Source organism: Rhyacophila brunnea, unplaced genomic scaffold (assembly GCF_057557595.1).
Source record: "Rhyacophila brunnea isolate RB1 unplaced genomic scaffold, BYU_Rbru_1.0 scaffold_4, whole genome shotgun sequence".
NCBI lineage: Eukaryota > Metazoa > Arthropoda > Insecta > Trichoptera > Rhyacophilidae > Rhyacophila > Rhyacophila brunnea.
The window spans coordinates 15,387,870-15,532,048 of NW_028233068.1; the positions used below are offsets into that span (position 1 = coordinate 15,387,870).

Below are 144,179 nucleotides of genomic sequence, written 5' to 3' on the forward strand. Positions count from 1 at the left end.
ATATTGAAATATTTATTCTATTTTCTATACAAGTACTTAATTAATACTACCTACCCAATGGTAATAAATCTGTACAATATAATATAATATTATTTCTTTCATGATGTTAACTGTCAATTCATGGTGGAAATGCATTGTATTATTAATTGAACGCAATTTTATAATACTGATTCTACTTTTGATATTAAACTGTAAACCTAAACGGTTTCGTCTGCCTCAAAGGGACATTGTCAACACTGTTGGTGGAATTAGTACAGCGGCAACTGAGACAGTTGATTGACATAATGTATGAAAATCTTAAAACTTTCACAAAGTATAATAATCAATTAAATCACAAAACTAACAATCACAGTATTAAAAAGACTGGTCAAGATATAGGTTAGGTATGTCGTTTAATTTCTTAAAATGTATATTTGTGGATTGTATTAGATATCTTGAGCTATAGTAAAAATTCTAATAAGTTTATTAACTCAACTAATTTAAATGTCATGATTGTCTACAAGTTTTTAATTTTACAGATAATAATTAAAATTTTAATTTCACAAAAAATCTTATTGTTGATAGTATCAAAGTCACCTTATTCCAGTGTCGTTTGCTCCTTCAAAATACAATATGGCATTTTTCATTATAACACAGGACTGGGGGCAATATAAAGTATATTTTGCACTACAAACATGAATTGCGTAGAAATGTGGACATGTTTCGCTAAGCCCCGCTGAGTGCGGAGGCCAGGACCACTCGATTGCTCGCCCGAGCGGACACCAGCCCACCGGCTTGCCGATTTTTATATTACATGTTGAATATGTATTTTAATACTATGTTATTGCAATATACCTACTTCTTTTCTAGTGCCATCTGTTGCAATAATTTGTGGCCTTATTTATTTACGATCATATATACAATATTATATGACATCAGTGAGACATCACTAATAGTAACATCCGTCAAATTGACCCTCTTTGAGGATTAGGCGGAAACTGGCTTCTGACGATCGTATACCAAAGAGTTGGCTGCCTCGCAGATATCGAAACAATAATATTGTGGTTTATTTAGAGCCTGTTGTAAATAAGCTATAATGAGTGTAACAAACATTTTACCTGGTCAAATATTCTGAGAAATTAATAGCACCTCTACACGTGTATGGACTTACTGGCAGCAATAGTGCGTATTTTATATGGTGAGAATAATTATTGTTTACACGTAAAAGTGCCGACTGTCTGTCCAATCTCATTTATAAAGAGTGAGCGAGACGCGATGTTGTCATTTTATAGTACTATTTGACAGGTAATGAAAAATGGTTAACCCAAAATTGAGTATAGTTCGTGTTTTTGCCGGCAGGTTCGCCACTATCGTTTTACTGCGCAGGTGCAGATCGAAAAAACCCTACTGTCGCATGAAAATTCAGAAGCTTCCAAACTTTATTGATTCATGCATGCAAGCTTGCTACTGCAGGATAATACATGTTTACCCATACATTTTCTTGTTATGGCCGCGATAATACTTACTGTCAACAGTAAATCCATGCACGTATAAACGGGGTGTATGGCTCAGTAAATCCGTGCTCAGGACATTCGGACCTCGTCCTTTAACGGGGCGTGTCGCTTGATTTTAATTCTCAAAAACTAGGAAATATTGATAAACTAGAGACAACATCTTTAAAACTGTACGCTGTCTGTCTTGGTCTGTAAAATATAAACCATCCTCCATTAAAGTTGTTGATTAATGGATTCACCACTCAGTGTTAATACTAGAAAGGTACCTATAAGAAAAAAGGTTGGACTGGAAAAGTGTTTTCAATGACGACATATATCTGATGACAATATTATATAATAATAAAGATACGTAATGTATGTCCAGTTTATAACAGAATTACGCTTGCTTTTTGTATTTTCATAAATTTGGATGTATTTATAATCCAGATAACATAGATTGGAGACAACGTGTGGCACCTCGAGTGATTTCAAGTTCTACTTTGTATCATTCAATGAAAAATCTTCGGTAAATGCGACCCTGGTAAAAGAAGAACGTCTCAAGAATCTCAGAAACACATTAACTTCAGAAATTACAGACTGGGAAAGAATAGTAAAAAACATCACCGACGTCGTACAACAACGGATATATGCCACAGAAAAATTAACCATAGATAATGGTATAAATCAATTTTACAACAGTAGGTATACTAACTACGACTAAGCATGCTTGATTCCATAAATCATAAAAAATGTCCTGCAATTAAAATATACGTTATTGCGATTTAATTGGCGGCAGTGGCCAGTTTCTCGTGTAGCCATTTTTTCAATATTTTTTGATTGCGACGTCTGAAAATTCAGTTTGACGGCGCGGCGTCGAGATGCAACCGCGGGGCGTCAAGTGTTAAAAGTGTCGTTGACTTGTGGATTAATACTGAGGGCGTGTTGTTATTAAAATATTATATGAAACGAAATGTGCAACCGGAATATTGTAAAGCTAATACCATAATAACGGCATGGTAATGTTTAAACGCTCGCCCGCTGTGATTCATATTATTGCCTTTTCAAGTAGCGTTTTAAGTTTAACGATTCCCAATATTTTCTCAAAACGATTTTATTTCATACATAGTCAAGTAAAAACCATTAGGTACATGTTTAATTATAAAGGTAATTTGTAAGATATTATGGACCTTCACAGAGTCAAGATTGTATTAGGATAATGGCCCCCACAAGGGGGGGGGGGCTGACAGGGCTCTAGCCTGGGGGGCCGGGCTTAGGGGGGCGGCGTTCAGGTCAAGCAGTTAAGTGAGATAAACACACAACACAAATTTGCTTTAATAGTAAAAAAAGATCATATCTACGGGCGGACGTGCTCAGCGTAGGTCAAAATGTAGCTTTTATTGTATTTTCAAAGCATGATCCTGGACATTACTTAAACGTTGTAGATAATCTATTTACATAATTTTGAAGCCTTATTATCTTTTATATTTATTTTAAACATTTGATGACTGCAAAAAGTATTTTTATTACGTAAAATAGTATTCTTTTAAACCTCTCGCTCTAATGTTTTAGAATATAGTCATATTTCAGTACATACATGTGCAGTGGTGTTAAGATTTTTTACATTTATTAATTTTTAAACGCATTTATAAAACCATTAGTAAAATTTATGTCGACATTATTATAGTGAAATATTTACGATAAAAAAATATATTGATAATCTCTGTGATCCCAAATTTGACAAGAATTAGGCATTTTATTATTCAAAAAATGGGCAAGATTAACACATTTGAAGATAATTCTAGAGATACTAATTATAAGCTATGTCTTTGACCATTCAAGTGTGATAAACCTCCTACGAATAATGATTGGCTTATAATAATTATTGACCTAAGAATAAGGTAGTTTTTTTTTTAAATACGCCATTTCTTTTGGCATTCCCCAGTGGTTAAGCCACAACATACGGCCGTAGCCATAAATTGACAAACGATAAATGAACTAGGGAGTAAGATCATGTTAACGCGCGTATTTGAACATGTAACCTTAAAAAAAAATCGGTTAGGTTAGACTGAAAAATATTTTTTTTTTTAATGTTTTCAGATACATATTTATTAATTACTTACTTAATTATTAATACCTACATTTAAGTTAAGCGCCCTCCACCGAAACCCGCCCCACACCACACTCGGTATTAATCGAGCGTATCGCGTTTAAATTGTAAATTATCAAAAAAATGTCTGAAATTGTAAGCTTCGTATTTTTCCGCTAGGTGCCTCTGGAAGGTAGAGGTATCGCCTTAAGAGTACCCATGGAAGAGAGAAGCATGTAGAGACAAAATTAAAAATTGTAATAAGTAACAAAAGCTAATACCTACACAACTGTCGAACATTATAAGTAAAGAGATCATCACGTCGGCAGTATCACACCGAAAATTTTCTAAATGCAATAAAATTGGCCTTTGTCGACGGTCCGATAGGTACAACAGCTAAATATTTGAACCGACTTGAGCGGCTTTTCCCTTTCCATACATATTTTAGAACGTTCCCAGAGGATTTGTAATTTGCATCCTGTACCTATTTCTCCGCCACATGGACATGTTAAACAGGTAACAAGACCAAGGTCTAGTACCTTCCAACGAAGCCACCATGTCCACTCAAGAATTGACTGGTGCAATTATCCGTTTAAAACAATTTAATATGTCACCATCAGTTCGTAGATTCCTTTTATTGTCAGTCTGAGTCATCGTATACAGACGCCTTTAAAATTCCATTAATAATTATTTATATTGTACGCATACAAAAAATAAAGTAGATGAAAATGAACTATTACGACTTGACCATGTTTGATCCCAAGAGAATCATATGAGCCTACACAGAGTGGAGGTTGTATTAACAGCTTTTGTTTTTACGAGAAATGGATGTTAGCCACTTGCTCAACCTATTAGATCGATACACTGACTGCAAACACAAATTTAAAAACAATATGTGTATTTGCCAGACTCAGGATTCGAGCCTGGGATCCACGACATTACAAGCCGATGCTTAAGCCGCTCGGCCATAGTGGGCACTTATTTATATTTACCAGTGGCGAGGGGTAGAGATAGGCTGTTAAGATTCGACATAAATAGCACACTAAAACTTTGTCAGTCATAATTATTATTTGTTTTCATTAAACTAAGAATACAATTATTTGCAGGTGGTTAGTTTTTAAAATTCAATTAACCTAACTAAACCAAACCATAATAATTAAGGTATGATATGGTCGATCCGACAAAATACTACACACTTTTTCAGCCACACTTATTTGTTTTGGTTGAATTAAGAATACCTACATAATATTGCAAAATGGTGTTGGTTAGTTTTTTTTTAATTCATTTTCTTTTCATTTACGCAAACCATAATCGATAAAACATATTCTTATATCTATAAAATATCTAAAATTATGTATGGTTTAATGGCATAATTAGTTTAGATATTTTATAAATAAATAAATATTTGTTATTATCTTGTTATTATTATTATCTACTATGGTTTGGATTAGGTAAAGTTTGATTGAATTTTAAAAACCAACAAACAATATCTATACATTGTAGTGTTAATACTGGTAAATTTTAGTATGCACTATTAGTGTCGGATCTTAACAGCCTACTTCCACCCTTCGCAACTGATATTAACACAGTATTATTAAGTTAACTAACAAATGTAAATCTTTCTCATCAATATGCCATCATTATTAAATCTAACACTCACAGCTTCCGTCAAAGCAAATAGAAATACCATGGAGCAAGCATCAATGGTCCCCAGCCATGTCAATAAAACGAATGCAATTTATTTGCAGCGGCTGCCTAATGAATCTGGGCCATAAAGGAACGCGCCGTGATATATTTGAGAAGCAGTGATCTGCTCGTAGTCAATGGGATATTATTGCTTTTTAGTTCCCCCTTGCCGCGAGCAATTTTGAAAAACACTTGCCAACAATACGCGCACAATGAGATTTTATAACGAGGCCAAAATTAACACTCGATTATATTTCGATTCCGATACGCAAGAATGGTTCACCAAAATAAATCGATCGATCACTTAGAGCAGAATGCAGAAACATTTGTCATAACTAAAATTTTCTTAGTACAAAACACTATGCAGAAACATCGTCCTTAGTTAAGATCATGTTGTCTATGGTTCACCTCGTCTTACAAGTGTCGTTCGTTTTTTCTTTTGAAAATAATACCATATTAAAAATTTCTCTTTCCTATATTATGTTAGGTAAATTATTTTGTAATTGTTAAACGATGATAAAAATATGACAACTACACTTTATAAATGCTATAACTATAAATATCTAATTAATATTTAATTATAATACTCCTTCTTATATTTCCGTTATCAGTCCATTATACGTGATTTCACAGGCACCGCAAGATATTTTTTTTTAACATGGTAACACTAGCGTCAAGTGTCATTCTATCTGGCATCTTGTATTTCTGCGGACTGGCGTATAAAAAGTAAAATAATATTCTGCATGTACATGCCAAACGAATTAACACTATCAATATCCACATTGAGATAAATTGTTAAATGAATTTGAGTGTATGGACTGTTTTATAGACACGCGAATTTATTTTGACAGCAGCTGTTAGTGGTAAATGGTAATACAGAAGGGGGCGTGTTTATAACAAAAGTAGTCCATGGTTAAGGATTCCTTAACTCTATAGTCAGTATAGTCTATAGTTAAGTCATCCTTTTCAGGAAAGACCTTAAGCTTAACAAACAGCTTAAGACCGAAATATTGGATTCTGCATTCCGCTCTTAATATCATAACTTTGCGTTAGGTTATAGTATGTAAGTTGTACACACACATCCTACATACTCTTATTTTACTGCTATTATTCGTACTCGAAAAATTAACTGTGCAGATAATCTGTGTTTGGATCCATAGCATGGACATAGGTTGAGCAAGTGGCCAACATCCATTTCTTGTAAAAGTGAAAATCTGTTAAGACCATAGACTATAGATACATCTAGACGCCACCCGTTGCATTGCTAAATGAAGCTACGTGCCGTGCGTTTGGTTTGTAGGCGAGCGAACGCATTCGCCTACAAATGTTCGAGACCATAGTACATTTCGCTAGTGCTCACCCAAAGTGCTCGCACTAGACGCTCAGAATTAAAATATAATTTTCTATTTTTTTACGTTATATAGTATTTTTAAGCGATCACAATGCAACCATTAGGTAAAAATATCCATAATTTAAGTTATTTTAAAGAAACACTAGGTCACTGATATTAAAATAAATAATAATATACAAATAAATTGTCACGAACATGTATCAACTTACCTATGAAACGTAATACCATCTTATTGCTTATCATTACGGCTACCATATTTTAATACAACACGCAGAACCACCTTTCCTACTTAATTAACTAAAAATATATACCACTGACTTTATGTTTAACACAAAAAATAGCAAATTTAGCAACACGAACTCGCAGATTATCGATGCTACATGAAGCGATTCACCACGATTTGCCAGCGATACTTTTGGAAACTGACTCAAAAATATGTAGACCTTTTATCTTACTCTAGCGCGTGTCGCAGAGATTATAAGGGTGCCGAATACTTTCTCACTCGCACTCATGCATCGTTTTTGTTCAGGCCTTGGTTAAGACGGTACTTCAGTGAAACGGCAAATAATTTTCAACTATAGGTGCGACGAAATTTCGGACTGGCTGGCAATCGGAGAGCAAAAATCGAGCTGTGAACACGTCAATTTGTTTTGTGATGGCGTCGGGGGAATTAATTCTTAAACCGTGTAAAGATGACAAAAAACGTTACCCATTTACTTGATAAAGAAAATATGTCAATGAATATATTATTATTATTAGTAATAGAACAATAAACATAACATTAAATGGACACATGTTAACTTTTGATGACAAATTATGTTTTGTTCTGCACGCGTCATTTGCACAATCTTCGCGTCGTTTTAGACCGTGCCCCAGCTGAAGTATAGCCTTAATATAACTCTGCGGATGCCAATATGATATTCTTAGGATTATTACGTTCTAATATCATCTTTAAAATATAAACCTATTTCTGCGTCAAGTTCTTGTTTATTTGTTTCACCACCATCCTACGGTTACATGTAAATTGTACGTAAAACATTTTACCGTAGTACAGTTCGCCGTGAGTTTTATTACCGGAAAGAAATGACCGTATGCTATACGGTCTCCAATTGTATTATATTCAATATGAACATTAATTCAATTGTCATAGCTGATTTTGGCAAAATTCATGAATTCAAGAATGAAAACCTAACCTAACCTAACAAATAATCCAGTATATCGGCTATTTTCAAATTTTGTTTACTGCTGGCTTCCTGTAAAGTTTAGTGTAAACCGACAAGAACCGTGTTTTATTTTGAATGAATTTTATGTCAGTACTATACGATCCAAAGAGGTTGGACGGTTTTTAATATACGGCCATATATTTCCGATACAACATTTCACGGTGAAATGTGATACGGTGAACTGCATACGTACAAGTTTCCGGACACGCCATCCTACAGCTTTAACAGTTGATATAAACCAAGGGAACAAGGATTGGGTGACTAACTAAAAACCACTCATAAGACTAATATGTTAATATACTCTGCACTCTGTTGATGTCCATATTATTTTAAAAACACCTTAATAATTAAACATATAACTGTTTTTACTTGACTACGTGTGAAATAAAATCGTTTTGAGAATCGATAAAATTTAACTTGATTTACAAAAAAAATATATCGAATCATATTATTGAAGTATAACCAGTAAATAACACGTAACCTAATCAGTTAACCACACCGGAAACTTCTGCCATGAAACTATTCAGCGAACACTATGAAATATTATGTTGTAAAACAAAACGTATTTCATCGATTGTAGGACGCATCTAAACACCCACGATGGATGGTTTAGATCCAGAGTATAGCGTGTCCGGAAACTTGTACGTATGCAGTTCGCCGTATCACACTTCACCGCGAAATGCTATATCGGAAATATATGGCAGTATATTAAAGACAGTCCAACCTCTTTGGGTTTTACAACCAATTTTATTTCATGTCTAAATAAAATACGGTTTACACTTTACAGGAAGCCCGCAGCAAACAAATTTTTAAAACAGCCGATATAGGTAATGGATTATTTGTTAGGTTAGATTAGGTTAAGTTAGGTTAGGTTTCCATTCTTGAATTCATGAATTTTGTCAAAATCAACTATGAAAATTTAATTAATGTTCATATTGAATCTATTAAAATTGGAAACCGTATAGTATATAGTCATCTCTTTCCGAGAGAAAGCTCACAGCGAACTGTGCAACGGTGAAATGTTTTACGTACAATTTACATGTAACCTAAGTAATGGGTTGAGAAAGTTGTTCACATTCATTTCTCGTAAAAACAAAAATTTCATAATACTACCTCCACTCTGTAGAGGCCCTTAGATTTATTATGATCTTCTTAGGATCGAACATGGTGAAAAAGGACGTAATTATATTTTTTAATGTCAATTATAAAATTAACATACTTAAAGCATCAAGAAATTATTAAAATAATAATATTATTATAATGTCAATAAAAGTTAGTAGGTAGGTATATTATTTATGTCACTTTACCTTTAGTTTGAAAAATCTTCAGATTCAGTTTTTTTATCACATCTCAACTCAGAGTTGTTAATAATATATCCATTTTCCCATAAAATATCATTTTTGACAGCGATTGTAAGCTGCCTTCGATTATAAGATGAACCTTGAATTCAGAAGCAAGAAAATCTGAAAAAATCCGTCTTATAATCGATGCGATACGGTGGGAATATTTATGATTGTACCTATATAATTCTACGGCTCGATAGTTTTATCACAAAACAAGACATCATAGTCTGAGGGACGCCTAATAAGAGAAAGTGATTCTGTACAGTAAGTACAGTATACAGTAGTAACCGTAACAATAATCATACTTATATTCTTGCCATGCCGTATTCTATCGAAGGTTTTTTAAATGCCTTTATTCAGGAGCGGCTCTACCTTAAGGGTTCGTAGGGACCATCCCTACATCGTCAACATGTCAAAAATACACGTCCGATATTTTTATCATTGCCGTAATATACCTACGATTAAATGAACTATTTAATTTATTTTATCCATCTAAACCCGTCGCAATTTTATAGAGATATTTATTATTAGATATTATACAAATAAAAAAGCGATGATTGTAAATTATATAATAACATAATAATGATTATGCGGTATTATAATAATTAATTAAATTAATTACGCCCTATTTCACGGTGACACCTATGTACAAATTAAGAAAGCAATGGCGTTTATTTTTCGATGACCGGGGTGGGGTCACTCGGTCCCATCCCGTCGCCGCGGTACAAAAATTTCGTTTGATGATGAACGATGTGAATGCATTAGTAAATTCATATTATTATAAGTAGCTTGGTACATAATGTATAATATGAGAAAGTATGTATATTTAATAAATTAATCGCTAAACCCCACCACCTAGAAAGTCGTCGAGCCGCCACTGGCCTTTATGAATACCCCACGTTTACTATATAGATTTATTTAAGAAAACTGCTCTACTTGATTCTAATTCAAAAAAAGAATGTGCCGTCTGAGAAAAATTCTTTATTGAAAATAATCCGTCTACCCAAATCGGCTATTTTACCACGTTTTTATTAGCTCGTATTCTTGTTTGTCCGGTACAGATTTTTTCTTGTGTGTCCAGTATAAATTTTTTCTTGTTTTTCCAAGATTTGTATTGGACGATTGAAGATTTTTAACTAACTTCCCGTCCAGCTAGACATTTGAAACTTTTATAATATATCAGAACGCGATGACAATGCATTTTTTTTTTAAATATTTTTAGCCATTTTTAAGCAGAATTGAATTTATTTTCAGTTAATTCTGTTTTTTATGTTTCGGAAAAAATCGTTAATATTTACTACTCACTATTAATTATTGGTTGTTTTGGGGTCCTAGCAACAAAATTATTAATATATATGTGCGTTACTATGGAAATCAATATGAAATGTCAATATGACATTTCAGTATTCTATAATATTTATTCAGTATTTCTATCAAGTACAAAAAAAAGTATTTATTAATACATATGTGCGTTACTATGGAAATCAATATGAAATGTCAAAATGACATTTCAGTATTCTATAATATTTATTCAATATTTCTATCAAGTACAAAAAAAGTATTTATTAATACATAGGATTGTCAAGTTTATATGATTCAACAGAAAATTTAAAAACGTAGTATATAAAAAGTTCTTTTTATCTTGTAATTATTTAATTTCAATCCGTCCAGGGCAGATTGTGATGCCTTACAAAACCCGTCAAAATTCATTGTAGCGCAAGACGGCGGTGATTCTGATGATTATTTTGACATATTCATTGGAAAATGAGGACTGTTTTATCCAAGCTACGATTTATAGCTGCTTTTTTTGTAGTTTTATCATGGAAGAAATTTCGCATAATATAAGCTACTTAATAATATGATAATATCCGGTGAATCTGAAAGACATAAATCATTTTTATGTATAGTCATATTTATATTCCTTCTATTAAAGTAATACAGAAGTTAAAAAGCTCATCTTTTCCTGCTTGTTTTTCTATGATTCCAAAAAGGTCTTGGGTGTCCACATCTGCAGTATGTAATATATGGTTCAGATTGTGCCGCTCCTTGCTGATAAACGTGCAATCGAGGAGTAGGTAGATGGAGGACGTCCTAGCTAGACGTTGGCACTTGCTGTTCGATCATGTCTTGAACCATTTTTAGGTAGACTTGCATGACTCCATGACCTGTAAGAATTTGAGTCATCGACTCTATCAAAGGTAGACGGCCAACCTGTGGTACACTTCTCTATCCTGGGTCGGTTGTATCAGATCCCCAACGCCATGGATATTGAGCCACTTACGGAGGTTACGTATCCAAGAGAATTTCCTTCTACCGAGGAACAAACAAGTAATGGGAAGTGCTTTATCATATGGGTGAGGTTATAAGAAGGTATAATTCTCGAGTGTGGAGAATATAGGATAAACTTGAACACGTGTTAAATAATATGTTATTACAACGTTTTTCTTAGGTCGTATTCTTATTTGTCCGGTGGTTGTTTGTCCGGTACAAATCTTGCAATCGATTTTTAACTAACTTCCCTACTCTAGCTAGACATTTGAAAATTTTAAAATATACCAGAACACGATGCCAATACATTTTTTAATACTTTTAGCCACCTTTAAGTAGAATTGAATCCATTTTTAATTAATTCTGTTTTGTATGAAGAGTTATTTTGATACCATTATTGGTTACTAGGGGGTCCTAGCAACTAAATTATTATAAATAATATAATATATACTTGCGTTATTATGGAAATCAATATGAAGTGACATTTCATTATACAGTATTTATATCAAGTACAATTTTTTTGATCGTTTAAGCTAGTCAAGTCAAGTTTATATGATTCAACAGAAAATTTAAAAACGTTGTATATAAAAAGTTCTTTTTATCATGTAATTATTTTTAATAGTTACGTCTATATTATAAGATATATATATATATATATATTATAGAGAATATGGCCCAACTCTACCTATGAAACTTTTCTGAGCTTGATGTTAGCCATCAACCCCCTCGTCTAACTGGCTCGTTTTACAACTTCTTTATTGGTATTGTGATCAGTCCAGGACATCTTCACTTCTCGAAAGCCTTCAGTCTTCTTATAGTCACCCTAGCCCTGCCTAATTGATTTGCACAATAAGATATTTTCGCATATTTATGGGTAAATAGTTCCACTATAGTAGTTTAGACTCTTTTGTTTATATACAGTTTACATATACTTACATATTATTATTTTTTGTTAATGTAAATAAATAACATCACGAATAATTCAATTGTAAGTAAGAAGAAGCGAAAACTAATCAACCCACGCTTTTCGAAACAGCCTATGCCACCATGTTTGTGTGTTATGCTGCTACTCCAAAGGGAGGCTTTCACTCTGGAGCGATGTTGGTTGGCTGCTGCTACTATATTTATATATTCATGGGCATGGCGATGGTGTGGGTAGAACTCGTTGCCATTGACGTTCTGAAGAGAGGGACCACTTATTAACTATAGTAACAACAAATTTTAATAGTTTTTGTGGTTTCGAGTTTTGAAACATTTAAAACCGTTGGTTTAATAATAGGTATCAGTGGCGAAAGGTGGAGGTAGGTTGTTAAGATCCGCCATAAATAGTGCACACTAATATTTGTCAGTCATACGTATTTGTTTTCATTAAAATAAGATTACAATTTACAGATGGTGTTGGTTATTTTTTTAAATTAATACTCGTCTATCTATAAAATATCTAAAACTATCCAATTTTATCATACATAACTTTGGATATTTTAGAGATAGAATAATATTTTTGTCTATTATAATTTTGTTTAGATAGGGCTTAATTAATTTAAAAAAATATGAACCAACAATATATGTAATATGTATTCTTAATCCAACGAAAACAAAATAAGTATGGATGAAAAAGTGTGCACAATTTTGTCGAATTGCCCAAAATATACCAAAACTATTACGGTTTGGTTTAGGCAGGGTTGTTTTTAGAAACTAACCAACACCATCTGTAAATTGCAGTCTTAGTTCAATAAAAACAAATACGTATGACTAACAAAATTTAATGTGCACTATTTATGGCGGATCTTAACAGCCTACCTCCGCCCTTCGCTACTGATAGGAATGTTGTTTTTGATCTGAGGAAAGTCTCTTGAGTTTAGTGAGTAATTAATAACAAAAAGCACCACTTTGAAAATCCCTTTACATACTTTACAAGACAATTTGTAATTAACTTTTTACATTTTTTTATTGATTTTACGGTTTTGGGTAATGTTTGTGGACGCAGATCATGTACCTATTTGACCAAGAAACTAACATTCATTTTACAACGTTTTTATTAGCTCGTATTATTGTTTGTCCGGTGGTTGTTTGTCCAGTACAAATCTTGCAATCGATTTTTAACTAACTTCCCGACTAAGTAAACATTTGAAACTTTTAGAATATATCAGAATACGATGCCAATACATTATTTTAATACTTTTAGCCATCTTTAAGCAGAATTGAATTCATTTTCAGTTAATTCTGTTTTGTATGGAAAGTTATTTCAGAAAAATCCGTAATTAGTACAAGACTATTATTGGTTGCTAAGGGGGTGGTCCTAGCAACTAAATTATTCATATATACGAGCGTTACTATGGAAATCAAAATGAAATGTCAAAATGACATTTCAGTATCCTATATTTGTTTGTTTGTTTGTTTTTTATTTACTTCATATTATCAAATACAAGTTTGAGCATAATAATTCAACAGAAAATTTAAAAACGTTGTATATAAAAAGTTATTTTTATCTTGTAATTATTTAATTTTAAAAATCTGTTAAATATTCTTTGTGATACAGCCATGATCAACATCGGATTGTAGAGTCAATAAAAAATATGTACCTAATCAGTTATATATTATATAGTAGGTGTACAACATGGCTACTCGATCCGAATTAAGATGACATGTACTGCCCGACAAGAAGATCTAGGCGATAACCGGAAGTCGCTGTAGTCGAAGTGCGATTAACTAAATAGGAGGGGTTTGTTAGTTCACAGTTTTGACACGTGGACAACTCGTCGATAACCGGAAGTCGTTGCAGTCGAAATGCGGTTAAAAGTAGGAGGTGCTTATTAGTTCACAGTTTTAATACGTTGACAAGAAGAACTTGTTCGACAGTCGATAGAATATACCGTCACTGTTCTGGCAGAAGACACTAATTCGAAAAAATGAAATATTGAGTTAGTACCAAAATGTTCCTTATTTCAAACTTTACCGTCTGGAAACCTTCTTAATAAATAAACATTTTTTTATTTTAAAGTCATCCTTTTTACGATTACTTAATAATCTCACATGATAGACCATTATTTCAAACATTTTAACAACTTCAAAGTCAAATTACTCAAAACCAGTAATCTCCAGTTAGTGTGTTCTGCCAGAACAGAGACGATACATGCTGTCCCGTTTTGTTATTTTTCTCGCGCTGTACCTAACCAATATAATTTAGTGCAGTACCGCGTGGTTGCATGGTATCTAATATCAACATTTGTCAATACGACGTAACATTTTACAAGCATCGGTGGTATTTTAATTTTAACAGATTATATTTTTGATTTCTAGTATTTTAAGCTGTATTCTGATAATGGCATCAATTAACAACATATCCGATTTAGCCCTCTGCCTTCTTACGTCGTATAAACTATATTTAACAACCAAAAATGATAATCTACAATATATACCCTTACTATGTATCACATATAAAACTAATTTTAATTTCTATTCTAGTTTAGATCCTATATAAGTACCAACCGAAACATAAAAATTGTATTGATAGATTTTCCAAGGATATCATTCAAGTACCTGAGAATTAAACAAAAAATACTTGAATTTATACTTGGTATAGTGTTTAAGTGGTGAGCCACTGGCGCATCGTCTCCGAGAGCTGGGCGAGTATCCGAGGAGGCCTGTTACTCCTATTCCTACCTCCGACTGTAAGCCGCTTATGGCAGGCGAGATGCTGCGCAGAAACTCAATCATTTCATGTTTGGTAATACTATAAAAAAAAAAAAAAATTTTCGACCATGTCCGATTCTAATAGGATCATATGGGCCTCCACAGAGTAGAGGTTTGTATTAACAGATTTTTTTACGAGAAATGGATGTCAGCCACTTGCTCAACCTATTAGGTCCATACCCTGACTCACACACATGTTACATTAAATTTAGCTTACGTAAAACATTTCCCCGTGGCACAGTTCGCCGTGAGCTTTCTTATTGGGAAGAGATGACCGTATACTATACGGTCTCCAATTTTATTAGATTCAATATGAACAATAATTCAATTTTCATAGCTGATTTAGGCAAAATTCATGAATTCAAGAATGAAAACCTAACCTAACCTAACAAATAATCCAGTACATTAGCTATTTTCAAAATTTGTTCGCTGCTGGCTTCCTGGTAAGTGTAAACCGACAAGAACCATGTTTTATTTAGACATGAATTTGTCAGTATCTACTATACGACCCAAAGAGGTTGGACGGTCTTTAAAATACAGCCATATATCTCTGATACAACATTTCACGATGAAGTGTGATACGGCGAACTTCATACGTACAAGTATCTGGACACGTATTGTCATACGAATTTTTACTGTCACAAAATATTACGAAGAAATGCTTATCAGGATGAAATGATATTTTTTGATAAAAATCATTATAGTGAACTGAATATAAATATTTATTTATTTATAAAAAAGGCATTACAGCGATACCTATACCTATACCATACCTAATACATAATTAATACGAAATATAAAAATGATTTAATACAAATTATACTATACTTAATGTCATTACAATTACATATAAGTATCAGTGGCGAAGGGTGACTCTTGGAAAGAGGTAAGCTGTAAAGATCAGAGAAAAAGAGCACACTTGTCAGGTAAAGGTTTTTTTTTAATCATCCATATTATTTATTATTTGCTTAAAAAGATAGTCATCGACAATAAACAAATCAACATAGAGTGTTAGCTTGTCCTGTAGCGCTTATAAATCTGGAACAAATATGGAGACAGGTATGAAGTTGGCGAAGGAATCACGGTAGAAATAACGGCGATGATTATGTTCGACATAATTCTAAAAATAGCCCTCATGTCTTGACCTTCCGTCATTTATTTTCTATTCGAAAATTGACTAAATTAAACGCTCTACTTCTAAATTCTGGCGATAGATGACACTCAATATTTTTATTATATTACCTAGTCCTAGACAATATAGATATTTATTTATTTAAATTAAATACTTGAAAATAGAAGGTAAGCTTTAAATAATCGCTTATTATGGAGCCTTCGCCACTAATAAATATAGTTTAAAACAATCAACCTTTATGGTGCCAGGTTCAGGTTAATCGCACGATACACAGATGACAGATGATGAAAACCTTCAAGAAACGCAGTTTTTTTTATTGTAGGCTTATTTTTGTTAAAAAATATTTTTCTGTTTAATGTTTTTAGATACTAAGGTGTAAATTATTCAAAATAAAAATTAGTAAAATGTGTTTGAATTGCCGTTTTCGCATTGCGTTACTACTTTACATTACGCTCGGACATACGATACACTGGCTCTGAGGTACATAGAAATACGCCATTGTCCCTTCTTCATTGAACTTTATTTTTACCGAACTTATTGATTGTAGCTCTGAAGAATTAGAATTAATATTTTAATTTAAAAAATGTATTCTTAAAGCTAAAAGTATCTTTCGCTGGTTCTTATAAACCTCACAAATCCAAAACATCTTTTTTTCAGGAGTATCTATAGGTAGGTACATAGTTCAAAATTTAAAAATAAAAATTCCTGGCAATTACGAGGATTTCATTTTTTTTTGTTTTGTGGCTACAAATTACGAAGTTTTTGTGGATTGATTTTTGAAATTGTTAGTTATTTGTTATTCTACTCGTAGCATATTTAATACATATTCTATTTTTTTACAAGATAGATCTACGCTTTGTTGTAGTTTCCTTCAATGCGTTGCTATGCCTCATCCAAGAGAGTTTTTCAGTTACAAACCCTCCTCCGTTACTCTCTACATCCATTTCCTACACCACCTTCCCCCCTCGGCCCCGGCTCCATCCAGCCCTTCGTCCCACAGCACACGCACATCTCCTCACTCTCAAAGGGGTGTCCATCCCTGTCATTGCATCGTTCTCCCTCCCTCCTGTGAAATTTCCCTTCTCTCCCTGCAAAATTTCCCATTTACTACCCGTTTTTCGCTTTCTTTGCCAACGTATATATATGTACGCACCCGTACTTATTTTATTACGTTTTATTATAACGCGGTATAATATATGTTCTGTTTCTCTTTCTAGAGTCATTTCCCTTTGTGAACCCCCCCCCCCCCCCCCGAAAACTTCTCATGCAAATTCGGGAATAAAATAAAAAAAAATGTCTTTCATCTATGTATAAAACAAAAATGTAATTTTCCTTTTGTATATCAAGCACACAGGTAAGATACTTTTATTATACCTACTCACCCACCTGTCACAATCTACCTAATACCTTGGTACTAAAATATGTCCACTTTTTTGTGTTTGAAATCAAGCTATCAACTATACTTATTATCAATCTTCTTGTTGGTCATTCCCTCATGGCTGAGGATCGTGACTACCTTTGAATTTTGTCGTTTTTTGAGCGACCAAGACTTTCCATGCCTCTCAATCCTCTGCTTCTCTCAGGGCAGAGTAAATATTGCCCCCAGTCAGTCCTTCACTTGGTCGCTCCGACGCTCTTCCTCTGCTTCCCCTTCCCTGGAGACCACCCAAAACTTATTAAGATATTTTAACAGCAGCAAGATAGGTGCTGTTAAAATATAGCACTTATTGCAACAATAAAAACCAGCTTCGTGTGATTGTTACAATAAGTGCTAATATTTTGATACAAACCTACCCTAAGTTTGATAATATTTATCACTTTATCACTTTAGCGGTCGATAAGTATAGAATAGACCCACTGATCCTGTTAGGATCGGACATGGTCGGAAAAAAAACTGTTTCAATGCTCCCTTTTAAATCTTCTCACGAATCAATTGCGTAATATGCGTCAAAAAAACTAATGGTGAAATAATAAATAATATGTACCTAATTCATACAATAATATTGGTTTCAATTATCATGAACCTAAGTAGGTACTGATAAAAATAAAAATCATTTTAGTACACATGGATAGATCGATTTAGAAAAAAATTATATCTATCGTAAAATATGTAAAAAGACACACATGAGTAAGAATGCACGAAAAAAACCTTTCAGTGTCTTATTTCAGATGGGGTGATATCAGAGACGCTCTAAATAATAAACACGACTCTAAATGCCCTTAAAATGGTTCAAATCCCAGAGGGAAACCGTACCTAACCACCCCAACGCAATTCTACTACCCTATCTCTGGAGAAGAGGTCGTCAATCAGAGAACGCAGATCTAATTTGGTTCGATAATATTATTATAAACATGTCCAAATTAATTAAACTCCTTACGGTACGAGCAAAGAAGATCGGCTTAGTATTAAAACTATAAAACTACAGTAGATATATCGACCTCATTATGAGAGGACAAAAGTACAGCATTCTCTAGATTTCCCGAGGACATATCAACGATATACCTACGTAACAGAGGAAATCGCCGTATTTCGTGGGTTAAGAACCATCGTGATTGGTACGAGTGCAGCTCCAATGAACTTTTCCAGGTATCAGACGACAGGTTGCAGACGATATGGGAAGGCACAACAAAAAGAATATTATAGTAGAGTACATGCTTTATAATTCTGCACTCCGGCTCTAGGATGAAAATGATGTACCTAATAGATATATTCTAAAAATATATATTTTTTATATGTTATACATTTATTTATAATACAAGTGAATATCATTAAAATTTGATCTAATTTAATACGAGGTAATCAGTCAAAGACGTGCATCAGTGTAGTAAAAAGTGCCTAGCAGGAAACACAACATTGTTGAGAACTGGCTTACCTCACCGGTTGTGGTAGCAATTTTGAAGCAGGGGTCGCTTTATTACCTTAGAGTTTATGCCACAAAGGTCACCGACTGTATTATTTTTGTTTTGTATTATATCTGTCTGTTAAAAGTTAAAATAATGAATATATTGAGGGAGCGTTCATTATGTAAACATGATTTTTTTATGTCTAACTCAAGACAGGAGACGCTCGCGCGGCCATTCCTGGAAGCTCAATGTTAATTCGGATATTTTCGCACGTTATGGGTAATCTTCGACACGTACCCAAAAAATAGGAATTGTTCCAATTTGGTCACGACTCGAGGGAACGACCCAAATGTGACTTTTCACGATCGCGGGCGATCCTGACAGACGGTTGGCCTGAGAATCTGCCAATGTAGTAATATGAGCTAGAGCAAGACTTTGGCCCGCAAGGAAGACATTCGGCGACGTGACGTGACGTGACGTTGTTACAGTCACAAAGTCTGTAAGCTCTTTGACGGGTATAAAATTATTCATATATTTCCGAAAACAAAAAATATGATTTTAAAATCAAATGGCTGAATTGTTTTTAAAAAAAGTTACTTAATTGTTTTGATCACCCCTGCCAATTTCTAAGTAGTTAGCAGGAGATGAATCCCTAATACAAATTCGATATCCATTGTATTGTATACTGTTGCATGACAGTACACATTATTATTAGATGGAGGGTTCTGATTTGAAGACCGAAAATTGAAAATACTCCTCCGGGACTTTAAGAAGTATTTTCTTTGACTGGTTTTTTTCACGGTGACGATGCGGGAAACCAGAATGAAAAAAATGTTATGCTCATGTACGTAACTTGTCTTGTGGTTTTTATTGATTATGGTTGCATGCACTAAGTGCAAGAAGTCTTCTGACTGATAAGTCAGAGTGCAAAAGTTAAAAAAACATCATTTGAGAGAACTTACTTAATGACACATAAATTTAAATTCTAATTATTTTTGCGAGTTTGGACTACAATAACTAAAATTATTCACATTGAATAGTATGAAACTCTCTCTCATTAACATTTTAATTAAAATATGTATTCGTGGCGATTTGAGAAAACCAAGATGTCATTTTCACTGTCACCTAAAACCAATGGTACATTTAGTGACGATGGGGCCAGACCAGTAGCGAAGGGTGGAGGCAGGCTGTGGAAATTCGACATAAATAGTGCAAACTAAACTTTGTCAGTCATACTTTTTTGTTTTCATTGAACTAAGAATAAAATTTGTAGATGGTACTGGTTTGTTTTTTTAAATGCAATTAAACCTTGCCTAAACCGAACGATAATACTTTAGTCATGCTATGGGCGATCCGACAAAAATGTATTTGTTTTCGTTGAATTAAGAATACATAATATTATAGATGGGGTTGGTTAGTTTTTTAATCATTAAGCCCTGACTATATCTATCAAATAATATCATAATCGATAAAAAATATTATTCTAAAATATTTAAAATTATGAATTGTTTAGTGGCAAAATTTTAAATATTTCATACATAAACGAATATTTTTTCGCTATTATCTACTATGGAGTGGATTAGGCAGGGTTCAATTGTATTTTAAAAATTAACAAACACTATCTACATATTGTGGTCTTAGTTCAACGAAAACAAATCCGTGTGACTGACAAAGTTTAGTGTGCATTGTTTATGTTGAATCTTAACAGCCTACCTCCACCCTTCGCTACTGGGCCAGACGCACCAGTTAATGTTTAACCCCCTCCCCCCACGATAAAAAATTCCAATTTCACATTCACAAAATCTACTACCTATACAATTTCTGACAACATTTTCTTGTCTCTTAGTAACGTAGCGTCACTAATTTTAACATTGTCGAATAATGGTTGAACGTTCGTTAAAAACATCAATAATGATTATGAGAAATGCGTATCTGTCTAGATTTTGGTATATTTTTATGAATGATTTGAGGCACCCTTATACATTTTCTGACGAATCGGTTACATCATTTGCGTCAAAGAAAATAGTCGCTGCTTGAATTCCACCATTTTCATACAATAATTTACATAAAATTTGGCATTGATGCCCATTTTAAGGTGATAGGTACATCAGTGAAACGGCAAATAATTTTCAACTATAGGCGCGAAGAAATTTTGGACTCGCCCACATTCTGAGAAAGAACGTCGAGCTGGAAACACGTCACTTTGTTTCGTGATGGCGACGGGCGTATTAATTCTTAAATCGCGTAAAGATGACTAAAAACGTTACCCATTTACTTTGAAAAGAAAACATGTCAATGAATATATTATTATTGTTACTAATAGAACCATAAACAGAACATAAAATAGACGTATGTTGGATTTATATAATTATATTTCGTTTGGCATGCGTCATTTGCACCCGCGACCCGCAATCCGCGCATCGCCTAGCCACGATCTTTTTAGACCGTGCCTCAACTGAGGTACAACCTTAACAAAACGAAAACGCACAGTACGTAAATTTCCAACGCCATCTTTGAGATTGAGTAGAAGCTTGAAATATATTTTATTACCACGTTTTTCTTAGCTCGTATTCTTGTTTGTCCGGTGGTTGTTTATCCAGTACAAATCTTGCAATCGATTTTTAACTAGCTTCTCGACTAGCTAGACATTATAAACTTTTATAATATATCAGAACACGATGCCAATGCATTCTTTTAGCCATCTTTAAGTAGAATTGAATTCATTTTCAGTTAATTATGTTTTGTATGAAAAGTTATTTCGGAAAAATACGTAATCCAATCCACTATTATTGGTTGCTAAGGTGGTGGTCCTAGTAACTAAATTATTAATATACATGTGCGTTACTATGGAAATCAAAATGACATTTCAGTATTCTATATTTGTTTGTTTGTTGCAAATTAGCAAAAAAATGATTTGTTGACAATTGTCTTATTTGTCCTAAATTATTAATACATAGAATTGTCAAGTTAATATGATTCAACAAAAAAATTAAAAACGTGGTAGGTATATGAAAAGTTCTTTTTATCTTGTAATTATTTTGAACTTAATTCTATTTTTGATGGTAGATATATAGAACATTTAGCACATAGTTTATATTTTGTTTCGTAGAAGTATTTATTCAATAATGTATATTAATTTAAAACTGTTGTGGCGTTATAAAGAAATAATAGGTATTCGAACCCCTCCCCCATGGCGTAATCGCCAAATAAACCACCGCGAAGTAACAACAAGCAACAAGCAACATGTCTCGCGTTCTGACAACACAAAAACACTCATTAGTCTGGCCCTCTCCCTGGAGACTGGAGTCCCGGTCTCGAGTCCCACTGCGGCAGGGCGAATAATGGGGCATTAGGAGATAAACTGAGTCGCTTGGACGATTCCGAAAATGATTAATTTTTGTTTCATCTATGCACGAGGCTTCGACAGGTGTGTTTATTAACCTACACTTTGCATGACGTAGTGTTTTCATTTAGATGGGTACATAATCATAAAAATTCCACATGTTATACCTAATACAATTTTAGGTCCTGAGGTTTTAAACTTTTAAAGGATCTAACACACAGAACAAATAATAAATATAATACCGATAGGCTATATTCAATACGCCGCATGTTGATGCAGGCTTTTGAATGTGTGAGTGTCCTACGAAAATGAAGCACGCATTATGCACGTAGAATAGTGTGTGTAATACACCAACATTAAATGAGCGTAAATGAATAAACCGAGAGCAGTTTTCAGTATTCGACGTAAAACGTATTCTTGACACGTGGGTAAATTTAACCCGGATTATTCCTTACTCGAGTTGGTTACCTGCTATCGCCTTACCCGTTGGGTTTTTCAGTTTCCATTATTTCTGAGTTCCCTGATCTAACACTATTGCAATGTTAGTGCACAGGTTGAGTAAATCTACTTAAAACATAACTATATAGGTATTATGGTTACATGTAGATTGTACGTAAAACATTTCACCGTAGCACAGTTCGCCGTGAGCTTTCTTATCGGAAAGAAATGACCGTATACTATACGGTAATCTTTGATTTTGGCAAAATTCATGAATTCAAAAATGAAAACCTAACCTAATCTAATTTACCACATAATCCAATATATCGGCTATTTTCAACATTTGTTTGCCGCTGACGTCCTGTAAGCCGACAAGAACCGTGTTTTATTTAGACATGAATTTTATCTCAGTACTATACGACCCAAAGGGGTTGTACGGTCTTTAATATACGACCATATATTTCCGATACAATATTTCACGGTGAAGTGTGATTCGGCGAACTGCATACGTACACATTTCCGGACACGAGGTATCATGTGATTGTTAATATTTGTATGTACATAACCCTCTTCAACAATGTACAATCAGGCGCCCACTCAAGGGGAAGGCTTGAGTCCAACCCGCCCCCCTTCCAGAAACAAACAAAAAAAATATCTACGGAAATCGAACATTTCTTCTTATTCGTCAGAACCTCATGACTGGATGATTTGACTGTTCAAACAACACCCTTTTCAACAAATTGGCCCTACTCCTCTCGGCATTATACGACACGCAAGGACAGTGATCACTGAAATATCCATGCCTCTCGTAAATTGGTGCAACTATCTGGGGAATCTAGTACATATGCTTTAATATTCCGATGCGGCATGTCTAAAAGATAAGACGGCGTGGACGACACAAATGGATACTAACCGCATTTCGTAATAACTCGTAGGACGTAGGTGAACGGTTACATGTAAATTATACGTAAAACATTTCAGCGTGGCACAGTTCGCCGTGAGCTTTATTATCGGAAAGAGATGACCGTATACTATACGGTCTCCAATTTTATTAGATTCAATATGAAAATTAATTCAATTTTCATAGCTGATTTTGGCAAAATTCAAGAATGAAAACCTAATCTAACCTAACCCAACCTAACAAATAATCCAGTATATTCCTGTAAAGTGTAAGTAAACCGACAAGAACCGTGTTTTATTTAGACATGGATTTTATGTCAGTTACTATACGACCCAAAGAGGTTGGACGGTCTTTAAAATACGGCACATATATTTCTGATACAACATTCACGGTGAAGTGTGATACGGCAAACTGCATACGTACAAGTTTCCAGATACGTAGGTGAACACCCTTAGTTATTTATACTTGCAAGCAAATGCAAAAAAGATTGGGAACCGGTCATCTACACTCTACCTACAGTATGGAATAATTAATACGCTCAGTCTAGAGATAAAACAATTATTTTTTCTATTACTTATAAAAAAAATATCATTTTCAAGACATAAAACTGTCTTTTTCTTTCAATTTTATAAGTGTACTAAATAGTTAGTTTAAACATAATAATTATACTTTTGGTGTTGTGTAGTTAGTTATCTAAGGAGGAATCCGCATAAATATTTTTCCCAGCGTCGACATTTAGTAGAGGGTTTCAGGTTACTCGCGCAAGCAAATACGTAGCAGACAGACAGCCACTAGTCAAATGCACTTAAATGGCTTCGCTAAACCAAACCCCTGCACCGGAAAATTACATCACTCATATTAAATTAACATTGTACAATTTTTACTATTTTAATGTGAAAATTTGTGAAAAGTAATTGCGTTTTAGGCACTTTCGGACACAGGTTTGAAGCACATTAAACAGTCGATTCGTCAGAACATTTTAAAGGGCCTCAAAACAGCTCTAACCGGTCGTATAATTAATTATTAAGACCATACTTCAGTGAAACGGCAAATAATTTTCAGCAATAGATGGGACGTAATTTCGGCCGCGTTGCCAGTCGGAGAGCGATAGTCGACCTGTTAGCACGTTAGTAATTTGTTTTGTGATGGCGTCGGAGGAATTAATTCTTAAATCGTGTAAAGATGACCAAAGAATGTTACATATTTACTCGAAAAACAAAACATGTCAATGAATATATCTGTACCTCAGAGGCAGACGGATGCAAGTGCCAAATACCCAATTGTTCAAGAGAGCCAAAAAACAATTTTTATTTTAAACAAATACTCCAATAATAGGAATAACTTCCAAGAAAATATACATAGAATGATCATTATTTTTTGTATTCTAATTCAATTAAAGTACTTTTGGAATATGTAAGAAAGGAATAAATATAATACAATTTTATATTTGTATCTTATTTACCTAGCCCAAATAAAACAATTTATAAGTTTAAAAAAATTATAGGTATAAATATAACAAAGCAAAGCATTTTTTTTATATAAATTAATATAAATATTGAATCTATTCACTGCTGGATGAAGGCCTCGCTAATCTCCAAGCTGATTCCACTTCTCTCGTTCCTGTGCGTTGCGTTGCCAAGTACTTCCGCAGAACTTTATCATTTCATTGTACAAATACGTAAGACTGACAAAGTTTAATGAGTAGATACTATTTATGGCGGATCTTAACAGCCTATCTCCACCCTTCGCTACTGCTTACTAGTTGGATCGGAATAAATTCTTGGGTTTCCACCGCGTGTACTTCTTCCTTCCTTCCTCGTCGTTCTATATATTACGATAAAAAAACAACCGTGAAAGTCTCAAACATTAACGGCCCACATGCTCAGTGTAAGTCAAAATGGAGCTTTTATGGTATTTTCAGAGCATAGCCCTGGACATTCCTTTTAGTCCTTAGTCCATACTTCGTATATTTTTAAGGATATTTCTGTGATAGGAGAAACCGTAATATGAGATTACTTGGAAACTCGGGGGGCGGTTAAAAATAGTAGGTAGGTAACATTATAATATCATAGCTGCAGAACCCTTAGCGGTGATTGATGGAACTAAAAATCATTTTCGCGTACCTACATATTTATAATCGTGGCGCCCCGTATCCGTTGTTTACACTACTTAATTATTAACTGAAGCAGTGAATTTTAAATTGATCATATTATCGTATGTGGCAAAATAAATCAAATTTTCGTTTCGTCATAGTGAATAAGATTCCGGTAGTGTTAAACCTCTTTTCCGGGGTACCTAGTACGTTGTTATGAATTATTTGTTTCAATAAAATATTAAGGATTCTCCATTAAACTAGTTTAAAAAAACTTGTAAATAAAAATCATTAGTGACACCGCTAATAATTATTGTACTACCATTTCAATAAAAAGATCACTGAGCTTTTAGCTAATAAAATATTCAACAAATTAGTAAAACTATGTGTGCGTAGGGAACTACATGTTTTTGAATAACCTTAGAAAACATACATATTAGAAAAAGTCCTAAAAAGAGTTGAACCTTCAATCGTTTCTATATCCGGATAAAAGCTCTACCCTGACCTACTGGCCCGACTATCTTCGTTATTTATTTTTAATCTTCCATACCCTGCGAGTCTACGAATACGTGCTCTTGGCGTATAATAAAAATTAAGTATATTCAATGCGTAAAATTTATAATTTTTTAATCTTATCTATGAAATATAGAATAAAAATGAAATAATGTGATGATAATATCACGTATGTGTACCTATCTAGTTGTATGTATGTTAATAATTGTATACTTTGACAGTTTTGGCGCTTCGTTTATTCAGTTTAGTGTATACTGTATAATGATTTGAAAAGATGCAAATCACTGCATTTATTAGTCTTAAGAGAAACATTTAATATATATATATTAGCAACCTTCATAGTTCAATGCACAAAGCGCTGGCTTCTAGACCCGAGGCGCCGGGTTCGATCACGATGAGGTCACAATACAATATAGATCATACTCATGGTCCCCACATCCTAAAAGCAGCCCTCCCATCCAGGATCTCTGGCGCCCCCCCTACCTACTGATATGTTTAATGGCATGTGTGACGGACAACAGAAGTTCAGTTTATTTTTAGCGATTTTTTTGTAGTTTTAATATATCTACTTGAATTAAAGAGTTCTCGAGTATCAACACAAAACAATGAAAAATTGCATTTTACAATTTCATTTTTTAAATGTTAATAACTCCCTCGTGAAAAATCACTGCAGGCGACTTTTTTACTATTTGTGATGTGTGTTTATCTCATATATCTGATCAACCCGTTACGTCGGGACCCCCTTAAGCTCGTGCCCCTAGGCTAGAGCCCTGTCACCCACCCCCTCCCCCCTTGTGGAATCATACTATACTAAAATGTAATTGGGTCTTATGGCTCATTGTTGTTTAATAATAAAAAAAAGATTTAGTTTCAACATTGCCTAATTCTCTGATATGAAAATAATAATGAGGTTCAGTATTTGTTCAGTATATTCAGGATATTCAGTACCTATTCACGTTTATTGCTTGGATTGAAATAAAAGCACAACATTTATTTAAGAATTTTATATATATTTATTTATTTGTATGTTAATAATAATTTTCACAATTTATTTCACATGGATTTCGTTCACAAAGAAATTTCTTACAACCTATAGTTTTGTCTTTTTTATTTACATTAATTAATATTAAGTAATTCATTTATAGAAAATTTTGTGTTGAACTTTGCACATTGGCGTAGAAACTATTTTGTTTAATTTAAGGGACTATTTAGACACTCATTCACACATTATACAAACATAAAAAAGCATTAAACATTGGGACGTGGTTAATAGGACGCAGGTACCTATCATCCACTGGGACATGATAACTGGGTATGTAAAGTTAAAAAATCTAAAATTTAAACAAAAAATAGATGACATACAGGTTTTTCTTTTTCAATTGGAATTGAAATTACCCAGGTGTTTATAATAATTTTATCAATGTATATATCAATAATAAAGATCTATAAGTAAGGAAAAATTATAAATGAGGTATTCAATTTTAATAGGCAGGTACCTAACTGATTTTTTTTTTATTGTAAATTATGAATAGTATTAAAAGTTTAAAGTAATATAAAATTATCATTGTAAATTAAATGTGGAGTTGTTTTTTCAAGATACAATATAATATTCTAAATTCGATGCGTTTATATTTTTTTCGATATATGAATATTTCTAAGTAATGAAAAAGTTCATTAAAAGAAGTAGGCATTTAGACGTTTGACATTATATCTCGCAATAGCATGACAGGGTGAATTTAATTAACAGAATTTTAACACATTTTTGCAACCATTTATAGTACCTATCGTCGGTAATTTTCTACAAACACGTATCTCAAAAAACACAACTTTTCAGGAGAGGCAAATAACAACTTTATTCTCTCAGTTTTTAATTTAGAAATAATTTTTTTTCTATGCAATATTCATTCAGTATAGTTACATATCATTTCATGAAAAACACTTTACTTTCGACCGATCAGTCATATTGTCGAAGATACGAGAATGCGTTACAACTTTACTGTGAATATTACTGCAGTAAACACGTATATTGACTTACGAGAAAGAGCTTCAGTGTAATCATCTGTCGGAGTTCAGTATTCTGTATACTTACAAACACGTAACTCAAGATACGAGTTTATAATATTTAGAAAAGTCTTCTATTGTGATACAGTTTTTGTAACTGCTTAAATCTATTATACGAGGGTGGGTCAATAATTCCTTAGAAAAAAGCATTAAAACAGTTTTTATTTTTGTATTTTTTTTTTATTTCTCAACATAATCTCCTTGGAGCTCAATACACTTGGTTAGACGTTTCTCAATTTTTTTTAAACCGTCAGAAAAATAAGTTTTCGGAAGGTCCTCAAAATAAGCATTTGTCCGATCGATGACTTCTTCATTTGAAAAAAAACGTTGTCCACTTAGCCATTTTTTTAAGTTTGGGAAAAGGAAAAAGTCACTGGGGGCTAAATCTGGCGAATACGGTGGGTGGTCGACCAATTCGAACTTCAATTCTTCAATTTTAGCCATTGATCGTAAACATGTGTGAACACGGGCATTCTTCTGATGAAAGAGGATTTTTTTCCTGTTTAAATGAGGCCGTTTTTCTTCAATTTTATTTTTTAGCTGGTCCAATAAAGATGCATAATAATCCCCTGTTATTGTTTTTCCTTTTTCCAAATAGTCAACGAAAATAATTCCACGTGCATCCCAAAATACAGTAGCCATAACCTTACCAGCTGATTTTACGGTTTTCGCCTTCTTTGGATATGGTTTGCCTTCGCAATCCACTGCTTTGACTGTTCTTTCGTCTCGGGAGTATAGTGGTGTATCCATGTTTCATCTACAGTTACAAAGCGACGAAAAAATTCATCCGGATTGCGTTGCATGAGCGACAACAGGGCTTTAGAGGCCACCACCCTATTGCGTTTATTGTCGACTGTGAGCAAACGCGGCACCCATCTTGCAGAAATATTTTTCATGCCCAATTTGTCATGTAAAATAGAAATGACGCTACCTTTTGAGATCCCTGTAACCTCAATTATCTCACTCAACTTTAATCTTCGGTCACTTAACACCATATCGTGGATTTTATTGATCATTTCTGGTGTAGTCACCTCTACAGGACGTCCTGAGCGTGGTTCATCCTTTGTTGATGTACGGCCACGTTTAAATTTATTTAACCAGTTATAAATAGTTGCAAGTGAAGGAGCAGATATGCCGTGAACTAAATCTAACTCATTTTTTATTTCCTTTGCTGTTAACCCTTTTATATTAAAATGTTTAATAACAGCTCTAAACTCAATTTTCTGCATTTTCCATTTTTCCATTTTCCATAAGCAATTTTTTTTTTTAAATGTACGAGAAACACACAACAACCCGACTAATCTGATTGAAACTTCGCAGCATACTGAATCGGTAGTGCCGCTGCATGAAAACAAACCGCTTACAGTACTAGTCGCGCCACCTGTCGGCTTTTCTAAGGACTTATTGACCCACCCTCGTATTATAAAGTATGTTTTAAGATACGTTTTCGTGGAATATGTGCGTATTCAAATTCAGAATTCATTATATCAAACAACTCAAAACTGACAAAAATTGAGATACGTGTTTGTAGAAAATTACCGACGCTATGTAGTGTTCATAAATTAACATTCTTAATATACATTAATTTAATTCAAAAGATAATTTACTTCGGTATATGGACCACAGTTTAATGTTTTTTTTAATATAATAACAAAATCAGTATAATATCATACTACCTACCATCATTTAGGTACTGAGAAAAAAATACCAAAATTACAAAACACGAACGTAATGGTAAGTAAATAATACAAAAAAAATATTATAGCCATATCATAGTCAAAATATGATAAGTTTAGCAAGACAAGCCGATACGAAAGGGACGATATAAGCACAGTCAACGATAATTATTACGCAACATTATTTGACTCTGGTATGGTTATAATATTCAACCACGCAAAGGACAATAGGTATAAAATCTCTTTTTTATACATAATAATGATCAATATATAAATGCAAATATAATATTATGAAGTCTACACGAATCACAAATTCTTTGAAAAATCCTTTTGCACATACCTACAATAGATACACCGTTAATTTTATACTATCTATTTATAATACCTATTTGAATAAAATTAAATATTTAATTTCTATAAATTTATTTATTTCATTAAAATCCATTCGATTGATGATTAGACCATGATATGCTCGAGACGCAACTTTCTTTTACCTACTAAATACAATAAGAAAATTCACATTTAAAAAAATACTTATTAATAATTTTACAATATTCACATAGTATTCTAGTAATATTTATAATATAAAAGGATTTATTTATTATTTTACAGATACATAATATAATTATAAGAATGACATGGAAAAAAATGATGTTAAATCAAAATGCCATTGTACTTACAGTCGATTGTATACACCTGCAACTAGGGTTTTCAATCCCAGCATCCCTCTTCATTTTTGATTCTAAAATTCCTGAATTAAATGATTTTTTTTTTCAAAAATAATATATTTTCGTCATGTGACAAGAACAACCATTTTATAAAATGTTAAGATTATTCAGTAAAGCGCCGGGTAGACGACAGCGACTTGCCTGCCCAGTATAGTTTGTGCAAAATACTTTTACAGGGATTTTCGGTTTGCGCGAGCTACAGTTTTGCCGTGCATACACACGGGCTTCCCGATACAAACGGGTTGCGCAGGTAAGCTTGTGATAAAGCATGACGGTCTAGCCGGCGCTCTAGAAACATAAATAGCTACTTTTCAGAACAAAAATAGTTATTTTATATTTCTGTAAACACTTTATTTCGTTAATATAGTATGCACTCATATAAAATTAGTACAAAAATTGAAAGAAAAATTACAAGATAAAAAGAACTTTTTATATACCACGTTTTTAAATTTTCTGTTGAATCATATAAACTTGACAATTCTATGTATTAATAAATACTTTTTTGTACTTGATAGAAATAGTTAATAAATATAGAATACTGAAATGTCATTTTGACATTTCATATTGATTTCCATAGTAACGCACGTATATATTAATAATTTAGTTGCTATGACCCCCTTAGCAATCAATAATAGTGTTTTACTTTTTACGTTTTTTTTCCGATACATACAAAACAGAATTAAGTGAAAATGAATTCAATTCTGCTTAAAGATGGCCAAAAGTATTAAAAGAATGCATTATCGTCGTGTTCTGATACATTATTCTAAAAGTTCCAAATGTCTAGCTAGTCGGGAAGTTAGTTAAAAATCTTCATTCGTCCAATACAAATCTTGGACAAACAAGAAAAAATTTGTACTGGACAAACAAGAAAAAATCTGTACCGGACAAAAAAGAATACGAGCTAATAAAAACGTGGTTAAAAAAAATGGGCACACTTCTTGGGATCCGGGAATATAAAATTCTGTTCGGGATTGCATTTATAACCTACAAAAAAGTTAATAATTTCTGTAACTATTTAATATTATAATTTGTTGAAAAAATTGTCCGTTGCATTATTTTATACACGACAAAAAATTGTAAAAAATATAAAATTCTAAAAAAAGTACATTAGTGATTATTCTAATTTTGAAAATTTTGTTGGCATTAGATTGGTACATAAATAATGTTAATATTATACATTTTACATACATAACATTGTGATAATGCAGAAGAAAATACTACCATGTTTTGATGTTACACTATATCTTGGTGGTACTTAAATCTAATGGGGCTTCAAAGCAATTTTTTTAAAAATTATTATATAAAATATAATATAGATAGTTAAGTAGTAATGAAAAATCATAATTAATTTACGTTGTTGAACAATTTCGTTGTGCAGGTAGTAGGCAGATACCTCAGTACCTTAATAGCGTTTGAAAGTCATGTTTAATTTATATTAACATTCTAGTATGGAAAATAAAATATCACTGATGAAAGAATGAGTTTAAAAGTAGATCAGAAATAAAGTACTGCTTCAGTTGAATTATTGGACTTTTTTTAAAACTTTCTAGAGATATTTAGCATCGTATATTTTTATGAAATATTTTAAACGTTACTTAAAACAATTGAAATAATACTTTTTTTATATTATAAAAGAAATTCATTGTAAAAAATGCACTTTTCTAAACCAAATTGCGACGTACATATATATATTAATTATTATTTGTCTTCTGGAATTTTAATAAGAAATTCCTGCTTGTCAGTTTCCAGAAAAACGATATGAAACCTATTATGTATAGGTATATCACCAAATAGCTCAGTGGCGACAGACATATACATACAGGCAGTAAGTAGCTAACTAGAATATATCTATATTATCAATGGATACTGAATAATGTAATTTATCATTATTCCGGATAAATCATTATTAATCCACATAAATACTATTTGTGTCGCATTTAAAAACATAGGTACCTACTAGACATATTAAATGGAATAATGATGTGCGGATTTTTAGGTAATAATATTTGTAACCAGACTTCAAAATTAAGTACCTACCTAAAGCAGTAGATATCTATATGTATTACAAATATATAATCAACCAATATTGATGATATTTTTTTGATAGGAACTGAAATGTTATTGTTATGCCGAACTTACATAATTATATGCTGGTGTTTTCATAATTATGATGCCGTTGAAGCCGGTGATATAGTTGATTCATTCGAAAGAATCAATTTTTTTTTAAATATGCGTAGTATTTTACAAATTGAGAGTAAAAATCATATTTTTTTTATTAAACTTAGAAACATAATTTTCGCTATATTCTTGGGTTTATCGCATAGTCAAAAGTTTCAACTGGCCTCGGCCCATGGCGTATCTAAAACCTCCACTGGTTTTGTAATACGCACTTAAGTAAAAAATAATGTAGCACGTCAGAACTCATAAAGGCAAAATGTATCTAAAAATTATCGAAAATCATTTCTGATTAAAAAAAAATCACTCAAAATTAACGAGTGAGTCGTTCAAGAACGTTCCATAAATCACGCAGTGAAAACTTCAACTACACCATGTTGATTCCATATTTATCCGGCGCCGCGGAAAGTCCCGCGGAGAAGTAGTCCTGGTGAGGGGGCGGAAAGGCCTGCGCGTGCTGCTGGTGGTGCGCGTGGTGCGAGTGGTTGTCGGCCGGCGGCGGCTGCCCGTGGCCGTAGAAGTGGGCCGACGCCGACGACGGCGGGGGAGGACTCGACGAGAAGCCTCCGGGGTTGGACGGCGTCAGCGATGACGAGTTCTGCTGATGCTGCTGCGACGAGTAGGGCTGCGCCGACATTGCGCCGTTAAAGTAGTCCATCTGCACGGATAAAGAAAATCGTCAGACTCATATATAACTAGTTCCATATAATGGATCAATCCCTAATAATGGATATAAGTAGTAGGTACCTACGAAATAATTAAAAACATGTTTAACATTAATTATTTTTCATATTTCCTACAAAAAACAAAATTGAAAATGAAGTTTCGACTCAAATTAAATTGTAGGTAGCAGTAGCCTATGCAGTGTATAGTTATTAAAAGTTTTAATTTGAAAAGTCAAAATTATGCTTTTAACCAGAGACAACAAAGTATAATATACGAGGGTGGGTCAATAATTCCTTAGAAAAAAGCATTAAAACAGTTTTTATTTTTGTATTTTTTTTTATTTCTCAACATAATCTCCTTGGAGCTCAATACACTTGGTTAGACGTTTCTCAATTTTTTTTAAACCGTCAGAAAAATAAGTTTTCGGAAGGTCCTCAAAATAAGCATTTGTCCGATCGATGACTTCTTCATTTGCAAAAAAACCTTGTCCACTTAGCCATTTTTTTAAGTTTGGGAAAAGGAAAAAGTCACTGGGGGCTAAATCTGGCGAATACGGTGGGTGGTCGACCAATTCGAACTTCAATTCTTCAATTTTAGCCATTGATCGTAAACATGTGTGAACACGGGCATTGTCCTGATGAAAGAGGATTTTTTTCCTGTTTAAATGAGGCCATTTTTCTTCAATTTCGTTTTTTAGCTGGTCCAATAAAGATGCATAATAATCCCCTGTTATTGTTTTTCCTTTTTCCAAATAGTCAACGAAAATAATTTCACGTGCATCCCAAAATACAGTAGCCATAACCTTACCAGCTGATTTTACGGTTTTCGCCTTCTTTGGACATGGTTTGTCTTCGCAATCCACTGCTTTGACTGTTATTTCGTCTCGGGAGTATAGTGGTGTATCCATTTTTCATCTACAGTCACAAAGCGACGAAAAAATTCATCCGGATTGCGTTGCATGAGCGACAACAGGGCTTTAGAGGCCACCACCCTATTGCGTTTATTGTCGACTGTGAGCAAACGCGGCACCCATCTTGCAGAAATATTTTTCATGCCCAATTTGTCATGTAAAATAGAAATGACGCTACCTTTTGAGATCCCTGTAACCTCAATTATCTCACTCAACTTTAATCTTCGGTCACTTAACACCATATCGTGGATTTTATTGATCATTTCTGGTGTAGTCACCTCTACAGGACGTCCTGAGCGTGGTTCATCCTTTGTTGATGTACGACCACGTTTAAATTCATTTAACCAGTTATAAATAGTTGCGAGTGAAGGAGCAGATATGCCGTGAACTAAATCCAACTCATTTTTTATTTCCTTTGCTGTTAACCCTTTTATATTAAAATGTTTAATAACAGCTCTAAACTCAATTTTCTCCATTTTCCATTTTTCCATTTTCCACAAGCAAATTTTTTTTTTAAATGTACGAAAAACACACAACAACCCGACCAATCTGATTGAAACTTCGCAGCATACTGAATCGGTAGTGCCGCTGCATGAAAACAAACCGCTTACAGTACTAGTCGCGCCACTTGTCGGCTTTTCTAAGGACTTATTGACCCACCCTCGTAATAAAATAACAGAACATGATAAAACACGAAAGTTTTGAAATGTAATCAGCGTACTGTTTAAGTAGGTATTATTTATATTTCTTCACCTTTTTTCCATAATAGGTACACCTATAGGTAGTACCATTCATTTTTCACCAAGTGATAGGTAATATTTTCGTTTTCAAACGCTTTTTTTTAAATTGCTTAATTACTATTTTTTCAACGAAAAATTCACTAGATTTAAGAATGTAACATTCTAATTATTGAAAACACGTAATTTTTTAAAACACTTCTGAGAAAATATAAAGCTCAATTTAGAAGACGCTTCAGAGAGTTACTATAAGAGCCATTTTAGTTAAAATTTGTCGTAATTAAGTATGGTACCTTTAGAATAGTGGTCTATATGCATGGGCGCGAAACCCGAGAGATGCAGGTTCGATTCCAGCGAGGTGTCTTACTTTTTTCAAAAAGATTTTTCTATGGGTTTAAATCACAGAACTGATAATAAATAGAATACCGATAGGCTATATTCAATACGCCGCATGTTGATGTAGGGTTTTTGAATGTGTGAGTGTCCTACGAAAATGAAGCACGCATCATGCACGTGCAATAGTGTGTGTAATATACCAACATTAAATGAGCGTAAATGCATAAACTGAGAGCAGTTTTCAGTATTCGACGTACAACGTATTCTTGACACGTGTGTAAGTTTATCCCGGATTCTTCCTTGCTCGAGTCGGTTACCTGCTATCGCCTTACCCGTTAGGTATTTCAGTTCCCATTATTTCTGAGTTCCCTGGTTTTAATATATTTTCTCAGAAGTGTTTTCAAATATTATGTATGTTTAATAATAAGTATTTTTTATCAACACATGTTTTTGTAGGTATGTACTATCACAAGGTCCACTATAGTCGGAAAGTCGGACACCAAACTGTAGATTTACGATCGTAGTGCTAGTTATTTCTCATAAGTGCTCGCAGTGTAATACGGTAAACTGTTTGTAGAAAATGATGATTGCTTGATATTGAAATATTTACATGATAACACGTTAATTGAGTTGAACGAAATATAGGTACAATCGAAAATCTTCATTTGCTGTGAAATTTTGAAATCAATCAATAACTATCCATACCTGCGAATGATAATACGGCGAATTGTACGCTGCCGCAGCCGCCGCCTGTGCCGCGTAGGGCGCATGGTGATGATGATGACCAGCACCGGCTCCGTACTTGGCGTAGTCGCCTCCGCCAGCAACGCTGCCACTGGCCCAGTGGAACCCTCCGTAAGCGTCGTGGTGCGGCGGATGATGCGCGTGATAACCGGCTGCTTGCTGGAGGAGAGGAGTCGCCGGGGGAGACGGCGTCGTCATCACACTCGAACTGGATCCTAAAGGAGTGAGGCTGCCCCCTCCGCCGTTACCTGTGGACAATTTAAACCGTTCATTACAAAGTACTTTCATCGATTATTTGATTTTGCATTTATTATGCGTAGGTACAAGCAGTCTAAAGTGAAAGTTTATTGTCGTATTTAAATTGTTTATAAATGCACAGTTGCGACTTCTGACTAGCACAGATACGCTCTCTTTTTGTTGAATTGATGGTTAATCGCAATGTCGGCGGGCAATTCGGAAAATGTATTGAATAACGGAAGAAATTTCACTTATATAATATACTGACTACTGAGACCAATCGGGGTAGCCTGGCCAATAGGGGTAGCCTGAAAAAAAAGATAACCTACATAGTATCATTAACACTGATTAAAATTAACTTACGAGTATGTACTTTCAGTTTCATGTCAACTTCAGATTTTTTACAAGCACGTAAATTCTCGTTAGCTTTTAGGGACTTTCATATTTTAAAGGATACCATTATTACGTCTATGGAATTAGACACCAATGTATGTAATTTCCAAATACACACATTTTGATACAAATGAGGTATAGTAAACATCGTTTGACAGTTTCTCGACCTAATTAGTTAAGGCTATACTTCAGCTGAGGCATGGGCTAAAAAGATCGTGGCTAGGCGATGCATGGATTGTGCAAATGACGCGTGCCGAACGAAATATAATTTGTCATAAAACTCCAACATGCGTCCATTTAATGTTATATTTATTGTTATATTACTAATAATAAAAGTATATTTCATTGACATGTTTTCTTTTTTAAGTACATACCTACTTAAAGTTTTTTAGTCATCTTTACACGATTTAAGAATATTTTCAGCCAACTCCATGACAAAACAAATCGACGTGCGCCAATCCAGGCGACGAGTGAGAAATTTTGTCGCACCTACTGTTGAAAATTATTTGCCGTTTCACTGAAGGAACGCTTCAAAACGAAGTATATAGGTCTCCACAGAACGAATATTGTATTAACCGATTTTTTAAATGAAACTGTTGTCGGTCATTCACCCAACAAATAGAGTCTGGATAAAAACAAACGTTGAAAAAACAATAATGTACCTATACCTACGCTTTTTCAAGTCGCTGTATTGATTCTGCAACAGTTCGCCAGAGACAACCGTTGTACCAACAAGGCCACCGTTGGTAAAAATTTAATATTAGATAGTTATAAACTTAAATTTTAAAATTCAAATTCAGTAGATAGTTTTAAGATATTAACAAAATTATAGCTCACCAACTAAAGTAGCCCTCCCAGTGACTGCGTAAGCGTCAGCCTTGGAGTACAGATCCTGGACTGACTTCCCGCCTAAGCTTGAATACGGAGAGTAAACAATCCCGCTCGTCAGATTGGCTCCGTCGCCGCTTGACGACGAGGAATCCTTTCCGGAGACGTTCGTCCCGATTCCGCCCACCATGCTGTTGCCAAAGTGGTGATGGTGGTTGTGAGGCAGCAGCGGTATCTTGGGGGTGTCGTACGAAAGCGACGATTCTTTTTTGCATATCACATTGATCGGAGGGCTGACGGACGTTGAGGGAGTGATTGGTAAATTGGGGGAATTATTCGCGTGGTGGTTTGTGGTCTTCGCGGAAGACTTAGTCGTGGTAGTGTTACTGGATCCGGTTAATAAAGTTGTCGAACTGTTGTTGTTGTTGTTGCTGCTAGTGATATTATTGTTATTGTTGTGGGTCGTCGACGATGTGGATGATTGATTCGCGGTTGATATCGATGACGTTTTCGAAGATGAGTGGTGTCGCGACGATGATGATGAGGTCGTGTTGGATGAGCCTTTCGATGAGGACTGGTTGCCTGAACTCGCCGTCTGCTGCTGAAGTTGCTGTCGGCATTTCGCGCGCCGGTTTTTGAACCAAACCTGTCAAAAAACAAATAAGAACTTATTATCAAAAAAGGTTAAATATGATGCCTGACACTATTTATTGTTTTTTGTGTTTTTTGAATTAAATTAACACAGTGTAACCGTCAACGCTACAACTAAGATGGTACTATACAAATTCTTTTGAAAGAATTATTTTGAAAGAATATTTAATTATTCAAATTTTCAAATTTATTTATTTTACATATAATGAACATAACAAATTATAAATTTAAAGCGTTCGTGACATGACATAAAATAGGTGTTAACAATTTTTCAAATAAAAATACAGTACATACAAAAATACATTAAATTAAATAACAAAAATAAAACTAGATGGAACCACACAAAGTGAACTACTGATAGACCCTATCTTAAAAACTTATAAAACAACGTCCACCTAAATTCACCTCACGTAAGTTGAATGTATCAATATCCGAAGTGATTTCATTAAACATGGTTATTGCCCTCCCAATTGCCATTACTAATGGCAGGTTAGTTCTGCACCTTGGGAGAACAAACAACGGATGCCCTCGATTCTTAAGATAATTATCAGAGACACACAAGCCAACACCACCAATAATGGCAGAGATACAACACATTGGCTTCTCTTTAAATGACTAAATCAAAATGGCTTTGATCAAGGGGCAAAATTAAAGCATTAAGGACAAATGAAAATTACAGCACTTAATTTCATTCATAATTATTAATGAATAGTAGACACCACACGTCATGTAGGACCTATGTATCTACCTGTAACGACATCAAATAGTTTTTGTACCTTCATATTTTGTCAAGACCTGTTCACAAATGTATCCACACACATACACACACCCAAAACGCCAAATGATATTTTTCCGTCTCTTGAAATATGGCACCTCATAGCGATAATATAGTTCACTAATACTAATACTAATTTTGTTGTTTGTAAAAAAAATACAAAAAAACTACAATCAAAGTCTCTTACTTTTTGTATATTATATCGACATGTATATACTTACCGAATAAGTCTCATTCACCAATATAACAAAAATGTTTAGGTCACAATAGGGTTACCCACAGTTCCGTATACAAACGACATGAAGCGTCAACGAAAATTCATCCATATAGTGTAAATATAATATTTTACGTACCTACCTACATATTATTATCAATTTTAGTTTTATTATGAATTTTTTTTCATGTTATTAACCACATAACACACTAAGAAGTATTTACTACGACAATTAAGGATAATAACAATAAAGATAGGTTTAATAATATTTGAAATAAAATAAAATAAAACAAGTATCAATTTGATTAGTCATTCACCCGTCTGCCCTAAGCCCGTCAGATTAAAAAATCCCAATTTTAAAACGCAAAAAGTTGGCAAATTCGCTACATCCGGTTGGCGATTTTCCCGCGCCGCTTCTTTCCGACACGAGTTTCCGTTTGGCGCCCTCCGCAAGCGCCGCCGCCGGTCATGCGAGTGACACGATTTTGCGACTGCCTGTTTAGTCGGGAAATTATTATTCCATCAGGAAAATTCACAATTGCATTACATACCTACATAATATTGTATATCTTCTAACAAATAGAAGAATTACCTTGGTTATTAAGTATGCCGATTTTACGTTACAGATCATAGTGCTTTGATACTATCATATTATTATGTAGGTGTAGTATGAGCTAATTGAACTAGCACTTCACGTAGTTTTTTTTTTAAATTATTTTTTCATTAATTCTACTAATCGTATATTTGAGTAAAGTATGTTGACAGGTCTGCTTCGGGTTATAAATGAAACTCAATAATATTGTAATTATAATTAAGATCGATCTGAAAATAAGTTTATAGACTGCTGTCAACATAAATATTATCGAATTAATAAAAACCTAAGTACCAAGTTTTTTTAAATATTATTTGTCCAAATTTTGTTTTATTGTTAAATTAAAAGAACTCGGTATTAGTCGGTTTTTTTTTAAATTGAATTCTATTTTATTTCCAGCGAGTAATCTATTTTTTTACCGTTACTAATGGCAATATGTGAGTAGACTAATTATTACAAATGAACTTTATGATATTTTACGAGAACCCATACAGTATAACACTATAATATCAGTGACGTTCCTAGACAAAATGCCGCCCCTAAGCAGAGCCAAAATGCCGATCGATTTTTTACAGTATCTTTTATCATCCTTTCATGACTCCAATATCTAAGAAATGTGATTACTAACAAAATTTAATTACCACTAAATGTAATTGTATTTAAATGCCATCTCTGCTTCAATAGACAATATTGCGAGTCCACGTTTTCAGGTGCATTTAAAAATACACTTGATAACTTCCAAAACTCGCGAGTGACTGGCAAAAATATCTTTGGAAACATTTTAAATTAAGTACGTATGTATAATACCTAACTATAATTCAAATGTAATTCGCAAATCTGCACGTGTCATTGCTAGTCATCAAGGACACGACGTCCAAGTGCAACGGAAATAAACTAGACATCGCGAGCCCGACAGTCCTGTTAAACCTTTTATGTTAATTAATACATTTTGTTTCCAACCAGTGAGCTAATTTTTTTAATGGGACGATACTTCCGTTATTACTAAATTTAGGTAGCTATTTCTACATATACCTAACGATTCTCCTCGATTTGCCGCCCTTCGAATAACTGCCGCCCCCAAGCGACGCTCAATCTCCCTACCCCCACGGGACGTCACTGTATAATATAATCATTATAATCAAACAAATCAGATCGTCTTAGATTGTTTGATCAGATGAAGGAGTCATGCATGGAAAAAAAAACAATCGGGAAGCAGGAAGGCAAACAAAAAGCAGACCGAAAGAACCGCAGTATAAAATGAAGGGGTAGTTTTAAATATCTCGGTCGTGAAAATCAGGAAGAAAACGGCTTTTGAAAGCTCTGAATGGAGGCGGATGCTGGATGAGGCCTGGACCCTCATAGGATTGAAGGGGCAGGAAGAAGAAGGTAGGTATCTAAATTTTATACTTATATTATAATTTATAACCGTTCGTGCTGTTCATTTATAAAATGGTAATATCACGCCCAGTCATTATAATAATACTTCTGAATGCGGCGCGAATGAATGGCAAGGGGAGGGGTGCGCAATTCGGATCACCCCGCGGAGCAAAAATAAAACGGCTAATAATAAAAATAATAATCAAACGAAAAGTATTCGCTAATCTGCGCAGGCCATTATTAGACACACGCGGGCAGACGAGGCCGGTTTGACGCCGCGCAGGTATCTTAAACTGATGGACCGTGAAACGTTATTACCTCGATAGATACGTATTTTATTCACCGGCCTCGAACTGTTTTGTGATGTTATAGAGCTAACACTGTATACCTACATGCATTTTTGAATAATACCCCGTTTACACGTGCATGGATTTACTGTTGACAGTAAGTGTAAGTATTATCCTGCAGTTGCAAGCATGCATGCATGAATCAAAAAAATTTAGAAGCTTCTGAATTTTTATGCGACAGTAGAGATTTTTTCGATCTGCGCCTGCGCAGTATAACGATAGTGGCGAACCTTCCGGCAAAGAAACAAGCTATACTAATTTTAAGGTTTTCACTACCTGTCGAATAGTGCCATAAAATGACAACATCGCGTCTCGCTTACTCTTGAAAAATAAGATTGGAGAGACAGTCAGTACTTTTACGTATTTAAACAGTTATTGTCACGATAGTTTAAAATATGCACTATTGCTGCCGGTAAATCCATGCACGTGTACAGGCGCTATAACATTTTTGTGCGTTTTATTTTAAAGCAGTGCCTACTTACGATTCATAGACTTATCTACCTCACTAAATATGTTATCGGTTCAATGGAAAATTCAAATCTACATAATATAGGTACCTACCCATGTAAAGTTCAAAATCGACACCACTTCAGAAGCATACCAGGCATCAAAAACTGCCAAGAGAACTTGGAGCTGCTGTATGAGGACCAGTTTTTGGCGACTGGAGACGAGACATGGTAGGACCTGAGTCAAAATTCAGTTACACATGTCGACAAAAGCGAAAGCTGCCGTTCAAGAATATTGGCTGCCTCAGCTAAACAACCCGCCTTAGGCCATGTAGCTTTGAAAACAATCTGTGGTAACATCGCTTTTCAATAACGCGGTGACGGCCTTTAAGAGATTATCCAGATGACGCGTCTCTCGCGTCGCGGTCACCTGTACCTCGACCGCGCGCGAGAAGTGACACGCGGCGATTACATCTGGACGACTCAATGAGGTCACATGTACCTACCTGGAATGCGCGCGAGTCAAATAGCGCCATCTGGACATGGTCTAAAGAGTATCGTCTTTGCAGATGAAGTGTATTGAACTGTCCGTAGACAAGTATATTGAAAAATAAAAGTCAATTTGTTATGATCTATCATCATTTTCCCGCTGAAGTAGTTTAATGAATGCTGCTCGTATGGTGGAAAGAGTTTTCGATTCAGTTTCCTTGGTTTTGAAAATGTGTTTAATTAAATATGAAATTAAAAACTGACAACATTTATTTACAAAAAAAAAACGTTTTTGCGACTGTTTCTATTAGTGTACTTTTATAATTTAAAAAAATATATAAGTATATTTTCAACCCCAGCATCGATGTAAGTTGTATAAATATAATAGTAATAAATTGTGTTTATCGTGCCACGGCACATTTCCACTATTAGCCACATCATATTATTATTATATACAAACATCCCCTTTTCCATCTTAGCCCCCGTCACCCCAAGTTGAAAAAATCTATCATAAATCAAAGAGAATTGAAATCTGTCAACGCCTCTACAATGCTACAGAATTATTATGGATGCACTAAATTTAATAGTTGTTTAACTTATATATTCATAAGTTTTCTTTAATCCCAGTAGGTACCTACTCTAATATTAATGATTCACTTCAAACAGTCAATTTGATTTTAAATATATTTTAGATACTAATGAGATCGGTAAGTAGCAGTAGCGAAGGGTAGAGGTAGGCTGTTAAGATCCGCCATAAATAGTAAACATTAAACTTTGTTAGTTATACGTATTTGTTTTTCTTAAACTAAAACTAGGTACAGTTTATATATTATGGTGTTGGATTGTTGTTAAAAATCAATTAAACCCTGCCTAAGCCAAACCATAATAGTTTTGGTATACCTACTTTGGGCCATACGACAAAATTTTGCACACTTTTTCATTCATACTTATTTGTTTTTGTTGGATTGAGAATACATACGAGAATGTTTCATTTTTTTAAAATTCATTAAGGGCTTGCGCAGACAGAGAGCGGTCGGAGTTCTGCGTTCAACAGACCGTTGACCGCTAGCGTTCAGGGACAGCAGACAGGTGGCGGTCAACAATAAGCGTTCCATTTGTTTACAAACGTTGTACTGACACAAGCGCTGCATAATGCGAGACCGCTATATTCCGACTGCGAGTGGAAGTGAGAAAGCACCGCTGTTGCGTACTCACTCCCCCGTGTGGTTTCGCTCTATGTTGTGTGACTGTTCAAATTCCTATGACGGTACTGGACGGGAGGTACGGCGTTCTTTGTAATTCCGGGCATAGAACTCTAGAACTCTAGCGTTCCAATTGACCGGCGCGGTCTGACCGCCGGCTGTGTACCCATACAGTATGAAGTCCATACAGTACAAAGACCGCCGAACTCCGAACGCGGAACGCAGACCGCCTGACCGCGCTCTGTCTGCGCAAGCCCTAAGCACCAAATCAAACAATAATAGATGAAAAAATATTATTCTATCTATAAAATACCCAAAGTTATGTATGATTTAATTACATGATTTTAGATATTTTATAGATAGGCGAGTGTTTTTTGAGTATTATCTATTATGGCTTGGTTTAATTGAATCTTAAATACTAGCCAACACCATCTGTAACAAATACGTATGTCTGACAACGTTTATTGTGCACTATTTATGGCGGATGTTAACAACCTACCTCCACCTTTCGCCACTAGTAGGCACCTACATTGATTTATATCTACTCATAATCGCATTAGTCCTAGAAGGTTTTAACATGCGGCACCGCATTTATGTACTTTTAAATTTTCACCTAGTGGAAGGAAAATAATGTGATTTTGTGTTTTGCACTATCTAGACTTGGGTCGCAGCGATTCAACGAAAATATTAAAATTGATACCCAGCTTACTTTAATGATTAATGCCCACTACTATGAAGTACGGTACTGGCAGTTAGCTACTCAATGATGTACCTACGCATCTCGTCGATTCCACATCCCCATGCGCCTGAGCAATGTGTTCTTGAGTGCATGGTAAAAATGGCTAATAAGTACCTAACTAGAACAAAGGTCTTTCATAATACTTACATATTTTTCTATTATGTATGTAGGTAGGTACCTATTTAATCTGAAACACGTTAGTAGGTTGTGATCACAGAACAGATTAATAAATATAATTCAGATAGGCTATACCTACCCAAATACAATACATTTTAAAGCAGGGTTTTGAATGTGAGTGTCCTACGAAAATGAAACACATTATAGACGTGCAATAGTGTGTATTGCAATCTTTAAATACACCAATATTGAATGAGTATCAGTGCTTAAGCCTTGAACAGTTGTCAGAGCATAATGACGTATTATTGACACGTGTTTAAGTTTATTCCATATTCTTCAACACCCGAGATCGGTTGCCTGTAACTACACACTCGTTATGTATTACAGTTCCCATTAATTCTGTATTCACTGGTTTTGATAAATAGGTACAACACAGTTATTAATTGATAGTGTCATTAACCTAATAGGTATTGCAGAAATTACCACTGCACATGAACGTCAATCTGTAAGATTATAATTTCTTTTAAAAACATCTCTGATGAACAGGCATATTATGTTACACATAATTCAGTCGAGATTTGGATTGAATTTTTGAGTAGGTACTTTTATCTAAATTTTATTACTTATTGGATGAGAAGGTAGGCTTGTGATACCTATTCGTTATTTTATTAATAATTTGTAGGTACCTACTATGTAGTTTGGTATATTTGGGTTTCATTACCATTGATATACTACTAGATGAGGAGTTCCCATACAAGTGTCATTTTAAAAATGTACCACAAAAGAAGATATTACGAATATCGTCTAATAATATTTCCTTGTAGGTATAACGCGATAAGACCGTTAACATGGATTCCCGAATTTCACCCGTATTGCCCTGGCTGTAAAACTAATTTTGCGTTCTTGGAATAGTGACCCTAAGGGTGTCTGCAACCCAAAGCTTGCAAGCTACCAAAAATTCATGTCTGAGCGGACAAGTCGTCATGCGCTGACTATTAGTTAGAGTAAGATGCAAGCTAGATCGGGCTTACTCATAATTATTGCCAGGTCGTTTTCGATACAAATATTAAGTGAGCTTATATCGGGTTAAGTCCGCTGATATTAAAACAGTAAGTTTTAACACTGGCCGAGTCGCTGAAAATCGGGCGTCATTTTAAGAAGCATATGATTCATCCAGTAGTAGGTATATCAGTGTTCATTGCTCACTTTTCTCAAACAAAGTAAATTGAACTTTTAAAAAATCACGCGTTGCTAAAAAGCGAAGGCGACAATACAAACAGATCAGTTTTCCCCTCACCCTCCGTAATAAATATTATAGGCAAGCATAAGAGAAACATGGCACAGCTGCGCGTGCGGCACTGTAGGTTCTGGGTTTGTATTGTATGTAGTTATTTTTATTCCATTGTGTTTTGTTTGTTTAATAAGCAAATATGGCGGCGTGAAAAATGAGCAACCGACTTCTATTTTTTATACTAACTTATTGAACAAGTAAGCAATTTATATAATACATGATACATGACCTAGGGCCGACACATTGATTCATAACGATGGACTTCTGACTTCTAGGCTAAAGAGAGTGTTCTTAGTAAATAATATATAGATACCCATGGCCCCCACATCCTACAGCGGGCCCCAAGGCTAGAATCTTTGGCGCCCCCTCTACATATCGCTAAAAATAAAGACAGTACAGTCTACCTACAGTAACGTTTTCCAAATGGTGTAGGTACGCGGTAAAATTAATGTGTACCTATATTTTGTTTTTTTTTGTATATTTTAATACATCCATTTCAATTATGAAGTTGTCGAGTACCTATCGATAAACAAAATAAAAATTATATCGAACAACCACATATTTTTAAATAATAACATTATTGAAGGAAAATAGCTTAAAGCAATTGCCTACTATTAAAGGAAATTTGTGTTTATCTCACGTAGCTGGTAGACTTGCCTCGCCGGGCCCCTCCTGATCCCGGGCCCCAGGCTAGAGCCCTGTCAGCCCCCTACCCTAGATACCTACGTAATACCTACGTATCACAAAAATTAAATTGCTATTTTCGCCCCTCAGCGGAACATATTATGTTGGAAGTTATATTAACATTTTTTTTACGTGAAAGTTAGTAAGTAAACAATCCACTGGATCCTGGATCAGACACACATCGAAAAAAATACAGCACCCATTTTTTCCCCAGCCGTGGAATCGTACCCTAAACACACGACTTAGGAGACGGCCGCTCTACCATTTACCGCCGTGTGAGTACCTACCTAATATTGGATATAAATACGGTTTAGTAGCTATATAATATTATCTAATTAATAAACGGTTGTTTTGCAGCCCTTAGTGAGGGTAGTGTGAAAATGCAATTTGCGTGTCACGGATCGCTTTCGGTTTCGCGCGTCATCAGGCCGAGAGTAAACAATCGCGGCGTATGCTGTTCGGGAGGGAAGTGTCAACACATAAATCAAATCAAATTGAGGCGCGCATTTTATGGGAGCAGTATGGTAAGAGGGACTATCAACCGGCGAACGGCGAGCTAATATGTAATAAGTAGCTATTTGAAAGTCTATATTTCCTAGAACCAAGTTAACGTCACACGCCAAAGAATATCAGAGATAAGTAGACAAATGTGAAAGTGATTTTAGTATTCCAAAATAATGCTGCTGAATTAGTCAATTTCACACAGAAACATTAGTAAATCACGTACCTACATGAACAATATTGTGTACAGGTCAGTGGCGAAGGGTGGAGGTAGGCTGTTAAGATCCGCCATAAATAGTGCACATTAAACTTTGTCAGTCATACCTATGTATTTGTTTTCAATGAAACAAGACTACAACTTACCGAGTGTTAGTTTTTAAAATTCAATCAAACCCTGCAAAACCAAGCCATAATAGATAATACTGATAATAGTAAAAAAATACTCGTCTATCTAAAAATATATGCAATTAAATCATACATAACTTTGGATATTTTACAGATGGAATAATATTTTTTTATCTATTATAGTTTGGTTGAGGCAGAGCTTAATGAATTTAAAAAATTAACCAACAATATGTGTTATAATGTATTCTTAATCCAACGAAAATAAATAAGTATGAATGAAAAAGTATGCACAATTTTGTCTTATCGCCCAAAATATACAAAAACTATCATGTTTTGGTTTAGGCAGTGTTTAATTGATTTTTAAAAACTAACCAACACCATCTGGAAATTGTAGTCTTAGTTCAATAAAAACAAATAAGTATGACTAACAAAATGTAATGTGCATTATTAATGGCGTATCTTAACAGCCTACCTCCACCCTTCACCAATGGTACAGGTATACTGTCGTCAAAAACTCAGTGCTTTTTTGGCTTTTCTCTAAAGTACCTAGTGATGTTAGACTAATCAGTTATGAAACTTTCCCTCTCGTACACGGAACTTATTGTTATGAATCGATGTAGTGCTTGTACCTGTGTATACTTATTTACAGCCAGAAAGTCTCGTTTATATTATTATGTAGGTATGTAGGTAGCAGTGGCGAAGGGTGACTTTTGGGAAGAGGTAAGCTGTAGAGATCAGAGAAAAATAGCACACTTGTAAGGTATACTTACAGGAAATAAGAAGATAATACTTACGATATTAGTACTGATGAATAATAATATGTGCACACTAATGACAACGCCACACTGAATCGTTGAAATTTCAATAGCTCACCGACGGTATAAAATTGAGCGATGAGTTTAAATTATGTATTTTCATAAACATTCATACACGTAACATACGCCCAAAAATATATAATTGGTGGCTTTGAAAAAAGCCGTTGTTGTCATTTTGCCATTCAAAACACTTCAAGATATTTCAGTAGGTAATTAATATAAAGGCTTACTATATGATCATTTGTACTCTAAGTCAATTCGTCTGTTTTTCTGCAGAATTTTTTTTAAAACATCATCATAAAATGTTTGCCCACGTTTTAATTTAATTAATAATTCTTTTTCAATAGCTATAATTGAAAGATTCGATAATCTAGTTTGATTTTGAGTATTTCGACAATATGTGTGGACACGTTTTAGAGTAGAAAAACTCCTTTCTGCCGTCGCTGTCGTGGTCGGTAGCGTTAAAAATAATTTGACTAGTTTATACGTCTGTGAGAAAGCTTCCACTAGACATTTTTTGTTTTTAAAATATTCGAACAACTCTCTTAAATTTGAATCTTGAAATTCTGGTAAAGAATAAATGACTTTAAGTTCGTTTTTCAATTGACTTGAATCAAAAATACCAGAATAACTGTTTTTCAGGGATTCAAATAGTTTATCTGGAAATTTTCGTTTAAACGATTTAAATAGCGTCGGTTCAAGTAATTCTAAAAAATTTAATTTTTCAAATGAAACAAATCTATCGTTCATTTGCATTAAAATGTTATCGCAAACCTCCTTAAAAATGATTTTAAAATATTGCTCATCATTTAATTCATTTCTGCGACGTTTTTTTGGTGGTTCACAGAGGTTTTTATATTTATTATATAAATTACTAAAACTATTTTGGAAGTCGGTCTCTAACCATTTTTTAAATTCGTTAATTTTTTTAATGGAATAAGAAATGTTTACAGTTCTACTTTGAATAATTTTAAATAAAATATCCGTTCGGGCATAGATTTCGGAGAATATTCCTAAGTAAAAGTTAAATTCAAATTCTTTAAATTTACTATCATAAGCATCTGCAAAGGTTAAAGAATCTTCATCCCATTTAGAAGAATTATTCTGTATTGTCTCGAATGTCGTTATGAAATCAGATCTATTGTCATGTATTACATTAATTATACGAGAGTGGTAGTGCCACCTGGTCGATGCAACACTTGGAAGACGGCGATCCATTATTTCATTGAGCAATGCACTTCTCTTTGTAGATGTATTAAAAAAACTCACTAATTTATTAATGTGTCCAAAAAATTTTTTACATTCCGCAACATTTTCAACGGATCTAGATAAAACTAAATTTAAAATATGAGCATGGCACGGTACAAATATGGCCATAGAACATTTTTCTCGAACTTTTGATTGAACTCCGTTTAATTCTGAAGACATTACTGCAGCCCCATCATAACTTTGCGCTACCAATTTTTCACTACAATTAAACTTTTCTAATATGGAGAATACATGTGAACTCAAAACAATGGCAGTTCTCTCTGAACTTACGTCTACATAACCTAAAAATCGTTCTTCTACAGAATTATTTGAAACGTATCGCAAAATGGTTGTTAACTGTTCACGGCGACTAATATCTGGTGTTTCATCTATCATTATAGAAACAAAACTAGCTTCTGCAATTTCAGCCTTAATTTCTGAAATAATTACGGATGATATTGACGAAATTAAATCATTCTGAATCTCACCTGATAATCCAGAAAAGGCGCACGAAGATTTTAATGAATTAAAATGTCCTTCAATTACAGAATCGTAAAATGATAAAAATTTAAGAGATTCTATGAAATTTCCACGATTATTTGATGATTCACTTTCATCGTGTGCTCGAAAAGATAATTCTTGTTTACCCAAAAAAATTGTTGTATCTATCAATCTACGCATTATATTAAGATTTCTGTCGACTTTCTCATTGTGTACTCTAGCAATTGCCTTTTGTTGTTTATCAACGGCAAATTCGATTCTAGTTTTACCAAAAGATTCCAGATTTACGATTGAATGTAAATGTTTTTCTGTAGTAACATGTTTTACCACTGAATTTGTCAAATTATTTAAATCACTTATACCAGAATAATTCCACGCAGACTTATCTGTGGCAAATAGCATACATGGCCAACAATATAGTTTATTTAATTGACAACTGCCAGTCAAAAACGAATATTTGTCATATAAATTGTTGTGGAAATGTCAAACATAAGTTTTTTTTGCTGTATGCAAATTTAAATGAACGGTTGATCTTCCAGCTTTGATAATTTCTGATTTTTGGTTAAACGTCAAACTTGAAAATGATATTTTTAAAATTTGATCTGTACTACAGCAATGACCAATTTCAGTTGGAAAACTAGACATTTTTACAAATAATTTGTATTTGAAGCACTGACGAATGACTTAGGGTACAAAAAAAGATAATCTATCCACATTCAGAATACAATAAATCACAGAATTGTCTCACAAAATAAAACTATACCACCATGTTTTGAACAACAATCTGACTGAATTAAAACGATATAAATTATGTTTGTCTATGACTGAACTAATCTAAATAATTATCACGAGATACAATTATTTGTTATTTTTAAAATCAATTAATAATTATATCTGATTGAACCCAATAGACATTATTTTTTTAAATCATCTTATTTATTTATTAATATTTAAAGCGGCAGGCATAGACAATAAACTTTGCAAAAAGAGTTGGAAGGCGGTCACTCGAACGCTTCCAAGACGTGATAAAATTTGTAGACTTGCTCGAAGACATGAGTCATATAAGGTATAGAAAACCATTTTCGATTATGAAGTCAATAATCGACAATCGTCATTCAAAGAAAAACAACAGATGTCGTCACTCGCTTGTAATTTTTTGTTTGATTCTAAACTCGGCTAATTTACATAGTCTACATTCAAATTCACACAATAGATGACTCTTAATATTTTAAAATTTTCTATATATTTTTTTATTGCAATTTGAAATAAATACTTGAAGATATAGTTTTCTTAGAAGGTAGGCTTTAAATAATCGCTTAGTATGGAGCCTTCGCCACTGGTAGGTAGGTACCTACTTGTTACTTGTTTATTTCATTCAATGACATTAATATGGACGAAGCATCTTGAAAAATAAATGAGACTCACTTTTTTGTCGGGTCTGCCGAATGGCATAATTCATATTTCAATATCAATATCGCTCGCTCAAATGAACATTGACACTAGAAACACTGTTCTAACGCCATTACAATAAAGGTGATATTGCTATAAATTCCCGATGCGTGATATAGCTTAATGGAAATTGCGAAATTTTGTCACCTGACGTCTACCTATGCATGTGCGAATATCGCTAAGCGCGAATTTACTTGCTAGCTACTGTACGGAGTGCGTTGTCCATTAATAATGTCATTGATTTCATTAGATATTTGGTTGTTTACCTACGCTCCTACGCACCTAGTTCGTAGAAACTTGCCTATTAATATAAATATTTGCTTTTAAAAAAATATAGTAAATCAATCTAAGTAGTTATAGAATATTAATAAGTAAAACGATGGTTGCTTAAAATACGTAAATGTTGTAGACGCTGACTGAATCCGATGCCTTTCACGATAGAAACTAACTCAATTAACTTTTCCAAGTTAACATACGTAGGTACTTACGTATAATATAATTCATGTCATTCGTATTTTATGACAGGTTTGAATGCATCCTTATGATAATTCAGCCTGTGTGTCTCCACCAGGGAACTCAGAAATAATGGGAACTGAAATAAATAATAAATAAACGGCTAAGGCGATAGCAGGTAACCGACTCGAGTAAGGAAGAATCCGAGTTAAACTTACACACGTGTCAAAAATACGTTTTACGTCGAATACTGAAAACTGCTCTCGGTTTATGCATTTACGCTCATTTAATGTTGGTGTATTACACACACTATTGCACGTGCATAATGCGTGCTTCATTTTCGTAGGACACTCACACATTCAAAACCCTGCATCAAGATGCGGCGTATTGAATATAGCCTATCGGTATTCTATTTATTATCTGTTCTGTGGTCTCCACAGACTGTTAAAACTATCTAATTGAGTTATGCTACAAAGATTTCCACGTGACGTCACTGTATACTTATTTATATGTACTTACATTATAAATAATAATACTAAATGTATCAGTTTTTAAGTGGATTACTATTTTGACTAAAGTATAAGATAACAATTAGTTTTAACATCGACCTACCTTATCATTCAAGATTGGAGAAATAAACAAAGGTCGATTCATAATAATAAGTATATTATGTATTTAAAAAAAACCCACGACCGCTGATTGTCCAGCCCGCCATATCATTCCTTACACTGATACAGAGAAAGCGAGAAGTCCCCCGAAGGCATACGAAATAAATTTATAGTTTGTTTGCACACAATTAGCACAAGCATTCCGCACAGCCACTGCTGCGCAAACATCACCAATATAAATACATCCACGACAGACACAACAATCGCCAACAAAGTAAGCAAAAGGGTGTCGGAATTGAAACAATTAGGAGCAATGAACCGGCACACGCGATATCTTGCTACACTACTTTGCTACTCAGATAATAAATAATAATATGAAAGTAGATATCTAGCTGTAATTATGATTCTAAACACTCGTAATAGATTCTTTACTCTCCGGTATTCAGTTAAGCGTCAATTACATTGAGCTTTTTTATGAGCTGATTATTGGCAAATTTAAAAGCGGGCGGTTCAGCTACTGCGATTTCATGATTACACACAAAATTTTCCATTCGCTGATAAAGCCACAAGCCAGCGAGCGATTTTGACGGAACGTAGTTAGTTTTTTTGCCGGGAGGTCGCTACGCTCCATAATAATGTTTCCATTAAACGTCAAAAAGGTAAATTTCAAAATGAGTAGTTCGTTTTTCCACCACCACGCTCTACTGCGCAGACGCGATACGCCCACAAGCCGGCGTGTAGCTTATAAAGTTGACCGGCTTTCAACTTTTCTCGGTGGAGTGTTTACAACCTGCTTATTAGCTTGTTCGATGATTACACTGGGCGAATTTACAGGCAGATTATAAATTTGCCAATAATCAGCTCGTAAAAAAGCTCAATGTAATTGACGCTTTATAGTATTTTTGATTTATAACTTCATGTTCCTACAATAAAACAAGATTCTGTAGCCGCGGTTTGGTCAAATTCACATTGTGTTTTTCAGTTATACCTACCTATATAATAATATTATGGTGTTAACCAAAGCTGACTCGAGTACCTTAAGATGGGACTGTGTTTACACCAATGACATCCCGTGGAGGTAGGCAGATTGAGCGTCGCTTGGGGGCGGCATTTACTCGAAGGCGGCAAATCATTTGGTATAATAGACATAGCTAAAATTATCTTGTTTATATAGTAAATAGTAAAAACGGTGTGGAAATAATAAATCTGTGTATTGCTAAATTTAATGGTACAAACCAAATGTGGGTATATTTATTCCATTTTTATATCTAAATTTAATTTTGTATGTATTAGTGGTACCTATATATTTTGTTAGTAATGTATCCATACAAGAGATTTATTAGATATTGGAATCATGAAAAGATGGTAAAAAATACTGTATAAAAATGGGGCGGCAATTTGTCTAGGGACGTCACTGGTTAACACAATGGGATGATAGACTGTTTAATAACCATTAATCGCAAGAAAAACCTACTATGACACCTCTACATCGTAAAAGTTCATGATAATATACTCTATTCTGGAGTGTAAATGATTATTTTTTAACCACATGTACAAATTCATAGTTTACCCACACACTCTGCATACAACCGTGCATTTGTTTGTAGGCAGGTACCTGATTTTCGCAAATCAGCCTCTTTGTCATAGGTATCAACTGAACCTCGTAGACCTAGGTACTTACCTACATAGGTAATTTATATTATCTTTACAAGATTCTGATATAAACCATTATCTCATCGGTACTTATTTTTATTTTTACAAGATGCTACTTAGGTAGTCACCTAATACCTACGATAGGTACCCAAAGTAGTGTTGGGGTGCTATTCGAAATTAATTTTACACTATCTACGTAGGTAATAAAATAGTGTCTTATTTCGATTTTCCTTTTTATACAATATAACAATATGTATAAACAAAACTTAAACCACAAAACATGTAATAAAACTGTCACGTACATACAAAATATAAATTATGTTCAGTTTGTTACTACAAACACGTAACGCAATTTACCTGAACTCTCGATTCAGGCAGGTTAATCTTAAGGGCTACTTCTTCTCTCATGAAGATGTCAGGGTATCTGGTCTTCCCGAACAGCGCCTCTAGGACATCTAACTGCGCTCTCGTAAACGTCGTCCTCTCTCGTCTCTGCTTTCTTGGATTAACTCCTGAAACAAAAGAAAGTTTTATTAATTAAGATATTTCACCAGTGCGATATGGTCATTCGATGGCACGTAATATCGTTTCGTCTTCGGAACAGTGGTTTAAGTCATTGCATTACTGATCAGTAGCTCGGTAGATTATGTCTTCGAATCCTAAGTAAAATTCACATTATTTGTTCAATTCAATACCCACTGACGTTGGGTATTTGCATACACGACCTTCAGGGGTGTGACTATTAAAAAATAAATTTCTTTTAAATAGCTAAGCATATCTCCATAATATTATGCCAACGCCCTGTAGAGGTTCAGATAGACTAACGTATGCCCTATTTAGAAATACAAAACTATTTTAACTATACCCTGTAGCATATACCTAAAGATATTATATATGTATCTAAAACTACAGATGTAGGTATCTACACAATAATATTATCAGACAACAACCAAATGTGAATATTGGCTATCTTCGGGAAACCTCGCTACCCCCTCTGTACAGCCATTATACATAGATAGCCTCATGAATTTTGTGTTTCCTCTTCAATCTACATAGGGGAAGGTTGCGATCATTGGACCAGTGCTTTCATTGGACCACGTAGGTATATCAGAAATAAAAGACGTTAGAAACCATCAGTGACCTCACAAAGCAAGCTTTCCATGCCTCTTCTGTGCCTCTCTTGTTTCAGTCTCATCTTGGATGTGGTAAATGAGTCACGTTCGTTGGTGTATTCATCGTGCATAAAATATAACAATCAAGTAAACTAAAACGAATGTAAGTATGATTCTATTTACTATATTTGGTTGTACTTACATCAATTATGTTAGGTAATTTATTACTATTTGCAACTATGATAGTAGTTGTTACGCTAATACTTTGGTTTTTTTGTGAAACTTGTTTTTGTGACAGCACCCGTAGTTGCTATCATTGGACCGTGGATAACCTCTACCATTGGACCGGTCCAATCATGGGAACGATTTTATAACATTTTTCACATTATATTCTATTTGCATTCCATAATGGCAAAGAGAGGTAATACTATACCTGGAATGAGCCCAGCATGTCATTGGCATTACAGGCATTAAGGAAAAAAGAAGTAGGTTTGAACAAGGCAAGTCGAATGTTTGGAGTTCCAAAAGCGACACTGAAACGAAGACTAGATGGAAGCAATCAAAAAGCCAAAAAAGAAATTCAGATGGTTGGTTCCGAAGGTGATCTACCATTAGAATTATTAGAGACAGAGCTTTGCGAACACATTCTCGAGCTTGAAAGTTCTTTGTATGGTATCATTTCAGTAGATGTCAGGCGATTGGCATTTCAATTTGCTGCGCAAAATAATATAAAGAATAGATTTAATAAAGAAAAGCAAATTGCAGGAAAGAAATGGTATTACGGGTTTATGAAGCGGCGTCCAAACTTGAGCCTACGACAACCGAGAGCTACTTCATTCAACAGAGCTACCGGATTTAATCAAGCTACAATTAAAGATTTTTTTGATAAACTTCAGACATCTATGGATATGCATGACATTAACGATGCTCGGCGTGTATTCAACATTAATGAAACGGGTCTCTCCAACTTGCAGAGAAAACCTAGAAAATTTTTGGCATTGAAGGGTAAGCACCAAGTTGAAGCAATCACTAGTAGAGAACGTGGCACAACGACCATAGCTGTATGTTGTGCCAATGCTGCTAGCCTATTCGTTCCCCCACTTATCATATTTAAACGGAAGAGAACAAAAGATGAATTGAAAGATGGAGCACCACCTGGTTCAATATTTACTTTCAACCCAGACAGTGGCTATATTAATAAAGAAATATTTTTTCTATGGATGCAACATTTTGTGAAGAATGTAAAACCATATCCACAAAAAAAGTTTTGCTTATGCTGGACGGTCACACAAGCCACACCAAAAACGTGGATGCAATAGATATGCAAAGAGACATGGTATAGTAATGCTTTGACTTCCAGCACATACATTCCACAAACTGATGTGTCATTTTTTAAGCCGCTGAGTAGTTATTACATAGATGAAACCGAAAAATGGCTTCGTCAAAACCCTGGGAGATGTGTGACGACATTTCAAGTATCTATGCTCTTTGGAAAAGCCTATTCTAGGCTGCTTCTGTCGGTACGGCTGCAAATGGCTTTCTGAAGACATGCATTTATCCTCTGAATAAAGATGTATTTGCTGACTATGAATTTGTGATAGCCCATGAAGAATCGGAGAATGCTTTTGGTTCATTTTTATAAAATATTATTATAAAGCACCTTGATTGGACCACGTGTGTAAATTATTATTATTTTTTCAAAGTCCAATGATGGAAACTTAGTGGTCCAATCAAGGAGTATGTGGTCCAAAGACGGCAACAAACAAAAATTTGGTTTTCCTGTTAAATCTCGAAAATGGTTAATTTTATTGGATTGATGCTAAATGTATACATAATAAAGTAAATAATACATTGAAATGAACAATTTGTTTTATTTTATCAATAATATTTGATGAGTTACACCATCACAAAGTTAAGTGGTCCAATCATAGCAACCTTACCCTACTACCTCAGTTTAAGTCTGCCAACCCTAGTTTTCTCTACTATTTAAAGTGATCCTGTTGGATATTTGGATTGTCTTCTATCCTTATGGCATTGATAATCTACGTGGATAACATTGACAAGAACTTGTAAGAGGAACTTGAGGGACGAGTAAAGTAAGTTCACCACGTTCCATCTTAGATATGGTTTCCAAGACTCTTCTAAATAATCGTTATTTTATTAGATATCCAGCTTTTTCTCATATTTTTGAGAAGACCTAGCACTCAAGTACGTATGCCTGGTTTTTGGTAGTTTACGCTTTAATATTCTTGACTTTTCCACAGAATATCAATACTATACCTACTATTATGTCCCTATAACCAATTGGTAGTAATAAAAACTAATAGTAGGTACCAACCTACCTACTGATTTTCTTAATTTTCCGATAGTAATTTCTACTCCAAAATGTCATTAATCTATAGCGATGAGATAATAAATACATAAGTTTAACTACAAATACATTCGAAATTGAACATGCATAGGTACGTCTTATAGCTATCAAATTCACGCTTATTGATACGTAATTAGTTTCTAAATTAATTATTATTAAACCTAATTGTATGTAATATCAACAATATTGTACTAGGTAACTGCAGTTGATAGGTATCTATATAATATCTACATACTACATATATATTCCCGAACATTGTTGGATATCTACCACAGTATAATACCTACTACCTATTAGGTACATATAAAAACATTTTCGCCCTTCGCTTTCAGCAAACACAAAAAACGAGAAAATTCCCGTTTCATTGTGGCGATCACGAACCCGCCGCCCGCTTTTGTGCTGGCATATTTCACGCATTGTGCTACCGGGCGTGCTCGTTACAACAAAATAATATAAATAAAAACTGCGTGAACGACAGTCTGTGTAGTGTACGACGCTGATGATGATATTTTCCATTGAGTTGGGCGAGCTGCCCAAATAACTAATTTCAGAGGCGACAATGGACAACGCCCTTTGGTTTACAAGCGCAATGTATTGCAGGGAAATGTAAAGGCGGGCCTCCGTATCCAGAAAACATAAAAAAGAATTTAAAAAATCTTTTTAAATTATTAATTAATACTTTGGACGCTGAAGACGCACATGCGCGTAATGGCCAGGCGGCCGATCGGTGTAATTAACGTGCATTTTAAATGTGCTAATTAAAAAGTCATTATCTACTCAGCAGCGAATGCGTTAATAACCTACAAACCATGTTATTTTGTCGATGCGTATTTGCTTTGGATTCAGAGCATGAACCTAATAGGTTTAATATCCAATTCTCGTAAAATCTGTTAATAAACCTCCTATAAATATGTAACGTTTGAGTTTTTCACGGTTTTTTTATCGTAATAGATTTTTAAGTTTCCACCGTGTATACTTCTTCCTTCTTTCCTCAACGTTTCAGGCTCGTTGCAGAGGCCATTATCAAGAGATACCTATGTGTTATGATGCACTGTAGTGTTAGTAGGTGTACCTATGAATGTAAACCTCTGTCTAATGATGCCACCGGCACTGTCAGCAAAATACAATATTCGATCCGGTATCTCTGGTCGTAACGGGTGACACCTTACTCTGAGCAACGTTTGCTCTTAGCTAGTCGGATACGGATTCCTTTTGGCATTCTTAGAGCGATGTTTGCATGCATACACTTACACTACACTTCATTATAACACATATCTCTTGATAAGACCTCTGCAACGAACACGAAACGTCGAGGAAAGAAGGAAGATGTACACACGGTGGAAACCCAATAATCTATTACTTTTATAAGTAGGTAAAGCCTTAAATAAGGCGTGCCAAGATGCACATCGAATTGTAGAGATGATGACAATGGTTCGTAAACTTTATAATATCTCGATATCCTTTACTATGTCAATGTAACTGCGCTATTCTCCCCACGGGGAAAATATATATATATATGATGCTATATCATGATGATAGAGTGTACAGCTACTGAGATACATATACTGAATTTGATATTCCATCAATTATGACTTGCTACTTATATAAATGAATATTCGATAAAGCAAAAAAAATATGTAGGTCACTACTGGCAATATGCTGACCGATGCACCGTTGCAACTTCGCGGCATTTTGCTAACCAGACTTTGTCATTTGACCTTCATCGCAGTATGTCACACTTGCATAATGTGCCGGCCGTAGCTGAGGTGATGTGCTACACTTGCATTGTCGCAATTACGCTGACATGGCCTGGGGTTGTTGACCGCCACATATTAATGCGTGAATTGACAGTAAGTACTGACCTACATACCTAATAAGTCAAATTTAGGTCTCAAACTGAATATAATAATGGAAAGTTGATTTAGGTATGGGTTTTACACACATCACATACCTACCTACATTCACTTAATGATTATTTAGTTATTTTGGTACCTACCCACATATAATGGCGATCTAAGAAAGCGACCTGTCCCTGTTGTAAGTTGGTGAGGCCTGCGATTGAAGAGCGGCGTCAGCCACGAAGGGATTATCCGTAGAGACCCATTGTTACTTTCCAAAAGGAAACCGGAGGTTTTTTTATACCAATGCTTCTCAACAAATAAGTAGGTACCTATTACCATTTCAACTTTCAAAACGGTGAATAAAATACGAAAAATTATAAAGTGACAAGAGACATCGAACTAATGAAATTTGTATTTATTGTCTGTTATAAGTAGACACCTAATTAAGATGATACTGAATAATAGTTAAAACTTCTGATGCTGACCTAAATATACTGAGGAGAAAGCATACCGGAGTACAAAAAATGGTTCTCGTTAAGCCCATATTCCATTGGCAGATTGCGTCTGGCCCGATCGTCTGCCACGACTGTCAAACTCTATTCTCTATGGTTTTCAAGGATCGTGAGCGATCGGGTCGAAAGTGGAAAATTTTCTATTATCCGTCGTGCGATCCTTTCATTATCAAGCGAAGATTTCCGAAAGCGTACGAAAATAGCCGAATATGCGCCTGAGTCATGCAAACGGTCGTTCATTTCATTCTACTGGTCGATTTCAACTGAACAACTACAAGATGACGAAAACTTAAAAAATATATATGGAGTATCACCGAGGACACAGTCCTCGTCGAATAAATACACGCCAAAGATATAGTGTGGAACGTAAAAAAATCCGCCATATTCAATGGCGATCACGCTGTTCTTCAGTTAGCCAACTTTTGACCCAGTGTTTTCGTTTACGGCGAGTCCTGACCGCCTGAGCCAGTTGAAATATAGCCATACTCGCTACAATAAATTAGTCTTTGGATTATTCGATTTCGATATTCGAATTACTCAATTGGTTTGGAGATTCAAGCTCGCCCAGTTATTCATGATGTAAATTAACAATAAGTATACAAACTTTCTATAAATGTCAAACGGCCGCATAAATTTTAACAGATCTGATGCTCGCTAGGTTTGACAGCTGACAGCTCAGTTTTGTTGACGTAAAATTGCGCGGGAATGCGTTCAGTGTAGCCACCAATCTATGTAATATCTAGTTTTCACTCAACCTATATTTTTAATAATAGCAACACTAGTATTATTTTAACCAATCAAATCAAGGACCAACGAGATTGAATCGTTGCGTGTAATTACAAATAGCTAGCGACGACGGTTGGCGTCGATCGTTGGATCGGGTTGGGTCTGTGCGTCTGCCAATGGAATATGGCCTTAAGGAACCCATAAGGAACGAGATCAGATGAGAGACTACGGATGCGCTGAGAGGAAGGGACGAAGAGCAACACAACAGTCCTTCTCAATGGCAACGATGAGAGGGGCTGCAGGCAATTACGCCGGCAGGGTGGAAGGAACTACTGGAGGTCTTTATTCAGCATTTAATGGACAGTCTGATTATGACGTAGGTAGGTACCTACCTATTATCATTTCACCAATGACCATCATTTTACAAAATCCATTAAAGATTAGGTAGGTACAATCCGGTATTACCTTTGATAGATAATTTGAAATCATTATTGTTTTATATAGATTAATATTTTTTTTTGATTCTACCTACCTATATGTAGGTTATAGTCACACATAAATTTATAATCATTTTGTTATTATATCCTACCTAAGTTGATGCGTACTCAGGTAGGTACCTACCTACCAACCTAGGTAGGGATCTACAAAATAAATGAATATATTACCAATTAAATACGTATCTATTACTCATGAAGGCATCTACATAGGTAGTTATTAGTAAACATCTAAATAAAATTATCTTTTCAGCAACACTTTAAAATATAGGTACCTAAATGGGTTCCTACATCTAAATTTTATTCAATATTCACGTGATAATTAGATTCATATTTAAAAAATATATATATACTTACTTACGTATTATAGGGATCAAGGAATGAGTATTTTTTTTACAATAATATCTATTGGGTATCTAATACTCGGGCAATGTTTGGGAAGCTCCTGTTTGCCAACAAAGGCGTCTCGTGACATTTTTTTGTGAGGTCCTCCCCACTCCGGCCTATTGTTGCTTTTGTATACAAACATACTACTACCTACTCATATAATATAATATTATCACAGAGATCACGTTCACAACTGAAATAACTATAAAAATATTTTTATCGTACCTATCACATTCCTAACAATAACACAACACAGAATTTTTAGCAACATACATAAAAATATTCCGAATGCTGCAGTGGTTACATAATATCATTATGTAGGTATGTGTGAAGATTTGCAATATGTATAGAATAATTAAGCACCTACTTAGTTATATCGAAACAATACCTACTACTTCATCAAACTACCCACAGCACCCTCCTACTAGGAATTTCAATACCGAATGTAAATAACAATAACGGTATTTTTTATTGATTACCGGTATTCGTTAAAACTCGAAAAAGTAGAAGTAAACGTAAAAAATAAACGTTAACGTTAACGTGCGCTTTCTTAAATCGTGCAACGTAATTTTATAGCGCCTGTACCTACACATATGCATGGAATTACTGTCGGCAATTGTGCTTATTTTAAACTGTCATGATAATAACTGTTTACACGTAAAAATGCTGACTGGCTCACCAATCTCATTCTTCAAGAGTAAGCAAGACGCTAGGTTGTCATTTTATACTACTATCTGACAAGTCCTATTGAAAATTGGTTAAGCTCAAAATGAGTAGTTCGTTTTTTTACCAGCATGTTCGCCCCTATCGCTCTACTGCGCAGGCGCAGATCGAAAATAATCTTACTTGCGCGCAATAAATCATCACAATTTGAAATCTTCCAATCTTGTTTGATTTATGCACGCAATCTTGCCAACTGCAGGATAATACATGTTTCCCCATACATTTTCTTACTGTGCACAGTACCTATATCCATGCACGTGTAAACGGGGTATTACTATTGACCTGCTATGGTTTATAGCCCTACGTCATTTATGTTGTGTGACATTTTTGACATCATTGACAAAGTGGCCTCCAAGTCTGTCAGTGCCTCAGCATCAAGTAGATCAGTGGTTCTGCCACAGCACACGGTCAATAATTTATGTTTAGTAGGCGACGGTACACTGCAGACAGTGACGTCCCTAGGCAAAGTGCCGCCGTTAAACAAACTTAGAATTCCATCCCCTTTGATTTTTAGTTTCAAATTATCTATCTGCAAATTTTGTAGGTACCAACCAACTTAACTAATGTATTCTCGGTTATCTTACACAAACAAATACTTACATAGGTACACCAAAAATCTTTAAAAATTATTAGAGCATTTCCAAAAAATATACTCTCAAATAGTGGTGGTTTTAGGTACATACGCGGACGTCTGTGGCGCTGACATTTTTGGAGGCACCCTTATGAAAATTTTAACCCGCATCCCAATGTATCACAATAGATACGATAAAGTTAGGTAGATACGTTGTCAGGATTTTTTATCCTTCGTCTATTTTTTAAACTAATATGTCGATACTTTCTAATGAACATCATTATCTACTTCATGGAAAATTTCGAAATCTCGAAAGTTGGCATATTTTTTTTACAACGTTTTTAGCTCGTATTTTTATTTGTCCGGTGGTTTTTTCTCCGGTACAAATCTTGCAATCGATTTTTAACTAACTTCCCGACTAGCTAAACATTTGAAACTTTTGGAATATATCAGAACACGATGCCAATGCATTTTTTAATACTTTTAGCCATCTTTAAGTAGTTGAATATTGAATTCATTTTCAGTTAATTCTGTTTTGTATGAAAAGTTATTTCGGAAGAAATCCGTAATCCAATCCACTATTATTGGTTGCTAGGGGGTCTGGGGTTCTAGCAACTAAATTATTAATATATACGTGCGTTACCATGGAAATGAATATGAAATGTCAAAATTACATTTCAGTATTCTATGTTTATTCAGTATTTCTAACAAGTACAAAAAAAAGTATTTATTTATACATAGAATTGTCAAGTTTATATGATTCAATAGAAAATTTAAAAACGTTGCATATAAAAAGTTCTTTTTATCTTGTAATTATTTACCCGTCGGCTCGTTCAATCGCCGCCCTTTGCAACGCATGACCTGCCAATCCCGACTGACCGCAGACGAGCAGCAAATACCTAGATATATATGTGTTAAATATACCTAACCATATATAATAGACAGGTTCATCGCAAACCTATAAAAGTAAAACCTACCTACCTAAAGAAAAGCCACATTGGTCAACTAAAGATCGGTCATATGCCGGATAGTTAACTCCACTATGTAAAAACATACTTCCGTAAAAATTTACTTTAAATTCTTTGTCATCATCTCATGACATATCACGCTAGGTTACAAAGGTTACGCATAGCTGACTGCCGTAGTTGTTTAACAACAGCCTTGCCTACTGCACTTCCTATCACTGTGATTTCTTTGTATCAAACTCCATATCATTTGCTCTGAATAATCGCTCAGCGGGACACAAACCAAACCCCTCCCATAAAAGCTAGGAATTCAATTATTCTCATTTTATTATCATGATTACGTTATGGCTACAATGTGGATAGTATAAAGCTCCCAAGGGTGAGTGAGTGCTTTTAGAAGCAGGGAGAGATTCGCGCCAACGGACTGATGATGGCTGACATGTAGCATATTATACGGAAACACTCCAATTTACCTGCTGGTAATTTGAAATAAGTACCTAGGTAGATATCTACAATATATTAAAAAAATAGAAATTCACCTAAATATCTACTTACCTATATATCTAATAGATTTATGAAGCATAAACTACCTATAAATATTTTTGCATTTAATTAATAGATAGGTTTTACCCAACTAGGTAACCTAACTACCTATCTTATAAAGTTTTTTTCTGTTTTGTTTTAACTGTAACGTATAGTAAACTTCTCGTAAATTATGAAGAGAAAGTAGAATATGTAGCTAAGCATCTAAGTAGGAAGGAATAAAAGAATATCTAATAATTAACTGAAAGAAAACTTTAAATAGGTAGAGACTTAGCTACCTACCTATCTATATTTATAAAATCTAAATTAATACAAAATGATGTAGGAATGTATTGGTGAATTTATTTTCTTTCTTTCTTTCCGATCCTAATAGGATCATATGGGCCTCCACAGAGTAGAGGTTTGTATTGACAGATTTTGTTTTTTACGAGAAATGGATGTCAGCTACTTGTTAAACCTATTACGTCCATACCCTGACACACACAAATTGAAAAACAATGTGTAGATACTTGCCGACCCAGGATTTGAACCTGGGACCCACGGCGATATAGTCCAACGCTTAAGCCGCGCGGCCACCGTAGGCGTTTTGAATGTATATACTATTTTTATATTTCATATATACCTACGTAAGTATTAATATCTATTGGTAGGTAGGTAGTTACCTAGGTAAGATTTCAATAAAATCCATCGGCGCACGTAGATGCTGGTTCTGTCAAACTGATTAGGTAAGTAGGTACCTTCATACCTATTTTTGTTTTGAAATAAGTAAGTAAGTATATCAAACTATCTTGTTACCTAAGTAGGTACTTATAAAATGTACTAAGTACCTACGTAAGTAAGAGTCAAAAGGAACCTTGTCGAAAATGGAAAGGTCGCCTTTAATTCAGGCTAAAACGTTGATTGAAATAGGTAGGTACACGTCTACGTGTCTACCCACCTTACTTTGTGGAGCATTGGAGGAACGAAACGGTAATTTTCCCATATCCTATTATCAACCGCATTGCTCGGCGTCACTTTTCCGACTGCCCTTTCTGCGCGAAACCGTAGCCACGCCCTCCCGTTCGCCCCGCGGAGAGGCGTGGCAGGGGCGGGGGAATGCCCCCTCGAAGGGCTCCTCCCCGTCGACTGCGCAACCGCGATGCCAAGGCAACCGACCACCCCACAACACGATCCATAACAGCCGATTCCAATCAACGAGCAAGATGTACAAAATATAACTTCCATCGATAATTTTTACAAAGTTCAAGCTCAAAGCTGGACTCACGTAGTCTTGCTTTTCCATTCAGCCGATGGCTGGCGACAAGACCGTAGCTTTCTTTCAAAACTAGGTACCTACCTACCTCTCCATTAGCCATTGTGAGCATACATTACTATACCTAATAACCGTATTATGGACAATGGAAAACATAAAACGTTCCTCATAAACATAAACTATAGTGGAAACGCTTAACTGTTGACATGCACTGAATTTTATTTATCCATGTACGCGGAAAGTAGCCCGAGCTAGTATTTTCATTATTTGTATGGTCGATATTGCAGGTTTTGTTAAGATCGCGCCTGTTTTATCACTTTGTTTCCTACTCAAATTATCTAACATTACTGATTATTAGAGTATCCAGGACTAGGATTTTTTGCTAGCGCCCAGTCCCACAGATTTTATTATTTCGAGTAGATAAATTATTATAGGTGCCTATGAAAGACGTGTTTCACAAATGAAGCCCATCTGCATTATACCTACGTAGGAACCTAATAATGCATAAAGGTTAAATTTGCAAACAACATTTATGTATGTATAATTTTGCTAACGCGTCTATATCTGTTCCACCAGATGTTCATTATAAAAATAGATACATAGATATGTACCTAGGTACCTACCTACTTAAAAATTAAACTCTAGTTACATAGGTATGTTGCAATAATTAAGGTAATTAGGTATTATAATTGTTCGCCCAGAATGATGTCTTTGACCTCTTCTGGAAAACGCGTCCACTTTAGAATACCTTACGAATAGTTATAGGTGTAGGTACGTAGGTAGGTACCTACACCGTTCAGTGTTCACTACAAGTAACTGTAAGCGAGTTTCTTTTCATCTTCTTTATAATCAAGTATTAGGTACATTTCCTCCACAAGGGGGGGGGCTAACATGGCTCTAGCCTGGGGGCCCGGTCTCATGGAGGGCCCGGCGTGGCGAGTCGACCAGATAACTAAGATGAACACACATCACAAATTTGCTCTAACAGCAAAAAAGTCGCCTGCGGCGCTATTTTCCTTCTGTAATGAGTATATGGTAATGCGATGCAATTTTAATTTTGTGTCGATACTCGATAACTCTATAATTTAAGTGGATTTAAGTACTATAAATACACTAAATATCCATAATTTTATTGTAAACACCATTTGGAAAGCGCTACTATAAAGCGTCATACTGCCTTTAACCGTACCGATAGGTAGGGGGCCCGAAAAATATCCTAGCCTGGGGGCCCGCTTCATTATGTGGGGGCCATGATTATGTACCTAGGTACTTACCTATGCACATAACATTATGTTCAATGAACGTTGTTCATGAATAACACTATTTTATTTTGTCGGAGGTTCGTTGCACTACCTACTATTAGTTTATTGTCAGTAGGTAGGTAGGTACATGCCTACTTTGATATGGACTAAAATGTTAGTGCCAATACTTATTCCGTGATCAAAATCATTGCGTAGGGCGTAGGCATTTATTTTTGCGACAGTGACAGTTAATGGTATAGTAAAGGGTGGCACTAGTCAGTAGCCAACTGCAGTCATCATAATTCACACTATTAAAAGTTAAAAGCGAGGGTCCACGATCGTCTGATGTGATGGATGAAATCCCGTTCGCGATTGACGCATCTGGCGGGGGTCGATCGTTTTGTTCTAGTTTGAGGCAGCTGCTTTCGCGGAGTCGAATCTACCCCATTAAAAAACAGTGACAATTTGAATGACATTATGTGGGTACATTTTTTTCAATTATTAGTTCAGTCATATACCAACCTAAATGTAACCTAACTACATAGGTAGATACTAGGTACGTACCTACCCTACCTACCGTCATGTTATCTATGTTTTATTATGACCAACTAAATATTATCATAATCACCACTTGTCTAGTGGTGTATCCGACATGCAACTCATAGTAGGTACCTATGTTGGCAACTACACAACTTCTAAATAATATTGCAATACTTACCTATTAAAACATAATATCATGGCCCCCAGATCCTGAAGCGGGCCCCTAGGGCAAGATCTTTGTCGAACCCCCCTCCCTATCGCTAGGGTGAAAATTCGGGTGGACGTTCTACAGAAACGTTTACTAAATGGTAAAATTCCAGGTAAAATTAAGGGTATTCAGTGTATTTTTAACGTTTTTTGTATTTTTCAATAAATCCACCTGAGTTACGTTAAAGTGCCCACCACCACCCGTCATATATGCACAACCGTGGATATGCACGGCCGCTTTCTATGACGCTTTAAACGTGTCTGAAAGAAGTGATTTTAAGTGCTCATTCCGTCCCGAGACGGAGCCGCACGGGACTGATGCTGCAACCATGCACCGTAGTGCTTAAAGCTGAGTTATGAAGTTTTCGAATTTCGACACACAATAATCAAAATTTGCATCCCACAATCACATATTTTAAAATGCTCAAAGTAAAATGCCCCGCAGGCGACTTTTTTACCATTATAGCAAATTTGTGATGTGTTTTTATCTCACTTATAAGGTAGACGCGCCACGCGGGGCCCCCTCAGAGCCCGGGCTCCCAGGCTAGAGCCCTGTCACCCCCCCCCCCCTTGTGGCGGCCATGCATAATATTATAGTGAATATTAAACGTCAACCAAATAACAAACCAATGATTATAGTAGCTACCTAGGTACCAACATCATATTATTTCTAAGCATAGGTGGGTACCGATCTATTTCACATCGTTATTAAAAGCCGCTAGTAAATCACGACTGTCATGATAAACGCTGTGTGCTGATAATAGTGATAATAATGATTTTTAGTTCCACAAACCACCAACTCTCTGAGAAAAGAAAAATATTTCAGTTGATTCGTTGATTCTTACTGACGCATGTGTCGTCAGAAGATTTAAAAGAGGGCATTGAAATAAGTCAAACGAATCATATAAAATATATTAAATTATACAGAAACCTTTAAAAGAATCGTAAGTATTTTTCACAGAGTATGGACGTAGAAAATAATACTCCACTAAGGTCTAAGATCCCTGAAACTAACATCACCAGTCAGAGCCAATAACACAACCATACAAAAATAGATGTGTAGGTAGGTAGGTATCTACTTACCTATCTACACACAAAAAATAACCATTATTATGTGGCATCACTATCATCTACAATGCGTACCTACCTAATAATTGGATAGAAAATAGATTGAATGCTATTTTTATACGTATGCTGGTAGTTATGGTTTTTATTTTATTTTTATCGTGTGAAGCATAAAAACCAGTTAGTGTCTCGAGCCTCCACGTCCCGCCTCTGCCTACTATCATTAATTCAAAAGTTTGTTTTGACATTTATTTTAAGTACCTACATAGGTATCAATATAATATTATTAATATAAGGTACTTATAAGAAGGTAGGTAGGTACCTACTACATAGGAAAAAAATCTTGAAACTCCCTGTTCTATAATAGTACGATCATGCGAAATCTGCCAAAAATCAAACATCAGCTGTAATGAGGAGCATTGGGGGGGGGGGGGGTGGCAATTTTTTTTCAGCCGTTGCGTCATTTAGGCGTCTGTCGACGTGAAAATGAATTTATTTATTTCGGGGTGCTCGCAAAATGGAAATGACGAGTGTAATAAATCTAGTCGGCTGGCTCCGATTGGCTCGTCGCGGGACCCTCCGCTCTCTGGTGCTAGGGGAGAACTGCACTCGCCCGACGCACATTAGCCTGCAATTTATTATTTCGTTTCACAGTCATCATGGCTGATAGTCAGGCCACACTTCCAATTGGCTGAGTTCGTCGGATGAGTTAGTGCCTATACGGCAACATACATTTTTTTATTCAGATAAAACGTGGTTTTTACAAATATTTATCAGAGCAAGGATTTCGCAGACTTAGTGTAATCGTTTATTGAACGATTGAATCCAATAAACGAACTAATATTCGTTATTAATAAATACTTTCGGTAGAACGATATGTGAAGACTGCATTGGTAGAGCGCTCGTCTCTGAAACCGTAGATACTGGATCAGTAACGTCCCTAGACAAAATGCCGCCCCTAGGCAGCGCCCAAATGCCACCCCACTTTTTTATACAGTATTTTTATCATCCTTCCATGACATATATACCACTAAATCTATTTTAAATATATTTAATTATTATAAATATATTTAAACGCTACCTCTACTGCAATAGACAATATTGCGGGTCCACGGTTTTCAGGTAGGTAGGTACATTTAAATATAGATACACCTGACAACTTTCAAAGCTCGCGAGTGACTGGCTAAAATATTTGGTTAAATTAATTATCTATCTACCTATAATTCAAATGTAATTCTCGAATCTGCACGTGTCATTGCTGGTCATCAAGGATGTGACGTCCAAGGACAACGGAAATAAACTAGACATCGCAAACCCGACAAAAAAATACAATCCTGTTAAGCATTCTATGTTAATTAATAGGTTCATTTTGTTTCCAACCAGTGAGCTGAATTTTTTAATGGAAAGATATTTTCGTGATTACTAAGTTTATGTACCTATTTCTTTATATACATAATGATTCTTCTCGATTTGCTGCCCTTTGAGTAACTGCCGCCCCCAAGCGACGCTCAATCTGCCTACCCCCACGGGACGTCACTGTACTGGATCAACCAAATTTTATTTTTTCAATGTGTGTTTGATAATAAACCTAATAAATTATTCCCCATTTTAAAAAAAACCTGTCAATAATACAATCTTCACTCTAATTTGGCATTATGTGTTTTGGGACGAAAAAAGCAGTAAAAGATAGATAACTTAGATTTTAGATAGATCTAAATACCTACATTTGACCAATATTTTTTTAGAGAAGATTGTGGGTAGATTATAATATTGACTTTATAATATTGTACTTTACACTAATTAAGACGAAGCAATGTCATCAAAACGACCCTAAATGACAAAAATTTGTTTGTCAACCCCACACCATATCGAGAGTTCTCGAAAAACAATGCGAAAAGTTTATGATATTCTCATTTTTTGAGAAATCGTCATTATGTCATTAATAATAATCAATATTTCAAGTTTTTTCTACGATTAATAGGTATCTAAAAACACGAGATTTGTAACTAGCGTTGCCAATTTAGCCTTGTTCATTTGATTTTTCTTGTCAGGGTCTAAATTTTTCTGGTAAAAACTTTTGCCTGAAAGGCCAAAAAATATAAAATAATATGTCGATTTTTATTCAGGGAGGAATTTGTTGTACCAAATTCTAAGATGGATTTTTTCCCGAAAACTCGAGAAATCAATAAACCAATCTCAAATTATAGAGAATCCAAAATTCTCTAATTTAGGAAATCGAAAAAAGACACAAGTAATCACAAGCTCTAACATCACAGCTACCTGCGTGAATTGATTGTGTAGTTGTAGAAGATTTATAACAAATCATTTACAACTGTTATAATAACTACTGCACACCTATATGAATCCATCATTCTAGTTTTATATGTGAAGGAGCATATGGTGAATAACCAGCTTTAGTAAAAAAAATGTTAGATTACACCTCTCTTCAAATTTTTAGAGAAATACGTACTGTTTAGAACAAAGTCTTACATATTAAATTATGTAGTTAACCTACGAATTAATATTCAAATGCCAGAGAAAATTTTACCAATAAATTTTATATTATTTTTTCCTGTGGAAATTTGTGATGTTATGTTAGGTCCAGGGTAGAAGCGGGAGAGGAAGATCTCCTACCAGAAGGTCATATGAAATCAAGAGTGCGACAGGTTTTACAATAATTAGGCGAATTAGGTAGGTACATATACCTACAACTTCAATTATGGAACCTCCATAAACGGCTGTTTCGATGGTTTAATAATTGTAGACCAAATCAAGAGTAACCCGGAAATAAAATTTTAGGTCGGTATCTACCTACCTACGTACATAATATAATAGACAAAATTAATATCTCTACCAGCAGGTGGGTAGACTACATCTTATTGTAGGTACGTTTTATACTTTTATAGCATCAGTATGTATTTTAGTTTCTTCATCAGAAGGGCCAATTAACCGTCGCATCGAAATTTGTTTTCATCTCTATCAGAGATAACACACAGCAAAATTCATTCGGTATTTGCCGAGCGCCACGTGTCGGGCACGTGCAGCGCTTTCCCGGCGGCCGGCGCCGGAAAATGAGACACGTGGGAGAGGCGCGGAGGGTCGTTCGCAATTTAAGCCCGAGAGGCTTGCGACCGGAAGATAAATAAATACTAATAAATAAATAACCATGTTAATGTAAATCAAGGATTAACTTCGGATCGCCTCGATTTAAAAGCTTATTAACACATTGTCTGTTTGAGCAATCCGATTGTTTATTTTGAAACCTCCCTCCTCTATTACTTCGGGTAGGTAATGTCTTCATACATATTGAACGGCGTAATAAATTGAATTATTTAGTACTTATCTACATACGTATCCACTACTTGATTATATTAGTGAACCAAGTTGATATGTAGGTATCTACCTACGGATAAAATAGATTTTCATATACTTCGTGAGAACGAAGGCCAATTTAACTAATAAGTTATTAACTAATAAGTTACAATTTAAAAATACATATACTTGTATCTAGGTAGTAAATACAATACCCAGGGAGAAGAGAATATAAGCCAGTTACCAAACATATAAAATACCTATTCGTTAATATAATAATAACTTAGTATATTGGTACCTTTATCGTAAATTCTTCATCGCATAGATGAGGACAAATAAATTTATATTAATTAATTCTCAGTTTATCGGAATTTCCAGAACTTTGCAACGCATTGATTCGGCGTTAAAGCAACGAGCAAAGAAAATGAATATTCCCTGATATATTATAATCATGACGGTGATGTATTTCTGTTGTGTTTATCATGTATGTAGGTACCTACGTACTTAAATATTATAAAGGTAATACTCCAAGTGAGATTAATATTAACGCTTTCGCTGCTGAAGAGATAATGAGATTTTAATTGCCCCCTTTAAAATGCACGTTAATTACATCGATCGGCCGCCTGGTCATTACGCACCGTGTGCGTCTTCCGCGTCCAAAGTATTAAGTATGTAATACTTATTATATTTCGTTACAATTATTGCACCAGTTGCACACTCTTACCTATATACCATGTGATTAGGGATTAATTAATTTTAATAGTTATGTTTATTGATAGGTAGGTACTTGTTTTTTTTCTATAATATGTTTTGACGAATACCGGTATTGATATATTCATTCGGTATTGCAATCCCTACCTGTGATGTACCCAATATATTTAGGTACTATTATACGTTTCAAAAATTACACCGAAAGCACTAAAATGTCGACTAGTAGGTACTTTCAGAGCACATTGTTACCGGTCGCTATCTATTAGAGTTTAGTTTAGACCAGTCGTGCACAACTTATTTGAAAGAAGGGCCAATTTATTATTTATTTATATATGTAAGAAGTGAGTGCGTTAACTATACTGTGATTTATTCTGAACTCACGATGCGTAAAATTAGATTAGATAATTAACATATAGATAGATATATAATTAATTATCGTGTATACCACGAAAAACTTTTCGCACTGAGCAATATTTAGATACCCTCCTATTATTCGTTACTAGCTGATAGATACCTATTTATCTTTTATAAGTGTTTCATTGCATTTAAAACGTGAGACACCCTCATAACCAAAATTTTCGTTGCGCACCCATCCATTTTATGCACATCTACTCAACCGGTAATTCACTCCGGTGAATTTTCAATCACCAAAGACAGTGGTGGCTGTTGATTCTTTATTTTATGATTGTGTAGGTAAATCGCCTAGAAAACACAAAAAAAACTTATGAATATAATTATAATGAACCTACTTAATATCGCCTGTTGAAAGACGTAGGTACCGCACTATTAATTATTGTTCATTTTTCAGTAGAACCAAAACAATGAATTTACAATTAAATCTGAATTTTAATTAATTAACTTTACTATTTCTTTTATTCGACGAATAATTCACAAAATTTAAGGCCATACCTTAGTTGAGACACGGTCTAAAAAGATCGTCGCTAGGCGATGCGCGGATTGCGGGTCGCGGGTGCAAATGAGGCATGTCAAACCAAATATAATTTGTCTTATAAATCCAACATGTGTCCATTTAATGTTCTGTTTATTGTTTTATCAGTAACAATAATAATATATTCATTGACATGTTTTCTTTTTAAAGTAAATGGGTAACGTTTTAAGTCATCTTTACACGATTTAAGAATTATTACGGCCGTCGCCATCACGAAGCAAAATGACGTGCTTCCAGCTCTACATTCTCTCTCCGAATGGGAGCGAGTGCAAAATTTCGTCGCGCCTATGGTTGAAAATTATTTGCCGTTTCACTGATGAATCACCTTAAGAATGTACCATTTTAATTATTGAACATACATAATTTTGAAAAAACCTTCTGAGAAAATATTTTATAACCAACAGAAAAAATCTTTTTGAAAAATGTAAGACACCCGACAGGAATCGAACCTGCATCTCTTGGGCTTACACCCCGTCCACGCTTTGTCATACTAATTACGACAAATTTTAACTATATTGGCCTTTTAATAAGCCGTGACGTCAACTTGAATTAGTAGGTACCTACTTTGATTTAATAAACAAAAACCGATTGCCAATAGTAGCTTGATTTGGAAGAGCGCTGATGAGCAGGTATTAAAAGGCCAATAGCTGTTGAAATTTGTCGTAATTAGTATGTCATCTAGTAGCTTAGTGGACAATGCGCGGATGGGGCGTAAACCCAAAAGATGCAGGTTCGATTCCTGCCGGGTGTCTTACTTTTTTCAAAAAGATTTTTTCTATTGGTTAAAATATATTTTCTCAGAAGTGTTTATCAAAATTATGAATTTAAAATTTTTGACGTGTAGTTTGAAAAGGGTTTTTTATGGGAGATATTTTTGCGATGTGGTGATTTGATCGACCGCAAAATCATACAAAATCATGAGATAGGGTACAAAAAAATGAAAATGTGCCATGTACCTACCTACTGTCAAATATTGAACCCAATGTCACGCCGGATAAATCCTCTCCTGTGTGCACTCCACTGAGACCAAAGGATCAGTGCAGCGAGGCGCTAGTTAATGGAAAATTCATTTTCGCGAATAAAACGCCCCCTAATTCATTTTGCGCGGCCCCCCTTTCAAAAAGAAACACGGTTGCCAGTGATAATAGTAATAATATTGGTTAGGCAATGGATTTGTTGACGGTACCGAAATCGTCCGAGAGACAACCCTCCATTACCAAACTTATCCATCCACATGCCCAGTATTTTTTTTACGTTTAGAGGGGGGAAATAATATAAAACGATCGCTAGCTAGCTTATTAAAATTTATTTTGGGACCTCTAGCTAGTTCGCTACTTTCTATCCTTGTCCATGCTGTGGCATACTATTCAAAATATAGTTTTTTCGTGGCCCTTACTTACCTTCTCATTTTGCAATATTTTATGTAGACATTGTATAAATAATTCTTTCTAATAAATAGTTTTAGTGGTTAATAAAAATAATTAAGTACAAGATAAAAATAACTTTTATATACCACGTTTTTAAATGTTCTGTTGAATCATATATACTTGACAATTCTATGTATTAATAAAAACTTTTTATTGTACTTGATCGAAATACTGAATAAATATAGAATACTGAAATGTCATTTTGACATTTCATATTAATTTCCATAGTAACGCACGTATATATTAATAATTTAGTTGCTAGGACTCCCTTAGCAACCAACAATAATAACTTTCCATACAAAACAGAATTAACTGAAAATGAATTCAATTCTGCTTAAAAATGGCTAAAAGTAGTAAAAGAATGCATTGTCGTCGTGTCCTGATATATTCTAAAAGTTTCAAATGTCTAGCTAGTCGGGAAGTTTGTTAAAAATCTTCATCGTACAATACAAATCTTGGACAAACAAGAAAAAATTAGTACTGGACAAATAAGAATACGAGCTAATAAAAACGTGGCAGTAAATAATCCTCCAATAATCATTGAAGGTTATGTTTGTTATTGGTTACAACAATTATTAGAACCAGTTGATGTTCGCTGGTAGTGAAGAGTGAAGAAAAGTGCATGCATTTTATTTAATTTAATAAATCCTATTGGAAATAAAAAAAACAAAACTTAGACAAGCAGCATAGACTTTCAAAGTTGGTGGACTGAGGAGTAGGTACCTATGGCATAATTACCTAACGAAGGCAATAAAGCAGTAAGTTGGATGTACCTACCTATTTTGTATTCTGGGACAGGTGTATGCAGAACCTCGTTAGTAAAACAGTATTATGAGATAACCCATAAATCACTCCTTGAGAAAATCAAGGACATTCAAAAAGAATTTATTAATCGGGAAAAAACATAAAAATTTTCAATCAAAAAATCTAATGAAATTTATAGACAAGCATTCAAATAGAAGAGCTGCTTGTTTTTTACCTCAAACATAATCGCTCAAAATGTAAAACCGTTCAGTGATGGAGAATATATGAAAAAACTGTGTTTAAAGTATTGCTCCCATGATATCCTTGAAAATTTTAAAATCATACAAAGAATAAAATGTATCCATTCAATTATCTCTCAAGAGTAGAGTATTCAAGAATCTCAAGAACTTAATTGTATTTTCTTAATAGAATTCTTGAAAACATTAATTTTATTTGTCTCTCCATGAAAAACTGCTCGGCACGTCAGACAGTCAAAAACTAATATTTGGCACATTTTGGCACGCGTACGAAAAAAGGTTCGCCAACCTTGAGCTAGGGTATGCCTTCGTGCAATGACGCTAAGTTAAATATGATTAATCGATACGTTCTGAAGCATGGGTGAAAAACATGGACATTAAATATGTACATGTTGGGCATAACGCCCAGGAATCAAAAAATAAATAAACGATTAAGTAAAAATAAAAGAGGCGGACATAATAATAGCATCATCCATCAATATGTCGAAGTGGAGATCTGCACAGTCACATTGCTCGAAGGACAGGGCATCACATAAAAAAATAGACTAGTGGTAATCAAAAGTTATACTAAAAGACCTAAACGGAGACCAAGAGCCGGCTGGATCAACAAGACACCTAAGTTTATTAGATGTAGATCGTCGCAAGTAACTACGGACTTAGTGGTGGCTATTTTTTTTTATCACACTTTAGGGACCTGCCTAGATTCGTTCGATTTTCAGGAATACATAATTATTGCAACAGCTACAATATAAACTCCACATTAAAATATGCCTAAATCGTAGGTAGCCAAGTTTATTACTTACAACGTATCGCACATGAAATATCTACAATATATTATGTATTTACGTAGGTACATATATAATTGATTTTGATTCAATTTACTTTAGGTGCCTACGTAATAATTGATCCAGCTTCCTGGAAAATGTTCCCATCGAATACCGTATCAATCTTCTCAGATAATGTAAACACATTGATCAAAATTATTCCGTATCTGTACGATGTTCATTTCACGTAGGTAATTATTAAAATGTACCTACATCATCCTATAGAACGACTACGTGATATTATGATACAATAATAAATTATAACTCCTTTTAACTATATGTCAATTATTATTCTTGGTGGAGGGGCATACGTATTAATTATTCAAATAAAAGATAATTGGTGTAGTCACAGAACAGATAATAAATAGAATACCGATAGGCAATATTCAATACGCCGCATGGTGAAGCAGGCTTTTGAATGTGTGAGTGTCCTTCGAAAATGAAGCACGCATTATGCACGTGCAATAGTATGTGTAATACACCAACATTAAATGAGCGTAAATGCATAAACCGGGAGCAGTTTTCAGTATTCAACGTAAAACGTATTCTTAACACGTGTGTAAGTTTAACCCGGATTCTTCCTTACTCGAGTCGGTTACCTGCTATCGCCTTACCCATTGTGTATTTCAGTTCCCATTATTTCTGAGTTCCCTGGGTGTAGTAGTAACTGCTTATTCCATTTCAGTTTCGTCTGCTTATAAGTTAGTGTTTCCCCACCAACTCAGGGTTCTGTGAAAAGTTGTAAAAGCTTGCTAAATGAAGTACATAATATGGAAAAATAAAGTACACATGTCTATACCCAGGCAGAGGAACTTACATAATTAAGGTTTTTACTTGACCTATTAAAACAATGAATCATTCTGAAATATTCAACTGACTTTAGATATAAGTATTATTGAATAACTTTATAAATACGTACCAATTACATTAATTAACTCATTTCCTTAGAAAATATCTATATTGGCAATGACGCCCAGTGAGGGTAGGTAAATCATGCGTTGCTAAGGGGCGACAAACTACGGAAGGAATACGATCATTGCAACTTTCGAAAGCACTGGTGGTTTTCGATGAAGCGGACGGTGTGGTCGCTTCGTTGGAAAGCACATCTTAGTTAAAATAAATCACAAGTGGCCGCGAAACTTGTCCATGCCTCAGACCTTCACGTATTTAAAACCACCGCTGCCTGAGACGAGGTTTCGTAGAAATACTCCAATCCACAGTAAATGATAGGTATGTCATTTTTTTCATGATTTTTGTTGCATTTGCCTAACGATTTTTGTCAAAAATCGTTTTGTTGCCTTCTAAAGCACTGATAAAAATATGCATCAGATACGATGTACGCCATTAATAAAAATCTGACTTCTAAAATTAAAAAAATCTTTTTAATGTAGGTACCTACCATTGATCATTTAAAATGAAAATAATCAATAAAAAATTTAAAATTTAAGTTTTCAGTCCAATCCATCAGTAGAAATGACGCTAACAATGTTGCATAGGTACTTACCTACTATTTGAGACTAAAAATGATAGAGGACGGCATTCTAAATCTGACCAAGTGCGGCCATTTGCCTATGTACATCACTGTATATCGGTTCACAATGTTTATGTTTGTTTGGTACCAATCAGCATCAGCCAAGCATAAAATAAAAATAAAGTCCAGTCAAATGTAATAGGCATGTGTCAGCGAGGATGGGATTCCTCAAAATTTACAAACTATTACACGGATTCCTCTAATCAATAAAAAATGGGAACCACTGGCTAAGACGGACATTTATTACTACCAATGTACCTAATTGGTATATTGGTAGTTTATAAAAATTACATTTAGGAAGGAGGTGCCTACCTACCCACCTACATATTTAATGAGGATTTTTTGATATTCATTTATTCAATCTCTACTTATCCCAAAAGTCAGAAATCGCACGAGGAATGCAGGAACATTTCAAACATACATGTCTTGACTCGTGGATTTCTATGACGTCATTTTAATATCGTAAAGAAAAATGTGAAATATCATCAGGATAACGGATTGGAAATAGACATTATCATAACCGCAGGACGCTAACCTCTGTGCTACGGTGGACATCAACACACAACTCACTGTCATCTAATTCAATTTTTTAAATGCATTTACACCCCCCGCCAACGAAGCTACCCTTGTTGTTATTTCGGCACTCTCGGCCGACACTGTTTTATTATTCCAAGTCGCTTGTTGTTGGAAGGAAGTGTCGCCCTCGACACTCAAGACTCGAAGGGGTATGCTAATGTGTGGGAAGCAAAGCGTGGTGCAGCCACTCAGCCAAACCTGGGGGGCATTTTTGATGAAACAATGTTTGCGAGAAGAGTTACTATTTATGCACCTTGCGTTTGATTATATCCAGGTAGGTATTTAGTTTTAGGCAACCAGTTAAGGTTTATGCGCTGACAACTTATTCTTTATGATTGTTAATACTTTATTTGTCTTTGTTTTGAAAAAAAGAGTTAATTCAGTCAATGACGTCCCGTGGTGGTAGGCAGATTGAGCGTCGCTTGGGGGCGGCAAATCGAGGAAAATCATTTAGTATATATAGAAATAGCTACCTAAGTTGAGTACTTAATAACGAAGAAATCTTTCCTTTAAAAAATCAGATCACTGGTTGAAAACAAAATGTATCTATTAATTAACATAAAAAGTTTAACAGATCTGGAATTTTTTGTCGGGTTCGCGATGTCTACTTTACTTCTGTTGCCCTTCGACGTCCTTGGTGATCAGAAACAACACGATCACGGATGATAAAAAATAGTGTATAAAAAATGGGGTGAAATTATGGCTCTGCTCAGGGGCGGCATTTTGTCTAGGTACGTCACTGAATTCAGTGGTGTTTCTCCATGAAACATGTGTATTTTTCATAATTATAACCATAACCACTATAATCATAACCTAAGTGCAAAAAAATTATCGAAAGCATCTGTATAAACTATTGATGTATTTTTGATGCTCGATGGTGGTTTATCGCACGGGCAACATGTTCGCAAGGGGGCCTCCGAATCTTTCATGTCTCAAGGAGAAATGTAACCATGTTAACACATTCCGAAACGGAGTATAATAACCAAATAACCAGTGACTACGCTAATTTTTTTATTAGCTTACAATCCGGTGCGGATCTTGAATCCGCCTCACAAAAAGGTTTCGTATTTTCTTTACGAGAAATGAATGTTAGCCACTTGCTCAACCTATTAAGTCGATACTTTGGATTCAAACACACATTCAAAACAATATTTATATGAATTTTGCCAAACCCAAGATTTGAACTCGAGACCCTCGACTAATCAAATGGATAGGTACGTTATCACGCCAATAATAGGTATATACATTTTGGTAATTAAAATACAACCTAGTACATAATATATGTACTTATACGGCATGGTATAATGACGATCATGACCGGTTTCTTACGCTTTAATAGTATATTCTCAACGGAACATCGGGTCTTATTGAAATAGACAAAACCGGTTCTGATCATTTTTAAAGTACGTGGAATAGGTACCGTACTTTTTTTGTTACTATACTTATGGAGCAACCTACACAAAGTGGAGATTTGCATTAATTAAGATAAATGAATGTTAGGCAATGTTCGCCATTTGCTCAATCTATTAGGTCCATACTCTGACTCCAAAGCACAAATTGAAAAATAATATGTGTACCTATTTGCCAGACCCAGGATTCCAATCTGGGACCCATGGCATTATAAGCCGTACCTTACTACCTGTTGTATATTATTTTTTATTTAAGTTAATACAATGTCTTTTGACCAAGAAATTGACAGTTAGTATCCACCTATCATTAAGAAGACTTACCAACTTAATAATTAATACAACTACTGACAACACTTCAATTAATACATAATATGAATTGGAAAGCGGAAAAATATATTTTTTTTTTAAATAGATAGGCACATATTACATAACGGGAATTCAATTGGTTTACAAAAAATAGACAGTTAAGGAAAATTTTATTTAGCGAAGACAAAAAAACTTAATTCCTACATTTATTTTAATTCAAATGTGTAGTTCAAAAATAACACCTTCCACAGTGCACATTGAGACCTAGTTCAGGCCAGAATCTACCATAGGACTGGGCTGAAGGGCTCATATCCTAGAGCCTCCAAATCAGTACACCCCTCCAGACTTGCCTACAAATTATTTTTGCCTGAGACACTGATTATTTTTACAACTCTAGTTTTAAAACTCTTAAATTACGTAATCTAAAATTTATATTAATTGTATTTTCCTAATAGAAATCAAAATTATTAATTGAATTATTTCTTTTATAACTGTGCAGGTTTTAATAATATTATTCGACCCTCCTAAAAGTATGTAATTGAGAGTAAATCGATTGTAGTATCGATTTATCAAGGTAGCTTTTTTTAGCTGAGCTCAATACCTATAAATTCCCCATTCATACGGAATATAAAAATATCTCCGACCTCTCTTTACAATCTGCAATCGCTGTTTATTTTCGTCCGATGAGTTCCCATATCAAAACCGAAAATAATATTCCCTTTCTATTATTGTTATTTGTGGGACAACAAGAGGGACATGTTGATATTGTTGCGTTGTATTTGTATGGAGACGATTGTCAGCGATGTATTTATAATGTCATGGATGTTTGCTGTGTTAAGAATATTATTGGGACGTCATGTCTACCTACACATTTCTGTACAGACCAAATTGCAAGTATTTTGATAACAATGCCTGCAAAATAAATACCCACCGGGTGAAACGAATCAATTGAATGATTTTTTTTTATAGACGTAGTCAATTTGCCGATGAAGGTCATTCAATCTTTTTATAGACATAATATGTAGGATATTTTACTTAACCGTCATCTTTGGCCTTGCAATCTATCGTAGATCTTGGTCCCTATGTATCTTCAGCAAACTCCCTCTTTACACACTCTTCATCATTTTCGTCAGTTCATATCGAACGGAACGCATTAAGTGGTTGTGTATCTTATATAGAAAATTGAGAAATAATATGTTAAGTTTACCATAATCGTGCTCTGTGTGCTCCAATACGAAGCTGCGTGGCAATAATTTATGTATTTGGAGGCCCAAAGCTTCCGGTCTGAATTTTATTAATACTGTCCGACAAGCAGATCTAGGCGATAACCGGAAGTCGCTATAGTCGAAGCGCGATTAACTAAATAGGAGGGGTTTGATAGTTCACAGTTTTAAGACGTGGACAACTCGTCGATAACCGGAAGTCGTTGCAGTCGAAGTGCGGTCAAAAACAGGAAGGGCTTTATTAGTTCACAGTTTTAACACGTTGACAAGAAGATTTTGTTCGACAGTAACAACATTCATAGTTCCAGGTCTTCGTTTGCCTTTCGGTTTCCCAAATATATATTTTTTATCATACGTGACTTGTTCATTCTGTGCACATAAACCCATGCACTTGAAACTGGCTAATTTGATGAAATGTCGCACAAAACGTCACTTCATCTCGTCGTTTTATTTCCACCCGAATCGTATAACGGGTCCGAAGATACCACTCAGCACGCTATGTTCAAGCGAGCCTAGTACTCTTCCAATATTATTCGTCATGCACGAGGTTTCCGAGTCATATAATATGTTAACTAGTCTTACTAGTGTGTTGTACACGATGAATACATTATTTTTAAATGTCGGTTGAACGTCTTGAAATGTGCTTAGCACTTAACACAATCACTGCGTACCTTTTAAATAATTTTTAATTACCACATTTAAATAACGTGCTAATTGCATCTAATTGCCGTTTAACGGGGACACTGTCGTCGAACGAGAAATTAGATACTGCCACATCGTATGTAGACATCTGAATCAACGTCTGAATATCAGTTTGAAGTTGTAAAGCGATCGCGAAATATGTTTCTTATTTGATCAAACAAACATTGTATAGGCCGCCCTACGAATTTATTGTTGTCTGCTAAAATCAACATGTCTTTCATATAATTTTCACGAAAAGCTTCACATCTAAATACCCTCGGCTTACTAAAATCACAATAGGTCCCGCTGCATAGTTGCATGATGGATACATCGTGCATCGCACTCACAAGCTCCTTGTCAAATCAAACATCAGCCCCGCGTCTTTTGTGAACCACCGTCAAAGAAATTAGCTCATGTTAACATCCCATGAGATATTTTCATTTGCATCGAAAAGAATGTCGTGAAAATATAACTATTACGTAACGACTCAAACGGAATCAGAAAATGTACATTAGTACCTATTAAATTTATTATAATAATATATATTTAAATACAAAATGTCATAGATCCTGAATAAGGGAGAACACAATATAACTACCTTTAAAATACGGTCTCGGCCCCTTAATATTTAAAATACCTTGAACAGAGGACAAAACAAAACAATTATTCATCCAGAGAATAAAAAGTAATTATTAACAACTACCTAACTACAATTTATGTCTTAGGCATAAAGTCCACTAAAGCGGACTTGCGGGGCGCTCGCGCATATTCTATGTGAATCATCGAAAATACAACGTAATCAAATACGCCAGCGCACACTGGATTTGACGACGCATTGTGCCCGCCTGCCCCATGATTCATCGTTTTTTGGCTTCTCAGCGATACGAATTAACAAAAATACAACGTAGTCCATTCATTGAACACGGCAAGCAAAATCACGCTCCTGGAAGCGTCGTCGATAGACGGGCGAGATGCCATTATTTAATAACAGTGAACTCTTTGTTTAGTTATTGCGTGTCCGATATTTCGCTGGTATAATGATGTCATCGTGAATATTAATTACAATCACCGAGAAATTTAATAATATTTTTATTGCTTTGTTATGAGAGACGCTGATAATAATAATCATTTTGTGCTCCTTGAGCCCCTTATTACATGAGCGCCGCGTTGGTGGGCTTTATGCCTTAGATACATTCGGCAGTTTATTACAATTGCTCGCCGTTGAGATATTGGACATAGTTTTGGGTAGCCTCCAAGGTCCCCTCCTAGGGGGGGTTCCTTATAGAAGAAAAGTTCTTATTAGATGATTTGCCGTTGTTAATATAAGTACATACACAAGATACCTACACTTGAGTACCTATTACCTACATGTTGTTTAAGCTAAGTACCTAATTCGGTAGGACAGAACGTATTTTCAATTATTCTAAATGCAATTTTATTATATCGGTTGACTATTAATATTTTCTTTTATTATTTAGTTAAGTAATTATATAACCATACCTACAACATGCACATTTTGTCTGCCACCGGATCGAACATGCGACCCACGACGCCATAGATGGGTACTTTATCACCCAGGTAACCATGTACATTTGAATCTACCTACCTACTGTGCGAAACCATCTTCTTGGCTACTCTTCTAGGCGCTGTTGTTTACTAAATGGGAGGAGCTTGTTAGTTTATAATGGAAGTGCGGTTAACAATGGGCGGAGCATGTTAGTTCACAGTTTTAACACGTAGCCAAGAAGATGTTTTCGCACTATAAGTAAACATTTTCTACTATGTACCTACTTATGTATATGTACATACCAGTGGTGAAGACTTCATACTAGGCAATTATTTAAATTTAATTGCATATTGATGTATTTATATAACCACGTTGTTATTTTATATGATGTCGTGCATATATGTAGGAATGTAGGTATTATAAATATTTATACAGATTACAGAACAATCTGTCAAAGGTTTAAAAAATATGCCAAAGAGCGTCATCTGTATTTATCGAATTATTCGTCGAAAAATGCTGATATTTTTCTGTATGGACTTTGCGGCACGTACCCTCAATTTATCTACTGCATTGTATGCAATATGGTAGGCTCCGATCGCCAAGCCTAAAACCTATGCGCATAATTTATATAGCATTTAATCACATACTTATAAATAAATATACTTAGATTATTTTAAAAAATATTTTTTTATCTAGGTAATGATTTCTGATGTGTATAAATGGAAATGGAAAATAAACATATGTAATTTAAACTCTTATGTCTTCAGTTATCTATTGAAATTATATCAAATCAGTGTGTGGTTGTCATTTTAGTGTGTGCAATCGATTAGTATTACCTACCTAATATTGTTTTATCTTCTTATTTTTATTTCCCGTAAGTATACCTGACAAGTATGCTCTTTTTCTCAGATCTCCACAACCAACCTCTTGCCACCTTGGTACATACCTACAGGTGTGTATGAAGGTTACTTTAACTATGACCTGCAAGCCTTATAATAAGGTTGATGACTTGTACCGATATAGCATGATCAAGAAGTAAGCAATATTTTTTTGGATCGTTTATTGACCTACCTATATTCTATTCGACACGATTCACTTTTCAGCAATCTATACCTCAAAGTGATATCGGCTAACGCTAAGCTACAGTTATCACCAATCGGAATATGTAATATTATGATAGTGGATAGTAGTGGATACAAATTGAATAATAGCTACCCGCAGAACAAATTAAGAGAGGCCTAATAGCAACCGTTTAATAGTTTTCTATAATGGAAACATGGTAGAGTATCCTCCAGATAACCTCGCCATTGTACACAGTGACAAGGATTTGTGTATATACGCAACCGTATGATTGTATTAGTAAAAGCCAGGCACTTGATTGGTTTACTCACGTACGCCGTATAACCGTATTAGTAAATTCCTAGCACTGATTGGTTTACTCACGTTTTAATTTTAAAAATCTATTCCAAATGGCAAGGTTACGTGACCGCTACTCTACCCACCTATCGATAGGCAGGTACCTACTACTTAGGTAGGTTTGGAAAGACTTGAAAATTTGCTCGAAAGTCGACGCTGAACCACCAAACAATCAATGGATATTGTTTATTGATACCCATATTATCGCAAATTGCCCTATTATTAACTATCGATCATACAACATAAAATGTTTTTTTTTTAAATCGTGTTAAATTGTCAATTCTTCCTGAAAAGACATTGTACCTATTAATTAAAATAAAGCGCAATTTATACAACATAATAATACTATAAAATGTCTTCTAAGTAAGTGACACCCTAACTAACACAGCGATTATTGAACATAGGACCTGTGTTTATTGAAGGATATAGGTAGGCAAGTACCTATAGTTTATCAATACATATTTCAAAACATGATATGGGTACTAGATACTAGATATTAGAGGGAAAGTATTTATGATAGTGAGTAGGTACATATCATAAAAATACATTGATATTACTCACTACATAGAAAAGATATGAGTCGGTAAGAATTCACGACAAATTAGAACGTGCTATAATTATATCTGACAAACATATAAATGATTAAGTACATACGTAATATTCAATAATGATTAGATATATAGGTAAGATCCCTTGAGATAACTTTGATAATCACTGTAATTTTGACCCAGTATCTTTCATTTTTATTTGTTTATCTATAATAATTATATATTATAACAAAGTGATTATATGGGATTTTAATGAATTAAAAATGTATCGTTTCTTTAAGATAAGTAGATATCTGTTTCAGAAACTATTGGTAGCAGTAAATCCTTTTTACGTAGATAATCTTTTTCGTTGTCAAATCGACGCTGTTTCACTTATTAAACACAACTTTTTTATAATTGTCTTGTTATGGAAACACTGATAGACTTTTACAAACAACATAAGAGATATCGAAACATGTATGCCCAGTTGGGTACCCATTGATGGGAAAAGACTGACAAGCAAGATGGTCAGTCGGCAAGTGAAATGGGACAGATAGATAATAATATAAATAAATAACTGTGTAAATAAACTGAACTGTCAACAAATGTGTTTGCTTGATGATAAATCATGTTGGCTGACCGCTAGCGTGCTGCCAATGGATAGTAAATAACCAATTCCTACTCAGGTAAGTTACCTGTTGATAGTGATCGGGAAACTTTCACTAATAGACACATAGACACACATGGCATCAGGTATCGTAGAATGTAAATACAATAACACGATCTTATAATATTGTAATAGCAGAGTGCAAAGTTTTTCTCACAAAACACATTTATGTATTACCTCGTAATACGTATGCAGTTCGCTGTATCACATTTCACCGTGAAATGGTGTATCGGAAATATATTATGACCGTTCAACCTTTTAGGGTTGTATAGTACTGAGAATTAAATTAATGTCTAAATAAAACACGGTTCTTGTCGGTTTACAGAAAGCCAACGGCAAACAAATTTTGAAAATAGCCGATATTGCTGGATTATTTGTTAGGTTAGGTTAGGTTTTCACTCTCCATATCATGAATTTTGCCAAAATCGGTTATAAAAATGATCCACGAACAGCGCGTATTTTTTTCATCTCGGTGCTATATAGATGACCGTATAGTATATGGTAATCTCTTTCTGATAAGAAAGCTCACGGTGAACTATGCTACGGTGAAATGTATAAAGTACAATTTACATGTAACCGGAGTTTCCTCGTCCTATTCTTTTTCACTATTTGGTGAACTTACTGGTTTCGGAAATCGTGGTATTTCATGGTGGTTATTTTAATATTTACTACTAATTCTATTAAATTTTGTTTATTTTAAAAAAATGAACCAATTATTTATAATGATGTTCGAAGACAGATTTCGTGCGAAATCTCAATTTAGTCTGAAACTACTTGAAACACACTAAATCTATGTAATGCGAATACCTAATATTGTCAAAAATGAGGTTACAATAACTTGAATAAATGTTTAGAATTTGAGGGCAAGATCCAATAAGTAGTATTTAGTAAAAAACTAAATAATATTTCTAGAGCTGCTTTCACTTTTTTCTACTAGGTACTACTAATACGTAGGCCAGTATACAACTCATATTTTATTAAAACTCAAAAAACATTACTTATCTAAATTTTAATTTCATACCGTTTTAACCTCATTTTTTTATTATTGTAATTAAATAATTTACCATACAAACACACTTAAACTATCGAAACAAAAAATGCCTTAAATGTGTGCCCGTTTCTGAAAAAAATACAAGTCACGTAACGCACGTCACTAGTTTTTTTGCCTTTATTTTACATTATGGTAAAAACGTTTACATTATTATGCTAGGTAAAATTAATTGAAATTACTTAAGATGAAAAGCCTATATAACATATCTATTATCTTGCAGAATACGATAATCTCAATAATAAATATTTTTAAAAGGATAGTAAATAATATAATAATGTTACAATAACAAATTTCCTTGCAATTTTCTCACAAATTAGTATCTACGCTCAAAAAAGTCGCTTGTGGAGGCCTTTCTCATATTTTACTTGCACGGTGTTAATTCCATTACAAACTTCTACTACTTGTCCTAATAGCGCCTGTACACATAAATGGATTTACTGTCGGCAATAGTGCTTATTTTAAACTATCGTGACAATAACTGTTTACACGTAAGAGTGCTGACTGTCTCTCCAATCTCATTCTGCAAGAGTAAGCGAGACACGATGTTGTCATTTTATACTACTATTTGACAGGACGTATTGAAAATCGGTTAACCTCAAAATGAGTAGTTCGTTTTTTTATCGGCAGATTCGCGATTATCGTTCTAATGCGCAGGCGCAGATCTTACTTGCGCATTAAAATTCAGAAGCTTCCAAACTTGTTTGGTTCATGCATGGAATCTTGCCAACTGCGGGATAATACATGTTTACCCATACATTTTCTTACTGTCAATAGTAAATCCATGCACGTAATATTTTATTTGTCATCATTTCAAATTGTTTGTCTCAGTCTGTCTCTCGTTTTTACAAGTCTCAGTATATAAAAAAATAATATTATATTCAAATATATCACTCATTCGGGTCTATTCTATACACAAGGCTGCTTTCGGTCCGCTACGGCAACTAAATAGGGTAGAAAAGTATCGAATTATTAAAACGTATTGTAACAATTACAATAATTTATTTATAATTGTTACAATAAGTGCTATGTTTTAACAGCACCTCTCTTCCCTGTGATCAATTTTAGACCGAGATAGACAGTTTTGACATTTCAGACGGCTAACTTATTTTACCTAATTGTTACAATAAGTGTTAATAATTCGATACTTTCCTACCCTATTTAGCTGCCATAGCGGAACGAAAGCAGGCCTGTGTATAGAATAGACTCGATAGTTGACATCATGGATCCCACATCCTGAAGCGGGCCCCCAGGTTAGGATCTTTAGCGCCCCCTACCTATCGCTAAGGATCTACAGTAGCGTTTTCCAATTAGTGTACGCGGTAATATGAATGTGTATATATAGAATTATACTATATAGAGTTTTTTTGTATATTTGAATACATCAGTATAAACCACATAAATTTAAATAATAACATTTTTTAAGGAAAATATCGCCACATGCGAATTTTTTTTAACTATTAGAAAAAAATTGCGATGTGCGTTTATCTCACTTATCTGGCCAACTCGCTTCGCCGGGCCCCCCTGAGCTCGGGCCCCCAGGCTAGAGCCCTGTCAGCCCCCCCTTTGTGGGGACCATGGTTGGCATAATAGGTTGATAGAAAGATAGATAGATAAAAAAATTGTTGCACCCTGATGCATTCGACAACTATTTCCCAGTAATTACCTGGGCGGACCATTACATCGTATACGTACACACTATACAGCATTCAATAATAGATTTATAATAATATGTTGGGTATGTTACAATACAATATCCTTCCTCACCTTTCAAACGCTCATCGATGCTTCGACACTGTTTTTTTTCCTGTCAAGTTGTGCCTTCACAATATAAATAATTTGCAGTTTCTTTTGACGACCGTACAAAGTTTCCAGTCGGTGGCACTTTGAGGCCGCACAATACAAATTAATTTGCGACGAATTCCGCACCACAATAACTTCGCCACTTTTGTAAACCTATTGAATAGGCGATATTTTCTAGGGACGGACGATATTGGAATAAAATAATCGATACTTATCTACATTTTGCGGTAACGTATCCAAAGAATTTGTCCGCGAAACATTATTTTAGGTCCTCAAATTCCATGTTGACCGCCTAATTATTACAACGATTTCCAAACTGGGAGGCGCGGACTGTCGCTGAGGGAGGCGCGAAAAGCTTAACATAAATGTAGCCACAGGTTTGCAGTTTGCAAGTGCATAATCATAAAACGGCCGTTAATTATAAACTATATAAAAAAAACAGTACTATAAAAGTTTGCAAACCTGTCTGAAGATATGGAGACTAAAATATTTATTATACCGCACTTCTATAATATTCTGAAGTGCGCTACCTCATGAAAAAATGATATAAAATAGTCAAATCATATTGAAAAAACAAATTTGTTTAGGAACGATAACTTTATTGCTAAACTTGTCTATTTGGGTAAAATTGGGTGAATAAATCAATGCAGGCCTATTTAGCAGAAAAAGAGTACTATGTGCTAATAAAACAAGCACACCAATCGCATGGAAAACAAATTAGTTTTAAAATGAATATAGGTGTACCTATAGTAAAACCTTGTTTATTTTCTTAGTTAAGTTTTTTTTCATTTTTTGTATTAGGTATTTAGTACATTTGCAGAAGTAAAATGTGTCTGTATTATTTAATGGAATAAGGGAGGGGGGAGGCGCCAAGATTAGATTTCTTTGAAAGGAAGGCGTAGTAACAGAAAGTATGAAAACCACTGATCTAATTGATAGAGTTTAATAAACTCTAATATAACTTCAGAAGAGCACAGCGTGTATGCTGGGCATAGCGTGTAATGGCAAAAAATAAATTATTGGATAAAGGAACAAACGAGGGTGCACAATGTAATAAAACAAAAAATGTAAGTGTGAAGAACATACACATGGCCAGTGACGTCCATAGACAAAATGCCGCCCCATTATTGTATACAGTATTTTTATCATCCGTGCATGTATCGTCCCTGTTCACCAAGGACGTCGAAGGGCAACGGAAGTAAACTAGACATCGCGAACTCGACAAAAAAATTACAGTCCTGTTAAACCTTTTATGTCAATTAATATATTTTGTTTCCAACCAGTGAGGTGATTTTTTTAATGGAAAGATATTTTCGTTATTACTAAGTTTAGGTAGCTATTTCTATATTAAATACCAAACGATTCTCATCCATTTGCCGCTCTTCGAGTAACTGCCGCCCCTAAGCGACGCTCAATCTGCCTACCCCCACGGGACGTCACTGCACATGGCCAAAACAAGGGACTCACTGAATAATTTATTGTATATGCCACAGGATCGATGAAATTCTTGAGTTTAAGGAAGTAGCTTCCTACATGACAACGCATTAGGCCGAGCGGAATAGAATCAGGATAGATATGTCTTCATCCAGCAGTGGATCGACGCTGGCTAGTGATAACAATGGTGATATAGATTATAAAATTAAATAAAAATAATATTTCATAAATCCAACCGAAACTCACGAAAAAGTCGGAATATAAACGAAGTAAAAATAATTGTTTCCGCATAGAAAGAAGAAACCTAATACATATTTTATTTGTCATCGTAATACATATGTGAGCGCGGATCTTCTTTACTTATTGCACCAGTTTTCATTTGACTCAGATGGCCGCGCGGCAAGCGTCGGCCTATAGCGTCATGGGTCCCAGGTTCGAATCCTGGGTCTGGCAAATACACACTGTTTTCCAGTTAGAATCAATAGCAAATAATAATGTCTAAGCAAAGTGGGTAGGTATGTCCTTACATACCTATCTGATGATTTCACTGTTCGTCGGTAATTTTAATGTTTACACATTTTATATGTAGCAGGTAAAGCTAGTAAATGACGTCTTTCAAAATATTATGTCCACGATGACCGAGCGGTTAACGCATCGGCTTATAATATCTTGTGTCCCAGGTTTGAATCCTAGGTCTGGCAAATACAAACATTGTATTTCAATGTGTGTTTTGAGTCAGGGTTGGTATAGACCACACAGGTTGAGCAAGTGGCTGACATCCATTTCTCGTAAAAACAAAATCTGTCAATACAAGGTGGAGGCCCATATTATGATTTTATAAGGATCGGACATGGTAAAAAAAAACTCACCCAGTAAGTACCTACAACCTATTACATCTATGTTTGGTTATCCATGGTCAATCAGAAACATCTCGGCATCTTGCAAAACAATAATGCTACTTACTTTCTAAAGTAAATTTAAAACCCGAAAACAAATACTTAACTCTGTATTGTTCCTATTCCACTCTATAGAGGTCCATAAATGTTCAGTTTAGGAGCAAACTCGGTAACTTACTTATTTATCTTTAAATGTTACACAACGTTATGTCTCAATAACTCATTTCTTCAAAACTTTAAGCAACAATTCCGAGAACAGAATATTTTGTTATTCGAGAAACGACAATGAATCTGAGATGCAGATAATGCATCTGAAAAATATTTGACAATAGACACGGCATTAAAGTTGCGGGTTACATCATGTCGGTTTCGGTGGCCGAGATCGTCAGGCAGCGATAACACTGCCTAAGTGGAATCGTCAGGAGATGAGTGCGAAGATATTGTCACCTCACCATGGCAGTTTGTAAGTGCGGTTAGCAAAAAATCTTTGGATTAAAAAAAACGTGAGGAATGTGAAATTTTAGGATAATTTTATTTTCTGTCATACTAAATTTAGTGTCACTATAACGTGTTAGAAAATCTCATGCGCAGAAATTGTCTGAGTTTCTATACCTACGCAAAATTATTCCGATGGCTATTATTTAAGTAGGTACAACATAATATTGTGTATTCCAAGATGCGATACTTATGTATTTACTAATTAATTTTGTAATGTAAAACATGTAAGTTGGTATGTAATTAGATACCTAATTACAGCAACAAATATCTGGAGTCATAAACATCAAACCGAATAAGACAAAAATAATTTAAATAAGTGTGACTTGTAGATACCATCACAATTAATATGTCCCCTATATAGGTGCCTTATTAGGTAAGTACCTACAGCCCAATTGCACAATTAAATTATCACCTACTGTTGGTAATAAGCTTTAATATAATATTTATTGGAATTATAAAAATTGCTCACAGGTGAAACTGGTAGGTAGGTAATTAGGCATCGAGTGCATCTAGGGCCCTGATATTATCTTCAATTATATTGTGCCCAATGCGTGTGCCCGATGTTTGATATTAGTACTAACATAATATAATATGTGAAACATAGACCCTTAATATACTTGAGAGAAATCTGAAAATAACAACCTCTAGACTCTTGATGCCCTACTGTTTTGCCTACTGTCAATTTTGGATGCAAATAGGGCCCACACCGGGCTGTAATACAATTAATAATAGTAATGATGACATTAACACATAGATTGAGTAAACGTCACTTCTATTTTTTTGATTATGTTCGATCATAAGAAGCACATATGGACCTCCGCAGTGTGGAGGTTTATATTAACAGATTTTTGTTTTTACGATAAATGGATGTAAGCCACTTTATATGTATTTGCCAGACCGAGGATTCGAACGTGCGACCCACGACATTATAAAACGACGCTTAATCCGCTCGGTGATAAAAGACAAAATTAATTAAAATGCATTCCATCGCCTAGCAGTGGTGAAGAGTAGCTTTTGGAATAAGGTACACTATGGGTCTCATCACTTGCATAGATAGGGGAATAATAATATTATATTTCTCCTATTGAATGAAGAAAATATATGTTTTAACATAAAAGATAAAATTTAAAAAGAAAATTGAAGAATGATTTAACGACGTAGGAAAAGATCTATTTATGTATTTTTTAATTATATTCTTGCATGTTGACAATAAAAAGCCTTCAAACTGTAGTAGGTACAATTTACCGATCTGTAACGATAATTTTTCGGTAGATGTCACAATATTATACACAAAAGATGACACGTGCACTGTAGCCGCATATTGCGTCAACTATTACTAACATTATTCACCGACACCTCCGCTGGACTATTATTTATATAAGTAAAGTTATATAAAATATATTTTCATTAATGTAGGGTTTACTTAAATAACCACCTAATAGTCTTCGCCACTGAGCTGCCTATTATAATAGTCCCTTTAATGTTTATATAGCACCTACGTACCAACCTACCTGGTCGAAGCATGCTACTGTTTTGAATAAAGGTCAGAAGTAAATTTAATGGAAGTTGGTAACGTTCTTCGGCTGTAGAATGTGTGAGATAAGATAAAATAGTAAGTAAGTATGTATTATGATAATGCCGGAGTGAAATCGGCAAGCGGAGCGTGTGACGCCTTTCCGATTGCTTTTCGCTTCGAAGCGCGCCGCTACAGCATACAACCGGCTACTCTACTCGATAGTCACCGGTGCACTGGTTGCCCAACCCTGGGTGACGAGCGCGATATTATTGAAAAGGTGCCATATAGCGGGAAAATGTATCGGCAGCCGGAAACTATGATTCGATCAATAAACAAATGGTGCAAGTCGGTTATGAACAACGCACTCAATACAGTAGCTACAAAGGTAAATAGCCCGCACAGCGACATTCTCACATGTATAGGTAGACGTCACGCAATTTCCATTATGCTATATCACGCATCGGGAATTTATAGCAATATCACCTTTATTGTAATGTCGTTAGAACAGTGTTTCTAGTGTCAATGTTCATTTGAGCGAACTCGTTCGAACCGAACCATTCGGCAGACCCGACAAAAAGCATCAGAAATTTATAGCAATATCACCTTTATTGTAATGACGTCAGAACAGATTACGCCATTCGGCAGACCCAAAAAAAAAGTGAGTGTCATTTTTTTCTCAGATGCTTCGTCCATATTAATGTCATTCGTTATGGGGAAGCCAGTCGGGAAGCGCGCTAATTGGCATAGCCGATTTTGGGCAAAATTCATGAATTCAAGAATGAAAACCTAACCTAACCTTACCTAAAACTTAACGTAACCTAAACTAACCCAACCTAACAAATAATCCATTATATCGGCTATTTTCAAAATGTGTTTGCCCATAACCGACTTGTGCCGAATTGATTAATCGTAGCACATTTTGTTTTAATTAGGTACATAATGGAAAACTATGTAATCTAGATATATTTAGACATAGGCAAAGTGTTGTCCTAAAGCAGACTTAGCATGCGTATCCCTTTCGTTTTTAGTCTCAAATTATATGCAAATTTGTTAGGTATCTACTCAGGTAGGTACTTATTTATTTTTGACAATCTTAAATTGACAAGTGCAACTTTGTAAAAAATTACATACTTACACTACATCTACTAACGATTAGAGCATCTCCACGAAACCTACCCTGAAACATCGATGTCTTTAAGTACCTACGTGAAGGTTTGAGGCGCTGACAGGTATGAAGGCCTACTTGTGATTTTTTTTCCTCTTCGACAAATTGCCGTAGTCGGCCGATGGAAGTCATGAAAAACCGCCACCGCTTTTATTGTAATATTCTCATTCGTTCCTACATTTGCCGCCCTTTACAATGTGCCGCTCTTAAGAAAAGCACAGCCTACCTACCCCATGGATCGTCACTGAATGAGAAACATACCTACATGTAGGTAAGTAGCATATCTATATACCTACAGATAGGTAGGGGAGAATTTCTATGAACTGAATATTTTTATTTTCAAGACTTTAAATCAATTACAATAATTACAAGATAAAAAGATTTTTTCATATACTTACAACGTTTTTAAATTTTGTGTTGAATCATATAAACTTGACTTGTCTAGCTTAAACGATCAAAAAATTTGTACTCGATAGAAATACTGAATAAACATAGAATACTGAAATGTAATTTTGACATTTCATATTTATATATTAATAATTTAGTTGCTAGGACCCCAGACCCTAGCAACCAATAATAGTGGATTGGATTACGGATTTCTTCCGAAATAATTTTTCATAGATAACAGAATCAACTGAAAATGAATTCAATTCTACTTAAAGATGGCTAAAAGTATTAAAAGAATGCATTGGCATCGTGTTCTGATATATTAAATGTCTAGCTAGTCGGGAAGTTAGTTAAAAATCGATTGCAAGATTTGTACTGGATAAACAACCACCGGACAAACAAGAATACGACCTAATACGAATTGTAAAAAATAAATTACTAATCGCCTACGAATCGATCACTAATGCCCATTAGCCCATTATAATATTATTAAGAAATCACCTTTTAAAAACGTTAATAGAATCTCGACGTATATTGAAGGTAATTAAAATAGATTTTCATAAAGTAGCTATCAGCTCAAAACAGCTTTACCTACACGGTAGGTATGTATGGACAGTCATGTGAAATGGACCATGGTCATATACAATAGTCATTGTTGGTCGTATTTCAGTTTGTTCAATACCGAATGACAAAATACAAACCATATTATCTACCATTAGTTCAAAGGATACCATGGAAATAATGTGTTTTTAATAATGAAAAAATAGATATTTAAAATTAATATCTCAACATTTGAAGATAGATAACTACTAATAAGACAGTAGTATTTCTAATTGTAGTAGGTACCTACCTACACAGAATAGATTAATAAATATAATTCCGATAGGCTATACCCCAATACACTACATTTTGAAGCAGGGTCATGAACGTGCGAGTGTCCTACGAAAACGAAACACACATTATAGACGTACAATAGTATGTGTTGCAACCTTCAAATACACCAATATTGAATGAGCGTCAATGCATATTCCGAGAGCAGTAGTCAAAACGAAGGACAATTTTAGAATGACGTATTCGTGACACGTGTTCACGAGATCAGTTGCTTGTTACTCCACACCCGTTAGGTACCTATTTCAGTTCCCATTAATTCTGTGTTCCCTGAGTAAGTACTAAAAGTATTAGATCGGTACCTATACTGCCTCTCATATCATCAATTTCATCATTTCTACTTATCTACAGGTAAATACCTATGCAGGTAGGTAGTTAGTACCAATATAATTATCAAGCAATTCACGTAGCCAGATACTGAAATAAGTAGTTATACCTATAAGTCGTAGGTAATTGTGACACAAAATATGCCTACAGATTTTAAAAATTGTATGCCGTAAAAGGTTCGCAACCGCTGACATAGCGGAAAATCACAGTAGCATGCAGGTGTTTCAAACAATGAGAATCCAATATTTAAATAATATAAATGTTATTTAAATAATTCCTCAGTAAGATTAAACTCACAATTAATACGAATTATATTCCCATAAAATGGATAATAATAATATTATTGTTTGAATATTTTCAAACAATATTCGGGTACAGCTAGATACTAGGTACAATCGGTGTCCGTATTAATGTCATTAGGTATCAGTGGATATTCATGGAAACCAAACAGGCATGGGATGAATTTGGACGGCTGAATGGTAGGTAGGTACACATCTTCAAAAAGTACACCATTGAAAAACTATGGACGATGATGATTCAATGTGGAAAAACTAGGAGATGCCATCATCAAGCAGTGGATCAACCACGGGTAATGAAGAAAACTTTCATCCACTAATTTAAGAAATTCTGTTAAAAAATAAAGTCGAGACTTTTTTTAAGGTCTTCCAGTAAAAAATATTTTTTTCATTTATATTTTTAATAAGACTGTGAAACGCTATAGGTAGTTGGAAACGTTACTTTTTAATAAATTTAAACTTTTTTTATTTCTCAAAATCTCTAAAATCTCATTCATAATTTTTAGAGATACCAGAATCATCTTTAAGAATTTTCATCATAATCGAATCATTATTTTTCGAGACATAAATCTTGATGGAAACCTCTAACAATGCCCCTGTCATGCCATTCAGAAAATACAGACGATTTACGAAAGATAGTTCGTAACGTAATGAAGATAGAGGTTATAAATACATCATCCAATAAATATTTATTTCGCTATAGGTATTCAATATCGTAGTCAGCATTGATCAATCCACTTCTGAATAAAGTCGTCTCCAACCTTTTCTCTCGGTTGTGTGTATTGTGTTTTCATGTATTTCTGCAGAACTTGACAATCTTATCGATGCACCAGCCTATTATTATAAATCCGCCCAGTAACGTCCCGTGGGGGCAGGCAGGTAATGCATTGCTTATGTAATACAACTGTTTAGATTAGATACCGCGAATACGCACATTTCAGCATGCGGCGCTTGCAACTAGCTACTCCGATATATATATTTTTTAATTTGACTCAATAAGTGTGTAGACCAGATTTCAATCGCATTTATCAATTTAAAATAGCCACGAATAATAATTAAGAAAGTGTAGGGAAAGAATTTCCATATCTAAGCATAGAGAAAATATTTTGCACTGAATCCTATGGGGCCCACATCGTGACGCGGGCCCCCACGCTAGGATCTTTGGCGGTCCCCCCTACCTATCGCTAAGGATAAAGACAGTGTGACGCTCTACAGTAGCGTTTTCCAAATGGTGTACGCGGTAAAATTAATGTGTATGTTTAGTGTTTTATTGTATATTTTAATACATCCATTTGAATTATGGAGATGTCGAGTATTGATACACAATTTAAAAATTGTATCGTACAACCAAATAACTTTAAATAATAATATTATTGAAGGAAAATAGCGCCGCAGGCTACTTTTTGTACTATTAAAGCAAATTTGTGATGTGTGTATCACTTATCTGGTCGACTCGCCTCGCCGGGCCCCTCCTGAGCCCGGGCCTCCGGGCTAGAGCCCTGTCACCACCCCCCCTTGTGGGGGCCATGCTGAATCCATCTTAAATGAAAGACAATTACTGTCACTAATTAAATTCGGCAGATACCTACCTACCTACGGTAAGGCAATGGCAATTAAAACACTCGTAATTAGTATTAATCCACCATTATATTAACGTAAACAATTATTACTGTGCCTTAATAACCTTATATGGCTACAAGCAGGTTACTGTGGTTTTTGTTATCAGCTGTTATTATTATTAATTCATTATTATCAGTCGTATTTAATGGTACTTATAATAATTAATCCTCGAAAAAATAGATTAATTATGTATCTGCTGTGCTGTGTTATTCGAAAACCACCAACGTCGTCTGCAGAAAGCGTTTGATGATAATATTTTTTTCTCTAATAAAAATATTGAAATAAAAAACGGACACATGATATTATCAGTGACGTGCAGGTCTCCTCTCCTCGCGAGTTCTGCTGAGTGCTGGTGTCACATCAGCGGGTGACATGGGACTCTCCAACACACCTGCGAAGGATGCTCTCAAACGGTGGCACGAAAGGACTACTCTATTTTATGGCTTATAATGTATAGATATCTATAATAGATATCTCCTGATATTTAACAATTTCACAACTAATATCTTATAATAACACTTTATTTAAGTATATTACCCAAGTATTATGGTATTTTTATCTCTCAAATATTTATGAAAAAGAGGAAGATAGATAAAGAACAGATTTAAAAATAACATAAAAACTAATAGGTACCTACAATCCACCAATAATTGACATTTTACACCATAAAATGAAACACATTAACGGCATGTCTACAAAATATACTGCACCATCAAATTTAATGTCGATATGACACACGCTTGATTTTTTTTATTCCCTCACATTACGTACCTACATACATACCAACGAGTTTTTTTTTTTTTTTTTAAATATATTTATGGAAAATTGCAAATATGAATTCTTATGGCCAATTTCCAAAAAACAAATTCCGCATAAATAGATAGGTATATCTACCAACCAGTGGCGATGACTCCATACTAGTCTTTTTTAATTGCATATTTATATGATCACTTGATTATTTTGTATTCTATAAAAATAATTTAATTTGCCAACGACAGATGTCGTACATATATGTAGGAATGTAGTATACAGATTACAAAACAATCTGCAAAGGTTTAAAAATATATGCCATCCGTCTTGACGTAAATAAATGTCGATTATCTCTCAAGGAATTGTGAATTTTTTTCGTATGGACTTTACGTCACGTAACCCCAGCCAGTCTATCGAATTGTATGAAAATGGTAGGCTCCTATCGCAGAGACTAAAGATCTACCATCGTAAGTTGGCAGCCGGTCGAATTTGAAACTAAAATTGTCTATCGAGGATAAATTTGTTACAAATGCCATTTAATTTTACAACATGTTTCTCGAATTATGGATTGCATAATATTTGTACAGAAATCTACTACCAATAAAAAATTATAAATTACCATTTTTTTGTTATTTATGGTAATATTCTCAATGTCATACTAGCGCCCTCGCTGAAATGCCAATTTATGATGGTAGATCTATAAAACCATCACGCATAATATTGTTGTCATGACCAAAACAATCAATACATACCTAATTAGACAATTTAAAAAAATATATTTCTATGGCGTTTAGTCGCAAATTAATAAATTTAGTTCGTTTTTTTAAATAAAAGGATATTTATTTTTATCTAATGATTTTTATGGGTATAAATATGTTTTGAAAAATACGTTATTTAAACTCTTCGCTCAATTTTATGTCATCAGTGATTTTTTGAAATGTTATCGAATTAGTGTGTCGTTATCATTAGTGAGTAGGTACCTACCTGACAAGTGTGTTTTTTTTCTCTGATCTCTACAGCCTACCTCTTTTCAAAAGTCACCCTTTGCCACTGCTACCTACTTCGTAAGGTTTTGTTAGGTTAGGTTATCAATTTGACTTTACGGTGCCTGCATTGTAGGGAAAATAATATTGTCTTTCAAAATTATGACCAGTAATAATCTTTATCTAATCTGATTTCTGCTGCATTCAATATTCGCAATTACGGACCAAACCGCTAGTTTTGCTGTAGGTAGGTACTAGGTAGTCAATAGTATATTCAAACTAAAAGTAGTTTTATCAATTTCTTGTATAGTCGTGAATTGTCATTCCGATCGCTACACATGTTGGTTCATCAATTGTGTATCCACCATATATTCTAGTTATTAAAGAAATATAAATCTTCGAAGGTCAGCAAATCTTCCTCGAACTATCATAGTTGGCTGACTGTAAGTAGTTGGTCGGCACCGCCAGTGTCCGTGGTCCACGGCCGCTAATGGATTTTGTCAATCACCCAGGTTTTTATCCGACTCGCGTAAGAGCAAACTAATAATAATATGTAATATTACTACGGACGCATTCTATAAGGCGGCGAGGGGGGAGTGGGGCATCACGTCAGTCAGTGCGACAAATGACAGCAACTTGAATCAAATATTTTTTTATTTTCGATTTCAATTTTTGATTTTTAATATTACAGCATTCGATTCGGCTCTACGAATTCCTCGATGATCAGAGCTTGTCAAATGTTCTTAAATCTTAAAATATTAGGCAACATTAATGAATTTTACTGTACGATAATCTCTAACGTACTTAAATTTATGATTTTGTTTTACTAACTATCAGCATCTTATACCTAAGTCAGAAGTTATATCCAAGAATGTTACTACTTACGAGATTGAAACACAATTTCCAGTCAAAGACAACTTGATTAATTCCACGAATTGTCAATCCAGTTACAATGAAGAAAATATGGTTTTGTTCAATCATTATCAATGCAATTTATTTTCTCTACATAAGATTGATTATTTTTAAATAATTAGCTAAAATATCAAATAATATTTCACCGTGACCTTGTCCGATCCTAAGAAGATTGTTAAGATAGGTTTTAAGATTAAGATAGGATAACCTAGGTTTTTATTATCTAACAGATTTTTATTTTTACGAGAAATTGATGTTGGCTACTTTCTCAACCTATTAGGTCCATACTCTGACTCAAAATACACATTGAAATACAATGTTTGTATTTTCCAGACCTAGGATTCAAACCTGGGACCCAAGATATTATAAGCCGATGCATTAACCGCTCGGTCATCGTGGACATAATATTTTGAAAGACGTCATTTACTAGCTTTACCTACTACATATAAAATGTGTAAACCTTAAAATTACCGACGAACAGTGAAATCATCAAATAGGTATGTAAGGACATACCTACCCAATTTGCTTAGACATTATTATTTGCTATATATTCTCAAATATAACGTGTTTTTTATTAATACAGATAGGTAGGTAGATATTATGGAAGGCATAATGGTTTTTTATTCGTGCATTTGTTACACAATGCTGGCTTTTGCGGAGTCGGCTGTGTGCGTAAAAAATAGATTAAACCCTTGTTCGGATTAACTTTTTTCTCTTATTATCGTCATGCATTATAAAAGTGTAGGTAGATATACATAGGTACCTATCACATATTATGCGTATTGTAAAATATACAATATAGTAGATTTATAGGTATCTAAGTGATTGGGTGAATACAAAGTAATTGAATATACACTGGTCGCAAATGAAAAATATCAACGTAAGTATTATTTTAAATCAAATAATGATGGAAATACCACCCGAGGTAGTGACACAACTAGATACTTATAAATAAGTCATTTGCCTAATTATTGTCATATAACATATCTTATTACCTATAAGAAAGAAATTAGTGTTGACTTCCCAAGGTCACATCATTTAAGAGTTATTACAGGAATAATACAGGGAGACAGTTTCATATACATTGGATCTCTTGTAACTCGACATAATGATTCTACAGAAAAAATCAACAAGAGAATCATGTCTGCGAATAAATGCTACTTTGGCCTGTTAAGACATTTTAAGTTCCGCATACTATCTCGCCGAACTAAAAGCACTCTTTACAAGACACTACTTGTAAAGCCAGTGCTTACCTACGCATCGTATACCTGGACATTAACTCTGCGAAATGAACGAGCCCTGAACATCTTTGAAAGAAAAAATCTCCGCCGTATATATGGACCGATCAGGGATGGCACCAATTGGAGGAGAAGATATAATGCTGAACTCTACGGGCTGTACGAAGATTGCAGCGCAGTTCAATCATTTAAGATTGGTAGACTACGATGGCTAGGTCATGGGCACCGTATGAATGACAATGAACCGGCAAAGAGAGTGATGTCAAGCAATCCAATAGGACGTAGAAGAAGAGGGAGGCCAAATATTCGCTGGTTGAATGGAGCTGCCAGTGACTGCCGTATTCTGGGGGTAACAAATTGGAAAGCGGCCACTCTGGATAGGGACAGGTGGAGGGAGCCAGGAACCACACCGGGTTGTCGCGCCCCTGATGATGATGATGATGATGATATAACAAGATAGTAAGTAGTTACCTACATTTTTTATTTTTTTTAGAATTATTAATAACCATGTCCTTGTTTTTTCGTACAAGGTGGTTGTTAGTAATTTTGAACAATCGCAAACATCCAGGCTTTGAGAAAAACACATAAATATTGTGTGTCCTGACTGGGAATCGAACCCAGAACTCTCGGGTGGAAGGCAAGAGCCTTACGCACTGCACCACGAGAGCCGCCACCTACATATTATTAACACTTTCTGATTCTAATAGATACATAAATGGCAATAGATTTTTGCGTATAACCTGTCATAAAAATACAGTATAATATTCAATTAGCTCCTTCAATGCAATATTTAAAGAGGAATGTACGTTCCCATTAAAAAGTGTACACATTCACGATCACCTTATAGCCGGTATGTTGCAGTAGACGTGGGTAGATGGGCATGGACGTATGTACTATTGCAGAACAAAACAATCACTATAAATGGAAATATAATGAAAGAATTATATTTTGTATTTGAATAGATCCCGAATAGAGGAGGCAGAAAGGGGGCCGCTTTTTGATACGTCGAATCAAAACGTCACAAGGCTGCTCTATTTTTTTTATTTTTAAAGCAATGATGTCAATGGATTTTTTTTTTAAATTACTTACTAAAAATCTTAAAAAAAACATCCAGCTACCCAAAATGATCATGCTCAATACACCTACCTAATAAAATCGCTACCTTGTGTTACTTTCTTCAACAGTTACGGCGTCTGCTCAATATGTAATATAATGTATAATCTGAATTACTAAGGGTTTGTCACGCTCTATCTTAACCTAGTTACTTACCAAGAAAATATATAAAATTCACAACCTTTAGTACCAAATACGTACAACGTAATAAGTATATATAGGTACATACATTTTCAGTAGTAGGGTACGCCTTTTCCTATCCCACTCACCCTCCTACGTGTTACTTTGAAGAAGGAAGAAGGAACGGAAAGGTAAAGTATAAAATAATATAGGTACACAGTGGTGCGGCGACTATTTTTGATGGGATGCTAACAAAATCGCTACAACCATCGAGCCATCACTTTTTCATACACTCTATTATTCGCTTTGCATAAGAATATTCGAAATTTAAAAAAAACTGTTTAAAAAATGCGACACTATCAGTTAATATTTATTTATTAGTTTATAATAACACACATTTTTATATAAGTTTGATAACTTCATTTAAAAGATAAGCACATTTTCCCCCTATTACGTAAACATTACGAAATCGAATAAAATTTAAATTGCATACAAAATAAAAAAAAAATAGTAAAATAAATTTTTAATATGCTTAATGTCCACGTCTTCCACGTACCTTAAGACGCCACTTCTTATTTGCATTTTTATCTTATGAACATACATAATTCTGAAAACACTTCTGAGAAAATAATATATTATAACCAATAGAAAAAATCTTTTTGAAAAAAGTTAGACACCCCGCAGAAATCGAACCTGCATCTCTCGGGTATCGCGCCCACGCACATAGTCCACTATGCTAAAGGATTCATACTTAATTACGACATATTTTAACTATTGGCATTTTAATACTCACTGAAGCGCTTTCCCAATTGAGCTACTATTTGGCGATCGGCTTTTGTATTTTAAATCAAAGTATTTTTATGAAGTGAATGGCAAACACACTTTTTTAAAGTGACCAGCCTAGTAGACACCTACTATTAGTGATGAGCATCAGTGTTTAAATATTATTTATATAATTTGTTTAAGTACCTACCTTATTATGTTAAAAATATATACTTACCTACTTAACCTATGTAAGTAAATACTTAAGTTTTTAGTAATTAATTGGACCGACGTGAAAATAAAAAATGCTTATCTAGTATGTTCCATATCACTGCTGGAAGATATTGTTGAACTCCAGAATTCAGTGGTTAACTTTCAAAACTGGACATGTCCATATATGCCGAAAATGAGTTATTATCGGAATATCTATAACCTCATAAACACTTTGTTGACTTTCAAAAATAGCCACAAAACACCAATTTCATATTGAAAAAAAAATTCAAAAAGTAAGTTGACATTCAAATAGGGACACGTTGTTGACATTCGAAATGAGACATGTTACTTTCAGCTAATGGCGGGACTGTATTGAGTCACGTAACCAAGTATGTTGTCATTTCTCTGACAGTTTGGTTTTCGTCGCGTGCGTGTTTTCGCTCTGTGTTATTATTTGAAAAGTTCATTTATCTCTGAGGAGTGAATAGTGGACATGTCCAGTTTTGAAAAATAACCACTGAGTTAAAGATTTATTAATTATGACAATATGCAAATCATACTCATAGATAGTAGGTACCTACTAATACTCCCACTCTTCAATTTATGATTTCAATTTTCTATACAATGTGACAGCATAATTTTAGATACGCCGGCGCCGCCACTGTCTCTATAAGAAGCACGCTACGTAGGAAGGGTAGGTAGATATTGTAAAGTACATCGCAGACCTAGGTACGCAAGTCATGTCGTTGGTTCAACAAGTACCTACAAGCCCGAGTAGAGAGTGGCGTTTCAAGATAAAGGATTTTTATTCAACGACACATTTACCCCGGTCTACCCAGTAAGTAGCTACTCTGCCCCGGGCCGTTGCTAGGCGACCCTTTTTGGCCTATCACCGTTATTTTGATGTCGGAAAAGGTGGACCCGTGATACGCAAAAATAGACGATTCCTAACGCTATTTTACCCGTCCTGTAACCCTATAACTATGCTATGATAACTAAAGAGACAAATAAAATATAAACTACCTATTATCAATTTAAGAAAAATGCGGATACAGCAGATACCTACACTAGGCTATCAATGAAGTATTTGCATTAGGTATAGAGCTTGAAAGACGATTTAAAAATATGCGTTTTAACATACTTTCAGTCAATCAGTACATAGGTACTTTGAAACCACCTCAAACATATCAATAATCTTTAAAAAAAAAAATATATATATATATGGAAGTTGAACCCACATACCTATATTCCAATCAGTGTGAGTGCTTTACCAAACGAAGGCTTTTGGATAAAAGTGTAACAACGTATATTAACAAGGTACCTAGGTATATTATTAAGCTTGACAGAAATCAAGTTTAAACCAACACATCAACTTCGATTAATATAAAAATGAATCACAGTAATATTCTCATCAAACTTTTTTATGAATCGCCAGTCAGCACTATCATTCTGGTACTTCACCTGGCACCAATGATTTAAGATCTGTTACCCTCAATATATCAATTATTTTAATTGCCTTTAATTTTAATCATACAAAAAACTTGATGAAGTAAATGGTTTGGATTAAGGATAGAATGCAGACAATTAATAAGTTTTAATAATAATTTCATGTTAATACAAAAAATATTTAAGCTGTCTACAAACAGTTTTATATGCAGATACTCACTTATAATATACATTACTATTAGGCTTGAGGATCCAGGAGTCATTTATATTATTTTAGCTATGTTTACGTTGACGTGCATGAAGTTATTAGAAAATTTGGCGCCCACTTAAAGTCACCATCATTTATCTACTACTTTTCTCTTTATTCAAAAAAGTAGTTGTGAGTTCGTGAGTGAAATAATGTTTCAACAAACATCCCTTTAAACTTAACGACATGATTCTCACTAAGAATACATTCAACGCCAAAATCACCGACCGTAAAAAAACTCACCCTGAGGAAAGCCCACCCCGTCCAAGCCGTGGTGGCCAAGGCCAAACGGCCCCAACCCACCGACGTGGTGCTGGTGATGATGATGATGGTAGCCGGCCTGCGCGTGGTGGTGATGGTGGTGGTGCAGCGAGGTGGGTCCTTTCAGATAGCCCGCCATCTGCGTCGAGAAGTAGTGCTGCAGAGCTGACGGAGGATGGGGAGGCGGGGGCGCATTGGCGCCCGTACTGCCCACTATGCTGGGATTGCTTAGCAGGGCCATTTCGCAAAAATATTATACTGCAAATAAAAGAAAGCAAACGTTAGTATTTATTAAGGCTATACTTCGTGACCATCAAAACGATCGTGACTATGCGACGCGAAGATTGTGCAAACGACGCGTGCAGAGCAAATCATAATTTGTCATAAAAATTCAAGATGCGTCCATTTAATGTTATGTTTATTGTTCTATTAGTAATAATAATAATATATTCATTGACATGTTTTCTTTTTTAAATAAATGGGTAACGTTGTTTAGTCATCTTTACACGATTTAAGAATTAATTCCACCGACGCCATCACAAAACAAATTGGCGTGTTCACCGCTCGACTTTCACTCTCCGATTGGCAGCGAGTCCGAAATTTCGTCGCACCTATAGTAGAAAATTATTTGCCGTTTCACTGAAGTATGCTCTTAAATTGAATTACTATAAGGTACATCTCGAATAGACAGATTAATTCGAACCATAAGTAATAAGTATAACTTCTTTTTCTTCTTTGACCATGTCCGCTTCTCGGTTAGAGAGTATGGACACCACGTGCTTAAAACCACCATTGTTTGGTAGTAGGTTTCGTGAAAATGCTTTAATTCTCAGTAGATGATGGTGTGTCTATCAATTAAAAAATATTTGTCTGAATAAACCAGCTAAAGATAAATATAATAAAATAGGTAAGTAGGTAGGTACCTGCCTAACAAATTTTCAGATAATTTGAAACTAAAAATTAAAGGCGACCGCATTTTAAGTCTGCTTAAGGGTGGCACTTTGCCTAGGAATGTAACCAATCCCGTAACTATAATAAGTATACAACACTCGATAGCAAAATACTTTTATAATAATTCAATTGGTAATTAGTATGCCCATAGAATAAATTTGAATGGCACATGCCGTTGCTTACAGCATGATATATCAACGAAAGGGTATGATTATGACGTTTCGAATAAAAAAAACATGTATTTCATTCGATAAAAACTCAATTAAGACTTTTAACGTTAAGTGTCATTTGAATTACTAATCTTCACTTTCATATAGGGAATCTAATCCCGAGCCAAAACTCTGATCCCGGGATTTCGGGATTACAATTTGACAATCCCGGGATTCCGGGACTGGTCCCAGGATTGGTATTTTTCCATTGTTAATATAAAATTTTTATATTTATAAATGACATTGATAAAATCGGTCAAAAATAAATCTAGTTTAATTTATACTATTTAAGACATTTATTGTTAATATTGTATAGGTCCAATCTTGGAAATACATAAGTTTAATGGAGTAAACAATATTGTAATATAAATATTAATGTGAATTTAATATGAGATTGCTGTTTCTGATAGTAAAGACCTAATGAATGGGTTAGCGAGATTTAAAATAGTAAAGCAAATCTTGTTATATCTACGTAATAGTATGGCCTTTCCGCTTCATAAATCTAATTAGTCAGCCAAATATGAAACTGCCGTAAAACGTATGAGATCATGGTGGAATTACTTTGTAGTGCGAAGCATTGTTTTTTTCCAATCTTTCTCATTTTTATTAATTTATGTGAAAAAATAAAATGAATCCGCAACTTACACATGGGTATAAATCAAACTTCATTCTAACTCAGTTTATTTCTAATATAGTTATTTGTTATTAAATGTATTTTTTCTGTTATATTTTATTTTCCATAAAAATTGATAAAAAAATCAATCCCGAAAGTTTCGGGATTATGTTTATCAATCCCGGGATTCATAGGTATCAAAAATAGCTCGGGATCCCGGGATCCCGGAATTGGAATCCCTACTTTCATATCATGCTGACTTACAATTTATAAAAGCCCATCTTCTTAGATGAATGTTTGTTTTTCTTCAGCATCTTTTTTATTAATTCCTATAAAACATTGTGTATTGCCCTCCCCATAGATCAGGTGACAGGGAGTGGTAAAAGAAGTGGTAAGTACAGTTTCGTCGACATTGGTTCTAGTAAAGTCCGAGGTGTCGTATTGTACATAAAAGTTGTTGATCCCCTTCAATAATAAGTATAGTCGATTAAATTTATTGGAGCATGTTTCCAAAAGATTTAGTACCTATTTAGGTACGTAAGTAGATATGTGATTAGGTACGTACTGCTTGGTTGATAGCCGATATGATAATCATACAAGGCCGTGTATAGTCGTCGATTTTGGATTGACATCCTAATAAATAATGTGATCCGTAACCAAAGATAACCGATTAAACAGAAATATCAAAAGTATATCGACATCATGGAGATCTAAGAATTATCACTAGATATTGCATGCAGAAAGGTCTTGAAATTGTGATATTTATACCAATGTCAGTGATATTTTTTAATTATTATTTCAGTTAGGTACTGACTTAACGACGTATACGCCAGTAGATAATTGATTTGAGTTCAAAGGAAAACCCTATATGTATTTATTTATGTAACATAATTTTATAAAAGTACTAACGTACAAAATCAAATGGTAGGTAAAAAATATTGGATTCAGTACCTACTTACCAATATTTTTCTAGAGATCAAAAACAATCGAATACCTACGTAGCTACTAGCTATTTATACGTTCCTATATATACCTATGGATAAGATAAACAACTACGTAAACAACTCTGAACTAAAGCTGTAATTGGTAAAATCATGGTTTTGAAGAAATAGTAACTCATACAAAATTGAAGACTGAGAAAAATCTTTTTCACAAGAAAATAATAAAATATCAATGAACGGACATAGCCGCCGGCCTTTTCTATTGAAAAACAATAACATCTTTGTTGGGTATTGTATTTTTCTCTGCGCCTACTCTATTATAATATTGTTCTTTGTGTATTGGGGGGACCAAAAAAACTTAAGCCAGTGTTGCGGTAATAGTTTCCGGGAAAAGCAATCTCCGAAGCCACCCACTCGTAAACATTCGGATTTTGCAAAATGAAATTTCGTTTATGGCAGAATATTAGATAGGTACATATTTTATGTGACGATAGGTGGTAGGTAGTAGGTACATAAATCAATATGTCAACGGGGGTAGATACCTACCTACCTACCAGGGAACTCAGAAATAATGTGAACTGAAATACCTAACGGGTAAGGAGTAGCAGGTAACCGATTTCGACTAATTAAGAACCCGGGATAAACTTAAACACGTGTCAAGAATACGTTATAAGTACGTCGAATACTGACAACTGCCCTCGGCTTATGCATTGAAAGCTCATTTAATATTGGTGTATTACACACGATTGCACGTCCATAACGCGTGTTTCATTTTCGTAGGACACACAAACATTCAAAAACCTGCATCAAAATGTAGAGTATTGTATATAGCATATCGGATCTGTTCTGTGATACCTACTGATACATAGGGTTCCGGTCATGGTTAAGGAGTCTTCAGATGTCTCCTTGTTGGTGTCGGCCTTCGTTTGCGAACGTGTCCGCATTGACATGTGCACTTTATTTTATTTTTTAAAAAAAAATTTAAAACTTCCTATGTAGATCTGAGATATTACATCTTCTTACAGCCGAATCTCATGCAAATACGCAACATGCACTGCTCCAAAATTTAATAGTTGGTTGTTTTGACCAGTTGTCAGATATGTAGGTACGCAAGAGTCGTATAAGTCAGTGTAGGCCCAAGGCAGTCTCAATATCAACACAGGAGTGGGTTCTGAATGTATACAATAAACGACTACAGCCAAATAGAGCTTCGTAGCATAATTTGGGGAGATGAGGATAGTAGGACCACATTATGCAATAAGACTAATAATCAATATTGTACGCTTATATTAAACAATTAAGAAACATATCGAAAGTTTAGCTTGTAGCAGCAGACTTAGTGCTGACTCAGACCCTGAAATTAATTAAATTAACAATTATAATTCGCTATAGAAAAAAAATGGAAATGTTATCTCGAGCGATTTGGGTATTACATGTATTTATTCAAAGTCCATCCATCATGGAATATCAAACCTGTAAGAAGTGTCCGCGTAGGTACTTCGTGATATAATTGAAAACTGCAATACACTGTCGTATTACAATCAGTGACGTCCCTAGACAAAATGCCGCCCCTAGGCAGCGCCAGAATACCGCCCCATTTTATTATACAGTATTTTTTATCATCCTTTCATGACTCCAATATCTGAGAAAGGTGTTGTATGGATACATGACTAGCAAAATATACCACTAAACCTAATTTAAATGCCATATCTACTTCAATAGACAATATTGAGAGTCCACAGATTCAGATACATTTAAAAATACTACATCTGACAACTTGCATGTGTCATTGCTGCTCACCAAGGACGTGTCGTCCAAGGACAACGAAAATAAGCTAGACATCACGAGCCCGATAAAAAAAATACCATCCTGTTAAACCTATTACGTTAATTAATACATTTTGTTTCCAACCAATGAGCTGAATTTTAGCTAAGCTTGGGTACCTACCTATTGATATACCTATATACCGAATGATTCTCCTCAATTTGCCGCCTTTCGAGTAACTGCCGCCCTCAAGCGACGCTCATTCTCCCTACCCCCACGGGACGTCACTGATTACAATGAATGGAATAATAATAAACCTCGTGTAAATACAAGATGATTTAAAAAAATCAAGTCTTGCCGAAAAGATTATAATATGTAGGTACTATCACTTCCCTCCATTTTGAATGGCGAATTTCAAACTGTCACTTTTATTTTTTAGTATCTGATTTATTCGTCTGGACTCGGAATGTGAAGGTGGATAATTAACACACCGGAATTGTTTCGGAAATGACGAGTTTATTTGATGATAATATATGCTAGATTACTACATTTTATATATATTTTTTTTGGATGACGAAATATGCGTAGCGCGCGCGAACAGTGTTTTCGGCGTGCTGTCAAGGAAGCTTCTCCCCGCCAAAAAAAACCGTCACACTTGCGAGCTGTGCACAAAATGCGGCGTTGCCATACGTATTTTTTTTGACAATGTTGCCGGTCAGATATTTATTAGACAGATATTAAACATTATTTAATTATTTTCGCAATTAGCCGTTATTATTTAATACCGATTCGGGCCTCTCAAGATACACAAAGACATCTCCAAATGGGGACCATACGGGGGTGTCACAGTACCTAGTCTTAATTTGGTTGTATCAACTGCAGTGGAATACTGAGTGGTTTATGGTACATACCTACTACTTTACCTCCTACACATTCTTACCTTATATTTATAAAAATAATATTATGGCTGTTAAGGCTTCCACGAATTCACCTTCACATACAGAGGCGAAACTACATGGTGTAAAGCAGCAAGACCCCGCAGACCAGAGGGTATGATAAGATTGATAAAAGAGTCGGCTATTAAATTAGTGTTGAAGGACTCCTCATTCGATTATCTCTTCAATTATTTCAAATACAGATTCATTTGTAGCGAAAAAACCGTTTCACTTTTATCCTCTAGATAAAAGTTTAGGACACTAACTTATGCAAGAAAATTGAATAAAAGATTCCCGATTCATATGCCGGCGCTCCATTGCCACGGAAGTCAGACGATTTACAGTCTTCGGACTTTTTTTTTCGCGTGGAGCACCCCAGATCTGCGGACTTTTTAATCCGCAGACCAGGCTCGTTGGATTTCAAACATGTTTGATATTTTACTCTCCGAGTTGCCAGACTTTGTCCGTCGATTACTATGCAAATTAGTTTCGACATTATTACACAATCATTCGGACCGAAAAAATCTGTTATTGTTTTAAACATTTTCATTGATTAATTTGTTAATTTACACATTAGAAAATGAGAGATTTATCAATATTTTTTTATTTGTACTTATTTATGAAATTTATAAAAGAAAACGTAAAACTTGTGTTGTTTTCACTGCTATATTATTTTATGGAAGTTTACAAATAAATAACACAAAATTATAGGATTATCGGAAGACATTACGACAATCGCAATTTTTGACTTTTGACAGCTCGAATTTTTTATTCGTTCGTTGATCAGTAGCAAGCATAGACAAATCGGACGATTTATTGTCCTCGGACTTTTGGCTCGCCAATGGAGCGCTGGCATTAGAGGTAAATCCTGGACGAGGCCGTGATCTACCATGGGTTGGATTTCAAGAAGATTAGTACGAAATGGATAGTGTCAGTGCTCATGCCGTGAACAGTAGCTGTAAAAAAATGTTTATTCATAATTGGCGTCTAGATACCGGCTCATTTAATAAATATCTCTCCATTACAAAAGGAAAAAAATATAAACTTGTTATTTAAAAAAAAAATCAAACCATGCTGCTGATTTGCATTCATAATGGCCATCTAGGTATAGTGTTATTATCACAATCATTAAAATAAGTTTGTGTTAACGAGGGGCCCATTACGTAATTAATTCAATCATTTTCATTTGTACGCAGCCGGACCGCGGACGGACGTGGCGTTTGTGATGAGAAGAATGGACCGAAAAAAATGTGTAGTATCAACCGAAATAACGATTCCCAGAAGAATGAAGTTGTAAAATATGATTTAATAATAACTCGCGACTCGGGCTGAGTTCAGCGTAACTGTAATGTTCCGTGAGAGTACTGTACCTGCGGAACAACCGACAGACTGTCAAACTTTGCAGATTATCTATTCCCAATCTATTATATATTAATAGATAATATACCTACCTAAGATTGCATACACTTTCTGCAATTCATTTAAAATTCGACCAAATGCCTAAGGGTGTCATTTAGAAAGGAAATTATCAATACTTCGGATCGGCAGGTATCGTGTCAAAAAATATTCACTTCGCTAAAATATTGTTGACAGGTACCTACCGAAAGAATATTTTGTTAGCCACTTGCTCAATCTACTGGGTCCATACTTTGACTACAAACACAAATTGAAAAACAATAAGTATGTGTATTTGCCAGACCCAGGATCCGAACATGGGACCCACGACTTTATAAGCCGCGTTGTAAGCCGCTGGGCATCGTGGGCGTAAGCAACACAAACACTTTAATAATAGATATAAATATATGCGTATGTTTCTATATAATATGTAGGTACCTACTTTTTATACTCTTAGTTAGATATAAAAAATTCACATACGGGAGAGGAACAATAATCCGAACGGTCCCATTTTTTTTTAATATTCATTCACGTTTGTAGTTAGGTATTTTAACTGCGTGCTTGCCTTGTATTACTAACTGTATTAGGTACCTATCTATACAATAAAAATGCAATGAACTTAATTAATTCATTATTAGCGATGGTACATACGTCATAGTGATACATAATATTCTGTATAGGTATACCTATTTAGGTTACACTACAAAGGGTCACATTTAAAAAGAGTTTCCTTATGCAATACCACGATAAAAAATAAAATGTTTAATATTGTCAGAATTTGACAGTTAAATGAATTTGAAGGTTCCTAGAGTCAATACGAACAATTTTCAAACGCATTGGTATTAAGTACTTATATAATATTGTATAATAATTGGATATTTCACTATACTTACTACCAGGGGCGGCTCTACCTTAAGGGTTTGTAGGGACCATCCCCAAGTCGTTATCATGTCAAAAATACAAGTCCGATATTTTGATCATTGTCATAATATACCTACTTAATTACATGATTAAAGGAACTATTTAATTTATTTTATCATACTAGGGAGCGAATCAAATGACCCCATGGTGAGTAAAAACGCTCGCTGTATGTCGTTGTTCAAAACTGATAATGGTAAGTCTGTAATAATTATTATTAGGTATTAATTAAGTTAATATTTTTAATCACGCATTTTAGACGTGGTTAAGTAACGACTAAGATAATCATATTATTAAAAAATACTCAATTTCTCATTAATAACATCATATTATTAAAAGTAGCTTGGTGCATAATGTTCAATAATTATTATGAGAAAGTAGGTAGGTATGTTTATTTAATAATTAATGGCTAAACCCCACCACCTAGAAAGTCGTCGAGCCGCCACTGCTACAGTCATTGGTAAAATAATAATTAAATTTGTTGTTGTACCTGCATGCTCCCTATCTTATGAAGTTGGCGAATCTGTGGTGATAAATTAACTCTCAGATACCTACCAAATCATACGGTAGCATTATAACAATCTTGTTCTGACAGAAATCAAAGTAGGTGTGTAATAAGTAGATACATAGTTATGTGCCTTTTTGAAACAGATGTATCTTACCAATTCTAGATATAGGTAGGTACTATACCTGCATACCTACATAACTAATATGTCTCGGTCTCTTTAATACAAATCATACCTAGTTAGTTGAACCCGGCGTAAGCCAAGCCATAATAGATAATAGTCAAAAAATAGCCAACTATAAATTATTGAAAATTATGCCATTATCAATAATGTTTAATTTAAAAAAAAAAAAAAAACTAACCAACACCATAATTTGTAGGTAGGTACCTAATACGTCTTCTTAATTCAACGAAAACATATAAGTATGACTAAAAAAGTGTGCACTATTTTTGACGGATTACACGTAGCATACCTTAATTGGTTTAGGCAGGGTTTAATCGATTTAAAAAAAAAAATCAATACTATTTAGAAATTGTGGTTTTTGCTCAATGAAAACAAATACGTATGACTGACAAAGTTTAGTGTGCATTATGTATGTCGGATCTTAACAGCCTACATCCACCCTTCGCCACTGCTATGCATAAATATTTTATATTATTTTAAAGGTGTGAAAAATGATTTTAATTATTGCAGGTCACCGCATACTGGTTGGTAGTCACCTCTGACGACATTTGTTGCGGGTTCGAAAACTTATGGTTTGATTTTGGCCGGCTTCAATTGAATTTTATAAACTAACCAACACAATCTGCAATTTGTCTTTTTAGTTCAATGAAGTAGTTATGACTAACAATGTTTAATGTGCATTGTGTTTTATTTATTTCTTGGTAGAGAAAATTTATGTTGCAGGACAATAACTAGGGCGGAAAGCTAAAATGACTCCCTGGCTTGATTGAATCTCTTGGGTAGATTTTCTTTCCCTTGAATCGTGAAACCAAAACTATCGGGTACGTACTTACCAGTAGCGAAGGGTGGAGGTAGACTATTAAGATCCGCCATAAATAGTGCACATTAAACTTTGTTAGTTGTACGTATTTGTTTTTATTGAACTAAGACTTCAATTTACAGATTTTTTAAATCAATTAATCCCTGATTATACCAAACTATACTTAATAGATAAAAAAAATATTATTCTAACTATAAAATATCCAAAGTGATGTATGATTTAATTGCATAATTTTAGATATTTTATAGATAAACGAATATATTTTGTCTATTATTGATTATGGCTGGGTTTCGCAGGATTTACTTGAATTTTCAACACTGTTTCAATGAAAACAAATACGTATGTCTAACGAACTTTAGTGTGTACTATATATGGCTGATCTTAACTGCCTATCTCCACCCTTCGCTACTATCTGACTAGCGGCTCAAAAATTTTATTGAACCCTTTTCTACTCTATTAGGCATAGTATATAGCTAGGTAGGTAGATATTTGAATCTTTTTGCTGAGCAGTAATAAGGTATTGTTGTTTTTATTTAATAAAACGCATTTTTTATGTAGTACTTATTCCACTTTTAATCAAGAGATTAGGACCGGTTTCGTCCGCCTCAGATGGACACTTTCAACTTTTTTTCCACAAAATTTGAGTTGAAAATGTCCCTCTGAGACGGACGAAACCGGTCCTAATCTCTTGATTAAAAGTGGAATAAGTACTACATAAAAATTACGTTTTATTAAATAAAAACAACAATACAATGCAGTTCCACCATGAATTGACAGTTAACAAAATAAAAGACAGTAATAAGGTATTAGGTACCACAATGATATTTATTTTATTTTATTCTAAATGAGAAAATAATATAATAGCTATCACGGTCTATATAATATATCTATGTTTCATTGATTTGACTAACTAAAATATTTATGAGGCACCTATTTACTGAATATGCAAATTTAATGGTGCCTAGTTTATGCTGTGATTGAAAACTTAGGACAAGAAATGATTCAATAATAATAATATGGTCAATGGTGCCCTCTTAACTGTGTTAACACCTGAACTTGTCTATGAAACGATAATACTGAAATAATTATCTATTCATTGTCACGTAAAAGCTTTAGTAAAGTAATTACCGTTAAAAGCACTTCCATAAACTTTTACAACCCTTTTGTTAAAAATTGCAAATAATCCCCGTCTAATTTTACGACCGGGCCACGCGTTAAAATGTTGAGATTTTTACCTGTTGAATGTAAAGATATTATCTCTTAACTTAACCTCTTAACTTTACTTTAAGATCAATGAAAATAATGTTAGACAGGAGAATAATAATAATATAGGTATATGTTACAGATGTACTTCGCTGTACACGAAAAGTACCCACTCAAGTAGTTAAGTCAAGTAGGTACTTAAGTATAAGTTGTTAGATACAATTAATATAAAATATAAATAAATGGACGATAAATCTGTATATTTCTTAAATTGTTCACTTGCTGCATATTAACATAACTACATAAAATCACCAGTATCTAAAAACTGCACTACCCGCTAATAACTCATTTAGTGCTAACACCGCAACTGGTGCGTTTGAAGTAGTTGGTCCTTAGATATAATTAACATGATATTTAAATGTGGTAATTAAAAAGTAATTAACTTGTCAGTAGTGAAATGTATTAATACACAATATCGGGGATACTAAATGATCATTAAATTGTCTGTAATTTAACGATACTAGGTACTTAACAGGTATATATATTTTACTTTGGCGCACCCCCACTCTACTAAGCAAGATTCACAGTAAATTCTGGGGATAAATTACCAATTTATAATTTATTGCTTTCCTCTACAGAGTCTACGGCGTAGCGTGCGTTGAGTCTACGCAGACACGTAGGTAAGAAATATCGCTGGAGTCATTGTATGAAGGAGATTACTGGTGGCCGTCTTCATTCTAGCCTTGAGAAAAACAGAGTAGGTACCGTGAGGGGTGGAGAGTCTTGGTAGCTCAAAAAAATAGTTATGACCTCGGAATGAGCGAGAAGAGAGGGGTAGTTATATTCCGTTAGATAAAGAAAAGTTCATAATATTGCTCAACGAATCTACAACGCCCTCATCAACCGATTCATTCTACCGGATTGACGAATGAATTTGACCTCTCGACGTTCTGGATTTATTGATACGATTGATACCCTACCACAGTCGGAAATACTTGCTTACTAGGTTGGTACCTGATAGGTACATGTTTGTGATAACTTATTTGTATATTATTATATATTTTAATATCAAGTGACCTAGTGTTTTTTTTATTAATAACTTAAATTATGGATATCTTTACCTAATGGTTGCATTTTGACCGCTTAAAATACTATATAATGTAGAAAATAGAAAATCATATTTTAATTCTGGGCGTCTAGTGCGAGCACTTTGGGCAAGCACTAGCGAAATGGTACCTATTTAGTCCCAAACATTTGTATACGAATACGTTCGCTCCCCAACAAACCAAACACACGGCACGCAGCTTCATTTAACAATGCAATCGGTGGCGTCGAAATGTATCTATAGTCGAAGGTTGGTACCAAAAATAATAAAATAGCACTTAGAAATAGTAGCTTGACGTTTAGTAGGTAGGTACCTATGTACTAGTATCTATCTACAACTACATTCTACCCCTAGCTACAGTTACATAAGTACTGTTCGAATGATACTGAATTAGGCTATTGTAGATACATATTTTATTAATTAGGTACATATTATTACCTATTGCTCTGAGTAAATAATCATACATAGGTATTGGTATATGTAGTACCTACAGGTTATATTGTTTTCATGCAATTTGCTAGTGGATCGATCAAGTCAGACCATATTGTCTCCTCTAGCTGTAGTGCGTTTTGCTCATTTTATTGTGTGGACAAAGAGACTGGTGAGGATTATCCTCCGGAAGGCTTAGCAAAGGGACATAACACCTTCTTAGTAGTGCAGCGATTTTGGATATTTCCATACGCTTCTGTTAATGCATTATCGTAGTTAATTATTATTTTGTGCCAAAACCCGTTAGTACCTAGGTATTTAAATATAAGTACTAGACTTTAATGAGTCATGCAAAGAACGATGCTGCCCATAATAACGTTTTACCTGGATTTACAAAGTACTTAAATAAAAGAACAATATAATAATTGTATTGAATAAAAAACAGTTTTTTTTATTATTGAAGGTAGATACCTACCTACCTACCAAAATAACGAGGGGTTGGATACTGCCAAAAGTTGGTAAGTCTCGAAATCATGTTAGGTATGAAGTAATTGCAATTTGAAGTTTGACATGCCCTCTCAAATCAGGCATAATCAGGGAACTCAGAAATAATGGGAACTGAAATACCTAACGGATATGGAGAAACAGGCAACTGATTTCAAGTGTGGAAGAATATGGGATAAACTTGTGTGAAGAATACGCTTGTATTTCATTCTGAAAACTGCTTTCGGTTTATGCACTGACGCTCATTCAATATTGATGTATCTGAACTGAGTTCCCTGATCTGAAGGTTGTAACACACACTATTTCACGTCTATAGGTAATGTGTATTTAATTTAATTTTCGTAAGACAATCACACATTCAAAACCCTGCTTCAAAATGTAGTCTATTGGGGTATAGAAATCTGAATTATATTTATTAATCTGTTCTCTAGGCATATACATTGAAGTTAATCCCTCCAAACCAAAACCCGCCACGCACCACACCTGGTCTTAATCGGGCGTATCACGTGGCCTATTATATAGGTACATATCTATTTATAAATTATAAAATTAGAATTCGTGCAAATTTATTAAAATCTCCGTCTAATTAAAATGTCGCCAGCCTATTCTATACAATAGGCTGCTTTCGTCCGCTAAAACCGCTAACTAGGGTATGTTTGTATCAAATTATTAACACGTATTGTAAAAATTATAATTAGCCGGTATTAATTGTTGCAATAAATGATAGATTTTAACGGAATGCCCCCTGCCTGTGCTAAAATTTAGAGCATGAGCGATAGAGAGAGAGCGTGAGAGAGACAGTTTCGACTGATTAACTGATTACAATACAATTACAATTATAATATTTCAATATAAAATGTATGTAACAAATACCAACACATTATCACGTTAGCACATTAGCGGTCGATAGTCCCCTTTTGTATAGAATAGACCCACAGAGGTGTTGGTCCGTCGACATTTAAAAATAGCTCAAATTCTGGAATAAAAACTTCAAATATTCTTGTTCTTTCAGTTTTAAATATTAAAAAACCGACACTCAAACGCGGGACGCCCACCAATCATCGCAGCGCATCATCAGGCAACCCAGTGACGCCCAGAGGCGTGAAAACCAACACCCCGGGGTTCCAAAACGCCAACATTGGGGTCACAACAAAACACTCATGTGTACATTGAAAACAAAGAAGTGGGCTTCATTTCGAATGGCGTGCGGTAAAACACTGAATAAAATAATTTTCATCAGATGATTTTAAGATCAGGTTACTACTTAGGTAGGTATGTAGTGATTTTACTTATGCGATCATCAAAACCGAATTGAATGCGTACGTTCAAATGGCAGTGATTTTACTTCTGCATGCGATCATCATACTCAATACTACATTATTTGCTTGTTGTTATTTTTTATTAGTGTAAGTATACTTATTTAATATTTTAGAATACCTAGGAAGAAAGTATGTATAGGTACTAGGTAGGTACTTACATTTATGTTGACCAGACAACATTTTTCGAAAATTGAAATTGCCGTTTTTGTTTCCAGAGCCTTTAAGGTGACGCATCAGTGAAACGCCAAATAATTTTCAACTGTACGCGCGACGAAATTTTGTACTTGCTTCGCATTCATTGAGAGAACGTCGAGTCAGACATACGTCACTTTGCTGCGTGATGGCGACGGGCCAATTAATTCTAAAATCGTGTAAAGATGACTAAAAACGTTACCCATTTACTTTAAAATGAAAACATGTCAATGAATATATTATTATTGTTACTAATAGAATAATAAACAGAACATAAAATGGACGTATGTTGGATTTATATGAGAAATAATATTTCGTTTGACAGGCGTCTTTTGCACCCGCGACCCGCAATCCGCACATCGCCTAGCAACGATCTTTTTAGACCGTGCCTCAACTAATGCATGGCCTTAAATGCAATGCGATGATTGCCACTTTACAGCTAACACAGTCCAAGTATTATTTTTCTACTGAAATAATAATACGTACTATGTATCTCTAATTTTATTATAGAATGATAGTTTGATGAAAATTAACCATCGCAATTTCTTTTCACGCCTTACAGAGAGATCGTAAACATCAAGATCTTCTAAATATTAAAACTACCAATTTTGTCATCATTTTTTTTTCGACCATGTCCGATCCTAGTAGGATCGTATGGGCCTACACAGAGTAGAGGTTTGTATTAACAGATTTTATTTTTTACGAGAAATGGATGTTAGCCACTTGCTCAACCAATTAGGCCCATACCCTGACTCACACACAAATTGAAAAACAATATGTGTACTTCCCAGACCCAGGACTCGAACCTGAGACCCACGGCGTGATAGTCCAACTCTTAAGCCGCGCGACCATCGTGGGTGTCATCATACATCAATATATTTTATCATACACCATATATTTTAGGTATATTAGGTTAATTTTAGGAAAGATTATAATGAGTGAAAGTCTTCCCTCACATTTTTTAAGTGTCCGAATATGTTGATGCATTTCATAGTAGGTTCCTAGGTATTTTCGCAAATCTGAAGTCGGTAGTAGTTATATACTTATATTTATAAAAACAAATTAATGTAGCAGTCTGGATTCTAGATCCACCCTCTGCATAGCAAAACTATATTTTAAATTGATGCTACGTAGGGAGGTACCTATCTGCGAGATAGATAGTTTAGTTTTAGGCTCTGCGATCGGAGCTTACCTTAGTTCATACAATTCGATAGACTGGGAGGGGCTACGTGACGTTAAGTCCATATGAAAAAAAAATTGAATTATTTGAAACATAATCCGACCTTTATTTACGTCAAGATAGATGGCGCGCTGTGGTATAATTTTAAAACCTTTGCAGATTGTTTTCTAATTATCTGTGTAATACATTCCTACACATACGGCATCTCTCGTTGGCAAAATAAATTATTTTATAGAATATATAATCAAGTAATTAAGTTGATATATAAATAAGTCAATATGCAATTAAAAAATATTTTTCTTAAGAAGGTAGGCTTCAAATGATCGCCTAGTATGGAATCTTCGCCACCGATATTTTTCAGGGAATACAAAATTAATGGGAACTAGCTTACCCTACTGGGTGTGGTATAACAAGCTAAATATCTTGACTGTGGAAAAATATGGGATAAACTTATACACGTGTTAAAGAATATGCTATTGTATTTTATGTAGGGTATTTTAATTTGTCACGTTAATGCGGCGTGCTTTCAATCTTTGGGAACAGTCAACGCGGTTTTTTTTAGTTGGGTTTTTTGGCGATCAGGCCATAAACTACCCTGCTTCAGAACTTTGGTCCATGGCGATGGCTTTTACATTTATATTTATTAATCTGTTTTGTTCTGTGATATTTTTAAACATACTACTTACTTGATGAACTGTGCACGCCGCTGGCAAGAAGATATCGAGTTACGTTTATTTGTTTGCTGTTTAGTTTGCTTGTTTTTTTTTATACCGAATAAGAGATGGGATGTGAGGATTTCAAGATCAAATTACACCGCTAATAGATCTGACCTATTGAAAAATACGAAAAGGTGATAATACTTTTTCGGTTGAAAAAACAAAACAATTACCACCACCATAAAACTTCGTACCTACATAAGAACATCTTCTTGAAAACAAGTAAGTATAAAAATTGATTATATATCTACATTTAAAGCATTTGAAATAGTTTTACGGGAACGTATAAGTACATAATATGTCGTTTTTGTGTTCTACCGCGGGTGGAAAACATATTGTGCAAATACATTGATAAACAAGGAAGTGTGGACATGTTTGCGGGAAAATGTTTTTCTCTTTCACCGGAAGTAGTGACGCACGGTCTACATTCTACAATAAACTAATGCATTTGACTACGTTATATTATCATTCAATTAGACCATAATAAAGTCGGTCGGTAGGTATATTATCATTGAAAATAAATAATAGGTACATACACAACGCAAGATGTTGGAATTTCTCCAAAATCACGAGTCTATTACAAAGTCCAATGGAAAGTTTGCCGAATATTTCACTAAGTAGGTATATAGTATAGAGATAATAACAAAATTAAAACAACAAATGTGTGGTATTTTTTATACCACACGAACCCAAGTCCTAGGTATGATCAAAAATCATTTTATGCAATAAATATTATAGTATGCAATAAAGACGTACCTACCTACCGATTCTGAGAAAAGTGGGGGCTGTTGATAAAAAAAATAGCGAAGCAGAATTATTTTATTTTGTACCTAGACTACACTGACCAGTGACCACACTACTGAATCTAAGCATAATAATTTATGTAGATAAAAAAACATTATTGTTGCATCGCCTAAAGATTTTTAATAACAATTAATTGTACCTATTTAATAATAAAACAATGGTTAGGTATCTATGTAAACCGGCATTCAGTAACTATATAATATGCACATAAGTTTAACTAACTAGTTTGCGATAGATAGCTACCATAATTAATTCTCATCATATTTAAATTAATAAGTATTATGTTAGACACCTGTCAGTTTGAATAAATGCAAACAAGCATTTCTAGTAGCTAGGAACCTTCTTTCCCAACCACCTAATTAGCAAAAATGTATTTTTAATAAAGGTAAATCATTCTACAGTGGCAACATGTGTATGGAAAAAGCGACTTGCAGCTGTAGTGGTATTGTTTGTTAGCATTAAATCAGGCATTGCAGCAAACAATTCCAATACATATGCGAAACGCCTATGGTGCCACTGTAGAATGATTTACCTATACCTATGTATAAGTATCGATATGATACCATTAATATCTAGTCGGTTTAAGTCACAGAACAATTATTTGAGTTCCCTGGTTTAAGTAAAAATTATAATGGTAGGGATTCTCCATGTTAACAATTAAAATAGGTATGTGTTGAAAAATTATAAGTAGTCAACTAGGGACTTGGGCATATAAGTAGGTACTACCTATCTACCTTCCTACCTACATGAGTAATAATATAATATTAATAGGTATATTATGCATTCCTACTATTATTCATATGGGTGCTTTGAATGCCTATTTCAAATGTACTTTAGTTTAGTTTAGATTAGTACACATGTGTTTTGACATTGTACGCATGTGTTCACAACACGAGTGCATTTGTGTGTAACCTATGTGTTGTGTGCGTGAAAAATACATTACTAGGTACTTGAAGCCTTTGTATTGTTGTGTTGTTTTTTCTACGTATTAGTAACTACCACTAGGACTAGATACAGATACATAACGCCCGTCTAGTCGGCAGTCAATTTATACCTAATAGGTACATTCCTACATATAGGTAGGTAGGTACGACAGATATTAAATATTTTTTGTAGAATATCTATGAAATAATCAAGTTATTATTTAAATACGATTTTATGCAATTCAAAATTACCTTTCTTAAGATTGTAGGCTTTATTTTATATAGGAAATCACTTAGAATGGAGTCATCACCACTAATAGGTACCTACATGGCCCCCACAAGGAGTGGGCTGACAGCATGGCCCCACATCCTAAAGCGGACCCCCAGGCTAGGATCTTTGGCGGGCCCCCCTGCTTATCACTAAGGATAAAGGCAGTGTGACGCTCTACAGCAGCGTTTTCCACGTGGTGTAGGTACACGGTAAAATTAATGTGTAGGTATATTTAGTGTTTTGTAGTGGCTTAAACGCTGGCCTATAGACTCGAGGGTCCCAGGTTCGAATCCTGGGTCTGACAAGTACGCATATTGTTTTTCAATTTGTGTATGAGTCAGAGTATGGACCTAATAGGTTGAGCAAATGGCTGACATCCATTTCTCGTAAAAATAAAATCTGTTAATACAAACCTCCACTTTGTGGAGGCCCATATGATCCTATTAGGATCGGACATGGTCGAAAAAAAAGAAAAGAAGTATATTTTATTACATCCATTTGAATTATGGAGATGTCGAGTACCTATCGATACACAATTTAAAATTGTATTGTACAACCACATAATTGTTAATAATAATATCATTGAAGGAAAGTAGCGCCGCAGGCAACTTTTTTTTACTATTAGAGCATTGTGAAGTATGTTCATCCCACTTATCTGGTCGAACCTGGCCACGCCGGGCCCCTCCTGAGCCCGGGACCCCAGGCTACCTCCCCCTTGAGAGCACCTCCCCCTTGTGGGGGCCATGGCTGATAGGGCTCTAGCAGACAGTCGATCAGATAAGTGAGATAAACACACATCACAAAATTGCTTCAATAGTAAAAAAAGTCGCCTGCGGCGTTATTTTCCTTGGTATACGATAAAATATTAATTGTGTATCTATCGATACTCGACAACTCTAAAATACAAAAACACTAAATATACACATTAATTAATTAATTAATTGAGCTTGTACACCATTTGGAAAACGTTACTGTAGAGCGTTTGCCTTTATCCTTATCGATATTTTTATTTTTAATCAACTAGTAAAGATGTTTAATGGTTTAATAGGTCAATCAATTCAAACATATTACTGTCAGATCATATTATTATGGAATAAGATTTCTCAGAAGTTCATAACACTACAAATAGGTATCGTACCTTTATAATTCACATCTCATGATCGAAATAAATAGATTACTATGAGTAGGTGGGCACCTCTACCTACCTAGGCAAGTACCTACATATTATTATCTAGGTTTTCTTGTCGGTGGGTGAACGGATGCAGTAAAGATCCTATTATTTCGTTCTCGAGGATTGCTAGTCATACCCAAGTAACGGTGAAGAGTTTTCCAAGAAATTAATGTTATAATGATGAGTAAACTGAAATGCTACCTTCTTTCCTGGTAATCGTTACTGGGAATTATTAAGAGGTGATCAAACATGATATGGCTCTAAAACTGTTCATAGTAGGAAAGGAAAATATAAGCTACCTATTAGAATATAATATATCACCTACATTTATACAAACTTGTAAAGTGGGTAGGTATAACACATAATATAATATTAGGTACCTATATCAAAATTAACAAAGTGAGGTAAAAAAAATTGATTTTGTTATTAAAAATCTCACATGGAAAAGGGCTGCACATTGCCGAAAAGATGGCGGTGGCTGGACACATGAAGAAGGGACAATCGTTAGACAAATTTAGTCTTCCAGTGGTATCCAAGAGGTACAAAACGTCCGCAACGTAGACCTAGAGGCCGCTGGTTCGATGAAATAATAATGTTCTGCGTAAGCACGTGGCAAAGCAACGCACAGGACCGAGAGAAGTGGAATCAACTTGGAGAGACCTTCATCCAGCAGTGGATAGATTCAGGCTGATGATGATGAGATAGGTATCTGAATTCAGAGGAGACCTACGTTTATATTATACCTAAGTGGGTAGATAGGCAGGTACATACCTAGATTATTTTTTTATTATTGAACTTTAATTTGATGTTCTCTTCAATGTACCTAGGTATTTCTTAATTATTTTTGGGTAGGCATATGTGTAGGTAGATAAGTATGACAGTAGGTACCTATCTACTAAATTTAATAAAAAAAACACTAGAAAATAATAATTGGAAATAGTCCATAATAGTAGGTACTTACTACTATACCAAATTTATACATATTATTATAATAGGCTATCTAAAAAAATGAGACAAAAAACTAGGTAGGTACCAACAAGTAGGTAAGTAAATGAAAAAAAAAATAGCATTGGTCTAATCACTCTAACCATATTCTGCGATACACTTCGACTCAAATCAACCACCTACCTCCAAATCAAAGTATTAGCTCAAAACAGTGTAGATGTTTATTGATCACTAGGGGCCGTATGTATGAGATTACTAAATTCTTTATAAGCTATTTAACCAATGTTCCACCATATAGCGTATAGCACTGTTTGTGACGTAAGCAATCTGACGTCACACGTCATTCAAAATGGCTGCTTCATCTGTCACTTTCAAATGTCATTTTAATAATGCATTCATTACAACAAACGTTTGCTTGAGGCCCTCGTTCATTTTGTAGACTCTTTAAAACATTTGCGAACTTTGAAAACAGTTCCTAGTCGTGCTGTTTACAAAATACGTATGTATAATTTTGATCCATAGTCTATAATCTAGACAATAGGTAACTGATACAATGCCTCGTATTTCGTTTACAAAATGCAGTATTTCTCATGGAGAGATACGATGGATTTACGTAAGATTACAGTAAAATATCTCCGCTAAACGACTGCAAAGATAGGTACCTACTGCTGTATCTTGCATTAAAATATGCAATTGGAAGCATTCTGAATTCTTCAAAATATTATGGTACCTACCTACCTAGTTAATTATTGTAAGATAGCTGTATAATAAGGCACAACTTTTAAATACACTGGTAACATCAATAGTGTCATACGGTAATTGGTATAAATGATAGTATTATAAGTACAGATATCATTACATATTATTATCTAAATCCATTTGCATTTCTGTCATTTTATTCTTATTCTATTTTGACATCTCTTAATATAAGTGATTGGAGTGAAGTTGGTCATAATATGTATATATTGCCACCAAATGGATATGTTTACTGGCAATACTCTATCCTTTCGTACAGTAGAATTATAAAATAAATGTGATAAAATAACTGATAAATTATTTAAAGTTCATAATAATTATTCATGTATAATTAATAAATTTATATCGTACCGTTCGCACACTTTCAGACACATTTACAATTTCAAAATTTTAAATTAATGGTCGGGTAATGAAATTTTATAAGTTTACCATTATTTGGATACCATGACACATTATGACGTCACAACACGTCACGACGTAAACATCAAATTACATTTGCACTCATGCATACAAATGAGCAGTATATAGCCTATAAAGTATTTGGGAATCTCATGCATACGACCCTAGGTCCTATATTATTTACGTTATTAAACCTAGGTACGTTTTATTTATTGGTGAACAACTGAACAACAAACGAAACATATGAAAACAAAATAGATAAGTAGGTACTTTCTATTTCACTGAAAATAATGACTAAAATATTGGAAATATTTTAATGCGTCATGCATCAAAAATCAGTATTTAAATATTCTAACGTATCACTCCAAAAGTTGAGGGTCCCTACCTGTTACCGTAGCTCGACTAATTTGAAAATAAAATTCAAACGTTTGAAAACCACTATTAGGTAGGTATAGCAGTCCTAATCAATTATTCTCTCTAGGTAGGTAAATAGGCACATACTCAGGTAGGTACAATAATTCATGTTACGACCATAAAATCTCACTTCTCCCTGCTCATTTTAAAAGTGCCAAGTCACTTTCCAGTAGCGTTCGTGTATTACGGAAGCCAGATACCATTATTCAATCAATTTATAGTGCTTAGTAGGAGATGCGTATTTAATAGTTGGTTAGACATTAATTATTCTAGCATTTTTATATTGTCGTTAGTGGAAAACACGAATAAGGCGCTGACTGCGTAATAACAGTAGGTAGATAGATCAATTAGATATTGAAACATTCACGAGTTACAAATCAGTACCTGTGTAGATACCTTCACTACCTACAGTTCTACATACCTATTCTAGTATAGGTCTAGCTAGAGTCTAGTACAGGGGGGGGGGCAAATTGCGGCCCGCCGGGTATTTTTTGCGGCCCGCCATCATTAATTGTACTTCTGATTACGAATAACTTTTTTTTTATATATTTTTTAAAAAATATTGACAATAGATTACAATTTGAAGAATTTCTTGTTTCGTAAATGTATTATCTCAGTACGTCTTCCTTGCGTCTCGTCTCACACTATGTAACCACTATTTTCTACGTTGAACATCGATTTCAATAGATAATTGATAGTATGCCGACAGAGCTACAACTTGAGATTATTGATCTGCAGTGTGACACTGATTTAAGAGAATTGCATCGTCGTGAAGAAATCTCCAAATTTTACAATGCCCTTAATTCAGACAATTTCGACCAACTTAAAGATTATGAAAGAAAAATGTTCGTTATTTTTGGATCAACCTATATATGTGAACAAACATTTTCGATCATGAACCTCAATAAAAATTCTTTACGATCAAATATCTCCGATGCCCATTTAGAAGCAGCTTTGAGAATATCAACTACAAAATTAACACCTGAATTTAAAAAAATGTTAAAAAAGGTAGGTACATCAGTTTCATTCTTCTCATAATTTTTTTGTAATGTTTATTTTTCGTGATAATAAATAGTGTATATCTAATAATGGTATTTTACTTGCGGCCCGCCGCTCATTTTTAATTCTTGAATTTGGCCCTCCATCCAAAAAGTTTGCCCCCCCTGGTCTAGTAGAATTTGGCATTTGGTATAGCCAGTCGAAGAATAAGGCGCCGAAATTTTACGATAATCTTTTTATTGGCCAAAACATCAACCTACATAGGTAGTGTAACCTACTAATTTTCAGCTATCTTCGATATACTCGTAGATCAATAATGAAATCTTGATTGCACAATAAGTACTTACCTGCAAGTACATACCTACCTATATGACCGGAATTAATTAAATCTGTGCAAGCAGTATGTACCTACCTACCAACTCGATTCAATAATAAAAAAATCTTAGGTATATACTTAGGTGTTACCAGTAGCGAAGGGTGGAGGTACCCTGTTAAGATTCGCCATGAATAGTGCACATTAAACTTTATTAGTCTATTTTTTTATTGAACTAAGACTTTTTGGTTTTTACAGAAGGTGTTGGTTAGTTTTTAAAAATCAATCAAAGCTTGTTTAAAACTACACCATAATAGTATTGGTAGGTATAGGTACTTTGGGCGATACGACAAAATTGTTCACATCAGGGAACTCAGAAATAATGGGAACTGAAATGCACAACGGGTAAGGCGATAGCAGGTAACCGACTCGAGTAAGGAAGAATCCGGGTTAAACTCACACACGTGTTGAGAATACCTTGTACGTCGAATACTAAAAACTGCTCTCGGTTTATGCATTTACGCTCATTTAATGTTGGTGTATTACACACACTATTGCACGTGCATAATGCGTGCTTCATTTTCGTAGGACACTCACACATTCAAAAGCCTACTTCACCATGCGGCGAATTGAATATTGCCTATCGGTATTCTATTTATTATCTGTTCTGTGGTTCACATCATACCTACTTATTTGTTTTCGTTGAATTAAGAATATTATATACTTACATATTACACATACCTATTGTTGGTTCATTTTTCTAAATTCATTAGCCCTACCTAATCCAAACTATAGATACTTAGTAGATAAAAATATTATTCTTTCTATAAGATATCCAAAGTTATGTATGATTTAATTGCATAATTTTAGATATTATATGGATAGACGAGTATTTTTTTACTAAGTATTATCTAGTATGTATGCCGGATATTAACAGCGCAGTAGTGCGAAATTCACAGTAGGTACCGATGACAATAGATTGATATTTAAGTTGATAGGTAGGTAGCAGGGAACTCGGAAATAATGGGAACTGAAATACATAACGGGTAAGGCGATAGCAGGTAACCGACTCGAGTAAGGAAGAATCCGGATTAAACTTACACACGTGTCAAGAATACGTTTTACGTCGAATACTGAAAACTGCTCTCGGTTTATGCATTTACGCTCATTTAATGTTGGTGTATTACACACACTATTGCACGTGCATAATGCGTGCTTCATTTTCGTAGGACACTCACACATTCAAAAGCCTGCATCAAGATGCGGCGTATTGAATGTAGCCTATCGGTATTATATTTATTATCTCTTCTGTGGTAGGTAGGTACATTGGTATTTAACTAACTAGGTAATTCAAATAGGTACGTCACAGAAGATTTATTTCTTAAATGGTACCTAGGTACCTAATTAGGTACCTACATACTTATATTTTGCTCCATTCTACAATATATACTTAAGTACCTACCAGTGGCGCACCCAGGATTTAATATTGGGGGGAGCCCAAGGAGAAAAATGTAAATTAGTCCCATCTCTTTTTCTTCTTCATATAATTATTTTTACATATTTTCACAATACACGGCGGTATATTTCTACAGTTTCTCCTAGTTTTTTATTAAATTGGAGGCATAACGGTAGTAACATACAACCGTTGAGCGTGTCATCAGCGACTGGCGGATTGGAAGTGACTAACAGCGACCATGCTGGATATGTGCGCCTATGTTAAAACATTACTCAAATATTATCGGCTGTGCTACTCGCTTGATCTAGACTCTAGAGAGCTACAATATTTATGCCGAACTCCACTGAAAAAAAATGTTCTTTTGACTTACACTACCACCGACTAGTGAGTGTAGTCGTTCTTTTCGTCGAATGTTTATCGTCGATTTTCGGTTTTTTAATATTCAGGTTCCAAAATATTAATTGAAAATGGACAAAAAAGTATTAGTGCATTTAACTGATACACAAACCTACTCAACACAACACAGCCTAATTTCTCGTTTATCGGTCTTTTGTCTATTGCACTCGGTGTACCTACACCATGGCCCCCACATCTTGAAATGGGCCCTCAGGCTAGGATATTTGGCAGCCCCCCTACCTACCGCTAAGATTAAAGGCAGTGTGAAATACTACATTAGCGTTTTTCAAATTGTGTTTGTTCAAATTAAGGGTATGTACTTATACAGTGAATTATTGGCGATTTTTAATACATCTACTTTAATAATGGAGCTGTCAAGTATCGACACGTAATAATAAGAAAATATATTGCACAATTATATACTTAATCTAAAATGTCCATGGCCATGAAGTATAAACGCAGGCAACTTTTTTTTATTATTAAAGCTAATTTATGATGTGTGTTTATCTCACTTATCTGGTCAACCCGACACGTCGGGGGCCCCACAGCCTGGGCACTCAGGCTAGAGCCCTGTCATTCCTCACCAGCCATGACCTACACCACTCTGGAATTCGGGTGGACACCGAGATTTTTTTGACAGTTCCATTAAGGATTGGGTTTTTAAAAAAACCCGACATTAGTCGACAAAGTAATTAAAATCATTTTTTTGCCGTCTTTTTATTTGTCTAAGCCCAATTTATTGGCTTTCAATTTCAATGTTTAAAATCATTCTGATAAATTTCATCTTTGGGGGATGCCAGGGCCCCTTGCTCCCCCCCCCCCTGCCCTGGGTGCGCCACTGGTACCTATATATGCTACATTTTCATATGGAAGACCAAACGTTTTCTAAGGATTCGGCCACATAGGTGGGTGCTGAGCTACGTGCTATGCTTGTCTACTAAAAACGCTACTGCCACATTGCACGCTACGTGCTTTCGTACATATTATTCATTTAACATTTGGGAGCGCTCAAGTCAACAACGATAGGTATGTCACTCTCAAAACTAACAAGAAAGCCACTTCTCACAGAGAATTTAAGTTAAAAATTTTGAAAGTCTCAAATTCGAACTTGTTGGGTGCATAATGTCATATTATTCATAACCTCAAAATATACGGTGTTTGACGTTTGTTACTCTGAAGAAACATTCGCTATCTCGCAAAATCACTAGGTGACGCAATAAAAATAACCAACACGTTTGTTCGCCGGGAGACTATCTAGGTGACTAATAATCACGTAGCGAGGCGCGAAGCGTGCAGTGTGGCCATTGGGATAGTAGGTACCTACCTATAGCAGGAGCAGGGTTGGCGAACCTTTTTACGTACGCGTGCCAAAATTTCCCAAATATTATCTTTCGACTGTCTGACGTGCCGAGCAATTTTTCACGGAAAAAAATAGTTTTTAGGAATTCTATTAAAATGAAGATATTCTAGATATCACTCACTGAATATAGCACACATAGCTTTCGCAACTTTTCAAATACGCCATACATTTCGGTCGACCAATAATTATGAAGCTGTCTGCTAGAATTACCTTAATTCGAAAATTATTTGCAAAACGTATGTATGATTCTTGGGTAGGTACTAGGTAGATATATGATAATAACACTGAGTAAACTTGAACCCATGTTTCAAACTCATCATTTTTACATTTAATATTTTTTGGGTCAAAGTATCCCACCGAAGGGGATACTTTTTGTTCTTGTTTTTGTTCCAGTTCGGTTTTATTTCAATTTCCTTCGAGTAGTAGAATAATTTTGGCCAAAGTCCACCCATTCTACGGTACTTAAGTACCCACCTAGTTATTGTTTTTTCATATATTTTTTTAAATTTATCGATTATGTAGGTACCTATCTACTTATTATTTACCTGCCCTATAAAAAAACAAGGTGTTGCGTTAAAATTTCAAGATTTGTAAAGTGTTCCATCACAGGATCAGTTTGGGAAACCCTGCCGCAGACAAAAGTACCTGACAGATGCATACCTTCAAACATTACACCAGTATAACAAGTAAAATAGATTGGGAAACGCTGCATTCGTCGGTGTTTACATTCATCGAATATGAAAACCGTCGATAAAATATTTTGACAAAACTAAAAGTTTGATATTACGAACCAGAATGCAATATAGGCGGAGCGAAATATAACTTTGGGGCGTGACCAAACCCCCCCTTAGAGGTATAACAGTGTTTTGATTGGTCGACGCAAGCGCGGCAATGACACCTGGCCTGTTCTATATTCGAACAGAATGCGACCGATATCACGTAACGCATCAAAGACGAGTGATAAAAATATAATGTTAAAATAACAATTATTGAAAACAAAATACCCATAGCAGATAGGTCTCCTAAGTTTATGATAATATGCAAATAATCACAATGCTATCGAAAGAATTTCTTTGGGTATTAAATTCAAAATTGTAACACCGCTATTTTGAATTAACCGTAGATAGCAGTGGCGAAGGGTGGAGGTAGGCTGTTAAGATCCGCCATAAATAGTACACATTAACCTTTGTCAGTCAAATGTATATATGTTTATTGAAATAAGACTACAATTTACAGATGGTATTGGTTGGGTTTTAAAAATCAATTAAACCCTATCTTAACCAAACCATAATAGTATTGGTATATTTTAGGCGATATGACAAAATTGTGGACATTTTTTCATTCTTACTTATTTGTTTTCGTTAGGTTAAAAATACGTATTACACATATTGTTGGTTCATTTTTTTTAATTCATCAAGCTATGCCTAAACCAAACTATAATAGATAAAAATTATTATTCTATCTATAAAATATCCAAATTTATGTATGATTTAATTGCATAATTTTAGATATATTTTGACGTACATATTTTATATTTATATTATATTTTCGAGTATTTTTTGACTATTATCTATTATGGCTTGGTTTTCGCAGGGTTTAATTGAATATTAAAAACTTACCAACACCATCTGTAAAATGTAGTCTTATTTCAATGAAAATAAGTATGTATGACTGACAAAGTTTAGTGTGCACTATTTATGGCGGATCTTAACAGCCTACCTCCACCCTTCGCCACTGGTAGATACCTCCCTCCCTAAGCACTATTAAAACAATGGCAATAAACGATAATTACCTAGGTAATAGGTATGTACGTATTATCTACCAAAGTATGAATCAAAAATAAACCCGAATGGATTGTGCCTACGGAAATGTTGAGAAAACCGAAAAGCTAAAATGTTCATACGTATGTAGGTGTTTAGTTCTAACTATGGCATGTCGCCCTGTTTTATGTTGGTACCTACCTATAAACATACCACGTTATCATAGAGGTCGATAGTTTTGACAACAGAACAGATTATTAGGTAAGATACAAAATATGTAAAAGCCAGCCGCTATTATAGACCTACAGCCAGCTTTGATTTATGAACGTAAGAAATACAAAGCCCGCTGAATGACTTTAAATAATAAGTACCTACCAAATTTTACTTAAACCTTAACGCATAGGTACCTACTAAGTTTAAGAATACAGCATTCTTCCAAGTTATCGATTTTCAAGTTTCAAGTTCTTCGACTCATACAACGCTTTGTTCAGGAGATTTTGAGACATAAAATACTTAGGTAGATACCTATTATGATAGGTAAGTACCTACTAGCTATTGAACATAGGTAATAGGGTAAGGTTGCTATGATTGGACCACTTAACTTTGTGATGGTGTAACTCATCAAATATTATTGATAAAATAAAACAAATTGTTCATTTCAATGTATTATTTACTTTATTATGTATACACTTAGCATCAGTCCAATAAAATTAACCGTTTTCGAGATTTAACAGGAAAACCAAATTTTTGTTTGTTGCCGTCTTTGGACCTCATGCTCCTTGATTGGACCACTAGGTTTCTATCATTGGACTTTGAAAATCAAGGTGCTTTATAATAATATTTTATAAAAATGAAACAAAAATACATTTTAATAATAGTAGGTATCGTATATTATATAATAGACTGTGATTGTGATTATGTAGATAATTATTATTTATGTATTGCATAAAGGACAATTATATTTTTTTGCACCTTTATTAACGCAAGCGCAGACTTCGTGGATCCAGGCTTGACGCATTAGGCATTGTATCATATCCTCTACGGAACACTGGAGGCAGATTTTTCAAAACCATTTCTCAATATCTTTATTGCATTTTTGATTTGAAGTGTTTTTTTACTTTTCGCCTTTTGTTTCGGCGTCTTGATACTTGCTTGCTCCAAAGTCCTTTTATACGGTGACGATGTCAATTCCGTTGTGCGTTGTGTTTTACGACTTCTTTACAAGTAATTGTTGTACAATTTTTTTGATTGCTTCCATCTAATCTTCGTTTCAGTGTCGCTTTAGGAACTCCAAACATTCGACTTGCCGCGTTCAAACCTACTTCTTTTTTCCTTAATGCCTGTACCTAATGCCAATGACATGCTGGGCTCATTCCAGGTTTTGTAATTCATTATAGAATGCAAAAAAGAATATAATGTGAAAAATGTTATAAAATCGTTCCCATGATTGGACCGGTCCAATGGTAGAGGTTACCCATGGTCCAATGATAGCAACTACGGGTGCTGTCACAAAAACAAGTTTCACAAAAAAACCAAAGTTATAGCGTAACAACTATTATAATAGTTGCAAATAGTAATAAATTACCTAATATAATTGATGTAAGTACAACCAAATATAGTTAATGGAATCATAGTTTTATTAGTTTTATTTTTACTCGATTATTATATTTTAAGCACGATGAACACACTAACGAACGTGACTCATTTACCACGTCCAAGACGAGACTGAAATAAGAGAGGCCCGGAAGAGGCATGGAAAGCTTGCTTTGTGAGGTCACTGATGGTTACTAACTTCTTTTATTTCTGATATAACTACGTGGTCCAATGAAAGCACTGGTCCAATGATCGCAACCTTCCCCTAAGTATCCACATATTCTGGTACACGTGTTTTTAGTTATCCCATATTTGGCCACACTCGAGAATTGTAGGTAGGTACCTACCCATCTACCTTCTTACAGCCGCACCCAGAAGGTAACCCATTTCCCTTATTTTGACAGAAAACAACATATCTATGTAGGATACACCTAATCCGAACGACAGAAAGCGATGCAGTAGGATTAATACAAGTGCAGGCGATCAATAGCGACCATACCTAACGATAATCATATTCGACCTGCCTAATTGCTGCACACTATATTAAATCCAATCTGTACATGGTCAATGTTAAATGGTACATAGGTATCATAATAAAATTGTGTAACCGCTTTGCCAACGAAATTCAGCTAACTGGGAAAGTTAGTAAAGGAATGAGGGATCAAACATCTGATCTTTGAAGTCATTCATTCTTCCACCTTGCCGCTATACCTACCTACTTAGATATCTACGAGGGAATAAACATAAGGTAGGTAGGTACCTATAGGTAGATATGTACATCGATCCTATTAATGAGGTAGGTACCTAACTTATCTTTAAAATCTTCGTGTCCGCCACTGCTTTTCCAACCTAACTTTGATTAGCTAGGTACCTACGTATTATAAGTAGGTAATGTACCTACCTACCTAGGTAGGAACATTATAAAAAATATTTATTTAAATCCAATATTTTCATCCTATTTTATTTTATTGTACAAACAACTTGATAATAATTATTATACCCATTCATAATGCAAATATTGATTAATTATAATTTCTGAATGTAGGTAGATATCGCCCAACCTTTATTAGCCTTATCATACAAAGTGAAATCAATGTTCCAATGTGTAACAATGTCAAAAATGTTAATCACTTGACCTTTATTTTGAGTGGTATAGGTAGGTATATAATATGTATGCAAATATAGTTTACTTATTAGGTAGGCCCTGCCAACCTAGCTATGGATTAATTGGCCACATTTTTTTTTAGCACAAAAATCATAGATGCCTAATAATATCTTCATCATTAGGTACCTATTCTGTTTATCCTAGTCATGTTACATATTATTATTTTATTTTATTCTTATGGATATTTTCATTAAATAATTAATGCATAATAATTGTGTCTAAAAAGGCACCACCATATCAAGGATTAAAAAAAAAATATTTTATTTTATAATTATTTATTTAAGTGATAATTGAAAAGACCACATAGCAGAATTATTTTATATTTCTCTAGGAAAGAAAAACTTTCATTTTTATGGTAGATTGGTAGATACCTAGATACCGGATGAACAGATGCGATTTCTCCCTGTGCACAGGAAGTAGATATTAGATAAGTATGTAGGACTAGGGATTGCAATACCGAATGAAAATCTCAATACCGGTTTTTCGGTATTTCTTATGGAATACCGGTATTTCTTAAACACTAAAAAAATATAAGTAGGTGCTTATCAATAAATATAGATATTAAAATCTTTTTAAAATAATATTTTATAGCAAAAACCTACATACCTACCTACATTTATTATGTTGACATTTAAAAATATGTATTGATCATTATTGTATAACTAGTGATTTTTTACAAATAATTTGAAAATATTGATAATTTTAACAAAGGCCCTCAAAAGTTCATCAAGTGCAAATATGTCCGGCTGCAGGAAAAGCTTCTTAAATTCAACGCTTGTACAGTCATCAATAAGTATAGCATAATTTTGTCACGGATGTTTTCTATTTCGAAATAATACTACAATTCATCGCGACAATTACTTTTGACATCGATGAAATTTGTTTTATTTTTTCACCTTTGTTGGATTCACTCGATATATTTTCATTTTAGCAGCACATAACTTAAACGAGTGTGCTTTCTTAATACCGAAAATTCCGGTATTTTGGATTATTAAAACCGGTATTTCGGTATTGATATACACTGGAATACCGGTTTTGAAATACCGGTAATGCAATCCCTAGGTAGGACCTAATGTGTTTATTTCCTGTAGTCGCTATTGGCAAATGTGTTTGGATCGCTCCTGTTGCAACACTAGGTACATAGGAACGTACTAAGTAGGATTAGAGCTCGATCCGAATCATCGATTTTACTAGAACCACCATGTTCCAATATAGGTATTATGTAGTTCTATGGGTCTATTCTATAGGTAGGTACACAAGGCGGCTATCGACGATAGTTTAGCATATTTATGGATTGAGGTAATGAATCGTTACGGTAAGTTGTCAACTGTCAAAAAGTGCTATGTTTTAACAGACACTCTCTTGGCTGTGTTAACTTTTAGAGCGAGGTAGACAGTTTTGACAGATTAGACGGCTAACTTATTGTAATAATAATAATATAATGATAGGTAGGTACCTACCTCAATACATAAATATGATAAACTACCGTTGATAGCCGACTTGAGTATAAAATAGACCAGCTGGTAGGTTAAATAAAGTGATTTGAGCTTCCATTGCAAAGCGAAAGATTGCCGAACATTCATTCTATTTTTGTATAAGTACCTACCTACCTACCTATATTAAATATGAAAATACCTAGCTACACTGATTTGGCAGATAGCTCGGTACCTAGGTACCTACTATGTTCCCAGCTACCGATAATGTTCATTAGCTCTTAATTAACACGTATAATCAGTTTGTAGGTAGGTACCTACTTAGGTATGTAAATATCGGAAATATCGATAACGCTACTTAGATAGATATCTAGGCATACCTACCTACTTATTATATATAGGTATACCTAATTAACGTTAGGTAGGTACGTGCACCTACTCAAAAAATTGTCATAAAATTAACGAAAGAGTTTTAGGTAGGTATTTTTTTAATATTAAGTTGATAAAGTTGGTGGGTACCTAGATAGATACCTACCTGAATATTAGATAGGAAGGAACCTATGTAGGTAGGTAAAGATTTTCATCGATTCCTTTTCCGAAATTGTAGACTGCTTCTTTTTCCCATTTTCTCTAAAATCCATTTTTATGTCAAATCCGAAAAAAACTATAAAGGAAAGGGGGAAAAAGGTTATAATTTATTACCGATCTCAGGGTTTACCAAAGTGTGTGTCGCAGAATATTCAAAAGTGTTATTTATTGTGTAACTGTAACTGTACGCTATCAACCTGAAACAAGACAATTAGTTTATTATGGCGTAAGTCCAAATTTAAAACATAGCATTGGACATTTTTTCAAAAATTCATTTTATTATATTTTGCAATTCACAAGCTTGTATTTTTTTAATTTTAAATAACTGATCATTGTCGAGATATACCTAACTACAACATTAAAGCAATTTCGCCTTCCCGCTGGATTACAAATTCATTTCACAGTATCCAACAAAAATCATTTCAAAAGCGAGTAGTAGCGCTATGTAGGCGATAAGTAAAATCGACCAATGCGATCAACGAACCACATTGCAATATTTCACCCAAAAATTATAGTAAAATGAACAAAACGTAAAATCGAGTGAGATGATCGCAAGTAAAATCACTGCCATTATTTGAATGTGTGCATTCAATTCGGATGCGATTATGGCATTAGTATACTTACTTACCTAATATAAATAAAATCACCACGCGACATCAGAGGTGCGTCGATATCTTTCAAAACGTTTCATTGTAACATTTTGTAACCTCATCTTATTTACCAAAAGTGGTAGATATTTTTTGGAAACTCTTGTAAATTGTGACGAAACCACTGACACGACCCGTGTAGCCCGGATTGGGATTCAATAGGTTAGTAAGTAGGTAGGTATATATACCTACCTAAGGTTTGTTGAAAGATTTGCCAAAACCAACAAAAAAAATAGCATAACATTTTCAAACATTTCAATCTCATAGAGAATATTCACAGTGGCTAGATAATTACAAGACGAATGTACACTTTCTGCATTATCATAAATTTACTTGCATTAATTACAATATAATATATTTCATTTCAGTGTTTTAAGTTGTTTTTGGGGCTCCTAAAATATGTAAGTCCGTGGTCCCCTGAATCATAAATTCAGCCTTATTCTAGTCATAAGATAAACTTCACTAGCTATAAAGTTAAATAGGTAAACCTATATTTTCAATGTTAACGTAAGCCAATCGTCATAGCGTCGTTATAGATGAGGGCTTCTCGTTAGGTACCTAAGTACCTATATGAAAACGATAATTGCTTACGGTTTATAATCAACTACCAATATCTTACTTAACATGACCTATTTCCTTGGTATTTTTTTAAGTCAAAGAATACGGTTTTTATCGTTATTTTATTAAAACGCACAGTCCATTTATTTCGACAATGTTTACCAACTTGTACGAAAAAACTGATTTTACAATAGATAATGCTCAAAATTCTTTATCGAATGTCACGATAACACCCGTTATCTTTAATGTTTTTCCTTGTATCCCATTGTCAATTATTGATATCCTTACACGATTATAAAATTCTAAATACCTATGTAGAGATAAATTTAACTTGGCTTGTTTGGTATGAACCCACTTATCACACTGACTTCATTCACATTGCTGTAAATTTAATATCCACCTGCAAATGTATTTTACTAGATATTCACTAAATGACAGATTAACAAATACTTAGTCAGACAGGTAGATAATATTTTTTAGTTTTAATTTAAAATTATATTTTCTATGAAACGTACGATCTTGCGTTTGCTACAACTATATATACTACAAGGAAGTATCTAGATAGATACTTGATACTTCCTTATAGTGCATTTTGTTTTAAATTCTTGTATACGGGATAGGTAACTGGTATATATAGGTATATTGTTATACCTCCCTAGCTATTGCATAATATACTTATAGTTACATCGTTTTAAAGTGGCACCATGGGTACGACAGAAGCGCATTGCCATCGTAGTAATTAGTATTTTTTGCTGGCATAGAAACAGGCTTAGCATATGTGACAGAAATAAAATAATCATCCACAGATGTAGGTAAGTACATAATATCTACATTTCATTTTTTTTTTCACATGCCCAAGCCTAATAAGATCATAATATGGGCCTCCACATAGTGAAGGTTTGTACTAAACATATTTTGTTTTTTAATAGAAGCGGAATATGTTAGCTAGGTAGTTAGGTACTTGCTTAACCTAATACGTATGTCCATTCTCTGACTCTAAACACAAATTGAAAAACAATATTATATTACCTATATATTCATCAGACGCAGGATTCGAACCTGGGATCCACGACATACCTGCCTATATTTATTGCCTGATACATCAGTAAAACAAGAGTAGGTAGGTGGTACCTACCTACTTACATATTACACAAGTCATACGTAATGTAAGTCACAATCAATACGCAAACATTCAAAGTTCACAAGTTTCAATTCTGTCAGCACAGCAAAATATTACTGAACTTTTAACTCATTGCGGTTTATTGCATCAATGGGTAACGTTTTCGCAAGGGCATTTCCAAACCTGTCAGTTCTGTGGTCTTCATTAGTTTTAAACCACCACAGTTCCGGTTTATCGGTAGGTAGGTACCAAAATTTACCTACCGTCGTATATAAGATACCCTACTTAGATATTGGTATATAGGAAAGGAGGCAAGTATGTAGGTAATAAAATACCAAACATATGCAACACTAGAAAAAATATTAAATACAAATGTTAGGTGTGCATCTACCTATATATCAATCAATCATAATCGGTAGTTCTCGATATTGGTGATCTAAAATATAGTAAGTAGATAATTACTATCAGTAAGTAGATAGGTAGGTACCGACGCCAACTAGCTACAATACATCATTGCCAAAGAGGATTAACAATACTTAGGCACACAAACAAAACATGTAGGTATAAACCAATAAAAATAGGCTTACTTAAGCTAGGTATTCTTAATCTTCACAAAACACCAGAAGGTAGGAAGGTAAATAGGTACCTACTAAGCTAACTGTTAAACTACGTTATATTTATTTTGTAGATGCATATTATTATAGTGTCATTCAGAGATAATAATTATCTTCAAAATAGCGTTTGTCGAACTATTAAATTTGTCTCAGTAGGTTCAGATGCGTCCATGGGGTATCACATTTTACGAGTAGATAAGTAGGCAGGTGCCTTTTTCAAAGTTTACTAAAACGGTACTGCGTAAGTAGGAACCTATACTATAATAATTCCACAGTACCATCATGGATTCAAAAAAATATTAACATAACTCGGAATTCGTACCTAGATACTTTGAGTAGGTAATAATAAAATTGAGGAAATCGCGTTTTAAAACATCTCCAAACATATTTCCAAATTAAACATTTAATTAAATCACACAAGAAATAGGTACAGTTTATTTTAAATCGTTGCCTTTTAATGTACTTACCTACCTTTCTAAATAATTGATGAAATAAGATGAGTTTTCCATTTCAGATGACAACTTCACATATTTCATTAAAAAAAACAGTGAGTTTTGCGATGAGTTGTGTGAAGGCCAACAATTAATTACTGGTGATTGCAATAGAGCCCGCGAAGGCCGCGTTGCCAATATCTGATAGATAGCCAGATGCCATATATTATACACACCTAATTACTTAATGTCGATAGCCTTTGATAATAATAATTGTCGAATTCAACAGAATACTTTAATCAACAATAGATATTTCACCTACGATAAAAACTATCGCAGAAAAATACAATTTAATCCGGTGTTATCGACACACTTGGATATTTTATGTCTTCTAAATGATCGATCGCCGCTGAAAATGATATCCACCGTGCCTACCTCAGTAGATAAGGGTAATTACGAAACGGTAAGTAAGTTAAAAAACTTATCTTCGAAATGAATGTCTTACCAAAATATTAATTTAATATACTTTTGAATGTCTTAGGTAAGTATTGTAGATATACATATGTACCTACTTATCTACTACCCCTAGACCATTAGCAGCTACACAATTTAGTATTAACCTATGTTTACGAGCATAATTTTCCATTTTTTGTGATATATGTATAATATCACATACAGGCCACGCAACCTACCTACCTGTGGTAAATTTAGAGATTTCGTGAATTGATATTATCGTGCTAATGGAAAAAATCTGTACCTAGGTACCTATGTTTATTGGTAGGCACCACAGAAAAGAAAATTTCTGAGTTCCCTGGTAGGCACCTCTATTAATGTATTAATTGACTTATGTACCTACCCAAATTTTAAAATAATACTTCATGTGCCATGGACCTACTTGAAATTCACAAAAGTTCATAAAAAGATTAAACTTAACAATCAGTAATTTTAAACAATTTACAACTCTCTTATTTAGTGTGTAGGTTCAGTATAAGTACAATCTCTTTGTTTCAGTACCTTCAAAGCTCGTGGCATATCTACATAAACGAGTTTAACATTAATGTACCTAGCTACTTACTTATTATTAAAGTAAGCATGTATCCTTACCTAAGTATTTAGGCACATAAGTATCTCGTCTCTAAAATCTTCTCCTCACCTATCCGTTTCAAATTCCATAAGTATCTACCTACCAATTCGGTGAATAAAAATTTAACTACAAATGTTAATTGTTGGTAAATTAAATATATTTCAGATATCCTTACAGGTAAAA

The 144,179-nt window shown here is 34.5% G+C and overlaps 1 protein-coding gene across 1 annotated transcript; it reads right to left on the bottom strand.

Annotated features, from left to right (window-relative positions):
• Positions 1 to 33,392: 33,392 nt before the first annotated feature.
• Positions 33,393 to 107,154, bottom strand: LOC147066960 (uncharacterized). The gene is made up of 5 exons (XM_085954766.1): positions 106,896 to 107,154; positions 54,731 to 54,885; positions 37,886 to 38,522; positions 36,380 to 36,666; positions 33,393 to 33,683 (listed from the first exon to the last, which is right to left on the bottom strand). Exons 1-5 carry the CDS (start codon positions 107,152 to 107,154, stop codon positions 33,393 to 33,395), a joined length of 1,629 nt encoding a protein of 542 aa, XP_085810892.1.
• Positions 107,155 to 144,179: the final 37,025 nt, after the last annotated feature.

Bases quoted from the DNA above. Each gene is read 5' to 3' on its own strand.
- LOC147066960 (XM_085954766.1), bottom strand. From the start codon at position 107,154: ATGGCCCTGCTAAGCAATCCCAGCATAGTGGGCAGTACGGGCGCCAAT. The intron at 38,523-54,730 runs GTAAATTGCGTT...GTTTTTTGACAG, and splicing joins TGCCTGAATCGAGAGTTCAG to GTTTGGTTCAAAAACCGGCG. The intron at 36,667-37,885 runs GTGAGCTATAAT...AATTGTCCACAG, and splicing joins TGGGAGGGCTACTTTAGTTG to GTAACGGCGGAGGGGGCAGC.